The sequence below is a fragment of the Pelecanus crispus genome, chromosome 8 (assembly GCF_030463565.1).
Source record: "Pelecanus crispus isolate bPelCri1 chromosome 8, bPelCri1.pri, whole genome shotgun sequence".
In the NCBI taxonomy this organism is placed as follows: Eukaryota; Metazoa; Chordata; class Aves; order Pelecaniformes; family Pelecanidae; genus Pelecanus; species Pelecanus crispus.
Window position 1 is genome coordinate 10,554,865 of NC_134650.1, and position 125,386 is coordinate 10,680,250.

Genomic DNA, 125,386 nt, shown 5'->3' on the forward strand with positions numbered 1-125,386 from the left:
AACGGGGTCAGCCGGCCCTTCGAGAACCTCTTCAAGGTGGTGACAACACCTGAGCAGGACAGCTACGTCGGGAGCATCCAGTGAGGCCATGGGTCTGGGCCAGGGTGGGCGTAATGTGGCTTGGCTCCAGCCTGCTGCAAGGCAGAGATGCAGGCAGGGCCAGCGCAGGCTGGCAAAGGGACAAAGCCATCCTGGGGTCCTGCCCTGGGCACGGTGGTGGGATGGAGCTTGGGGGATGGTGATGCCCTCCCAGGGATGTCCCATGGGATTGCTGATGTCCCTGTCCTCACAGGGTGGCCAGCAACCTCGATGGCTCGCTGAAGGGGCAGTACCAGGTGACGGTGGAGGCTCGGGACGGCGAGGCACCGGTGCACACAGCACAGACCATGCTGAACGTGAGTGTCACCCCCGTCCCCCTTCCCGGGGACACCCCGCACCCTGCCCAGCCCTGCTCACCCCTGCTCTCCCCGCACAGATCTTTGCGGTGGATCAGAGCTACCGTGTTCGCCTCCAGTTTGTGACAACGGTGGATGAAGTCCAGAGTAATGCTGAAAATATCAAAGTGTAAGGGGTGCCGGGCTGGGGGGCAGGAGGTGCATGGCTGTGCAGGGGACATGGGCATGCAGGCCAGGACCCACTGACCGTGTCTCCCAGTTTCACGGACTGTGAAGGGGACCGGGTCAGGCAGGTCCCCACCGGAGCGGGGGGCTGCAGGGCATCCAGCCACTTCCCATGCCCACAAGCGGAGTGGCAGGATGCCCGGACCAGCCTCCCTCCATCCCTCCTGTTCCTAGGGCCCTGACCACCGCGACCAAGGCAGGGGTCTACGTGGTAGCCATCCAGAGCATGGAGGACACCCGTGCCTCCCAGTGAGTGGGGCCATGCAGGTGGTGGGGAAGGATATGTGGCGGTGGCGTCGGAGGGGGTCACCCTGGGGCAGGGCACCGTGCCCTGCACCCTGCTCACCCCATCTCTTTGATCCCACAGGGCAGAAGTCAAGTCGGTGATGGAGGCGTACTTTGTCTACAGCAACGGCACTGCCCTGGACGTCAACCAGCTGAGTGTGTGCGTGCCGGGGCAGGGGCCACGCATGGGCACTGCCATGCACCCGGACCGGCCCAGCCACTCATGCTACTGCTTTCCTTGGCAGGCTCATACAGTCCGACCCGCTGGTCCTGGCTGAGCTGGTGAACCTGGGCCTGGCCATCATTGTGAGTGGGGCCAGGCAAGGGGCACAGGGAGAAGGCACCAGCCCCATGTGGGGCTGGGGGGGTTCTGCTGGCCAGGGCTGTGCCCTCACCTCTGCTCTGTGACAGGGCCCCGGGGAGGTGGCGAAGCCCACCAGAGAGACGGAGCTGATTGGCATCATCGCAGGGCTGGTGGCATTCCTGCTTGTCTTCATCGTCATCATGATCCTGGTCTTGGCTCTCACCACGAGGAGGTACCACACCGCCCACACCCCCTCCTGCCTCTCCCCACTGCCCCCATCCTCACCGGCACCCCCAGACCCATCCCTACCCTCTGTCCCACTCCCACCCACCCCATCCCATGGCCCAGCTCCTCCCTGCCCCTCTCACCCACCCCTGGGCTTTGCAGCTACAAGAGGAAGCTGAGCGCGATGAAGGCTCTGAAGGAGGCCACAACATTCAGCCCTGCCACAGTGCAGCCGGGAGCTGGCATCCCCGGGACCAACCAGTACAATGCTGAGGGGTGAGTGGGGGGCTCCCTGCAGCTCCCTGCAGGAAGGGGGAGCCCAGGCATGTCCCCACACCCAGGGGCTGCAGGGCTCGCTGTGACACCCCTCCTGCCTGGAGGACACGGCTGCCCCAGGCTGACCTCACAGCCCCACGGGACAGTCACTCACCTGCCACCCACCCCTGGCCAGGGCCAACCCCATGCTGAATATCTCGCTCGATCCCTCCCATGACCTGGGCTTCCATGACGACTCCACCTCTGTGGCCAGGTGAGTTCTGCAGGCAGGTCCCAAAGGCCACGGGGCCATCACCTGTCCCCATTCCACCAGTGCCTGGGCCCACTTCTACCCCTCCACCTTCCACTCTCTACAGCATGAATTCCCTGGATGAAAACACAGTAAATGCACCCAGGGACGACAACTTCAACGCCAAGGTGAGTGTGCAAAGACCTGCTGGTGCCCAGCAGGAAGCCCTGCCACCACACCCCGTGTCCCCTCCTCTGCTGTGGTCCCTGGGCTGCTGGACCCCTCATGTCCTTTCCTCTCCATCCCCCTGACAGCCCCCAGGTCCTGGGAAGGATGGGAGTGTCCCTGTCCCCATCCCCTCTGACCACACTCTCCTCCTGCAGCAGGGCAAAGAGCAGCCAACAGACCCCACCGACGAGGAGGTGCTGGTGGCTGCCCTGAACCTGAAGGAGCCCTCCAAAACGGCGTACAGCAACCAGACCTTCAACACCACAGACCTGTGAGCATATGCATGGGGAGCAGCAGGGTCGGAGTGGGACTCAGGAAACTGCTTTGGTGATATTGTGTTCAGCAGCTGGCAATAAACCTGTCCCACGTGGGTCACAGCATCCTGCGGCCATCAGCCCGGAGGGCTCAGCCAGCTTGGGGTCATCTCTCCTGGCACAAGGTGCTGGTTTCAGGCCAGGCCAGTGCCAGAGGGGAGGTGAGTGCCACTGCAGGGCTCAGCCTGGCTTCTTGTCCCCGGGACCCTTCCCTGGGCTGCCCCACTGTCCCCTGGTCCCACTCAACCCTGGGGGACGGAGGCACAGGCAGCCCCGCGCAGAGGTTTGTGCAAGGTTTTATTACCCAACATCCACGTTGACAGGTTGGTCCTCCCGCCCCCTTCCTCCCCCCCCCACCCCCAAAAAAAGAAATGAAGATGAAAAAAAGAAGAAAGTAGGTGATGAAGCTGCAGCGCTGGTGTGCCACAGCTTGGCAGCGTGGGGCTGGAAGTGGGGGACGGCCCAGGGCAGGGTGGCAGGGTGATGCCCCAGGGCTCCTGGTCTTCCCTGTGTGGCCGTGGCTCTGGTCCCGCAGCCCAAGGCACAGGGACGAGCCAACTCCCAGTTGAGTGCTGTGGCACAGAGTGGGCACTGGTCCGCAGCCCTGGCTGCAGGCTGGCCCTTCAGCAAGCCCTTTGCAGCACCCCCCAGGGCAAGAGACAGCCCCACAGGACCAAAACAAGCCCAGGATGTACAACAGGGATTTGGGGGGGGCAAAACTTGCCCCTTAAGGAGGGGAATTGGCTGCACTGGTGCCCCCACCTCCTCAAGCCCTCCTGCACCTCTGCCCAGAGGGGATGATGCAGCTCCCCAAGCACCCCCCGTTTGCAGCCTCCTGCCCATCAGGCGCTGGGCACAGGCCTGGGCCCCCATCGCTGCAGCACTGCGGGGCTGGTCCTCTGCATGGGGCCAGGCTGGAGGCGCCAGGTCCTGCGTCTTGGCAGCATGCCGCGGTGCTGCTGGCCATGGGGATGCTCACCCACCCCTGCACGCTGACCCTTCGCTCCCGACACTCTCCAGCCTGGCAGGGCACAGGTAACGTAGGAAAAGTGTTTGAAAAGAGGGTCACAGCCCCACAGACCACCGGGGAGGAGGTGGCTCCAGGCAGGACGCGCACAGCTGAAAGTGTCTCTTAAAAAGCTCCAAAAATGCAAACACGGTTCAATAAAAGCCCCCCTGCCCCCCCACCCTGTAAAACCCCAGCTGTAAAAAGTGGCAGCGCTTTGCAGCCGGTGCATCCCCGGCTGCCGAGGGGGAGAACAGCCAGTGGGGCTGGAAGGACCCGAGCAGGGACACACAGCCATGTCCCCAGCACACAGGGCCTCTCTGGCACTGCGGAGGCTGGATGGGCCCGGCGGCAGGGCTGGCTTCATCCCCACCGCCAGCCGTGGCGAGGATGTGCCCTGGGCTCCGATGGCCCCCCCAAGCAGCTCCCCGGGCAGGGGGGGCTGGGGGCCGTGGGGACAGACTTCCCAAGCGCCTCCAGCCATGGTGCCAGGGACGAGCGGCTCTCCACTGCAGGCGTGGTCGGCCCCAGTCTCTCCTATTGGAGATCTGTCCCGGTGCCCCGCATGGCCACATCCTCCCAGCGCCGGGGCACCCACGGCACAGCAGCGGGGCAGAGAGGACAGGGCTGGGGTGGGCTGGGCTCAATGCACCCACCCTGGGCAGCCATGGGGACCCACGCGTGCATGGCTGTGGGCTGGTCGGAGCGTGGCCAAGCCCTGGGCAGGCGAAGAGGCAGCGCTGTGATGCACCAGCATCTCTCCAGCATGGGGAGCGACACTGCTGCTTGGGGCACAAGCCAGGCCAGAGCTCGGGGGAGCCAGCAGCGACCTGCCCATGCCCACCCTGAGCCATCACCAGACCTGTGCCACAGGCAGGAGATGCCCCAGGAGCAGCTGCCTCCGGCTGGAAGGAGCCACATGCTTCCTCTTGCTAAAAAAGCCACCAAGCACAGAGACGTGGCACCAGCCTCATGTCCCAGGACACCTCCATGGGGCCAGGCTGACAGGGGGACCCCAGGCTGGCGGGGGGACCCCCGGCGAAGGAGACACCTTGCCCCAGCATGCAGTGCTCCATCACCGCCCGCCCCAGCCCCAGGAGCCCTGCACGCTGGCGGCGGGTGTCTTGGGATGCCGGGGCAGGGACCCCTCCCCGCCGTGGCACCCCTGCCTTGCAGGTGCAGGCAGCAGCTCACTCCATGGCAGGGCCGGCGCGGGAGCAGCACCGGGGCCGCCGGACATTTTGCAGCAGAGCCCGAAAGACGCTGGGCTGCCTCTTGGCCTCGCCTTTGCCGGGAGCTCCCTTAATGGAGCCGGTGCGGGTGCTCTGCGGGGTCATCACCACCTGCCGCCCGTGCTCCTCGATCTGCTTCTCCAGGTGCTTCTGGATGGCCATGCCCAGCACCTCCACCTCCATAGAGGCCCCGTACACCTCCCACGTCATCCCCTTCTCGTCCCAGCTCACCTCCCGGATGGGCTCCGGAGCCTCCTCCGCCACCGTCCCCTTCACGTGCACCTCGGGGTACGAGGCCTGCGGGGACTTAGCCACTGGCGTCATGGGCCCAGTGGCCACCGAGCGGGTCTCCACGGGCATGGACACCTGCATCTCCGCGTCCTTCTTGGAGGGCTCCAGGCGTGGGGGGCCGGCAGAGCCTGTCTCTCTCTTGGGGAAGGTGAAGGCAGCAGCCCCACCCGGGGGGCTCATGGGGCTCAAGGCCACCGACACCAGGGACGCTCGGCTGTCCACTTGTGTGCCCGTGTCCTGCGTCCCAGCATCCTGTGGTGGGGTCACCTCGAAGGAGTAGGACTCGCAGAGCAGCTTGGCTGTCCGGGGCTGCTGGCTGCTCCCGGCGTCCACACCATGGGCTGGGCTCCCCTCAGCTCTGCCCTGGCCCAGGGCATCAGGGCTCGGCCCTGCCTCGCTTCGGTCCGCACTCCCCGCAGTGCTGACGCCGGGGAGGGCTGCCGTGCCCCCCTGGGGGTGCTTGGAAGCCTCGCTGCCCCCCAGCTGGGGTGCAGCACCCGGGGACATCCCCATGCCACCCTGGGGCTGCTCCTGTCTTGGCAGCTCTGCGGCTCCGGCGCCTGCAGCGGGCTCCACAAATGCCACGTGTTTGGCAGGAGCCTGCACGCTCCCCACGTCCTTGCTGGACACTTTGAGGCAGGGTTCGGGCAGGGGAGGCACGGGGGCTGCGTTCTTCTGGGTGCCAGGGACCCCCATCCCCGTGGGACCGCAGGCAGGGGCAGCGCCGCTTGGTCCCGCGCAGCTCCCCGTCACTGCTGCCACGCTTGGCTCCGCACCGGCGTCCGGGAGAAGCGTGACGGGAGCCGTTCCTGTTGGTGATGGCACTTTCTTCTCCACTGCTGGGCCAGCCACGGTGCTCTGGGCCTCCAGCTCAACCGTGCAACAGGTCCTCATGGCACGGCCCTCCACGGCACAGCCGGAGCCGGGCAGGCACTCACCCACCGGCGGGCAGCCCGGGGAGCTGGCACCGGACTCGCAGGCGTCCTCAGCCCCGGCCTGGCGGCTCAGCAGCTGCAGCCCCTCGGGCTCCTTAGCGCTGCCCATGCCTGGGGAAGGCTTCTCCCATGCTAGTCCTGCTGTGGGTCTGCAAGAGAGGATGGGGCGGTGAGGGGGGAGCAGCACGTGGACCCCCAGCCCGCCTCGGCTGCCAACTGTTTTTCTCCATGCCACCTGTGACAACAGGTTGGGCAGCCACCCGGAGAACCCACTGGCCCTGGCACAGCCTGTGTGGTGGCACACAGTGCCCGGCCCCATGGGAAGGGAGGAACGGTGTCAGCCGCCTACCGTAAAAGCCAGCCTTCCCCCAGCACGGCCGGACCGGGAGCAGGATCCAGGCGCTGCTGCAGCTGCTGGAGCAGAGGGACGCGGCACAGGCACCCCTGTGGAGAGAGCAGCAGCTGGAGCGCGGCCCCAGGCACCAGGCTGAGAGCTTAGGGGGGCTTGGCACCCCCCACCTGCCAGTGGGGAGCTGGGCGCAGCGTGGGGTGAGGGCGAGCAGAGCCCGGGAGCCAAGGGCGGCTGCAGGGCACAGGGCAGCCCTTCCCTCCACTCACTGGGACCAGCATCCCCGGAGCTAGGAGCAACATGTGTCCCCCAGCCACGGGAACCCCCAGCTCAGCACCTATGCCCCATGCTGAGGGTGCGCTGAGCCCCAGCCGTGCCACGCAGAGCTGGCTGCAGGCAGGCACCCCGGCACAGCGAGGGGACACAGACTGGTGTCACCCAACCAGCCCCAAACCTTCCCCAGCCCCATAGGGCAGCCCTGTAGCAGGAGCCCCGAGCTCTCCAGGAGCCCCCCAGCTCTGCCAGTGGCAGCAAGCCCCTCCAGAGCTGGGAGCACACGTGTCCCGCAGCCGTGGGGCACTCCAGGCCTCCAGCCACGGCCACTCGTGGGTCCCGGAGAGGGAAGAGCAGAGCAGACACGGCTGGAGCCCAGTGAGTCCCCCAGGGAAGCAGCGGGAGCAGGGACCAGGCTGGCACCAATCCCCCCCGCGGCCGCCCAGCAGCGCCGGGGCCCCGGGGGCAACGACCGCCCACCCCGGTCCCTGTCTTCCCCCGCAGCACCCCGTTCCCGGGGGGGCCGTGCCGTGCCGTGCCGTGCCGCGCCGCGCCGCACCCTGACCTGCCCTGGCAGCACCCTACGTCCCGCGGGGGCTGTGGGCGCCCTGCCCGGGCCGGGGCTGGGCGTGCTGCCCCGCTGCTGCTGCCCCACGGAGGAGCTGCGAGCCCCGGCACACGCGTGTGCAGCCGCGCGGGCAGGCACGCGTGTGCACACGCACAGGCACGTGCACACGCACGCACGCACACGCCAGCACATGGCTAGGGGCACACCCGCACGGACGGACGGACGGACGGACACGCGTGTGCACTCCCCGGCGCCCCGGCCGAGCCCCGGACAAAGCCGCCCCCGCGGCAGCCCCGGCCGGGGGGAGCAGCCGCCCCCGCCGCCCGTCCCGGGGCCCCCCCCCGCCGCCCCCCGCCCCGGGGCTGCCGGACCGGGGCGGGCGGGGGCAGCAGCGCCCGGGGCCGCCGTTACCTGCGGCGGGGGATCCTCCGGCCCGGCACGGCCCGGCCCGCTCCGCTCGGCTCCGGCGCGGCGGCGGCAGCGGCGGCGAGCATGCGTGGGGCGGCGGCGGCGGCGGGGGCGGTACCGCGCCCCGGGCCGCTCCCCCCCGGCTGCCGCCCGCCCGGGCGCCCCCGAGCAGCGGTGGGGAGGCGAGGGACGGCCGGCTGCCGCGGGGAGCGGGGGGGTCCCGGCATCCCCCCCCCCCCCCCCCGGTGTCCCCGCTGTCGCCCCGCCGGCCCGCCCTGGGAGCGCCCCATCACCCCGCAGCCCCCCGCACCCCCCAGCGCCACCCCCCCGACCCCCCAGGGACGGTCACCCCGGCACCCCCCGGGGCACAGCAGGGCACATGGCCGGCCCCGGCCCGCCCCGTGGGTCCCCGACCCTTAGCGTGGGTCCCGTGGGTGGGTGTGACAGCGACACAGAGCCCGGTCTCCCCCCTACCTGGTGATGGAGACGGCCGCTTCCCTCCCGGTCATCACCGGGGGGTGGGGGGGGCTGCACCCCAACCAGCCCGAGGGACGGGGACAACGTGCCACCGCGGCGGGGATGGAGGTGGGCTCCCGCGCACCCCTCGCCCAAGGGTGGGGGAGGACGGGGAGGGGAGAACGTCCCTGTCTCCCTCCCGGCAGCGCTTGCCTCTGCTCCCGGGCTCAGGCTTTGTCTAACTCCTTCCCACGCACTCCTGCTCACGCTGCGGGGGGGAAGGCAGCCTGCCCTCCTCGCCTGCATCCCCCCCCAAACCCTCCAGCATCCCCCCAAACCCCCACTAGCTACCCCCCATCGCCCTATAGGGTCAGGATCCCCTCCCTGCCCTGGGGATGTCGGCACTGGGGCAGGAGCTGTAGATCTATAGGGCCCGGGGGGGGGGTGGGGTGGGTGGGTGCTAACGTTAACCCCAAGATGGGGTTGGGTAACCCCAACCATCTTGGGGTTAACGTTAGCACCACCACCACCCCCGGCCCTATAGATCTATAGGGTGAGGCCAGCGTGATGGGAGCTGCACACCTGGTTGCTTGGAGACAAGGGAGGTTGGAAATGCTCCTTCCAGTAAACAGCCAGGCTGGAACAAAACCCTGAAGGCTAAAAATAGGGAGGCAGGATATGGAAATAAAATAAAAAACATTGCTTTACTCCCCCCCCCCCCGAGCAGAGCTGGGCACCCCCATGTCACTGCCGGGCACCCCAATGGGTGGATGGGGTGGATGGGGTGGGGGTGCATCGCTGTGCCCATCAGTGTGTCCCCCCCTCAAGGTGTTTGTCCCCACCCATGGTCCTTTGTGCTGGTCCCAGTCCCGCAGCATTGACTGGGCCCTGTTGCCTGCTTGCAGTTGTGGGGAGCATGGTGTGGGGCACAGATACGGGTTTACATCCCACGCTGCCCCGTGTGGGATCAGACCCTAGCCTGGGCACAGACCCTGGGGGGGCCAAGGGACACCGCAGGCGGGATCAAGTCCTGACAGAAGAGGGAACCGAAATGTCCCCCATTCCCTAGCTGGGACTTCGCCGTGGGGCGGGTAGCTGTGGGGCCACATCCTGCTGGCATTTGCTTCCACCTGCCGCTCTCAGCTCCGCCGGCAGCCGCTCTCCTCGTCCCCATCAGCATCTTGGCACCCAGCGCATCCCCATCCCCACCGGGGCCAGCCGGGGGGGTCGCAGGGAGCATCCTCCCCTCCCCGCAGGCAGCCTTCATCCCAGGCCGGCTGCCTCCTCCTCCTCCTCTCCCCACCCGGGCACCTAGGGGCTGGCAGGAGAACAATAGCGAGGAGGATGAGTAAGATGGTCCCCATCGCCTTGGCAACGCACTCCCGCGCTGCCGCCGCTCGAGGAGTCAGGCAGCTGCCTGAAAAGCGCATTCTCCCTCGGCGGAGGGGGCTGCCGGCACAGGTAGCATGGCAGCCCCCTCCCTCGGCGCCACGGCCCACCTCCCACGCCCGCACGGGCAGCGCCACGTGAACACGCCGGGCTCCCCCACAGCCGCCAGCACGCCGCCAGCGCCCGCGCACGCCGGTGCAGGCAGGCACATGCGGCCGGCACACGGCTCGGCCCAGGCTTGACTCTGCCTCTCCGGTTCGTTGGTGCCCGATTGTGCTGGGGAGCGGTGGGACGCAGCCAAAAGGGTCTGGCCGGGGAACATGCCCCCTCCAGGGCTGCCCGGCCGGGAAGGCAACGGGTTTCCCGTGGCTGGTCACCGCCGTGCCGCCTTCACGCGCTGCTGCCCACGTTATCTGCGGGCAGGGAGGCTGGGCTCCGGAGCTGATGGGGTGCTGGCAAATGGGAGCGGCACAGGATGCCCGGGGGCACCAGGCTCCCATCACCGACCGCAGCCGTGCATCCCACGCTGCTTCCTGGGCTCCCCTCCCCAGGCCAGGCCATGCTGCTGGTGGGAGGACCCGCAGGGTGCCTAAAGCTGCGGGTGCCTTGGGGTGACGCGGACATTACTGGGAGATCCGAAAGCAACAAGCACCCTAAAAATAGCACTACCTTCCTAGCTGCTTCGGCATGGAGGTGCTGGTGGGGACCTGATCCCTGCCAGCACCCCCTGCCCTGGGTGCCTGGGGCTGGCCTGCCCCGGCTCTGCGGGGTGGGAGGGCACCGCGGCTGGGATGCCTCATCCCGATGGATGAGCACAACGCCCTGGATGCTGCTGGGTGTAGGCAAGGCCCCAGGTGCAGGCAGGGCCCTGGTTGCCAGCAGGCAGAGCTGCTGGCTGTGGCGGAGGCCTTCTCTGGGCGAGCGGCTGCCGTGGTGGAGGTGGTGGGGTGGGGGCCCGGCGGGGCGGGCTGTCCTGGGTGATGGGCTCCAGGAGACCATCCAGCCCTGCAGCCACGTCCTGGAGGTGGCCTTCCCCCTGCGCAGGGACAGCGGCACCTGGGAGGCGGCGTGTGGCTGGCGGGCCCAGCACAGCCAGCACCGCCTGCCCTGCCATGGGGGTGAGGCAGGGACCTGTGGCCCCACTACGCTCTTCCCCATCCCCACCCGGCCCTGCGCGTGGGGCTCTGCTGGGCTCACTCCCGCCCGGCTCACCGGGAGCCTGAGTGGGAGGCATCTACATCAACACGGTGGTGGTTGGGATGCCTACAGCGGTGCCCAGGAGGATGCCCTCCTTAGATGCATCCCGCAGAAGGACAAGGGATGCCTGGGGGAGGCGGCTTTGCCAACCTCAGCTGCAGCCCAGCTGCTCGCACTGGAGCACAAGAACAGCGTGGCCGGCGGCCACCCCAGCGTGCGCTTGACTCCTCATCCTAAACACCATATACTCACTGCTAAACACTCCTCAAAGCGCCGACAGTTGTTCTGAGCCTGAGGGGTCCCAGCCTGCTGTCCCCTCGCCCTCAGCCTGAGGCTTTCGTCGTGCTGCGGCTGGGCTGTCTGAGGTGCCACCGCTGCAAAGGCCTGTGTCTGTGGGATGGCCGGCTGGTAGGAACCTGCTTGCCATTCTGTGGTGATTCTAGCAGAACGATTGCTGATCACCCATTGCGACTAGACGCTGCTGTTTCAGAAGAGTCAAAGCCTTTCCCGCAATGCCTCTGTGCCATTTGTGGTAAAAAGGCAGGGACTCTTCATTTCTTCTCTCCTTTCCCAGGGGTTCGTTTCAGCAGCTCAATCGGTGTCGATGAAGTAAAAGCCCTGGCTGCATTAATGACATACAAATGCGCTGTAGTGGGTAAGTACAAGGGGAATGTAAAGCCCGTGGTGACTTGGGCATGGGATGGGGCTGTTATACCGTGAGTCAGAAAAGCTCGTTAGATGCTTTGAAAATCAGAAGTGCTCTAGAAGTGCAGGATGTTCCTCTGGGCAGGGATGTGCGAGGGCAAGGCTTGCTGCTGCTGCAGAATACACCACTGGCAGTCCAGGATGTTCGTGTTAATCAGGGAGCGTCAAGCATCGTGCTTCTCAGATGCAGTTTCTGTGCCTGGGTTGTCATGGATTCAGCTCCGGCTGATGGTGTTGGTGGCAGGCTCAGGGTCCGTATCCCATCCTGCCTTCGGCTCCGCTCCACAGAGGCCGCGTGGCATTAAGGGGGAGCCGTGTGTGGTGTGGGGAAGCGGTGGGCCCTTGCCTGGATTCACCAACAAGGTCATGATGGCCGTGGCAGCCTCCCCCCCCAGGCAGCAGGCAGAGAACATCTGTCTGCTTTACCTGGTCTTTTCCAGATGTTCCTTTTGGTGGTGCCATGGTGGGTGTGAGGATCGATCCAAGGAAATACCCAATGAGTTCACTCCTCTCCTTCCCCCGCCAACAGCCCATAACTCACGCTCCATTTGCACAACCCTTCCTCTCCATACGTACCACAGCAATGCACTCACAAGAAGTGGGAAAGGTTTGTAGTGAGTAACACTCACCCAGCGGCTGCGAAAAGCAGCTCGGGGCAGAGAGAAGGGCGGTGAACTCTGGTTTATGGGTGAGTGCATCTGGCCAGGCACACACTGAAGGAGTCTGGAGTAGGGACGCTCCTGTCGCTGCCTGCTGCGCTGGGAGAAGGTGGAAATCAGCAAGGGGTTGGAAGGGCAGTGAGCAATGGGACCAGGAGTTCACACATCTCCTTTTTTCGATCCAGGGTCCCCCAGCTGCTGTGAATTAACTCCCTGGAGACATCAGAGTGTGCCATGTACAGGCACGGCAGGGCAGCTGCTGGATGCCATACCGCGCGGCTCTCCGATTTTTCTTGGGGCCTGTAGTAACAACTGTGTCTTCTTGTTCTTGCACAGGAACATGAGCTGGAGGAACATGAGCTGGAGAAAATAACGAGGCATTTTACTGCAGGAATGGCCAAGAGGGGATTTATAGGTGAGAGTGCTTTTGTCCCCATTCGGTAAGCAGTGTGTGGCTTGCAGGCAGGGGAGCAGGCAGCAGCTGCCTGGCTGGGCAGGCACAGAGGCTGCCGCTCCCTCGCTGCCCGTCCGCAGCACTCGCTGCCCTGGTGCTCTGCTGTCTGTTCCCTGCTTTGCTCTGCCTGCGCTGTGAATTTGGAGCAGGGGGGGGCCTTATGCGGCGCTGAGCACGGCGGGGCTGGCCCAGGCTGCCCCCCAGGTACTGCTGGGCAGGGGTCTCTCACCTGCACGTTACCTCCTTTCCCACTGGCCTGCACAGTCGCAGGGAGGAGTGAAGGTTTCTGCTGCCTCAGCGCGTGATAGAGAGCTCAGTGGGTGCTGGTCATAAGGCAAAGACCTTTACGTTCCCTCTTTGCTTGAAAGTGTTGGGAAGAGACACAACAAAGGCCCTGTGAAAGCCAAAGACGTTCATGCCTGAGGGAAGCTGGGGAGGCCCTGGGGCATGGGCAGCACCACGCTTTGGTCAGGAGACTCTTGGTGAGCCCAAGGACATGACCAGCCTGCAGAAATCACCTGGCTGTACACGTGCCATTGGTTGGAGCAAAGCAATCACAAAGACAGGATCTGAGACATTTTTCTACCTTTGTAAGGGCCTGGGATTGACGTGCTGGCCCCTAATGTCAGTACTGGGGAGCCGGAGATGTCCTGGATAGCTGACACCTACACCCACATGCTGGGGTACCGGGTAAGCTCTGACAGTGCTGGTCTGGAGCCCGGGATGCCATGGGCACTACGAGGGTTCGTGCCCAGAGGCCCTTGCCAGTGAGTTGCTTTAGGTTTAGCTGAGTTTTAGGGGAGCATGAGGGAAGCTGAGGCTTGGGGAAAGTCCTCTCTAGAGAACCTGCACCTTAACCTTTGCTCTCCCCATCCCAGCCTTGCAGGACATCAATGCCCAGGCATGTGTGACAAGAAAGCCCATCAGCCAGGGAGGCACCCATGGGCAACGCTCCGCCACCGGGCAGGGGTCCTGCATGGCACTGGGAACTACATCACCAACACAAACTACACGGACTGCATTGGCCTGAGCAAGACCAGAGAGTGCTCAGCCCAGCTACAGCTCTGAAGAGGACATTTCCTCGGGATCTTTCTGCCCGTCCTTTCCAGGAGAGCTTTCAGTCCCAGTGCTGCCTGCACATGATTTCCCGAATCCCTCCTCACCCTGTGGCAGCTTGCACTCCTTTGAGCAGTTTTTCAGACCTGCTGCATGTAGAGGTCCGGGGATGCCCCACTGTTCACAGCGCACAGGCATTCCCAAGGTTACTCTGTAGCCGTCCTGTCTGAAATGCCTCATAAAATGGAATGAGACCCTCGTCCGTGCAGCATGCAGAGCAGAGGGGTGGCAGGACACAGGGGGCTCTGCCAGACTGGGTGGAGAGAGCCGACATCAGTGACAACGTCACGTTTCTGTCACCTCCAAACCGGCTGCGGCGAGCCATGATGTTACCCACGGCGAAGGTCCTGCTTGTGGGTGCAGACCCCATCTCTTCTGTGTGCTCTGTGGGTCTGGCCCACACTGGCCTGCCTTGGCCAGCCACCCGGGAGCTCGGCAGGTCCCTGCGGATGCCAGCCCTGCCTTTTTCCCTCTGCTCCCAGGAAGGACCTTCCCTTCCCTGCAGCCCTGCTCACAACTGTGGTGAGCTGCTTCCCCCTGCTGTAGCTCCAGAAGCTTCTGCTTTCAGCCAAACACGGCTGCCCCAATCCGCTGCCCGCTCGGCCCACAGCTGCCCGTTTCCTGCCGAGGCCACTGCTCTCTGCAAGGGGAGAGAGAAACTGGAAACCGAGCAGCTGAAGTCTTGCCTGCGGACGGCACTTTGTGCTTTCCTCCCGGTGCTCGCTCCTCGATGCAGCTCCCTGCCGCCGGGAAGAGGCTTTGAACCGAGGCTGCACCCAGAGCTGCTGCCCGCCGTGCCCTCAGGAACAGCCCTGCCTTTGCTCATCCCTTCCCTTTCCGCCCATTTCTCACTGGATCTGTTTTCTGTTGAGATTGGCTCTTAGAAGCTGAACAGCGTGCTGCGCTTGGAACATCATGTCCAGGAGCTCTGGAGGTGATAAAAACAGCCTGAGCTAGAAGCCTTTATCCTACGGGCTCTGTTTTTCACAACCCTCTAACTAGCCAAGGAGATGTCTGTCCTGCCAGGTCCAAGTCTCCATACAGCCAAAACGTTCACCAGGAACTGCTAGATATGGGGTTCCTATTTGTGCTTCTCAGCTCAGGCTCCTGAGAGCAGCGGGCCAGTTTTCCATGTTCGTCCCCATGACTTCCCTCTCCCCAGACCGTCTCTACTCTGTGTTGCTGTAGGGCTTTGGCAAAATGGGGCTGCACACCATGAAGTACCTGCATGGGTATGGAGCCCACTGCATCTGTGTTGGGGAGACAGACGGATAGCCATTTACAATCCCAGAGAGAATCAGCCCCAAGGAGCTAGAAGACTATGAGCAGGTGAGTTGAGCCCCATCAACCCAGCCCCTGTTCTTAGGGGGTGGTGTCAGTGCCTGTCTCTGAAATGCCACGGAGAAGGGGGCTGCCCCTCACCTTCTGCAGAGTCCAGCTCTGAGGGCAGTGCTCGATGCTGCCAGGATGGGCCCAACAGGGCTTTCCTGCTCCTTCTCGGCCCACGGCACCATAGTTGGTGTCCCAAAAGCAGAGCCCTATGATGGCAGCATCCTGGAGGGGCCCTGCAACATCCTCATCCCTGCCTCTATTGAGAAGCAGCTCACGAGGGAGAATGCACCCCGGGTGCAAGCAAAGGTACAGACCACTCGCACCGCATAGTCCCGACAGGCGCTGCCTCAGTGCGAGTGACAGCAACCCAGCCGAACCTTCGCTTTTGGCACTCAGCACCCCAGGGAGGTGTCACACCACTGCACTGACAACTCGCTCGCTGTGCCAGAGGGACAGAGATGGCAGGCCACATAATGCAGGGGAAGAGGAAAGCCTGAGCCCTTCCCTTGGCTGACAGGGAGCAAGGATTGTTGGTGAGACCTTGGCTGGCTCCTCTGGCATCCTCAGTCTTCATTGCTCTATCAGATCCTCCCCCCAGGGCAGGGGAGATGATACCCAGATGATGCTGGGTGTCACAGTGCTGACACTGAAAACTGTAGGCACCAGGTAAGAGTGAACAAAGTAGGGGACTGCTGTGAATGCCAGCTTCCTCCCTTCACTTTAGGCTCTAGGGCTCTAGGGACCAAAGGGACAGGGCGTGCTGGGAACCTGGGACTCCGTCACAGCCAAGGTCTTTTGCAGCCTGAGCCTTAATCTTAATCATTCTGTATGAAACATGAGGTCAGAGCTTTTGCTCATCGTGAACAGCTTCAGTGGGGAGATGAGCGCCCAGACCCCTGCCACCAGGAAGTGGCCTGGGGCGGGGGGGATCCAGCAGCAGGAAAAGCAGCCTGTCACTGGTTTCTTCCTTCATTTCTTCTGCCTATCTCACCTCTGCTCTGCTTGTGCTCTCAAGTCATTGCAGAAGCTGCCAACAGCCCCACTGCACCAGCAGCACATGAGATATTCCTGCAAAGAAACATCCTGGTCATCCTGGTACGTCCCATCCCACGCACAGGGAGATGGTGGGCTCATGGCTATTAGGGCCACACAGTGTCGTCAGCTGCACCGATGTGGATCCACCTGGGCTCTGCCAGGCTCTGGGATCACGCAGCGTTGATGGTGCTGTCTCAGTCAGCCTGATCCCTGCCTTGCCCCCAGCTCCTGAGCACATCTCAGATGCTGGTTTCCTTTCTGAACCCTCCTGGTTCTTGGCTGCAGCAGCAATAGACCTCAGGGCTCCTGGCCAGCACCAGATGTCCTTTGGCTGCTGATGGGCCAACAGCAAACCATGCCACATCACACGGCGTGTCAGAACAGCTGATGTCTCTGCTCAGAGGCAGTGCAGGCCACTGTGGCTCTAGGATCCAGCCATCCTAGTAACCTGTCTCTGAGGGCAGAGCCCAAGGGTATGGGGAGGGATCCAAGGCAGAGGAGAGATCCCCAGATGGGTCATGGGTCTTGGGGTCACCCTAAGCAGCAAATCTGAAGTGTGTACTGCCTTTGGCAGGACGTGTGTGTGAATGCAGGCAGTGTGACCATATCCTTCTTAGTGGCTGAAGAACCTGAACCACATTAGTTACGGCCACCTCAGCTTCAAGTATGAGCAGGAATCCAGCTACCACCTCCTGCAGTCAGTGCAGCGCAGCCTGGAGCAGTGGTTCAGCAAGGCCAGCGGGGAGATCCCTGTGGCCAAGTCCCCAGAGCTCCAGGCCTGTGTGACTGTGTCTGCAACTGTGGACTGCTGCCCTGGCTCACTTGTTTCATATTCCCAGACGCTCCTGTCTGCCGTCCCAATGCTGAAAGCTGAGCTGTGGCATACACAGAGCCCCCCGTGTTATCATCCCACTAGTGGAGAGGATGGAGTGGAGATGCCATGTGTGGTGGTACAGCCCTACCATCTAAGGGTGCTGCAGGGAGTCCCTTGGGAGCCAAGCCATGTGCTGGAGCCAGCTGCAGAGGTGGCAAGCCAAGCTTAGTCCACCTGTGGTGGTCCTGCACCGAGCAGAGGGGCTATGTTTGATAAATGGGTTTGGGGGGGCAACCTCTAGCCTCTCCCACAAAGGATTCTCTTGTTCTCCCCCTCAGGGTGCCTCAGAGAAGGACATCATGTATTTGGGACTGCCCTACACCATGGAGCAGTCAGCCAAGGCTTCTCCACAGGCTCTTGGCCTCATCCATCCCTGCTGTCAGGCCCCTTGCCTTGCTGCAGAGGCTCTGTGCTGTATTTGAGGGGTGCCCACCCACAGCACCCCATCACCACTCCTGGTGGGTCAGCACAAGGCCTGGGCTCATCTTCCCAGTAGCGGCTGTGTCCACACTTTGGGCAAAGCCTTGTGCTCAGCAGTGTCCCTTGTTGCTGTTGGGTCCCCGTCCCTCTCTCTGTCCCCCTGAGCCTGTGTTCCCCATTTCCAGGGCTGCTTAGATGAGCAAGTGGGTGCAGGGTGGTGCCAGCACTGCTGAGTGGGGGGTCTCATGCCACCCCTCAGGAAAGCGGCTGCATGCCATGCTCAGCAGCCTGAGTGGTGTGCGTGGAGCCCACCCCCGGTCGCAGGGTCTGTCTGCAGGGGACTGCTGTGGGGCAGCAGTAGGACAGCATCTTTAGACCTGCTCGTAGATGGCTCCAGGAAACCATAGTAGACTGTTACAGAACAGCCCGCTTGGTTGTTTGGTGTGGAGGTGACCTCTTCCCCTTCAGGTGCTGCTGGGCCCTGGCCCGGTACTTGCACATGTGGCACTGCCTGCACCCTCCTCTCTGGGTCCTCTGCCCACCCCTCGGCACCCAGAACCTCCCAGCACGCACCGGCCTCACAGCTCTTCTCTCTCTCTAGCAAATTATGACCATGGCTGCAAGGTACAACCTGGGTCCGGACCAGCGAACCACTGCCTACCTGTGCGCTCTGCAGAAGTTGTTCACGGTGTACAATGGGGCCGGTTTCACCTACAGTCACAGCACCTGGCAGGGATGCCCCAGGCGTCACTGGCAGCCGCACAGCGAGGGTCAGTCCGGCGCCGGGGTACCCGGGATACCATGTGCTGCACAGAGGGTGCACCCTGGTCTCTATAAATGGTTGGTTTGAGCACGTTCTCTCCCTGCTGCCTGGCTTTCGGCTCTCCTGGGCAGGGGGCTGTCTTCCCCCACACCACCTCTGCCCCAGCCCCTTTACAGCCTCCTGAATGCTGGAGGAAGCCATGCTGATGCTGGTTTGGGGCTGCTTGCCCATGGCTGGCAGAATTGGACAAGGGAAGGAAAAAAGGCAATTGGCTGTAGGGGAGTGGACAGCCCACGGTACAGCCGTCTCGGTCCATTTAATAACACAACTGGTGCAGACACGGGGAGCAGAGCCAGGGCGGGGATTTGCAGGCATCAGCAAACCTGTTGTGTGTCCATGCTGACTGCTGCAGCTTCACTCTTTGCCAGCAAAGCTGGCGAGCCAGCACGGGTGGGGGATTTAATCTGATATGCATGGCAGGGAGACTCAGCCCAGCCTCTCACCCCAGCCTGTGCTGCAGTGGAGGGACCAGAGGCTGCCTGGGGACTCAGGCTGGGTTGGTGGCCCTGCCTGGGGGGAGCTGAAGGCCCAAGGACTGTGCTCAGTCAGGGTGGGCACAGGACCCCCTGCTGTGGTGGCCATCGCTCAGTGGTGTGTGGCATCACCTGCCCTTGAGGTGGTCACACAGCAGCTGAGCGAGCCGCAGGTGCCAGCCATGTCCCCGGCCCCCTGAGGGGAGCAGGGTCACGTAGGAAGGTGGGGACAGCACAGAGGCTCCCCTTTGCTCTGCACCTCTAGCACAAGGAGCTAGATCAGGGAGCATCCCTAGGAGGTACCTTACAAGCAGCACCACAACCTGCTGCAGGGAGGACTGGAGGAAGCCTGTGCCCAGCACCTGAACCCCCTCTGCTAGCACAGCCAGCATCTCCTGGGAGGGGACCACTGCTCGAGCCCAGGACTATGTCTAACCTCATCCTGGCTCGGGGTCCTCAGCCCCAAAGGGCCCCCTGCATTCTCCTGCAGACGCACAGCGCTGCAGCCAGCACACAGGCAGGTGGCACGGGGACACTGCCTGCACCCCAGGCCTCAGCCGGTGTGCGGCTGGAGGCCCAGGGCACAGTGACCTGCTGCTGATGCAGCAGCGAGCAGACCGGAAGGCATCTTGTCCTCACAAGGACCCAGTCCTGCCCACTCCCCCAGCCGGAACGGGTCAGCTAGCCTGCCCCAGCCCCTCATTCCTCTTCCCAAAACTACCCCCGCTGTGAAAGCACAGGGCCACCCCTCTCCCCAGGGAACCCAAAACCAGGACCAGCGGGGGCTACAGACGAGAGTTGGCTTTATTCACGGACACGGGGGCAGCTGTGTCACTGGCAGCTGCCCTCGTATTGCACATCCAGCGACGGGGGCGGGGGATATCCATGCCACGTCACAACACAGCATCGGCACTACGGGACCTCGGGGGGGGGGGGGCGCGGGCACCGTCACCACCCAGCAGGCTGGGGAGCGGGCTTGGGCGCCAAGGGTTCACGAAGGCAAAAAGACCCGTCCACCCATAGATAGAGATATGTATATAAAAAAAAAAAATAGTTCCACGATGACCAGAGCAGAACCACAGGGACACGCGTGCAAGCAAAATGTACAGCAGCCCGCGAGCAGGTAAACATGCTTTGTACAGACACAGACACACCGGGACGCAGCCAGGGTTTATGGCGCTGGGAGGGATACAGAGCGATAAACCCGGGCTTCACGGACACACGGACACACGCACGCACACACGCACACCAGCCCCTGCGGGCAGCGCCCACGGCTCGGGCACGTGCCGGGGCTCAGGGGCTTGGACATGGCGGGTTTTTCTCACTGCTAGACATGGTACGGAGACATGGACGCAGTCCCTTGGAACGGAACTGGAGGAAGAACTCGTGAGCGAACAGTGCAGGGGCACCCCTGCTCCTCCCTGGCACAGGGGGACTGGCCGGGGCCGGCTGGGGAGGAGCAGGGGGCTACCGGCGGTTCGTTGTGCTGCTGGTGGAAGAGGCGAGGACGGGGGTCCATTATGCCTCTGGCTCGTATTCCTGGTATTCCTCCTGTGGGGTGGGGAAAGAAAGAGCCGGTGAGAGAGCTCAGGTGGGATGCAGAGTCCCTGTCCCGCCCAGCCCTAGGCCAGCCTGCCCGCGAGGCTGCAGGGCTGCGTGCACGGAGCACCTGGGAGCAGGCAGGCTCCGAGCTTTGCTCCGGACAGTGACAGCCACCAGCCACGCCGAGTGCTGGCACCCCATGCCCTCCGCAGTGCCCTGTGCCCCCCTGCCACCCCATCCCCTCACCTGCGGGGGCTCCTCGTAGTTCTCCCCCTCTGGCTCCAGCAGCGGCTCGACCAGCGGCTCCTCAACAGCCTCCTGGGCCACCTCCTCCGGCTGGGGGTGAACCGGGGGGGTCAGTCCCATGCACACAGCCCCCCACGCGGCACCCACCGTCCCTGCCCCTGCCAGACCAGGGGGACCGGGCAGAGGCCAGCAATGCACCCGGAATGCTGGGGGCTCCACGTTGGGGGCCCAGCAGGGGGTGGCTGGCAAGGGCATCCCAAGCACACACCAGCCCACCTAGCTGGGAGGTGACAGGCAGGAGTCCACGGGAGCAGGGCCTGGGGGTGCGTGTCCCTGCACTGCTCCCGGCCCTGGCCCCAGGCAGGTGATGGGTGCTGGCACCGTGTGGGCCCTGGTGGGCTCCAGGCACTGGCAGAGCCACGGGAGCATCCTGCATCCCTAGCAGGGGAGGGTGGTGCTGGGTAACCCCTCCCTGGGGCTGGCAGAGCAGCTGACAGGAGGGGAAGGGGGGCGGCCGATCCCCCCGTGCAGCAGCGGTGGTGGCGGTGGCCTCATTTCTTCAGCTGATGCTATTTTGGGCTAAGCTGGAAGCCAACGGCTCACGGGGGCGGCGAGATGCGAACGTCCTGCCCCTCCCTGCCCCTCTGCTCCCGCAGCTGTCAGGTCACCTCGAAGCCGCTGGAGCGATGCGTCGCAGGCCCCGCACCACCAGCCGCCATGCAGGAGCCTGCGCACGCACACGTCCGCAGCGGCCGCGCACGCAGCCGGCACGCTCAGGGCAGCGATGCCTGCCTGCCCTGGGCACAGGCAGAGCAGCTGGGGACCCGCAGGGTCCCTCCCGCAGGGCTGGGGAGCAGCTGAGGGGCTCCCCGCCAAGCCTGGGGACGTGCCAGCCTCCCCGTGGCCATGGCAGTGGCCAGGTGGTCTCACCTTCAGGTCTGCAGGGAACTCCTCCTTCTTCACCAGCCCTGTGGCTGCCGCGATGTTGCCAGCGCCTGAGAATGCCGCTTCGCCCAGCTGGGACGCCTGCTCCTTCGCTTTCTCAGCCACTGCAAGAGCCGGGGGTGCCCATCAGTGCCCCCCCGGGCCAGGGAGGGGTGCCCAGCCACGGCTCCATGCCCCGCACCCGGGAGGGCTGGTGGGGAGTCGCTGGGCAGGATCAGGCCCTCTCCGCCTCCCTGCCCGGGCGCTGGGGAGGGGAGGGGGCCAGGACGCGGCTCTGCAGCTGGGCAGGGAGTGTGAGCAGCCGCCGCAAACCCTTCGTTGCGGGCCCTGTTATATAAGAGGCTTTAGCCGGGTGACATCAGCCCCTCAATTAGCCTCTGATCTCGTTAGCATGGCTGCACTCTTGGGGCCAGAGGGGTACCGTGGCAGAGAGCCGGGGGAGACTGTACCTGAGGTGACGCCTTGCACCACGCCTTGGGTTTTACTCCCTGGGGGTAGAAAGAGACAGAGATGCGGTTAGAGGGGCCGGTGGCCAGGCTCTGCCACGTGCTGTGCCCGGGACCCTGGCAGGGCTCTGCGAGCCAGGGCCGCATCCTGCCCGCACCCCAGCCCGGCCATGCCGGGGCAGCAGGGGGACTGAGCACCCGCCTGGCTCCCCGTGAGGCTCCTCCGGTCCCTGCAGGAGCCCGGGCTGGGGCAGCACAGGGCCAGGCAGGGCAGGGACCCCTGGGCCCAGGGCCACGCCAGGACACAGCTGGGCAGGGTGAATGTCGGTCGTGCTGCTGAGCAAAGCCTCCCGCGGGAGCTGGGATCCATACCCAGAGCCGGTGCCAACATGGCAGGGGAAGCCCCAGAGCCGGAGCGGCCTGGGGCTGGGTGCTGCCGCTGGCCATGCCGACCCTGCCAGGCTCCCTTCAGGCAGAGCAACACTGCCCGCAGATGCCAGGGCACCCCACGGGATGGGAGCGATGGGGCAACGGCAGGGGCTGGGGAGCTCCTGCAGGATGGGGCCTCGGGGTGCTCCTTGAGCTGCTGGACCCCCATCCAGGGCACGCACCCCTGGGCAGGCTGGGGGTCCAGGGCAAGCACCCACCACCACCCATAGGAACAACTGCGGGGCCTCAGCCCTCCCAACCCTCCGGAGCGGGACTGAGCCCCAGCCCTCCTGCTGCAGGCAGGCACGGCCTCAGCTCCCTCCCCGAGCAGCCCAACACCACAGCCAGGCACGCAGCCTGCCCGGGAGCTGCCTCCTCCCTGCCAGCGATGTCTTCTAGGATTTGGCCCCGAATGGACCCCGGCCCCGAGGGGCAGCGCGGAGGGGACGCCCCCCACCCTCCGGCTGGGTGCAGAGGCGATGCCGGCAGAGCCGTGGTGTGGGATGCGCTGCAGGACACGGCCTCTCCGAGGGGGACAAACGCGTCCCCAGCCTCCCTGCTCCCAGCACCTCCATGGCGGTCCCCCTGCGCTCCTGCCCCAGAGCATCCTCGGCAAGGAGCCGCGGGGCCCTCGGGCTCAGACCACCGGGAGCCGCAGGGGGTGCGGTCCCCGGGGGTCCCATCCCCTCAGCCCGGGGACCATCCCCGCCCCTGCCCATCCTCCTGCCTGCACACGCCCTGTGGGCAGGGGGCGGGCAGGGCGCTGCGGGCACCGGCCCTGTGCCCCGGGACACCCCGGCGGCAGGGTGGTCGTGGCGGGGAAGGGGCAGGGGTGGGCGGGGGGAGCGGGGCCGGGACAGGCGGGGGACGGGCAGGGGGACGGGCAGGAGACCGCAAGGGCAAAGACAGGAGCGGGCAAGGGCAGGCAGAGGGGGCCGGCAGGGGCATGCAGGGGACGGGCAGGGCTTAGCCGGGGGGCAGGCGGGGGGCAGGCGGGGGGCAGGCAGGCCGAGCCGGCCCTTACCGACATAGAGGACCCCCTCCTTGGTCTTCTCGGCGGCCTCGGCCACCCCCTGCTTGGTCTTCTCGGCGGCGGCGACCACCCCCTCCTTGGCCTTGGACAAGCCCTTCATGAACACCTCCATGGCGGCTCTGCGGGGAGAGGCCGCACGGCTTCACCCCGCCCCGGCCCCCCCCGGCCCCGCTCCCCGCCCGCCCCGCGCATCCCCGCCCCTCCCCGCGCCCCCGGCCCCGCCGCCCGCCCGACCTGGCTCGCTGGCGGCGGGGACGGGCGGGCCGGGCCGGGCCGGGCCGGGCTGCGGCGGGGCGGGCTCAGTGCGGCTGTGCCGGGGCCGCGCTGCGCCGCGCTGCGCGGGGGGGACCGCGCCGCGCCGGGCTGAGCCGGGCTGAGCCCTGCCCGGCCCTGCCGAGCCCTGCTGAGCCCTGCCCGGCCCTGCCCGGCCCTGCCGAGCCCTGCCCGGCCCTGCCCCGCCGCCCCCGCCCCGCCCCGGCGCCCCCGGCCCTTTGCCGCCCCTGCCCGCGGGCCCCTTCCCCGCGCGGCTCGGCACCCCCGGGACGGTCCCGTCGCGTCGCACCTTCTGCCCATCCCCACCCGTCCCGATCCCATCCCACGCTGTCCCCACGCTATCGTGTCCTGGTCCCCATCACGCCCCATCCCCATCCCACCCTCTCCCTGTCCCGTCTCCTCCCGATCCTCATCCCATCTCATCCCGATCCCCATCCCATCTCATCCCGATCCTCATCCCATCTCATCCCGATCCCCATCCCATCTCATCCCGATCCCATCCCCTTCCCTCTACATGCTGTCCCCGTCCCACCCCCTCCATGTTCTACCCTCTCCCTATTCCGTTCCCGTCCCCGTCCCACCTGATCCCATCCCCTCATCCCATCTCATCCCGATCCCCATCCCATCGCATCCCGATCCCATCCCCTTCCCTCTACATGCTGTCCCCGTCCCACCCCCTCCACGTTCTACCCTCTCCCTATTCCGTTCCCGTCCCCGTCCCACCTGATCCCATCCCCTCATCCCATCTCATCCCGATCCCCATCCCATCTCATCCCGATCCCATCCCCTTCCCTCTACATGCTGTCCCCGTCCCACCCCCTCCACGTTCTACCCTCTCCCTATTCCGTTCCCGTCCCCGTCCCACCTGATTCCATCCCCTCATCCCATCTCATCCTGATCCCCATCCCATCTCATCCCGATCCCATCCCCTTCCCTCTACATGCTGTCCCCGTCCCACCCCCTCCACATTCTACCCTCTCCCTATTCCATTCCCATCCCCCATCCCACCTGATCCCATCCCCTCCCTGTCACATCCCACATTCTCCCCATCCCATTCCATTCCTATCCCATGTTGTTCCCATCCCATCCTCCCCTGATCCCATCCTCCCCATCACATCCCATCCCATCCCACCCCCTACCCTGATACTATCCCACCCTATCTGTGTACCATCCTGCCCTGCCCCACACCATCTGGATCCCACCCCACACTGTCCCCACCTTACCCCATCCTACCCCCCCATCCTGATCTCATCCCACCCTGACTCCCTGCCCTCATCCCCCAGTTCCCTGCCCTAGGGGGGGATCCCCCCCATCTCCCTGCTCCCCAGGAGGGGCAGGCCCGGCACCCCTCCCCAGCACACCACCCTCCCGCCCCACCAGCCGCAGCTGGGCTGACTGCCTCATCCCGCCCGCCTGTGGGCACTTAAGGGCCAGGGGCGGCCGGGGGGCTTGTGCTGGGCAGGATGGCTACGGGGGAGCAGGTGAGTGCTGTCCCTGTGGCTGGGCCTGGCAGTAGAGCCTAGGTGACCCTGCCATCCCCTCAGGGGGTTTGGCTGTGGGACCCATGTCATGGTGTGGGGGTGGCTGAGGGGCTGCAGGCTCCCTGCTGGGGTGGCTGTGGGGCTCCTTGGGGCTGTCCCTCCTTCCCCAGAGGAGGCAGGAGGAGCGGCGGCGGCGGAGGGCTCAGCAGCAAGAGCTGCTCCTGGCAGAGACCCTGGGCAAGCACCCCCTGCAGAACAGGTATGGGGGGCCTGGCCACGGGCAGCCTCTCCCAGCGCTGGGAGGGGGGTGCCGGGGCTGGAGGGGGGCTCCAGCGTGGCTGACCTCCCCTCCCTCCCCAGGTGGGCACTGTGGTTCTTCAAGAATGACAAAAGCAAGATGTGGCAAGCAAACCTGCGCCTCGTCACCAAGTTCAGCACTGTGGAGGACTTCTGGGCGTGAGTGTCCCATGGGTGGACAATGCGCCCCCTCCAGAGAGGCCCCGGTGGGGGGATCTGGGCCAGAGGAGGGTGCTGGGGGTCCCTGAGGCACCTCTTCTCACCTGCTTCTGTGTCTTGTCTCTGCCCGGCACAGGCTGTACAGCCACATCCAGCTCGCCAGCAAGCTCACATCTGGCTGTGACTACTCCCTCTTCAAGGTGCGACACCCCCTCCACCGCAGTCTCTCCTCACAGCTCCCTACAGCACCTAGCATTATGGGGCCACGTTGGGTGCTGCTGGGGCTGTCAGGGTGCCCTGGCTGTAGGGTGGGAGGGGAAGCCTGGCTGGGTGCTCACAGCTCCCTGAGCCATCTCTGGCCAGGTGCTTGGTGTCCCTGACCATCCCCTTGCCCATCCCTAGGATGGCATCGAGCCGATGTGGGAGGACAGCCAGAACAAGCGTGGTGGGCGCTGGCTCATCACCCTGGCCAAGCAGCAACGGCACACCGAGCTGGACCGTTTCTGGCTGGAGACGGTGAGTGTGGCCCTGCTCGGGCTGGCTTGCAGGGTCCCCCTGCTGCAGTGCCGAGCCCCAGCGGGGACTGTCCCAAACTCCCCTTCTCCCGGCAGCTGCTGTGCCTTATCGGGGAGATGTTTGATGAGTACAGCGATGAGGTGTGCGGGGCGGTCATCAACATCCGTGCCAAGGGGGACAAGATTGCCATCTGGACCCGGGAAGCAGAGAACCGGGAAGGGGTCACCCACATCGGGTAATACAACGTCGTGGGTGGGCTGTGTGGGGCCACACTTGGAGGGAATGGGGTCCCTGGGCAGGAGCCGGTGGGAGGAGCGATGCTGCCTTGTTCACACAGCCCCTTCCCTCCTCCAGGCGCGTATACAAGGAGCACCTGGGCCTGTCGCAGAAGGTGGCCATAGGGTACCAGGCCCACGCGGACACGGCCACCAAGAGCGGCTCCCTCACCAAGACCAAGTTTGTCGTGTGACTGTGGGGGGAGTGGGGTGCTGCCTGCGGGGTCCCCCTGTCCCGTCCCACAATGAATGGCTGCAGCTGAGCATGGTCTGTGTGTCCAGGGCTGGGCCAGGGTTCTGGCACCCTGGGGTGGCTCTTGCTTGGGGGGGGGCGGGGGGAGCATCTCCTGGGAGGGGGGCGATGCATTGCCATGTCCTGTGCCCACCCGCTGGGTGAGCGGGGCCAGGAGTACAGAGCTGGCATCGCCCAGGCATCACTGTGGGCTTGGGGCACTGTGTGTGTCCCCCTGCTTTCCCCAGTGCCCTGGACCAGTGCCCCTTTCCCTGGGGCTGTGGGGGTCCCCCTCTGCTCTGGGGGACCCTGGATAGTCCCCAGAAGGATGCTGGGCTCTGTCCTCCCCTGGCCAAGGCATGGGCACAGCTTGCTGCCCTGCAAGCCTGGATGTGGGAGGGGGTACCAGAGCCCAGCTCCTGGGTCAGCTCAGCCTGGGGAGCTGGTCCCCATGTCTCCCAAGCCCCTGCACATTGGTGGAACACTGGTCTGCCTTCTCAGGAAGACCAGCTCCCCAGCCGAGGGCTGCCCAGCGTCCCTGCAAGGTGGGCTGCAGCACAGCGTGGTCCCCACGCTGCCCACCTCGGGCTGTGTTTGCTCACATCCCCTCCCATGGGCACCTGCAGCACAGGGCGTATGAAGCTTATTGGCTTCCCAAGGGTTTACTGGTGCCAGACCTGCAGGGTCACAGCCCCAGCCCGCTGAGCCCTGGGAGTTTGCTGGTTCCTCCTTTCCACGCCCGTGTCCTCTGCTGTCCCTCCTGGCTGCAGAGGGGCCCACTTACTCCTCCCACCCTGTTCCAGCACAGCCCAGCCCACACTCTGTCCTTTCATTCTTTTATTTATGTTTTTGATTGTTGGGTTTGTCCTTTCCCCTTGCCTATTCAGGTTCTCGAGGTGGAGCTGCCTGCTCACCTCCTGACAGTGCTGCCTGCACTTACTGGCCTCACTGCAGCTCTCCTCCACAGGAGCTTCCTCTGTCCCCTCCAGGAGCACCCAAGCAGCTCCAGCTCTGTCCAGGGCAGCACATTCAGCCCATCTGCACCTCCCCGTGAGCCCAGAGCTGGGGCCACTTGCCCTGCACCATGTGGTGCCTGTGATGGCTTCCTGCTGCCCTGCCTGCAGCTGGGGCTGCTGCCTGCACCTGGGGTCTGCAGAGAGCTGGTCCCGCAGGACAGAGTCTTGACCACGTCTCTGCTATTGCAGTTGCTTGAGGCATGTCCAGCCACAGTGCTGCAGGCAGGCATTGTGCCCGTGGCACCCTGGGCCCTTGGCTGCCTGCGGGGCTCGCTGGAGTGTGCTGGGCCCTGCCTTGCTCTGGGATGCTGCTGTGGCTGCACAGAGCTGTGTCCCTGGGACTCAGCTGCCCTTCTCCAGGGCCACCAGCCCTGCAGCTCCCCTGGGGCAGCTGTGCCAGGGCTCTGTCTGCAGCCTGCCTGCCAGCCCTTTACCACCCCCTATGGCCCCCTGTGCCAGGTGCAGTGGGGGCAAGAGATGCTGCTGGAGACAGGAGGGGGGAGCTTGTCCCTGGCATGCAGCGTGCCAGGCCCTGTCCCTGTGTCCTTGTGTCATGTGCCGGCCGTGGGCTGCTTCTCTGCACAGGTACGGGGGGGGCAGGACCCTGCTGCCCTCCCCTGTAGGGCAACCGGGGCAGGGGTGCTGTGGGCCACGCTGGCCCCAGGGCCAGGGAGGGAGGAACAGCAGTATGGGGGTGGCTGGTACCCCCCAGCCTGGGGTGTCTGCAGGCAGGGGAGCCAGGGGGCTCTGAAGGGGGGACCCGGGCATAGGGTCTGGGGGCTGCAGCCTGCCCTGCCCGGGGTCGGTCCGCACGGGCAGCGCGTGTACAGCCCTGCCTGTACTGCCGGCCCCTCGCCACGCGATGGTGCCGCTCGCCCGGCCTTGGCCAGCTCCGGCGCGGCAGGGCTGGCAACCTGCCCTGCCTGCAGCGGGTACCCGCTGCCTGCAGTGGGGGGGCGGGGCCGCCCCAGCCCCCCGGGTGAGAGGCAGGCAGGAGCAACGCGTGGGGCACGGGCTGTGGGGCTGGCAGGCCTGAAGCTGGGGGTGGGGGTGCAAGCACGAGGGGTGCGTGGGGTGCTGACACCCCTATCCAACACCCCGTTAATGGCCCCTGTTTGTTCCCCCACCAGCAGTGGCAGCATGAAGTGGGTGAGGGCCAGGGGTTGCCCGTCCCTCTGCCCCTTCCACCCACTTCTCTGCCCTCCCTGTAGCCCCCCCACCTGGCTCTGGCCGAGCCCCCCCATGCCACCCCAGCACACTGTCCCCATCCCCTCACCCCCACAATGGGCACACACAGCAAGGGGGGTGCTCATGGGGTGCCCTGTGCCCTGCCCTGTGGGGAGGCCAAGGTTACCTGCGGGAGGGGGTGTGTGTGTGTGTGTGTGTGTTGGTGGCAGAGGCTGCCGTGTGCTGCTGGGGTTCATTGCCATTCCCATGTAGCCGTGGTGGGATTTCATTTGATTGAAAAAGTAATAGGGGCCATTCATCTCCGTGGCTTTATGGGCTCCTGGCAGCCCAGCCGGGCCAGGGGTGGGGGGGCTGGTGGTGCCCAGCTGGATCCCACTTTTTGGGGACACCATGGCCTCCATCCTCAGCTCCTGCACCCCGAGGTCCCTACCTGGGGGGAAGAGGGTGATGAGAGATGGGGGGCACTCAGGGCCCTCCCCGGCTGGGCATAGGGGTGGCAGGGAGCCGCCCAGTGAGTGCAGCAGTGCCAGGGCTGCCCCCAGCCTGTCTCACACTGGGCAGCTGTCCCAGCTGGCAGCCGGGCTGGCAGCCCTGTCAATAATCATAATTAAAAATTAATACTAATCAAAAAGGAGAGGCAGATGGCAGCAGACATGCGGCAGGGCTGCAGGTGGGGGCGGGGGGCACTGGAGCCAGGGCGACCAGCAAGGAGAGGGATGGGGGGGGCCAGGGGAGCCATGGGGTGCAGTGGGGCAGGAGGGTCGGGGTGCTGTGGGGCTGGGGCGGTGCAGGGTAAGGGACCCATAGGGTACAGCAAGGATGGGGATGTGGGGGCCAGGATGCTGTGGGGCACAGCGGGGATGGGGACAGCAGCATGGCACTGGGCTGGCACAGGGATGAGTACCTGTGTCCCCCTCTCTGGGCAGACGACACAGGTTGGTGGGGCTGGGCACCTGCCCAGGGTCACCTTGCTGGTAGCTGGTGTGCAGCCAGAGCCGGGCGCTGCCGGTCCGCACCTTGGCTTGGCAGGCTGCCAGCCCGGCCTCTCCATGCGCCACCGGCTCTGATGGCTCCAGGAGCAAGGACAGATCCTGCCTCCTGCCCCCAGCATGCACCTGGTGCCAGGCTGGGTGCAGGCACCCATCCCGCTGTGACCGGTGGGTACTTCAGGGTTAAAATCCCCCAAAGCAAGCAGGGAAGGAGCTGCTGGCTCCATGGAACGTGGGCCGGGGAAGAACAGGCAGCGCTGGCTCACCGTGGGAGTGGGCAGGCAGCATGGCTGCCAGTGCTGGGGCTGTGTCACACCATTCCCGTGGTGCCTGCACCCACCTCCCTGCCCCATCGTCTGTCTGGGGGCCACAGGAATGCTCTGGGCCCTGGCAGGGGTAACATGGGCATGCAGGGGACCTCCAGCTCTGGGTACTGCCAGCATCCCCTGATCATGCCCGGGGGGACGGTCCCCCACGAGGTGCCTTGTGCCCTCCCTGCCCACCCTGCTGGGTCCTGCCGAGGGCGCAGGCTGAGCTCACCGTCTGTCCATGAGCACCATGGCATGCAAGGAGGGGTACCCAGGGTTAGGGGTACCTACAGTGCACCGTTCCCATGACAACCTCCCCGGAGACAGCAGCCAGTGCAGGAGAAGTGGGAGGCAAGGGGCCCACAGACCCCTCCACGTTCAGGCTCTTGCATGGCAGGATACAGCGGGGTGCAACAGAGGGGCTGCACCCATGGGTCTTGCTCCCAGCCTTGGGGTCTGTCTGCCCCATCCTAGTCCCTGCCTGCTGTCCCTGCAGCGTGGGGCGGGCAGGCATGGCAGTGCTCGTGCTGCCTGCCAGCGCTGGGTTTGCACGGCAGGGGTTGCAGAGCAGGGTTTGCATGGTGGGATTTGCACATCTGGGTTTGCACAGTGGGGTTGGCATGGTGGGGTTTGCACAGTGGGGTTGGCATGGAGGGGTCTGCGCGGAGGGGAAAGGGTTAAGCGCCTGCAGGGCTGTCCCCAGTGTCAGCAGCAGAGGACGGGGGGAGAGGGGGACAGTATCTCCTGCCCTGCGCCGCAGGGAGCCTGTACCTGAGCAGGGTCCCTTGCTGTCACTTCTCATCTGCATGACAGTGGCAACCAGGCTCCTGCAACACGGCTGAGCACTCTCCTTCCCCCGCAGGGACGGGCGGGCACTTCCCGCTTGGCAGAGGCAGGCGGGGGGAGCGGGCGGGTGGGATGGGGACAGGGACAGGGATGGGGACAGCAGGAGCCGCATGGCCACAGACCTGCAGGCATCAGACCTTCGGGCACGGCTGCGGCACGGTGCTGTGGCCGGCTGCAGGCAGTGCCCTGCCGCAGGCAGAGCTGTCCCTGTCACTATGCCCTGTACCCCCCCCCCCCCCCCGGCCACCATCACTTTGGGGTTTGCTCTGCTGGCCCCGTGCCATGGTCCGGCTGCCCCCCGGCTGGCTGGCATTAGCCCGCGGGGCCTGGTCCCCCCACCAAGGCGCTGTGCCCAAGCTGTCCCTGAGCCTCCACCATGAGCATGGAGCAGCCCCTGCCCGCAGCCCGGTCCCTCCGCTCCCCCAGCCAACGCCACCGGCTCAGAGGGACCAGCCTGCACCTCCCTCCACACAGATGCATCCCAACAGCTGGGAAAGGGGGGGCTCCATCAGCACCCCCCATGTCCTCCCAGCATGGCACAGGGACCGGCCACTCTCCCAGCTCAGGAGCGGCTGCCAGCCCCACAGCTGCCGGGGCACAGGGCACACAGCGGGCAGTGCCACCGGTGCCTGTCCTTTCCTGGTTCCTGGCTCTGTGCACCCCAGTGTTCCCGTGCAAGGGGCTGGTGATGCTGCAGACCACAGCCAACCCCCTGCCAACACCCAGCCGCGGGACTGAGGGGCTGCCAGGCTCCCTGCCCGGCTCCCTGCCCAGCTCCTGCCCACCCACCCCAGCGCCATGTCTCTGGCTGGGAGGGCTGGTGTTTCCCAGGCGGTCAATGCGCCCATCGATCCCGCGCAGCTCTGCCGGCTGCTCTCCCACCGCCCTGCTAATTAATTGGCTGCTGCTGCTGCTGCTGCTCCTGGGGTGCCTGGGCTGCCTGCACCCTGCTCTGCCTGCCCTGCCTGCAAGCTCACTGCCCCTGCCCCACACGTGGTCTGGAGGCACCGTGGGAGTGGGCACCTGCCTTGGACCCACGCCTGGCCCACCTGCACCACAGAGGAGGGGTCTGTGTCAGGCTGGGGAGCGGGCTGGCAGGCCCTGGGCTGGGGCGAGGGGCACTCGGGGCTGAGGGGGGTTTGGGGGCAGCGCATGGTCTATCGGGTGTCCAGAACACCCTTCTGCTGTGCACAGCCGTGCCTGCCCCAGCCTGTGCCAGCCCCAAGCCAGGCGCAGGGACAGGGACAGGGACGCTGCCTTTGTGCTGGGCTGTAATGAGATTTCTGCTTGGCTGCCTGGATAGAAAATCCCAGCTGGAGAATGTGAAAAGCCTCTCGGAGCCCCAGCAGCCTCCTGCCCCTGCCCACCCCAGGACATCTGGGGGTGCCTCCACCACAGCACCCACAGCACTGCCAGGGGGGCATTGGCACGAGCTCTGGCTTGGAGCGCCTGCTGTGCGGGCAGGCACGAGGCACCCACGGGATGCACAAGCCAGCGGCTTCGCTACCTCTTCACCCCACCGTACTGCTGCCATCCCAGCCCCGTGCTGCCACCAGTGCAGCCACCGCACGCCCAGGCTGGGGGTGCCAGGCACAGCCTTGGGGACCCCGGGCTGCACAGCACCGCCATGCCCACCCTCCCACCTGCCTGGGTACAGGCGCCAGCACCCCAGTGCCTCTGGCTATTGCTGCTCTCCAGTGAGGTCCCGGTGCTGTGGCACTATGTCCACAGGACCTGTGTGTGCAGGGTGGCACCGCTCTGCACCCCGGCCCCTCCAGCCACCCCCTTTTCCCCCACAGCAGCAGAAAATCCGCCTCCTTAAAAAGCGGGGAGCGGCTCTGCGGGCGCTGGGGGCTGCAAGGAGCAGGCTGTGCTGGGATGGGCTTTGCCGCGTGTCTTAATGGAGCCCTTCCCGCCCCCGGCGCCGTGCGCTGTTAATCTATTCTTGCAAATGGCTAATTTTGAAAATCCTCTTATCAGAATTAGGTCCTCAACATCCATATTTATTTACTTTTCATTTTCATAATCTTTCTGTTCCTCATGCAGCTGGGGTTGTTCTCAGGCTCCTGGCTCTATGGCCGAACATCCCTGTGCAGGATAAGGCCCAGGACGTCCCACGTGTGCTGTGCCATCCTGTGCTGTGCTGTGCCATGCCATGCCATGTCATGCCACACTCTGGCACATGTCCCTTGCATGGCACAGGTTCCTCGCACCCTCTGCTCTGCCGCTGACACCAGCAGTGCCGGTGCCGGCTCCCCACCGGAGCACCCTCCTGGCCCCAGCACCCCGCACAGCCCTGTCCCTGTCTGGCGCCGGGGTCCCGGCCGCATCCTGCTCGCGGGGCCATGCATTATGCATTGTTTATTCGTCAGCACCTTCCCCGTTTGTAACTCAATTAGGCAGACGGCGGTTTTGCTAATACAATGGTGTTTAATATTCAACTTCCTTAAATACCACAAATGGATGGGGCAGTGCACAGGCGATCCATTATACATGAGCTCAAATACCTATTTAAATATTTGATGGGAGTTTAGAAAATCTCGGGGCTGGCCTTGCCCACGGCTGCCAGGGCCGGGCAGGAGGTTGGGCACGGCACGGGCAGGGGCTCTGCCAGACCCCGTGACATGTGGGAGCTGCTTCGCCTCGGCTGGCCCGGCCGGACGTGGCACCCGGGGCACGTGGTGAGGGGGGAGCGGTGCCAGGGCGGTGCCAGCCACAGCCCGCGGAGCCTGGGTACCGCCACCCGCCGGTGATGCCTCCCTTCCACCTCCACCCCAATCCAATTTCTTTCAGGAGAAAGCCCTGGCACAACGGCTGCAGCACGTGGCTGAGCCACGACCACGGCGCACTGGAGAAGAGAATTAATTTTTAATTCCATCTTAATTACTCTGAGTAATAATCCATTTACAGCACCCAGTGGGGCCAGCGGTTCCGGCATCCCCCCGGGGTTGCGGTGGTGGTGGGATGCCCAGGGGCTGAGCACACTGTGCTGGGGGCACTAGGCCGGGCACCATGCTCCCCTCCCCGAGTCCTGTGGCTTCCCACACACTGTGGCCCCTCATGTCACCCCAGTGGGTGGTCAGGGGTCCCCATGGGCACGGGCCGGGCTGGCACAGCACCAGCGGCAGTGGGGGTTGGGGCTCCAGTAGCTGTGGAGCAGGATCCCTCTCATCCACCCCCTCAGCTCCTCCTCGACAAGAGGGAAAGGGAGCAGAATTGAAAGTGATCGCCCCAATCTGTATTAATTAGAGTCTATTAACTCATCAGCGCGCCCTGCTGCTTCCAAACCGACGGCCCGGCCATGCCGTCCTGCAGCGCAGGAGGGACATGCAGGGCGATGCTGCGCAGCCTCGTCACGGCACCTGCGTGGCATCATGCGTCACGAACACATGGCGAGGGAGCTGGGCGAAGCCAGGGGAGGACCGGGCATCCCTGGCACCCCCCGGCAGGCGGTGGGGCAGGCAGGGTGTGGTGGGCGCCCGGGCGGTGAGAGCGTTGCTGCTGGTACCACCAGCGCAGCGCCAGGAGCGGGAGCTGGAAGCCGTCCCAGGAGAGCGGCGCAAGGAGCAGATGGGGCTGGCACCGCGCCAGGGGCCCTGAGCCCCCTCCCCACGGCACTGCCCCGGGGTGGGCACAGCACTGGGCGCCCCGGCAGCATGGGTGCCATCCGCACCAGGTATCCCCTCCTTGCCCTGCCCTAGCACCTGGCCAGGGGGTCTGGCTGCCATGGGAGCCCGGGCTGGGGGTCCCAGCGCTGCGGGGGAGCTCACCCTGGTTCCCATGGCAGCCCCCTGGGAGCTCACGTGCGGCGCAGTGACTTCAGCAGGAGCAGATGGAGCCGTGAGGAGTAAAAACATCCTGTTTCCATGCAAATGCCATCAGTAATAACAAGCCAGCCTGAAGGAGGGTGGTTATCGCCATGCTGGGGCTCTGCCCGCGGCGGGCCGGGGGTCTCCTCTGCCAGCTGGCCCCCACCAGTGCTCGTGCGGGATGTGCCGGGGCTTGCGGCACTGCCTGGGGCAGCACGGCGGGACGGGAGCAGGCACAGGGGGTCCCCAGCAAGGGGGTGATGGTGGGAGATGGCTCTGGCCTCGCCGTGGGGCTGCGCTGGCAGTGGCCTCGGCTCTGCCCGGCACCGCCAGTGCTGCATCGGGGCGGCTGCAGGCCGCGGCACAGCTGGTGCCACCCGGGAGAGCCGTGCTGGCTTCACACCCGCTTCAGCTCTTGAAGGCGTCAGAGCAGTTGTTAATTGTTGGAGCCGCTAATGGAATTATCGCTGCGCGGCGCTGGGAGCTGCTGCCCGGCCCTGCCCCTGCCCCTGCCCAGCCCCTGCTGCTAAGAACAGGGGGCTGCTCAGCACCGCTGGTGCAGGCGCTGGCTCCCATGGGGTTCGGGAAGCACCTCGGGCACCCCAACACAGCCTCACCACCTTCGCCCCTCGCCCCTCGCCCACGCTGCAATCTGCCTGCCGGTGATGGCAGCGCTGCGTGCTGGGCACCTTGGCTGGGTGGCACGGGTGCCTGTGCCGCCCGCTGTGCGCAGGGACGGTGCGGGAAGGGAAGGGGCTGCATCCTGCAGCCAGGGCAGAGCCAAATCCCCTGGGAGCGGCCAGCCTGGCTGAGCGTGGGGGACCAGCTCCCCGTGCGCAGTGATGGTGGGGCCCCACGGGCGGCACACGTTCCCGCCAAGACGGTGGCCCCGCTTCTGTGACATTTAGCAGCATGAGACACCGCGCTCGCCCGTCGGCGCCGCGGCAGCTGGAGGGTGCAGGCAGGGTGCGGGCAGGACCCTCTTCTCCTGGGGTTGTCCCCCCTGGCCACCCGTGGGGTGCCAGGATGGGCTGGGGGACCCCTGGGCATCGCCTGGTCCGGGGAGGCAGCAGGGGAGGGAGCGGGGAGCGGGGTGCGGGGTGCGGGGTGGGTGCCGCGCCGAGGCGGGGGGAGAGGGGGTGCGGGGGGGGGGGGGGCGTGCTGGAGGGGTGCAAACCAGGGGTGCCGCGCCGGGGGCTGCTGCGCTCGGAGGAGGGTGCGGACCCCCCGCGCCGGGCCGGGGAGCGGCGGGGGGGATGCGGAGGGCGATGCAGGCGGGGGGGCGCGGTGCCGGGGGTGCGGAGCGGGGCGCGGGGCGGGGGGCGGCGGCGGGGGCGCGCCCAGCTGTTGCGCCGTCCCTTCCGCGGGCGGGTCCGCGCTCGCCGCCCCGCATTGGCGGCGCCCGGGCGGAGCGGAGCGGCGCGGCGGCGGGCGGCAGCAGCGGCGGGGCCGGTGGCGGTGGCGGTGGCGGGGCCGCCGGCGCCATGGCCCGCTGAGGGCGCCGCGGAGCGCGGCCCGCCCTGCTCCCTCGCCCCCCGCCGCGCCGCGCAGCGCTCCGCGGGGCGCGCCATGGGTGCGCGGCCGCGCCGCCGCCGGGCCCCCGCCGCCGCCGCCGCCGCCGCCACCGCCGCCGCCGCCGCCGCGCCGGGGCCGCTCGGTGCCCTGCTCGCCGCTGCCCTCCTCGCCGCCGCCGGTGAGTCACCGCGCGCCCCCGCGGGCACCGGGCGATGGGGGGCGGGGGGGGGGGGAGCGGCGGGGACCCGGCACCGGGCGCTGGGCAAGGTCACCCGGGGAGCGGCGGCGGGCGGGCGTCCTGCGGGGAGCCGGGTGCCCTCCCGGGGACGGGGCGCGGCGGGGGGAGACCGGGGGCCGTTCCCGGTGCGGGGTGCCCCCCCACCCCCCCGCTCGGCTGTGCGGTACCGGGGGGGGGGGGGGGGGGTGTTCCGCGGGGCGCCGGGTGCGCTCCCGGGCAGGAGGCGTGCGCCCTGCCCCACGACGGGCACTGCCGCCCGCCGCCCACGCGTGGCCGCACACGCGTGCCCAGCCGGCAGAGCCCCGGACGCTGCCCGCGCTGGGCGGGGGCTGGCGCTCGCCGCCTCGCCGGCACGGCTCGGCTCCCCCGGGGCCCTGCCAGCCCCGGGCACGAGTGTCCGCAGCGGACCCGCTCCGCGCGTGGGGTCCCTGCCCCACGCACAGCACCTCTGCCCCACGCACAGCATCCCCGCCCGCTGCAGGGGGTCCCTGCCGTCCCCATCACCTGGCCGAGACACGGGGGACCGTGGAGAGGGGTATAGCCTGGAGGGGTGCCGTCACCCCACGGGGGTGCGCGGGGGCGGCCGCGGCGTGGGGGGTATGCGGTGTTGCTGCAGGCGCGGACGGTCCGGAGCCCGGCTGCCCCCGGCTCTGCCCCCCCCCCCCCCCGCGCAGGACGCGGCGGGTGGGTAAGCGGGCTGGGCCGGACCCCCGGGGCTGAGCGGCACCGGCCGCCGGGCCGGGGGGCCGGGGGGAGCGGCGGGCGGGCGGGCGGCGGGTGCCCGGGGCTGGCGGCGGCTGGCCGGTGTCACGGCAGCCTGGAAGTGGCGGCTGCAGACAAAGGACCGGGCTGGGGGCGGGGAGCTGCGCCGGGCTGGACGTGCACTCTGCGGGGGGTCCGGCGGGGGGGGGGGGCTCTGCGCCCTGGGGGCTCGGCCCGCCGACCCTCCACCGGCCACCGGAGACGTCCCCGAGCCTGGCCTCGGTGCGCTAGGCGGGCACCCAGGGGGGTGCAGCCCCCGTGCTCCCCGCACCCGTCTTTCCCGGCCGTGCACCCCGGGGACCCCGCGCCCAGCGCTCCCAGCGTGGCCCCGTCTGCAGGGGGACACTGCAGAGCCGGCGCAGTGGGTGACACGGTGGGCGGGCACCCCTTGGGTGCAGGGGACCCCGTACGCAGGGTGCTGTGGGTACTGACCCCCAGCTGGTCATGGAGCACTGCTGTCCCCACAGCACCCATGGGGCCTTGGTGACCCACAGATGGAGGTGAGAGACAACGGGACAGGGGGTGCGCCAGGCCACCCCACGCCGGCTCTGCAGCGGGAGGTGTGGGGGTTCTGGCAGTGCCAGTGCAGGCTCGGGGCAGTGTGGTGCAGGAGCTCGTCCCCGCGCTCGCTTGGCAGGCAGCTCACAGCCGGCCGCGGCGCGACTGAGCCCAGCCACCTGCGCGGCCGCCGCTCGGCACAAACGTGGCAGGGCTGGGCCTCTGCGCACCGGGTGCTGCTCCAGCCTGGCATGGCATGGCATGGCATGGCACAGTATGGCATGGCAGGGCACCCCTTCCCCAGGGGTGCCGAGGCACGGGTTGGGGACAGGGAAACCCAGATATCCAGGCAATGGGTCCCTGCCTGCAGCCATGGCGGAGCATCCCGGGTGCAGGCTGCCTGCTCTGCTGCCGGTGCCCGCAGGGGAAGGGCGAGAGCAGCAGCGAGGGCTGGGGCTCACCCGCGAGCAGCAGCGCAGGGTGCGCACCCGAGGCACGGGGGCTGCCCAGCTCGACTGTCGCGCTGGCAGCAAGGTAAGGGCACAGGGGCAGGGTCCTTCCCCAGAGCTGCCCCTGGCCCAGCGCTGCCATGGGCCATTCCCCTTCCCCCTGGCACCTGCGGCAACTGGTGCCAGGCCCCAGAGCACGTCCTGCCGCCAGGCTGGCACTCGCTCCTATGAGTGTGACCCACACAGGCACCTGCCCCAGCTCTCTGGCCACAGCCACGGGCTCTGCTCTCACCGTGCATGAGCCACATGGTGCCGCCGGCTTCACCGGGCTGCCGGGGACCCTCAGGCTCCAGCAGGCAGCCCCCAACCACTGCACCCCACAACTTGGTGCCCCACAGCCTGACACCCCAGGTCGCTGCATCCCATCAGCACCCCACAACCTGCGCCTGGCTGGGCACCGGTGCCTCCGTGGGGCAGGCAGGAGGGCAGGCCGGTGGGCAGGGCTGGCGCGCGCCGGGCAGCCGGGAAGCTGCCGTGCCGGCTGTCAGCGCGAGCGCGCGGCAGACGCAGCCCGCCCAGGGCTGTTTGTTCTGGCTCGGTGCCATGCGGGGCTGGCACTACATCAAACTGTGCGGAGCCTGGCAGGTGCTTGCGGGAGGGGACCAGGGTGCTGACAGTGCTGCTAGGGGCTGGGCACCCCCAACACCACCACGGGCACCTCACAGCCGTGGGTGCGGCTGAGCGCTTGCCCTACCTGGGTGGTCAGCAGCGCCCAGGACCACTGGTGCTGGTGCCCGAGGGATGATGGCACAGGGACCGTGCACCATGCATGTCCCACCATGCCCTGCCCTGCACCCAGGGGTGCACCCTCAGTGCCAGCAACGTTCCGGCTGTCGGCACCATTGCTGCTCCGTGCATCATGCGTCCGCCCGCGGGCAGGCTGGGGTGGGCTGCTCCACGGAGTGCAAATTGGGACCCTGTCCTCATCCCAGTCAGGCCCAGTTGCCCAGTACCCCTTCTCCCTGCCGCCTGCCTGTTTTTTGGGTGCTGCTCCCAGGTGGGTGTCAGGCAGATCACAGCTCACCCTGGCCCCCCCAGACCCTGCCCAGCCTGGGGCTCCTGCCCGCAGGATAGGGGTCTGGGGTCCCAGCCCCCTCCAGCCAGCCCTTGCTGCTGCAGGTTTATGGGGTGCCAGGGCTGCCGTCACAGCCACGTACTACCCATGAGTGGGAGAGGGAGAAGATGTGGGGCCAGACCCTGGCACCTGGGACTGTTGCATGGCTGGAGGGGCCTTCCCCAGCCCTCCACCCAGCTCCCCCCGCCACTCTGGCGGGGACACGGGGCTGAGGGTGACCTTGATGCTCCTCCTGGCGGGGCCAGGGCTCAGCGGGAGCATTTGCTCTTTGCTGTCAGTTAAAGGAGAGCCAGGAAAGTCGCTTGGCTCCCCGGGCTCAGGACCCCAGCGACAGCCCTGGCACTTCGGGCTGGGCCAGTCCTGTCCCCCTGCCCCCCCATCCAGTGCCAGGCTGGGCTGGGGGAGCCTCCCCCCCCCCCAAGCCGGGGCCAGGATGGGACCCTCTCCCTGTGCAGTGCTGATGACAGGGGCTGTCACAGTTTGGCATGGGTCCTGTGGGCACGCTTTGTCTGGGGGGGCTGTGGGGCTCAGCGGGAGCCCAGGTCTGGCAGGGAACAGGACTCTGTGTGTGCCATGGGGCTGAGAGGGGACTGGCTCTGTGGGTGCCTGGGGAAGGGTGCCCAGCACTGGGTGCCAGGGCTGGTAGCCCCCAGGCAGGCAGAGGTGGTCCCTAGGGAGGGGCTGCCACCCCCGGCTGCCTTTGCCAGCTCTGTTGTCCCCAGACCCCAGTCACGGGGCAGCGTGGGCCAGGTTTGGGCATGATGGGGCCGTGCAGTCCCCTTGGTGGGCGCTGGGGTGGGGCAAGGGCACAGCCCGCCGGGAACCCTGCCCACCCTGGCACATGCTAATTGCATGTAATGGGGAGAGCTTTATCAGCTCAAATCCGTAATTAGGCAGCTCCATTGTCATGCAAACCCGCCTGACTAATTCATTCATAACGAGCACTCGCTTAATCAGCGCCCAGACGCTGCCACGCGCTCGCCAGGAGACAGGCACCCTCCGGCCCCCGCCGCCCCCACCCAGCCTCTCCCGTGGCCGTGGGGCTGGCACACGTGGGGCACACTCCTGGGGGGCCAGGACAGCGGTCAGCTCGTGGAGACGTGCCGGGAAACTGGGGACACGGTCCTGGGGCAGGCGGGGGCACCCCCCGGGGGCACTGTGCCCACTGGAGCACAGGGGACGCGTCGGCGCTTTGTGCCCTTTGTCACATCGTCCCCGGTGCTCGCCACGTGCCAGGCTGGCCGGGAGCCGGGCCGCGCTGCCCGACGTTGGCATCCGACCCTGCTGGCTCCCTGCCTGGCCGGGGCTGGCACAGCACCCGGCTGGCATCACCATGGGGGCTGCACGGGGTGGGAAGGTGGGCGCAGGGGGAGCGTTTGCCGATGCCCAGATGCTCCAGGTGAGCATTGGAGCCACCATCGGCAGCTGGGCAATGCCGGGTGATGCCGTGGCCCCTGGCTGGAGGTCTCCCAGGGGCAGCACCGGCTCACTGTGGCTCGGAGCCAGTCTCTCCCGGCAGGATGGTGCTCAGCTCAAAGCCTCAGACAAGCTTTTTGATGGCAGCGAATTGTGCCAGCTCCGCGTCCTGCAGAGAGCAAAGTGCCAGTGGCGGGAACCCCTGTGTACGGCGTGGCAGGCAGGGCTGGCACCCCCAGGCTCCCCCGGGCACTGCTGGACATCTTCTGCCCTCCCTGACGCCCACCCTTCACTCATTTAGGCCAGCGCAATTGGCAGCGATTATTACTTTAATTACCTGCTGCCGGGGCGCAGGCCGGGCGCTGGTGAAGTGTGAGGAAATCTTTCATGTTAATGGCGTGCCAGGCCTGGCGCGGGTGCGATGGATGGGGCGCCAGCTGGGATTGAATCCGCTGGCTGCAAAGCCTGCGGGGATGTGGGGAGGTCCCCGGAGGGGGGCACAGCCGGTGGGGGCAAGTGCTGGCTTCGAGGTGGCCACCTCGCTGCAGGGCAGCCAGTGCCAGGCAGGGGCGCAGGCAGGGGACGGGGACAGAGGGAGGCTGGGGCAGGGCTGCCGGGTCTGGCTGGGTGCCCTGCCGGGGATGGCCGATGCACTGGGCCCGGCTGGGCAGCAGCGTTTAGGGCAGACCCGTGCCATTGGAGCGCTCTCCCACTGCAGGCAGCTGCCTGCACCCTCCCGGGGGCAGCTGTGCCGAGTGGGCGCACACCGGTGTGCCGGTGCTGGGGGCTGGCACTGCCGCAGCTGCCAGCGGGCAGCCTCTCCTCGCCAAGAACACGCTGACCTTCCCAGCGTCTGCTGGCAGCAGGCACTGAGGTGCCCAGCGTGCTGCTCTCGGCACCGCCGGAGAGCGTGGCACGGACACCGGGTGCAGGATCAGGCCCTTGAGGAGCAGAGGGACCAGGCTTGGGGGGGGTGGCACCCGCTGGCATGCGGTGGGTCCTGGCAGGGCACCCCCGCGCTGGGCAAAGAAGCTCTCTGCGGTCTCTCCCTGCCCAGTAACACTAGTATACCTGGTGTTTCTGATGCTGGGGGGCCCAGGCGCCGTGGTGAGGGGCCGCAGGTGTCAGCGGCTGGGGGACACAGGGAGCAGGGGGGCTCTGTGCATGGGGAGGGGGCCGGGAGCGGCTGGGCGCCCCGCAGTGCTGGGGTGAAGGCGGGTGCTCAGCGATGGGTGCACCCGTCCCCTCTGCAAGCCGCGGTGGGGGCCGCAGCCCTGCTCCCCGGCCCAGCCCCCAGCACCCTGCCCCTTCGCCAGGCCTGCCGGCACGCTCGTTAGCCCGTGTAGGCGGGGGATAATTGATAATAAAGCCCTGCTTAATGCGCTGGCTTTACCGGCCGGCCGTGATTTATCGGCGCTGGTAGCAAACCGCGCTCCCAATCACCCCTCTGGCTGCCGACACAGCGGCCGGCCAGGGCCGTGCCCCTGCCACGGTGGGGGGGGTTCTGGGGGGGCGAGCGGGACGCTGCACCCCACCATCCCCCCGGTCCCTGTCCCCCATCCCCGCCAAAGTTCCCCGGTTCCCTTTGCCAAGGTGACATAAGCATCTCGCCTGTTTCCATGGCGACGCAGCGGCAGGTGAGCGGAGAGGCCGACGCGGTGCGGGAGCCGACACGGCGCCACGTGGGGGGCTGCTGCCCACGGGGCTCCCACGCTGCACCCGCGCCCACGGGCTGGGGGTGCCCACGGTGCACGGGGGCGTCTGCAGGGGGAGGGTGCCCGTGGGGCGTGGGGTGCCCGCAGGGTATGGGGCACCCGTGGGGCATGGGGTGCCTGCAGGGTGTGTGGCACCCACAGTACGTGAGATGCCTGTGGTGTTTGGGATAGCCGTGCTGCGTGGGGTGCCTGCGGTGCGTTGGACAGCCACGGGGTGCACGGGCTGCCCGCAGTGCATTAGGTGCCCATTGTTCACGGGGTGCCCGCGGTGCATTGGGTGCCCCTTGTGCATGCAGTGCCCACAGTGCATGGGGTGCCCGTGGTGCATGGGGCGCCCACATCGCAGCCCCTCCACTCCCTCGCCGGGGCTCCAAGCCAGCTCCAGCCTCCTGGCCGTGCCGCATGGCTTTGTCCATGACTGCACCACGGCACGGAGCCCCGCCGGTGCCCAGCGTGGTGCCAAGCAGTCCCCCACCCGGGGGCTCTGTGGGGTGCCTGGCAGCCCCCCGGCTCTGCCGCTCACTGCACGTCCCCAGCTTCGTTTGTGGCCCGTGGTCCCACCCTGCCCGCAAGGCACCGGACACCTCGTTTGGGTGGGCAGCTGGGGGGGCTCCGTGCCCATCCTGCCCCCCTCACCCATGGCTGCTGGCCCCAGGGCTTCCCGCACCCCTCCGCTCAGCCGTGATGAGTAGACGCACAGCTCGGTGACCGCCGTACTCATTTCACGTGTGATTAAAAGGCCGGCCCTGCAGCACCGCTCCCGTGTTCACCCCGGCATGCCAGGAGGTAGCGGTGGTGCTGTGCAGCGGCAAACCTGGTATTTAATAAATAAATTGGCGGTGCGAGCCACGGGCGGTGCGGCGAGCTGTGCCGCAGCCGGCACTGGGGACGGCACCGCGCCGGGGACCGCAGTGTCTGTCCGCGCCATGACCCCCCGGGCTGGCCCCGGGCTGCGGCTGGGGGGGTTGTTAAACCAGTGAAATATGAAATGCCTGTATATCCCCGACAGGGGTTTTAATTAAATTAATTGCCAGCGACATTGTAAAAGTGCTGATGGGGTAATAACCGGCGCGTTATGGTGGCCGTTTATCTTCCCCGCGTAAATTAGCTGCTGCACCTTGCCCGTCCCGGCGGGCATCGCGGTGGGCTCGCTCGGCACCCGCTCCCCGGCTCGGAGGGGCCTGATCCAGCCGGGGGGAGCAGCGGGGCCCGGAGCCCCCCCGGGGGACTCAGCCAGGGCCTGAGGGACACCCACGTCCCCCGCATCCCCGTCCCCGTGGCGCAGGCAGCCGTGCCAGGCAGGAGCTGGCCGGGGTGGGCATGGGCAACAGGGGTCCTGTGGGTGCGTGGGGGGCGGCGGGCGGTTGCCAAACGAAGGCACTTAATTACTGCGCATTCCATCCCATTTAATTGCTTATTAAATCCTAACCAGCCAATTAGCAGCAGCAATTACAGCTTCATTCAGTGACACAATCGCTATTTTATCGTTTGTTAATCACATGCTTATTTAGGGCCCTGGTTTATTAACTCTTTCCGCAGTGGGTGCCGGTGGGGTGGGGGGAGTGGGGGCACCTGGCCTTGGCCAGGCTGGGGGACGCAGGCACCACGGGACCGGACTGTGCCACGTCCCCAGCACTGCTGTCCCCGTGGGGACCCTGCCCTGGTGCGCAGCACCCAAGTAAAGCTGGGGGATGCCCGACCCCCCCAAGGGACGCGCGTGCAACCCTGAGCCGCCCTCGCCACGCTGGGGACAGCCGGCCCCCGTGTGCTGTGCCTGCGCCCGCCGAGGCAGGCGCCAGCAGCACGGGACAGGGCGCATCGCTGTGCCACCCTGCCGCGTCACCGGGGCGTGGGGTGCGCACCCCACCGCTCGCCCTGCATCCCTGTGCCACCCCAGGGTGCGGCCGAGCAGGATGCGGCCCCCGGCCGGCGCCTCGCGGCGTGCTGGGGAGGGGGGGCGGCGGGTGCCCCGGGAGGCGTGAGCGATGGCCCTTGTTGGTCACACTACATTTCCTTTTCATTAGCGCTAAGTGCGGACATGAGGGATCGGCGCGGGTTCAGCGGGCGCAGCCACCGCATGGCTGCTCTCCCTGATGGATGGCAGGGCCGGGAGGGGGCTGCCGCATCGCCGGCGGGGGGGTGGCGGCGGGGCACGGGGCCACCGGCACAGGGCCACGCTAGGACAGGCGATCGCCCAGCCCAGGCACGCTGGAGGTGGCCGAGCCCCCCGTCTCCCCACAGGTGCTCAGCAAAGCGCGACCGTGGCCAACCCGGTGTCCGGCGCGTCCCCGGACCTGCTGCCGCACTTCCAGCTGGAGCCGGAGGACGTCTACATCGTGAAGAACAAGGCGGTGAGCCTGGCCTGCCGCGCCACCCCTGCCACCCAGATCTACTTCAAGTGCAATGGCGAGTGGGTGCACCAGGGCGACCATGTCACGCAGCACAGCACCGACCGTGGCACCGGTGAGCGCCGGTGGGAGGGACGGCGCCGGCCCTAGTCACGGGGAGCCGTGTGCGCTGCTCTTGGCGGGGGGGTGCATGGGGCTGGGGCTGCGGGGACCGCTCCCGGCATGCCGGTGCTGACGTGCCGCCCGCCGGTGGCAGGGCTGCCGGTGATGGAGGTGCGCATCGAGGTCACCCGCCAGCAAGTGGAGAAGATCTTTGGGCTGGAGGAGTACTGGTGCCAGTGCGTGGCCTGGAGCTCCTCCGGCACCACCAAGAGCCAGAAAGCCTTCGTGCGCATCGCCTGTGAGTGTCTGCGGGTGCCCGGATGGGGCGCGGGGTGCTGCCCCCCACCCCCCCGTCACCCCTGCGCCTCCCCAGATCTGCGCAAGAACTTCGAGCAGGAGCCGACAGCCAGGGAGGTCTCCATCGAGCAGGGCATCGTGCTGCCATGCCGCCCTCCCGAGGGCATCCCCCCTGCCGAGGTGAGCCCCCGTGGGCCGGGCCGGCAGGTCAGGATGCGGCTGGGGGTGCCCCTTGCCCGCGGGGACACCGTGGGTGCTCCCCAGGGGGGGTGGCCCAGCCGGGCACCTGGTGACGTCCCCGTGCCCCGCAGGTGGAGTGGCTGCGCAATGAGGAGCTGGTGGACCCGGCGCTGGACGCCAACGTCTACGTGACGCCAGAGCACAGCCTGGTGCTGCGGCAGGCCCGCCTGGCCGACACCGCCAACTACACCTGCGTGGCCAAAAACATCGTGGCCCGTCGCCGCAGCGCCTCCGCCGCCATCACCGTCTATGGTACGGCCCCACCGCGCCTGTCCCCGCCGCGCTGCCCCGGTGTCGCCCTCCCCGTCCTGTCCCTCCCCACGTCCCCCATCCCAGCGAGGCGCTGACGGGTCCGTCTCCACCCAGTGAACGGCGGCTGGTCGACATGGACGCAGTGGTCAGGCTGCAGCACCAGCTGTGGACGGGGCTGGCAGAAGCGGAGCCGGACCTGCACCAACCCCACGCCCCTCAACGGGGGTGCTTTCTGTGAGGGCCAAAACGTGCAGAAAACCGCCTGCACCACCCTCTGCCCAGGTACCCGCCCTGCCCGGGGCACCGCAGCCGCCCCCCGCCGTGCCGATGCTGCACTCCCCGCGCCTGCACCCATCGCAGTCCCTGTCCCCCCAGGTGTCTCGTCCTCTTGCCCCCGTGTGTCCGTCTCTGCCGGCCCCGGGGCAGGGGAGGGGGATGGCAGCGGGGCGCTGACCCCCGGCTGTGCCCGCAGTGGACGGCGCCTGGTCGGAGTGGAGCAAGTGGTCGGTGTGTGGGGCCGAGTGCACGCACTGGCGGAGCCGGGAGTGCTCGGAGCCGGCACCGCGCAACGGGGGCCGGGATTGCCGTGGCCCCGAGCTGGACACCCGCAACTGCACATCCGAGCTCTGCAGCCACGGTGAGCGCGGTGGGGACGGTGGGGGTGACCCCCGGGACGGGTGCACGGGGGATGCCCATGGGTGCTGACGCCCTGCCCCGTGCAGCCACCCCCGGCGCAGAGGACGTGGCACTGTACGTGGGGCTGGTGGCCGTGGCCGTGTGCCTGGTGCTGCTGCTGCTGGTGGGGGTGCTGGTGTACTGCCGCAAGAAGGGGGGCCTGGATGCCGATGTGGCCGACTCCTCCATCCTCACTGCCGGCTTCCAGCCCGTCAGCATCAAGCCCAGCAAGGCCGGTGAGCGAGGGCTGCGGGGATGGGGCTGTGCAGCTGTGCGGGGACACGGTGTCCCTTGGGATCTGGGGGTGGACGTGCCCCTTGGGGTACCCTGGGCAGGGGCTGTGTCCCGTGGGGTCCCTGGTCCCTATAAGGTTGGTGCTGTGTGCTCCGGGGGTCCCAGGGGTGACTGTGTGTCAAGGGTCTGTGCCGTGGGGCAGAGGCTCGATGCCCTTTGGACCCCCAGGGGTGGCTGTGCCCCATAGGGTCCTTACTGTGGGGCAAGCGCCATGTGCCCCACGTCCCCTGGGGCTGGTTGTGCTGCCGCGTTGCCAGCGGGGACCCCCTATCCTGGCTGTGCCCCGGTGCCACGGCCCCCTGCTCTGTGCCGCAGACAACCCCAGCCTGCTCACCATCCAGCCCGACCTCAGCACCACCACCATGACCTACCAGGGCTCGCTCTGCCCGCGCCAGGACGGCCCCGCCAAGCTCCAGCTGCCCAACGGGCACCTGCTGAGCCCGCTGGGTGCCGGGCGGCACACGCTGCACCACAGCTCGCCCGCCGCTGAGGGCGCCGACTTCGTGGCCCGGCTCTCCACCCAGAGCTACTTTCGCTCCCTGCCCCCGCGGCACCACCAACATGGCCTACGGCACCTTCAACTTCTTGGGGGGGCGGCTCATGATCCCCAACACAGGTACGTCGGGGTGGGCGCGGGGTGCCGGAGCATCGCCTGGTGCGGGTGCATCCCCATGGGGCTCCCCCCGCACCCCCCCCCCCCCCCCCCCCCCCCCCCGCCTGCACCCCCCCCACCCAGGGATCAGCCTGCTCATCCCACCTGATGCCATTCCACGGGGGAAGATCTACGAGGTCTACCTGACCCTGCACAAGCAGGAGGAGGTGAGGTAGGTGCCGTGGCCGGGGCTGCCGGGGCACGGGGCTGCCGGGGGGGGGGCTGGCTCCGCTCAGCTGCCCCCATTGCTGCCTCAGGCTGCCCCTGGCCGGCTGCCAGACGCTGCTGAGCCCCATCGTCAGCTGCGGCCCCCGGGGGTCCTCCTCACCCGCCCCGCCATCCTGGCCATGGGGCACTGCGTGGAGGCCAGCGCTGAGAACTGGAGCATCCGGCTGAAGAAGCAGTCGTGCGAGGGCACGTGGGAGGTGAGCGCCTGCCGTGGGGCTTGAGGGGGTCGACAACCCCTCGGGTCACCGAGGAGGGGGGGATGCCTGTGTGCAGGGTGCATCTCTGCCTGGGTGTCGCAGGACGTGCTGCAGCTGGGTGCCGAGCCGTGCACAGAGCTCTACTACTGCCAGCTGGAAGCGCAGGCTTGCTACATCTTCACGGAGCAGCTGGGGCGCTTCGCCCTGGTCGGGGAGTCCCTCAGCATGGCAGCTTCCAAGCGCCTCAAGCTGGTCCTGTTCGCACCGGCTGCCTGCCCCTCGCTCGAGTACAACATCCGCGTCTACTGCCTCAGTGACACCCAGGATGTCCTCAAGGTACCGGGGGTCCCCATGCAGCACCCCCCCCATCCCAGCTCAGGGTGAGGGCCTTGCAGGCAGGGCTGGGCTCCCAGGGTGCAGCAGCTCCTGCCTGATCGCTGCCTGTGCTGGCAGGAGGTGATCCAGCTGGAGAAGCAGCTGGGGGGGCAGCTGATTGGAACCCCCCGGGTGCTGCACTTCAAGGACAGCTACCACAACTTGCGCCTCTCCATCCACGACATGCCCAGCTCCCTCTGGAAGAGCAAGCTCCTTGCCAGTTACCAGGTGAGGAGCCCGGCCAGTGAGTGGGGATGGGGATGGGGGTTGACCCTGCCACCCTGACCCCCCACCACCATCACCCTGCCGCAGGAGATCCCCTTCTACCACATCTGGAGTGGGCTGCAGCCGTTCCTGCACTGCACCTTCACCCTGGAGCGCCTGAGCCCCAGCACCTGCGAGCTGGCCTGCAAGATCTGGGTCTGGCAGGTGGAGGGCGACGGGCAGAGCTTCACCGTCAACTTCAACATTGCCAAGGTGAGGGCAGGGCTGGGGGGGTCCCAGGGGTGACCCTGGGATGGGTTTATATCTTCTCTATCTCCCCCCGGTGCTCTCCCCTAGGACACGAGGTTTTCGGACTGGCTGGTCCCTGACAGCGAGGTGGGCGCCCCAGCCCTGGTGGGCCCCAGTGCCTTCAAGATCCCCTTCCTCATCCGCCAGAAGATCATCAGCAGCCTGGACCCGCCGGGCACCCGGGGAGCTGACTGGAGGACGCTGGCCCAGAAGCTCAACCTTGACAGGTGGCCTGGGATGGGGACAGCATTGGGGATGGGGTGGCATGGTGGATGGGGATGGGGGGCTTCTGGCCTCATCCTGCACCTATGGATGGATGCTGGAATGCTGTGGGACCCTGGGAGCAGGATGGTGCCCAAGGTGAGGCGGGCACGGGGCTGGTCCTGGGGTGCGGAGCCACCCCTGTGCCCTGACGTGGTCCCTCTGTCCCCCCCCAGCCATCTCAGCTTCTTCGCCTCGAAGCCCAGCCCCACGGCCATGATCCTCAACCTGTGGGAAGCGCGGCACTTCCCCAACGGCAACCTCTCGCAGCTGGCCGCCGCCGTGGCCGAGGTGGGCAAGCAGGACGGTGCCCTCTTTGCCGTCTCCGAGGCCGAGTGCTGAGCACGGCGGGGGGCCCAACCCCGCTCCCGGGGGACCACCGCCATGGGGTGGGGGGGGCCCTGGCCGGCCCCTGGGCCCCCGCTGTCCCGCAGCCCATGGGGAGGGCTGCCCAGCCCCCTTGCGAGAGAGGGATGCCCGTGCCCCATGGCAGATGGGGTCCCCCCAGCGCTGCGGCGGCGGGGCTCAGCCCGGCCCCGGGGGTCCCACAGCCCCATGGCGGGGGGCCAGGGGGGCACTGGGTGTGCGTCGTGCGTGCGGTGCCGTCGTGCTGTCTGCGTGTGGGGCCGGGCGGCCCCGGGCCCCGTGCCGTGTTGTGTAAAGACCGTTTTTTTAATTCTGTATTAAGTGCATTCAAGTATTTACACTTGGCCTTATGTACATAGCGGTGCCGCGGGCAGGGGGTCTGCCAGACGTGAATGTAAATAAATTCGATATATATTGCTATGTGGGGCTGTGCCCGGCCATGCGCTGCCCCTCCCCCCTCAATGTGTCCCCCCCAGAAGCCAGAGGTGCAGAGCAAAGCACTTTATTGGGGTGATGGTGGTGGCAGTGGTGGCTGGCCCTAGGGCTCGGCACCACGGCAGGCCACAGCCGCCACGAGCGCAGCCCCTTTCCCTGAGCCGTCTTCCGACCGCAGGAAGGTGACGGTGCAGTTGGGTGCCAGGTCCTGCAGCATCTGCTGGAGGTGCTGGGAGAAGCTGGAGGGAAGAGGAGGGGGAGGGTGAGGGCTGGTGCTCCCCACCCTGGGGCACCCCATGGCTCCCCTGGATCCCTGCCGTAGGGCATAGGTCCCCAATGGGTGCCTGTCACCCCAGCCCCACTCACCGCGGGTGCATCTTGTACAAGGTGCCGTCTACACCCACAGTGACGGCCAGCTGGGCCAGGCCCCGGTTCTCCCGCATCTTCTCCACCACGGCGGCCAGGCCAGCGGCGCAGAGCTGGGCCGCCCGCAGGGACACGGTCTGGCACACCTCCCGCACAAGCATGCTGTCCTCAAAGTTGGCCTGGAGCTCCAGGTCCTGCAAGATGGCCTGTACCTGCCGCAGGGCCAGCCCATCGCTGCCCCGGATCAGAGGCACCGTTAGCACCGCCGTCCCCATCACCGTCCCCATCCCACGGGCTGGAGGTGGCATCACTGTGCATGCACCCTGTCAGTGTAGCGTGGCCCCTCCTGGGGCTCTGGCTTCACAGCCCCCGCCCCGCGCTAAGGGAGCCCACCGGAGTGCAACACTCACATCTCGATGGTAGAGAGGAACTTGGTCTGGAAGATGTCCCTGGTCTGGAGCTTGGGGCAGGGCTTGCCACGGAACAGCAGCCGTTTCTCCACCAGTGCCAGTAGGATGTGGCGCACGATCTCACCCAGGTACATGCCGCTGATGAGCTTCTCGAACCTGCCCCAGGCACAGCCCTGGCACCCTTAGCCGGACACAGCCGCCCCCACCCGGCCCCCTCCCTGCCCAGGGGCCCTCGCCCACCTCTGCTTGCCTGCGTTGATTGTTTTCTCATCCACCAGCCGGTCAAAGACGGTGAAGATGTCATCCAGGCAGCCGTTGTCCCCAAAGGCCCCCCACTCCATGTTGATGCACATGCGGCCCTGCTCCCCCTCCGCGGTGCCCACGTTCTGCATCTCCTCCATGTAGCAGGCGTTGGTCCCTGTCCCTGTGGGCCCCACGCTGGTGTCACCACCACCACAGCCCTGGCAGAGCTGCCTGGCGCCCCGTTGGCCAGGCCAGGTGGGCTGGTGGTGAGGGGATGGGTGCAGAAGTGCTCCTCACCCACGATGAGGCCAATTTCACATTTGGGGTCATCGTAGCCACAGGACATCATGGTTCCCACCGTGTCGTTGACCACAGCCACCACCTTCAGCCCTAAGTGCTGCCAAACCAGACACACGCACACACGAAGCTTAGTGGCACCCAGCTGGCTCCTGGGGCTGGCACCACCTGGGTGCGGGGTGGCACCCTGGGGACAGGACGGGCCCCAGCCCTTCCCTACCTGTTTGCGCTGGGCAGCCTCCCGCAGCAGCTGGACCACGTCCTGCCCCACGCAGCCTGAGGCGCTGAAGCCTTTCGTCCAGCTCAGCAGCACTGCCTGCAAGAGAGGCAGGAGCAGGGGCCGGGCAGCTGCCTCATACCTGTACCCAGGGGCCCTCCCCACCTCCCTAGGGCTGGCGCTGCCCCCTCACCTTATCCAGGCCCAGCTGCTGGCAGGGAAAGGAGAAGGTGAAGCCGAGAGGCAGGACCTGCTCCATCAGGTCCTGCTTCAGCTGGAAGTCCATGATGCATTCAATGATGTGGTCGAACAGCTGTGGAGAGTGGCCATGGTCTCAGGGGCCAATGGGGTGATGCTGTGGGGGTCTCCCAGCCCCAACCTGGGCCCGTGGGCAGCAAGGGGGGAAGCAATTCCCACCCTTCACCCCGTCCCTCAGCCATGGGTCTTCAGCCTCACCGCGTCGCCAGTGCCCTGCATGACAGCAGTTGGGATGACGTAGATCTCGCTGGCCACGCGGATGCCATCCTGCGCCACGCGTACCACCAGCACCCGGAAATTGGTCCCCCCCAGGTCCAATGCCAGGAATTCGCCTCGCTCTGCGGGGAGCCAGCATGGGGCATCAGCAGGGTCACAGCCTCCCCAGCACCCCCTTCCCCAGGCCCCCGGCCCTCACCGGTGCCGTCGGGCGTGCCGCGGACATAGGTGGGCAGCATGCGGACGGAGGCATTGGCGTTGGTCTCCCGGCCCAGCCCCAGCTCCATCTCCTGCCTCATCAGTGCCTGGACGCGCTCCAGGTCGGTGCGGCTGAGCCGCAGCGGGGCCAGCAGCTTGTCCACCTCACGGCGCCGGGCCGCCAGGCGCAAAGCCACTGCTGTCACCATGGCTGCCCCCCGCCCAGTCCCGTCCACAGAGGGCAGGAGGGTGGCTGTGCACTCAGGGGCCAGCAGCCCTGTCACACTCTGCAGGATCTCCCCAAACCTGCCGGAGGAAGAAGAAGATGGTGAGGGCAGGGCATGAGGCATCCCGCTGGGGTGGGACCCCACCAGAGCCCCAGGTCCCTCCTCACCTGGTGTGGCCCCGGTACAATTCGCCGTCCACCCCCACGTTGACCACCAAATGCTCCAACTCCCGGCTCTGGCATATATGGCTGAGGATGGCAGCCAGTCCGGCAGCGCAGAGTGCAGCGGCGCGGCTCACCACTGCCCGGCAGATCTGCTGCACCCGGCAGCAATCCCGCTCACTCGGCTGCAGCCCCAGAGCCTCCAGAGCCATCCTCGCCTTGGTCATACCTTCCTCATTGCTGCAAGGGAGAGCGCAGCGCTGGCTTACAGGCCACGGGCTCACCCATCACCGCCTTCCCCCTGACCCGTGGCAGATCCTGGCCCCCAGACACTCACTCAATGATCTCCAGGACCTGCTGGGTCTTGAGCACATCCTTGGTCCTCAGGACAGCGGCACTGCTCCTGGTGAAGAGCGCTTTCTCTGCAGCCAGGGCAGTCAGTGCATGCCGGACGATCTCCCCCAGGTACAGGCCACCCACCAGCTTCTCAAACCTGTGTGCAGCCCAAGCAGGGGTCAGTCATCCCCCCCGGCACCCCTCGGCCCTTTGAGAGCACCCAGGAGCATCGCAGGGGACCATGTGCTCCTGTTGGTGGGGCCTGGTGTGCTCAGGGATGGATGGGGAGCCCCAGGGACCCTGCCCTCGCTGGTAGGTGGGAGCACCTCTTCTCCCCAGGGTTGGAGGATTCCTCGTCCACACACTGGTCATAGGGGGTCAGGATGTCGCTCAGGGTGCCATCGTCCCCAAAGCAGCCCCACTCAGTGTTGACACACATCCGCCCACTGGTCTCCTCTGCCATCTCCACGTGCTGTGCTTCAGCCATGAAGCAGCTGTTGGTGCCCGTGTCTGCGGGGAGTGATGGGGGTGAGCACTGGCACAGCCCCCCCCAGCACCCACCACCCTGGCACACCGGGTGCCCGCTGCTCACCCACGATCAAGGCGACCTCACAGGGTTTCCCCCCCATGCTGCAGGTCATCATGGTGCCCACAGTGTCATTCATCAGGGCAACGACGTCCACGTGGCAGAGCTGGCCGGGCACAAAGCGAGAGCATCGTCAGCCCCTCCACAGGGGCAGCTCCCAGCCAGGGCCCCCCACCCCACAGCCCCCCACCTCCTGCTTGTTGATGGCTGACTGCAGCAACTGCACAACATCCTTCCCCTCCACGTCACTGCAGCTGAAGCCCTTGGACCAGGAGATGAGTTCGGCCTGTGGAGAGCACGTGGCCAAGCCGTTGCCTTCCACCACTGGGCTGGCTCCGCTCCCCACCGATGATGTGCTGGGGAGGAGGCAGCCATGGCCGTGGGGCAAGGTTGTCCCCGCTCACCTTGTCCAGCTGCGTCTGCCTGCAGCTGAAGGGGAAGACGAAGCCCAAGGGGAGGTGATGCTGGGGGCTGCTGATGCCAGCCAGGAACTTGTGCACGCATTGTGCAATGAAGTCAAAGAGCTACAAAGGCACAGCCGGGGTGACTGGCTGCTCCCCGTTCCCCAGCACCCAGGCTGCGAGAGGCAGCCCGGAGCCCCAGCACCAGCCTGGAGCCCTGCCGAGCCCCCGTGGTGCTGGGCAGCCCCGCACCAACCACCCTCTGCCCTGGCCTCCTCGTACCGCTTCCCCCTTGCCCTGCATGATGTCCCTTGGCATGTCGAAGGTCTTGTACGTCACTTGAGGGCTCTGGTTCCCGTCACCCAGGAGGGTCACCAACAGGGTCCGGACATGGCTCTGGCACAGCTCCACCACCAGCAAGTCGCCCTTCTCTACAGGGGAGCAAAGGCAGTGTCAGGCAGAGACCTGCTCTGTGGCAGATCCCCCAAAATCTGCTTCTCACCCTGTCCCAGGGACAGTCACTCACCCATGGGGGAGGCTCCTGAGAGCCTGAGACCACCAAGGTCCTACCAAGGGAGCTCCTGGTCTCTGTCCCTGAACTGGGGACTGGCAGAGGCAGTGCAAGGGCAGCTTATGGACCCCATAACTGGCCAGAGACTGGTGCACCCCTCCCTGGCACCCCTAGGGCCACATCCAGCGAGGCGTGCGGGGCTGCAGGTAGCAGAGCAGCCCGTCCCCAGGCTGGGCTGTCCTACCGGTGCCATCAGGCGTGGAGCAGATGTAGGTGGGCAACATCCGCACGTTGGCCTGTGCATGCGTCTGGCGGCTCAGCCCCTTGCGCATGGCCTGCAGCATGCGGCCCTTCACCGCCTGCAGCGTCTCCAGTGGGATGGTGAGCGCCAGCAGAGCTCGTTGTATCTGGGGAGGGCTTGTTAGGGTAGGCCTAAAGGGCGGGGGATGCCTCTCACTGGGTGTGGGGCAGGGACGAGCCTTACCGGTGTGCAGGTGGGACCATCATTCCGGTGGCCCAGCTGATGGCTCCCTGGGGACCTGCATGGAGGGAGGTGGCATGTCACCCGCCACATCCCAGCCCACAGGACAGGACACAGGCCTGCCCGAGCCCAAGCACACGAGCGGGGCTGGGGGTTCCCATCCCCGGCTCTGCCTCCCACCTCCCCTCTGCGTCCCTGCTCCACGGGGCCGCGGTCTCAACAGCATCGTTGCTTTGCAGTGTCCTTCCACTGCAATAGTGACCCAGCAGCCGGGGGTAGAGGGGGCAGCTCTGCCCCACGACGGCGATGGTGCCGGGGCCGTCCTCAGGGGCTGTGGGAGAAGGGGGCTGCCCCTGCCTCGCCCTGCCCGCGTCTCCCCTCCACCTGCAAGAGGCCGGAGGCTGGTCTCTCCCCTGCCCAGGGATGTGCAACAGCGGGGGGGCAGGGGGAGCCTGCTCAGCCCCATCCCCGGCCCCTTCCGCGGCCTCCCCACGCTTGACTTCGCTGGGCCGCCGCCGGGTCGGAACCCCTCACCGGTTCAGGGCCGGGCGACCCCGCTCCTCGGGGCCCAGGCCCCGCCGGAGTCGGGGGTCCGGGCTGGGGCCGGCGGGGCTCTGCTCCGGGGGCGGCCTCGCCGCCCTGTCGTAGCGGCCGGGCTGGGGCAGGGCGCGGTGGCGCTCAGGGCTGCCCATGGCTGCGGGGCCGCTGGCGGAGGGGCGCCCGTTGCCACCGCCGGGGTGACCGTTGGCGGCGCCGGGGTGACCGTTGCCACCGCCGCTGCCGTTGCCCCGGCAACAGAGGCAGCGCCCGCGGGCGTCCCGCCCCGCCATTGGCCGGCCCGCCGCGCCGCCGGCCCCGCCGCGGCCAATGGGCGCCCCCGCGGGAGGGGCCGCTCCCCGCCGCCCCGGGCCGGGCAGCGCAGCGTCGCCCTCGGCTCCCATTAGCGCTTTTAAGTCCGAGTTTTAATTAGCTCCGCGCCAGCTCGTCCCATTAATTAAGCAGGACAGGGATGCCCCCCCCCCCACCCCCGCTCCGTTCCCGGTGAGGGGCTCCGCGGCAGGGCGAGGATGCTCCCGGGGAGCGGGGGGCCCAGCCCCGGGCTCCGTCCTCCCCGCCACGGGGCCCAGGCTCCCGGCCCAGCTGCCTGGCGCACAGGGCGGGCACCAAGGACACGGGGACACCGCGGCGGTGGCTTCACCGCCCCCTGCAGCCCCGGGCTGCGGCTGTCAGCTGGCACCACGGTGCCCTCCGCAGCTCCCCGCTGGGAAAGTCACGGATGTGCCAGGCCACAGAGCGTGGGGCACCGCAGCCCCCTGCCCGGGGGGGGTCCCCGAGCTCACACCACCCCCCCGAAGCCCGAGGACAGGCCTCGGGAAATGTGATTTTGGACACACCGACTGCTGTTCCTCCTCTCCTCCCTCCAGCACCTCCCATTCCCCAGAGGAAGACAGCACCGCTCCTCCGTGTTGCTGCAGTTTCATAAAAACATACATAAATATATTTCCATTTCTTTAACAGAGAGCAAAGCTGCACAGGCACCTATAAAACACACAGTCACTTCTCCACCCGGCGCTCCCTGCACAGGTCGTATAAAACATATAAAAGGGGGTTGGGAGAACAAGGCTGCGGGTGAAGCAGGGGTACGGTGCCGCGCAGACCCTCGCTGGGGCGCGGGGAGCTGCCGGGGGGGCCCACTGCACCGCCGGCCTCAGAACTTGCGCTTTCTCCGGCGGCAGCCTTTGGTCTGCTGCTGGCTGCCCAAGCGAAGAGCCGCATGCGGCTCCAAGTCTACCATGCAGTCCGTGGCTTCCGAGAAGGAGACGCCGAAAGAAAGGTGCTGAAGGGAGCTGGGGCTGTCTGCCACCGTCCCCCCGGCTCTGGCTGAGAGTGGGGGAGGGGACTGTTGGTCTCCTAGTCCAGGGAGGGGGGTCCCCGCATCAGCACCTGCAACAAGAGCACACGTTAGCCCTGCCTGGCTGCCCTCCGGCGTGAGCCATGGGCAAGGGGAGGAGGGTGCTGCTCAGAGCATTTCTCCCCACTCATCTCCTCCTGCCCTTGGACCCGTGGGGGGAAGCACTGGTGCGCAGGCAGGGAGGGCAGCACCCTGCCACCCCCCGAGGAAGCTGGATATCTCTTGATGCAATGGCTCCGAGCACACTCCTACCCCTGCAAGGGCTCTGGGCACTGGCACAGGTCCAGCGGGCACAGGCCGGGATGCGTGCAGCCAGCTGCGGAATGACAACCGCCAGCTAAGCCCACAGCCTCCTGCTCTGCTCCAAAAGAACAGACCCCTTCAAGGGGAAGTTGCTGTCCCAGCACAGCCCAGGAGCGCAAGGGGAGAGCTGGGAAAGGGCAGCCCTGACTCAGCCAGGCAGGCACGGAAAGCAGCTTCCCACCTGCAGACTTGCTCTCCGAGAGCTCCAGCATCCTGAGGAGTCCCCTCTCCTGCCTTCCAACGTCCTGCCAAGGAGAGGAGAACTGTCGTCACAGCGCTGCCGTGAGGGAACCCCATAACCGGGGTGGCCCCGTGGCCGCGCATTCCCCCAACCCACGGGGTCAGGCTGGGCACAAGTGACAGTGCTGCATTTCCAGGCCTCCAGCTGAGCACAGCCAGCTGCCAACGGGAAGGGGACTGCCCCGTGCCCAGCCTGGCTGGTGCCCGAGCAGAGGCAGCTGAGAGCCATTAATAAAGCAGAGCCCAGTACGAAGGGAGGCCAGGGTGCAGGAAACCATCCCCAAGCCCAGCCAGTGAGCACAGGGCTGCAACAGAGAAATCTGGGCACCAGGGGCTCTGCCATGGCTTGGGCACATCCCCCAGCACCGTGCCTCTGAGGGCAGGCCCGTCCTGCTCTGTCCGAGGGCACAGGGGCTTGGTGCTGGAGGGAAGGGCCTTCCTCCAGGGCACGGCCAGACAAGGAATGCACACCTCGAGCCCCCTCTCAGCCCCTGGGAAGATGCAGCTGCACTCGTCATGCAGGCTAAGGGAAGACCACTTGGCCTGGCTGCTTTGAGCCTTGCTGGCCCAGCAAAGTCCCCTCTCTTGGCTGCTCCCTGCCCCCAGAACTGCTCTAGGAGGCACTGGCATCCCGCTGTGGGGTTGGAGCTGCAAAGCACCCCAAAATGAGCCATGGCAGGAACCCACAAGCCCAACAGTGCCACTAGGAAGCTTTCCAATGTCTCAGCCCATGCCCAGACATGACCTGCTCCCCTCGGTGAGCTGCCACCTCAGCACAAGGCACGGCCAGAGGAAACACAGAGCCTTGCCGAGCCGTCCCAAAGGGCCGCCTGGCATCCAGCACCTTTCCCCCATGCCCTGTGCCCGTGTGCAGGACCCCGCACACCAGCCGGCCGTGGGGCGCAGGGACAGAGTCAAACAGCCCCCACACAGCCGGTCACATGCAGGAACAGACGTGCCCTGCAGTACTCTGAACCACACAGCGCTTTGGCTGTATCCCAGCCAAAATCATCAACCAGAAATCTCATCATTTGCATCTGAATCCCCAAAGGGCTGAGGCCTGTGATGGATTTAAGGGATTATACGAAACTAAGACATCATGTTGCAACTTCATGCTGAGAATCACATTTCTGAGTGCAGGCAAAGCTGCAGCGCTAGGGCTTTGCCCGCAGGAACCAGCGGGAAGACCCGGAAGAACCCTCTCTGTGCTCCCCCGGGACCACCACGAGCAGGAAAAAGCACGGTGGGGGCCAACACCTGGTGAGTGACTGCAAGCCAGCTGCTACCCATGCTCCTGCCTCCCACCTCCCCTAGCAAGGCACATTCCTCACACCCGGCACACCTCCACCACACTTGCTCCCCAACATCTCTCCCGGGATGCTGTGGTTTGCTCCCGGCACCGAGTGGTTCTCCCTGCTCTGGCTCTGAAGCTTTCCCCATGGGAAAGGGCTTGTGGATAGAGTCAGATACGCTTGTCACCCTGAGACTGCCCTCCACTCCATCTACATTCAGCCGAGGAAGCCTGCAGGACTGAGTGAGGCACACTGGCAGCGGGACAGCCCTAGCTGCCTGCCTGCTGGAGGTTACTGGCAGCTCCGCTGGATTAGCTCACCCCTGGGACCGGTCCATGCTCTCGCAGAGCGTCGTGGGAAGGAGGGCAACAAGTTCTCTGGCCACGGCAGCCCACAGGGACAGGCAATGCTACACCAGGTCAGCTCATCCCGTCAACCAGGGAAAACTGCTCCTGCTGCCAACCCAGCCCCAAACCCAGCGCAAAGCAAAGGAGACGGTCTGCAGGGTCGCCCCTCACCTTGGCGCTTCGCAGCCTCCTGGTTCCCTGAGCTTGCCTAGCAGCCTGAAGGCAGCTGTCCACGTGCCTCTGATACTGCAGCAGTGGCACCAGTGACTTACAGAGGTAGCACTTCTCACACCTGCCAGGCAGCAAAGGACAGAGCACTGCATTAGGATTCGCCCTGCACCGGGCTCCCAGCCACCAGCAGTGACTTTCCTCCTCCAGGCCACGCCACGGAGAAGACATGTCACCAGATCAGGTCTCGCTCAGTGGGGTCAGGCCGGCACCAATCGCAAAGGCTGAGTGATTATCAGTTTTCCCTGCCTGTTCCTCTGTATCCTGCTGCTGCAGCAGCGGGACGGTAATCAAATCTGCTCATCTAACTATCTCAAACACCACTGATTTCTCCCCAGACATAAAGCACCCTGTCAAAATCCACAGAAATGAAGTGCGAGGGCTTTGCAAAGGGGAGTTAAATTCTGCCTGAAAGGCAAACCAAGTGTGTTAAATCAGAGAGACATTTTACCAGGGCTGGATGAACTTGTCTGACTAGTAAATCAAGTCTTTCTCTGCACTGTCTCCATTTTACATCATGCCACGTTGGGAGAGGAATGCAGAGCACATGCTCCTGCTGGGGGGCTGCCACAGCGTGTTCCTCAAACCCCCTCATTTGTGTAGAAGATGCCCGGGCTCACGCAGGACGACTTGAGTGTGCTTGGGAAGAAAATTATCCTGGGTGAAAGGAGATGAAGGTCAGGCGTGGATTTACACAGCTACACTCGCTTCCACACCAGCTCTCAGTGGGGACCGAACCATGCAGAAGAGGGCACTGGTTCTTCAGGAGGGGAGCATCCACCCGGAGAGCTATTCAGGAACGGACCATCTCCAAGGAGAGATGAGCCCCCAGGGACCAGACCCAGCAGCATTGTGTTCAGTTTGATAAGCAGTACTCTCCTAGTAAAACTCACCCCAGGCTCTAAAATGCGTATGGAGAGCCCCCATCGAGCAAAACTCTGCAGTACTTTTCCCGTATTTTCTTTCCAGTCAGTGCTGATTACCCAGATAATGTGTCTAAACAGAAGCTGTCCTCTCTATAATTAGCCTAATTCCATTAGTGATGTTGCCATCCACTGTTTGTAACAGCAAAATTGCTTCCATAGCAGGGATTTTACTGTCAGATCCTCTCTTATGATGCTTTGTGTGGGTGGCAGGAGGAGGGGCTGCATGGGAAGAGATTAAACAAAGCCACTGCTATTCTGAAAGTCTAATTTAATTAAGAATATCACTACAGGTGCCATGTTGACAGCCTCCCTGTCCTAGGCTCTTCTTTTCCTGGGGTTACCAAGCTCAAATCTCCCATTAGAAACTGGCTGAGTTAGCACCATTTTAGCTACAGCTCCCCCCACAGTGGCCAGAGACCACACATCCCTGACCCGCCATGGATTGGGCTGAAAGGAAATTAGTGCAAAAATAAACAATCTGAGAACAGCAAATTCCTCTTGCTTCAGTATAAATATAGCCAGCACTGCAACAAGAGGCACTGAGAGAAGTCAATTTCTTAGGGAAATATTGCTATGAGGCCTATGGCCAGCATTTATACAGGAATAAAGACATCCACAGGCAACCTAGAACTGAAGCACAGAAACTATCTTAGAGGAGCAAGCATACCTACTTACTTGTCAATGTCTAAGGATGCTGAGCCGCTTTCACCACTGGCAGCTTTACTTCTTGCCTCTCTCTGACGCCGGGTGAGCACTGGAGGAAAAACAAAGGGTTACCCGCCATCCACGCCAAAAGCATCCCTACACCATGTCCGAACGCAACATGTTTCAACCTCTTCCACTCAAGGCTGCAGCAGAAGTGATGGCAGAGGCAAAGAAATACTGGACTGGGACTGGCAGGGTCTTCTTTCCTGCAGAAGAGGTAGCTGGCCAACTCTCCTTTTTTTGGGGTGGAGGGGGATACTGAAGGAGTTACCTTTCCTGGACTCAGAAGCCAGCTAGCCATTTCACACTGTAACTTGTCTTCTGCCAGAAACAGCTGGATCAACAGTATGCAGTTTACAGTAATTTTAAAGCTGACGCGCAGCAGCACAACAGCCTGGGAGAAGAGTTACACAGCTGCTCCAGCAGCACAGCACCGCTCCCTGCCAAACTGAACACCTGTGTCTACTGCAGGGGAGGGAGCGTGGTAACTGCGAGCTCAGGGGGAAGGAGAGCTGAGGCAGGGGCTGTGCAGAGGCACCAGCCCTTCCACAGATGTGGTAGGAAGAGTGAGCCTTGCTGGGGAGGGATACAGTTCATGCTGGAAAGGGAAGGTTACAACAATTAGCCTACACTCGCTGCTTTTTCCACTGCCCATGTGAACCGGGGGTGACCTGTACTACTGTCCACATGCAGCTCTGTGGGGCCTCTGGATGAAGATATCTACCAGCTCTATCAGTTGTGCTGCTCTCCAGCGGCAGCAGGGAAGGGCCAGCTCCGACACACTGGGAAGCCAGGGAGATCCCGGCTGACCAGCATGCTGATGACGGGTCCAACAGTTTCTGTTCCTTCAGCAAGCCCAAGCAGCCTTTCCAAACCTGCTCTCCAGGCATCTGCAGGGAGCACATCAGAGCGTTGTCTCTTTCAGTCGAATTCCTCTCAGCGTAATCCTGTTGACATGCCACCAGCAAAGATCCTCGGGGAACATATCAGATAGCTTAGCTTGCTTCACCAGGGACGTTCAAGACTCCAGCTCCAAAACAGATGTCACAGTAAGCACACTCAGGCAAGCTGGCTAAGGGGACAATGCAGGGAGCTGTTTTACAGCCCGGTAACATTGCTTCCCATACTCTCTTTAGGAGAAAGGCCTGAATCCAAGGTACAGGCACAACAAACCTGTTGTTGTTGGCACATCATCTGTGATAAAGAAAGGGACGCACAAAATTTTGTGCAGAACAGAGGGAATCCTTCAGAGTTTTAGCAAAACACCATTTCCAGAGTGTTAGGCAACCCCAATATCTATCCACGATGCTGATACAACACAGCCTTTCCCTTTAGTAGCAATCGCCAATCTGCAGCCATGACAAGCAAATGCACTGCGAGATGCTCAGGAGCTGTTGGGGCTGACAGGAGACATCCATGCTGAAGAAACAAGCCAGAGCGTTTCCTAGGATGTGGCTATTGTCTCGTAGGCAATGACTGATACCAACAGCTCATTTCTCACAGGCACCGAAGTGGATGTCTCTCTTTAACTTAGCCTGGCTCAGATTCGAAGTGGCAGCCTGACGAGGAGGACTGATAACCACGGCCACCCTCCAGGCCACCCAGCCTCCCAAAAACCCAACAAACACATGCGTTTGACAGCGCGGTGAAAGCTGCTCTCCAAATCAGCGTGCACTCGTTAATATTCCTTTAACACCGTCTCGGGAGCCTCGTGCACCAGCTCAGGTGTTAATCAGTTCTATTTTCTTCCAAAAGCAGTGAACACATCTGGCATAATGGGCCCATTAGAGATGTCTGGGACCAGCTCTGCAGCTGCCCAGGGGAAGACCCCCAGCTGTGCTGCTGGAAGCAGAGGCACAGGAGAGAGAATGGGGCCAGCTGGCGAGGCACAACCCCTGCCAAAACACACCGGCCGCCCCAGGAAGGGACTTCAGAATACGGGAAAACACTTGCCATGGGGAAAATCCCCACCACAGAGCAGTGCTGACCCACTGCGTGACAGGAGCCTTGTAACTCTCCCAGACGCGATGCTCTTCGCTGGGTCAGACACACTCTGCAGCCCGAGAACAACCTTTTCCCTGGCTCGGCATTTCTTCTGCTTGACAAGTCATCCTTGGCCTGCTTGGCTCCAGCTCGCACCCTGGGGAAGAGGAGCAAACCCTCCCCAGCACGGCCCCGCTGTTAGCACGCCCACCCCAGGTACCTCCTGGGGCTGCCAAGTCAGGTCGGCACACGGAGCTGCAAGGCCGCAGTCACCAAGCTCCTCACCTCGCTGCACGACCCACCCACAGTTCGACCCACCAGCTTCCTCCCCATTCTCACTACCAGCCGTACCACTTTTTGTGCAGGATCCTACCACTGGCAGGCTCGCCAGCATCTTGTCCTTTCTCAAGAAGTGATGAAGCTTTCCTCTGCACCCATCCTGTTACTCTTTCTGCTGTATCAGTGCCAATTCTGTTGATGCGAGGAGCTTTTTAACAGCACCAGTGCTGCTGCTGAAGACTGACAGCTGCATCAGGTTGCATCTGAGGCTTTGGGAGGAAGGGATGTACCAAAGCCTCATTTTCCTGGGCTCACTGGGAACTGAGAGGTTGGGAGCATGTAGATGGACGGAAAGAGGAATAGAGTATGTCCCAAAGCTCGACTACTTGCTGTACTCAGTAGCGGCCAAGACTCGCTTCCAGACTGAGACCAGCAGATTCCTGAGTTGGCAGCAGCAGCGGGTGATGGATGCAGCAACTCCAGCAGAGAGCCCCTCTCACACAAGCAAGCCCTTCAGCCGAGCGCATGAAGGAAGAGGGAGCTGGCACAGCATTTCCACGGCTCCACTTGTTCACTTGGAATTAACAACAGCCACTGAGCTGGAAACCCAGGACCTGAACCTTCCCCAGCCTGGTACAGTAGCTAACGCAACAGCAGGCTCTTCTTTTTTATTTACTCAGACCACAGGAAAATGGAAATTCATGATCAGATTTTCATACTGCCCAGGTATGTGGTGGCCTGGGCATCCAGCCAGGGCAACCATGTACATATGTAGGGAAAGCAACTGTAACTGATCTTGCCCAGCTAACTCATTTGAAAACCTGCCCTTAAATATCAACTGGACTGAGCTGGCCTCCTGATACGTAACACTGAAAGACTTCAGTGCATGATTAGAAGAGGGAAGAAGAGAAGTAAAACCAGCAAGAACCCATCCTTTTGTAATTTTAAAACAAAAAACACTGACAGCTATAGTCTGCAGAACGGCATAATCTGCAATTCTAGAGACATCAGGAGTAAATCCAATTAATAAGTCTCAAGACCGACCAGGAACCCCTGACCCAGTGCACCAAAGGAAAACTGAAGCCGTCTTTTCTTAACAGATCAGGACATGACTTAGAAGGCAGAACTTTGATTTTCTCTCACACAAGGCTGTTGCTGTGCTCTCGAGGAAGCCAGCAGCCAGCCAAGAGCACAGAGTGCTGCAGCGGTAGAGAACAGCTTCTGGACCCACGCAGGAGCTGGCATTTGCTTCAGAAGACAATTCTCCCACCTCTTTTTTCTCCCCATGTATTAGCTTTACCTATGGATTTTGTGCTAGTGATGGATGCCAAGGTAACAGCCCTGGAAACAGAGTCCTTTTGTACCTGCACAGCTGTGCCAGGCTACTGTCCGGCCTCTGCTCAGAGCTAAACATCATCCCTGCCTATGCAACCCAAACCCCACTGACCAGCCCATCAGCTGAGACCTCTCTGGGTGACTGCTGCCTTTGTACAGCGGCTGGGAAGCGGACCGAGGTGCCCCACAAGCCAGAGCCCCAGCAGGCAGGCAGGATTCTGCCCCACGTATGTGCTGCTCCAAGTCCAGGATGCCTGCAGTCCTGCAAAGAGTCTTGGTGCAAGCAACACGGGCGTCACAGACTGTTACGGCTAATGAAGCCTGGTGTCTACAGTGAAAATACTAGAATAACTGGCAATAGAAAACCCAAATTACTGTGATTTTGTCCCAAAACCATTGCTCTGCTTAGAGCCATTATTGTAGACCAAAATCCCTTTTATTCCAGGCTAGTTTTCTTACAGGGGGATTGTTCCAAACAAGCCAGAACAGCAGAGTAGCAATTCCAAAATAACTACCCTTACAAACATCCCCAAGGAGACCAGTCTGGAAGCAGAGTGGAAAGGCCAGCCTTGAACTCTGTCCTGCTGAAAGCCAACACCAAAGGAAAGAACAAATTTCCTCGCACTGCCAAAGAATTCAAAGCCTTTTCCTCATCACAGTCAGGATTCCCCAGGATCAATGGATATACCCACAGTCCAGCCGCACCAGGGACTTGATTACCACAGGGCCAAAGACATTCCTGCTAAAAGGCATACTAAAAATTCTGCTCCGTTTGTAGCGCAGAGAAGACCTTTATCAGTGTTGAGGATGGGAGAGGAACTGTGACCATCTGTGATTTGCCCAAGCTGAACACTTTGCTGGTTTGTGCCTGCAGAGAGAACTCCCCAACAAAATTCAGTACCAAGCAGCCCCTACTCTGGCTCCTGTTATCTTGACAGGACCCATGTCATATCCTCGAAGATTTAGTATAACAGGGACCTTGTATTTTAAAGCTACATCAACTGTGCATTAAGATTACATGATGAAACTTCCTCCTGCTAGAGGAATGCAGAAGTTACAGTTCTTGTACTAGCTCTGATTTGCTCAAATTGCTTAAACACCATAGATTTAGGTTGCATTTAATAACCCAGTGTGTAACTGAAAATTATATCTTCACAACCTGAAAAGTTAATCTTATTACAAGCTAGTACTTTGATATTACCTGACATTGTGCTAACATAGACTTTACATTTCAAGCAGCAGCTAAAACATAACTTATTGAATATGTTGATAACCAGCCAGTGTATTTGTTCACTTAAGCTCTACAAAGGTTGGCTACAGAAAACTGATAGGGAGAAGACTGCAAAGAGGATTAATATGGGCATTCTGACCGTGCTTCTATGCCTCACTCTTCACATGAAGAAGAAAAATCCAAGCTCCCAGATCAATAGCTATCATTTTGCAATTTTAGAGGAACAAGAGGGAAACTTTTCTGCAATCTCTTGCAGCTGAACAAGCCATTTTTGCACATACAAATGTCAGACTCATTGCAGAATGCAGGCCACGCTTGGAGTGGTACAGAACATTCTCCCTTCTCGAGAGCCGTGAAGGATGCTCACCTGCGTGGCTCAGGAGCCTGCCATTTTCTACCACTAGCAGATGCTCTGCAGGTCCTCACAAAACACACAATAGACATGTCTTATGAGTACTGCTTGAAGCATGATCCTGGGGTAATATTTGGCTTATACACTTTCCAAGGGACTAATAGTGTGCTGAATTACGAAGTCAATCAGACAGAAGATGTCTCTGTGCAGGCGGTGCTGGAAACACAGGAGCCTCCAACTCTCCTGGCCAGCTTGGAGAGGGAACAAGGCAGGGTGAACAAATCTCCCTACATGCCACACCATGCACCAAATATCCTGACAGGGACAAGACTGCAGCACCTGGCCACAAGTAACAGGGAAGGGGGACGAGAAACAAAGAGCAAACACACAGAAGCAGTGCTTGGCAGACCTGGACTGTCCTCGCCAGCCTCCTCTCCCACAATGCCGTTGCAGTACATGGCATGCAGCTCGATCTCTGTAGCTAGAAAGCCTTGGTCACACAGCGGGCACGACACATGGTCAGCAGCTGTAGGACTGCACTCAGACACAGTCCTGCCAGCATCTTCATCTCCACCAGCCTAAGGAAGAAGAAGAAAAAATTAGCCAGACAGTTAATTGTGCTGTTTCTCTTTTTTTTGCCAGGTGCAAAGCTCCGTGCTGTCTGGTAGCTACTCACCCTCCCATAGACTCAGTTTTTCTTGGAAAGTTTTATTCTCCCTTCATCAAATACCGGTCAGAAATAACACCACTGGCTGAGTAAACTGTGCAGCACTAATAACTAATTCTTCCTCCAAAGGCAACATGTCCTGCTGAATCATGGTGAAACCTCCCTGCACAGCCGTGCACACCATTTAAGGCAAACATCACCTGCACTACCACGGAAAAATGGCAAAGCTTCCATTAATCAGGAAAGCTCAGAAGCGAAACTGATGGAAAATTCATGGGGCAAAGCAAGAGTTCAACACCTGACTTGTGCTCATCAGTTTCTGGACATGATCCATGCTACACAGGCAGCACTGTCTGGGAACACAGCTTCCCCCAGGATGAAAGGAGGCTGCTGTGCTCTTAGAGAGTCCGGAGAGATCACTGGGAAGCTCCTCCTCTCCAGAGGAGGTGGCTGGAGCAGTCATCAGAGGGGACACAGATCAAGGAGAGAGGCTATACTGTTAAAAATCCGTGTCACACAAAATTACTAGCAGTGGCTTTTCACCAGGGCAAAATGTCACAGCCCGTGTTTGTTCTCCAGATGCCATTACCACTTACTGACACTCCCTTTTTGCATTGGTTACACAGCTGCAAAGGTGCTCCACTACCCACCCGCAGAGATACAGCCTTCTCCCTATGCTACTGATGTTCCCAAGACGCAGCAGACTGCTGTCATCTCACTTGTAACTAGATCCCTGCCCAGTCAGGCTTGCTACAATATTTCTCCACATTTAAGAAAGAACCTTCCCCTCAATGATTAAAAAGTTATTTAAATATTAGCCATGCAGAAGAAACCTATAGGAAAATAATATAGGAGAGTTTTCTGTTCTTAGGGCTAAGCAATGACATGTAGACAGTATGCAGCAAAACTGCTGTCTGCTTCCCTCCGACAGTATAATTTCAGGGAAGCAGTAATTGGGGTCAGCCAAGATGCTCGGTGCCGCTGGAGCGCTCTGTCGCATTACACAGTTTATTACTTGCTTTTCCAAATGAGGGTCTGATCCTGACTTTTATGTCCTAAAGGAAAGGAGGGTGCTTTGTTGACTCAGAGGAGCTATGCTAAAAATTGCAGGACTGGGCCTTAAACTGAGAATCCACCTCACAAAACACAATTCTCCCAGCCGCTGGCTGAAAGGCTACGGCACCGAGCCCCAGGAACACCTCTCATTTCCAGGGAGGCTCTCTGCCCTGGATTTCTGCGGAGGAGTTGCCAGAAGAGTTCCTCCAGCCGAACACAGGCTGTTGAAGTACATCACTTACAGCATTAGCACTCGTACCCTGCTCTCACATCTCAGTGTCACTACATCTTGTGAAGTCCTCACCATGGGGCGTCACACAGAAGAGTCATAAAAAACAACATGTGTCAAATATGAATGATCAGATCAAACCTGCATTATCCTAGTCAGACAACACATGTAAAAAATATGATGGGAAAAGCAGCAGGCACTGCTCCTTCTAGCTGCCATTTTTAAAGCAATCTTAGGAGATCACCGATTCTGCACACCCTGCCCACCTACATTCAGTGGTAAATTACTAATTTTAAGTGGAAACGCAACATTCTGTAACAAAAGACACCACGGTCCCAAAACTGCTTGTACAAAACCTTGCTGTAACAGCCTGGAAAACCTCAACTGCAGAACCAATCACCCCTGTCAGAGGCAGAGACTGTTGCCTCTCCTCTTTAGCAGAGGAAATTGCCTACAAGACATAGTACTTGCAGCCAACAGCCAGCCAAGAGCAATGCTAGAGGCTGAGCTCAACAACAAGACTCCTGTGTCCTGGCTCAGCACCTGCTAGGAAGAAGTCAGTCCCAGCGGTCTGCGCTCGCTTCATGCTAACCGCTGATGCACGTTAGCTGTTTCTGCTGTCTTCCTGGAGGGCTGCAGGCTCCGGACTGGTACCTGCTGCCAGCAATAATGTTGTCAAGTAATCCCTAGGAAGCCCCACCGCACTGCTCCTGAACACCGCGCTGATCGCCTTGTGCCGTCCAGGCGGAGGTGTGAGACCCGGGGCACCCTCTCCAAAGCACGAAGGACAGGGCAGCATCCTGGCCACAGACAAATGGGTCATGAACGTGCTTCGGTGGCTGTGGCTACCCAGCTCAGCACAGGACTGCTGCCTCTCCCTGCTGCAGTCTCTAATTGACTGAGCAGTGCTTTGAGATACCTGCAGAATGAAAGGCACACGAGAGCAGAAGCTGGTTTATTAAGAGGCCTGTGACAATGAGACATCGGAGCTGCAGACACACTGTACAAGCTGCAGACTCCCAGAATGAGCTTTCCACAAATGAATCCTCTTGTCAAGAGCTGTACGATTCTGTATTCATGTACCCTGCCAGAGGAGTACTTGGCAACCCCTTTGATATCGCTCTCTAAATTAATAGACAAAGGGAGTTTTATCAGAAGCAGGAACTGAAGTCAGATGTCGGTACAGCGACAGCTGCAAAGCAACTGCTGCGCAGGTGTGACAGCGCAGGGAAAGGAGCTGCACAACAGCGCACATCTGCATTGGGAGGTAAGAGGATGGCCCTGTCACTGACTTACTATTGCTATTAACTATTACTGCACAAAAATCAAGATTCCCGGGCTCAGGTCACTCTCCTTGGACTGCAAACCACCACCAGCCCTCAACACTTCAATGTCATTTTTATCCCAGGCCAGTCTCTCTGGGTGAACCTCCCCTCTCAGCCTCTTGGAGATGGTCTGTGGAGAGCAAACACCAAAGTTCAGAGGACTGTAACAAAGTAAAGCGTGTCACAACAAGAGTGACTGAGATTTACTAGGACTCCCCTCACAGCTCCTGGGGTCCCTCTGCATCGCTGACCATCACAGCACTCTGAGCCTGGAGAAGCAACAGCGCTGCCGTCCCCACTGATGGCATCCTCCAGCGCAGCAGTGTGCATGGTATAAAAGAAAGAGCTGGTACTGATAACAACTCTCCAGCTACAGGACTGAAAGGATCCAGAGGCAGCTGCACACAGCTCCCAGCCAAAAGAGACTGGAGTGATGAAGCAGTGGAGAAAAGTGAAGAGGGAAGCATTTGTGAGGATCCCAACAGCAGAAGCCCAAGCTCCCAGCTACCCAAGCGGAAATGCTAGCACAGCCCAGCTGAACCAAGGTCTAGAAGGCAGGACTGAAAACAGGACCCTTCCCCAACTTCAGGCTCTTTTACCTGCATAGGTGCATCTCTGCTGCCCGAACAGAGCTCTTCTCTCTCTGCCTCAATAGATTCCAGTGGATTCGTCTGGGTCTCTGCAGAAAAACACCTCTGTGTCAGCACAGGTTTGCAGCCCCCACACTATCTCCTCACTTATTGATGTAACTTAGCCCATTTCTTCTTAACAGCATTTTCACAGTTCCAAAACATTTTTCAGACTTGCCACAAATGTTATCAGACAATGTGCAACAACACAGCCGGATGAGGGGTTAAAAGTCACAGCACAGTGGTGTGAGGACAAAGCCACCGCAGCTTTGCAGCTTCATGGGGAGTGAGACTAGACACAGGGAAAGTGCGTGGGACACTTGCTGGGATAGAGACAAAGCAAGAATAGAGCTCTCCCTCACATTGAGACAAACAGAGCTCTGGTTCTACGGTCTGCCTCGCAGTCACACCTTCTTTAGACCTCCACGTCTTCCTTAGCAACAAAATATGCCTCCAAGCACCATCATGACCTCTCTCTCTCTACAGCTGCTCGTGAACAGGAGCAGTCTCTTCATTAATTTTTTTCACTTAAAACCCTGAACTGGAAGATCTCCAACATGGTAGGAGAGACCGAGGAAGAAAAACTCACTGGTCCCAAACAGGTTTAATTAACACAAGACAAAAATTATTACAGCTCTCATGCTTTACACACATGTTGACACTGAAAAATCTGAAAATTTCTTGATTGCCTTGAAGAGACCACTCCTGATGCCTTGTTTTGAATGATCCCTCCACACCCATATACATCCTGGTGCCTCTTCAGCATCAAGTCCCCAGCAATCACTGGTCACAGAACTGTCTTAGAGGAAAGAGGTCCAAAACCAGGGAACAAAACAAAATTACCTGGATAATTTCAGCCCTGACAAACAGAGCTGGGGAAAAAAAAAAAATCTCGTTTTGTTCAAATAATCTGAAAATTCTCTTCTTTCCTCTGAATTTTATAAGTGTGTAACTTTCAGTGCAAAATTCAGAACATTCTAAAGTGCCTCTTACCTGGGCAAACAGAGATCTCTTCTTCAGCAGAGTTTTCTGTAGCAGTATCTGGGCTCCTTTTACTGCCAAGTGGGGTCAACATGGAGATGCTGTTCAAAATATAAATATAATATAAATCTCCAATCCAGTAGGCGTGACAGCACGCACCTGCTTGTCTCACGCAGTTCAGAACAGCAGACGATGCCATAGTGGTCAATAACTGATAGCCAGAAATGACCAGGATTAAGAGCAAAATATGGGTATAAAACGGTGTCCTAAGCAAAAAACCCCAAAGGGAACATTTTTTCTTCTAAAAGCCCTTGACAAAAAGGCATGAAGTGTCACTGTTTCATGTCGGGGGAGCAAAAATACCTGCTCACAACTGTGGGACTCTTGATTCTTTCTACTCTTAGAAGACTTGGGAGTTGTGCAGGTACCAGCACTGTGCTTCCTTCTGTCTGGGGAAGGAAATCCTCAGAGAGGAGAGACACAGACTTGCTTTATCCTGCATTACCCTCTCCCTCCTCACACTGCTAATTTTCTTCCTTATTGCTGTGCATGGCAGTCAGAAGCAGCACGGATGCAAGACAAGGCAAGGCTTCCCCTAACAACATTAGTGTAGCGGTTCCTCCAAGCAGCACTGGGTACTGCTCCTCTTGTTTGGACCTTCGGATTCCTCCTTTATTTTTCCTCCCCCTACACTGCACAGTGTATTTCCGAAACAGGCAGGCATTGCTGAGTAAGTCTGGCACCCATGCTGACACACTCCGTGCTTTGCGTGGCTTTCTGATTAGCCTGATCAAGTATGCAAGAACATACTTTAAAAACATGAATCCCCATACCGACAAACAGAAGATTTATTAAGCTCAACCACAGGCCTTAGAGAGGAGAGAACAGCCACTGCTGATTTATGATAAATAACAAAATTCTGATAGGAAATCACAAGTGGCTTTTCTCTCTAAATAAAGCATCTCAAAGCATTTGTTATGAATCCAGGCTGAGCGTGTTTTACTCTGTGTCTAACATCAGGGCTCACTTCAAAAGAACTCACACAAAACAACTTGCTGTGACATTTATAAAATGGGCTAATCAATTTGAAGTCAAAACACATTTCTTGCTACACCAACTATCTGCTGGTAACAAAGCCTATAATCATTTATTAAAACCCCAATCTACCATGCTCTGTACAAAGCGTAAAACAATCGGGGAGAGTGGCCCGCAGAAAGCAAAGCAGCCTCTTTTCACTGCTGCCACTTCTAAAACTGCTTCACTACCTCCAGACAGTTCAGAGCCATGTTTTCCTATTAAGCGCTGCTGAGGCCCACCGGCCGGGGTGCCTGAGCCTTACCCAAGAGAGGACTGCGCTTGGCAAATTACCAGGAGCCAGATGGCAACGCTTAATGTGCACAAAACTGCGAAGACTGCAGCCATTTCTTGCCTTGCTGCAGATGTGCCAGCTGCTCAAGGAGGGGCCGCAGCACCCAGGTGCGCCCCGGCCCCAAGGGGGACAGCCAGGAGCTCCTGGCCAGCTTGTGGAATGTCCCAAACTAACCCCATCAGCTACACCAAAGGAAAGAGGTCCCGCTCCTTTCATATTCAGCCCTGGCCTCTTCTGCGTTAAGCAGGCAGGAGGCCAGCGCTGCAGAGCACACACCTCAGTGCCTTCTACGCAAGCACACAAGCTCAGACTTCAGCTGTCACAGACTCATCAGCCTCGGCAGCAACTGCAGCCGCAGGTTCCTCCTGCTCCCCAAGGCGAGCTTTAAGCTTGTTAGACAGGTGCAAGCAAGAGGGATTTTCATACTCTGCATATTGATATTAACTGCTCAGGCCAAATGCTGCTAGATCAGAGGAAAGTTGGCAGTTTTGTTCCAAAGCAGGTTTAAATTATAAAACCCAGCAAATTAAAAACATGACATTATCTGCCCTCTCTTGTAACTTGCTGCTTGAATCCTCTCCCATTTGCCCTTCTTCTCCCAGAGACTTTGCTGCAGAATTGCATCCCACAGGAAGAAGAAAAAAAAAGGAAAAGAGGAGTAGGCTTAAATCTGAAGAAAATCATGTTGACTTGTCCCACACCTGTCATCTGCTGAAGTGGCTTTTCTGGAGCACTGCACTCTATCTTTGGCTGATAGGCAGTGCCGTCTGGCTTCCTCCTCCCTTCTTTCCTCTTCAGCAGTAAGGCAAGAACATAAAAATACACACAGAAATCCAGTAAACCCTCCACCATGCTGCCTATGTGCCTTCCCAGACAGACCACGTGATGACATTGCTATAACTCACTTTCAGCTCACCTACCCATCTCCACAGCTTTACTGCACCATGTCACATTAGCTTCAGAGGGCAAGGATCAAGTCCTTCTACTTGTACTAGGATGCACCTTGCACATTTTATAAAGTAACAAGAGTAACTGATCTCTTCTCCCCAGTTGTATCCCACCTCTCTCCCACGCTGCACCAAAGCCATGTATTTCTAGGGAATGTTAACAGCAGCGACTGCAGACAGCCTTTCCAGCAAGCCCTGCTGCCAGGCCCTGCAGCGAGCCCCAGTGAGACTGTGCCCCAAAAGGCTCCAAGGAGACTGGAAGAGCCCAAGTCACCAAAGCGAGCCCATGGGCCCCATGCTCTGATATCACCCTCCTCACCTCTGTGCAATTTGCATGGGTTCCCCATCTTCATGCACATCCTCTGCAGACAGCATCTGGGAGGCCTGGAAAGGAAAATTCTGATATTATATAAAACAACGTACACAGCTAACTGGGATCTGCTGGGTCATCATGGCATTGCACCCAATCTGTTATGTACTTTTTTCTGGAAATGGCTAAGTATCCATCCTGAACTAGTCAGCTTTTTACCTCCATTACTCCTTTTGATAAGGTGTTTCAGCAGCTCCTTGCAATAATGCCTGGCAGTACTTTTTGCTACCTAGATATGTTCCTGGACAGTCCGCGGCCATTCACTCATGCCAACCTTGTCCATCACCTTCCATACCCTCTGCCTGTTCCTATATCTACCCTGATGTACTTGTAGGCAGCAACCACAGCTCTTCTCCATCTCCATTTGCGCTGAGCTAAACAATCCAAGGTTTTCAGTGTCCCCTTGCACTCCCTCAAGCACCCCAGCAGCCCTGACCTACTCCAGTTTAAAATCTGTTTTCCTGAGCTGGGATGACCTAACCAATTGGTACAGCTGATGTTTGACCACGAGAAGTACTTTTCTGAAATTTCGTACAGATAAGATCTGTTGCATTTTTCATAACTGGGAAAATCAGCTGTCCCAATCAAAGAGAGGGAACAGATTAACCTGCACAATCTACAGCTGGTAAATCCGTGTGCATTTTATCCCATTTTTCATTTAGCTCTACAACTCCACTTGTTCTTTCCTTTAAAATTTGTTCAAAAGCCTTATGTGCTGCCGAGGTCAGGCTAACATGCCAGTCATTACCCAGATCCCTTTCTTCTTCTTCAGTGTACACGTTACACTTGCCATTCTCTAATCAGGTGGAATTACAACGGTTTATTAGCAGTCCTTGCTGTCAGGCCCATGATTTCTCATGCTAGTTCTCAAAGAAATCCAAGGGGTTTTCCTCCCCCTTCCTCGAGTCTATTAAACTCTCAGAGTTTGATTTCCACCATAGGTTTCAACTCCAATCAGCTCCACTCCTGGATGGCTGATATACTTCCCCAGCAAGCCCCAAAACAAAGCCTCCGGCCAGATTTCCCTAAAGTGACTCCAACCCCCAAATATTCTGTTTTATCTATGCTGTTCTTTATTTCTTCACAGCCTAATTCATCATTAACATAAAATACCACACCTCCTCCTTTATTTTTATTTCTCTTTTTCCTGAGCTGTGCATATCTTAACAATGCCTGTGCCCTGGTCATGAATACTGGGCCATGTTTCTAGTACACGTTATAAGGTATAACATCAATTCAGGTCACCAGACTTTAACTCTCCAGAATTGGGTCTTTTCCCTCTGAATCTTTTAAAGACCAAGAGTCCCCTAACCTTATTTGAAAGGCTATGAAGGAAATTGATTCTATTAGCACTGAAGTTCGTTAGTGCACGTTCACAGGCTATAAGATCTCCTGACAACCAGGATTTGCTCTGTGCAAACATCCCTTGGCTGCAGGTGGCACTCGCAGCAGTTGGCCACTGCCAGGGTGGAAGGTCTCTGCCCGCTCCAGGTGAGGGTTTCAAAGCAGGGGTACAGGCAGGCTCCCTTGAGCACAGCATTTGCAGCTTCATTCCACTGGTACGGCACACAACACGAGGCTTGTTCAAGGACAGCTTTGAGTCTCCAAGGATGGTTTCTAGCCTCAGCACAGCCTAAAATCTCCCACCGTCCCCACCAGCAAAGCAGCCTTGGTGGTACTGGGGGAGGCCCAGCGCAGTACAGGCAGCAGGCGTCTCCAAGCGATGCAGCATACTGGGGACACAACTGCTCTGGGCCCCTCCTTTGTCACTGCCGGTGGAATTGTATTTGATAGAAGGAAAAAAATGGAGACAAGGCACAAGCAAACATCAAACATATCGATCTTGCAAGTAAATCACCTGCACTGGCCTCAGTGTGCGACTGCACAGAGAGGCTAGAGAAGGGAGCAACCTCTCAAGCTGGGAGTGATAAGGCAAATGAAAGGGCATTTAGAAATTATTTTCTCTCCAGTAAATAAAAGACTGGCAAATTTTGGGCTAGGGTTGAAATTTTAAAGTCTGCTCCCCCTCCCCCTTCCTTATTTTTTCACCTTAAAAATACCAGAAAGACTACATCTACATACACATTATGGCGCTTTGAGAGAGTTCTTGTGGTCAGGATGAGTACATTACAAGTTCCCACTCAGCACCACTAAAACCTCTTTTCTCCCCAAGAATTAATTAGGTATTAGCATTAAACAGATAATGTAAAAAAAAAAAAAAAAACCCCACAATTTTCAGTACTGATTAAAAGTTCATGCCCTTCCCAGCTGCTGTAGCTTTCCAAGGGCTTTAGCGTACGCCTCCATAGACCTGCGGGCACCCCAATCTTCCAGATTAATGACACCTCCATTTTCAAAGGAAAAGACACAGGGAAAAAAAAAGCAGTATGCCTTAAGAACCTTTCAGGTCTTTTGTATCTATCCTAAGGAAATTAAAAAGGGCACACGTCCGTTTCTTTCCTCTGCAGGTCACCTCTAAGGCTTGTTTAAATCTGTATCTGCTAAACCCAAGCCAAAGCACTGTCATGAAAAGTCACATTTCGGCACAGGCTGCTCTGCACTTTTTCTGCAACCAGAAAATGCAGACATGACATTTTTCCTAAGTGTTCAATATTACAAGACAGAATATAAATATCACAAAACAAGTTAAGTATCTTTCTAACACCAGGGTAAATGATCAAATACACTTGAAAACAGGAACAACAGAGCTGAGGCTTCAGTCATAGAGAAGATAAAGTTATACAATGATCCGGGAGTGAAGTCATTATGAAAAATGAGGGTTGGAAAAGGCTGACACAAACCTAAAATACAGCAGTAATAAATACTTCATCTGACTAGCAATCTGTTTAAACTTAGCAGTGACAGAAAGCTGCCTTCCGCTCCAAAAAGAGAGCCCTGACAGAGACAGAGGCTGACACCTAGCGTCTAGCAGACCCAACAAGCAAGCGGGAGAGAAGGTGCCCAGCCACCAGAATAAGGACGATGAGCAATGCCGTGATGACAGATCACCCCGGGCAGGCAGAAGACGCCTAGGAGCACGCAGAGCCTCTCCTGGCCACAACTGCAGGACCACGAGGGAAAAGAGCACTTGCAAGGGTGAAGCACGTACGGATGCAGACAAGCATATAGGTGCAAAAAGGAAAGGCTGCGCTGCAAGGACAAAAGCCACATTTCTGTCTGTGAAGGAAAATGCAGAGGTCCCCACATGGCCACAGGTTTATAAGCTGGTTTGCCAGAGCTGGCGGTGGTCAGCATCATCTCTGTGCTCGCTACCCTGACACACTGCCAGGCTACAACCTTTTGAGAAGGACAAGACTGCCAGGCTACACCTTTTTGAGAAGGACAAGTCAGCTGGAAGTCTTTATCTCAGTGGTGCATTAATGGACAACTGCCAGGCTGCATGATGGCCCCTACCATTTGTGAGCTGGGTATCAGCCTGTACGCTTTTCCTTTCCCTTTCACAGTAAGCTGTGAGGCTAGGGTAAGTCCCTAAATTTAACAGGAGTATTAAACAGCAGTGCCTGCATTGCAGAAGGGACTGAACCCTAAAATGGACAGAAGAGCAGGACTGTTCAACCACTGCTTAGTGGCAAAGATCTTACCTGGCGGTAGCTGGTGGTCGGTTCATCATCAGAAGTAGAGTTCTTCTCTTCTTCCATGCTGTGCCCTGGACTCTCTGCCTCCCTCCTCTTTGAAGGGAGGAGCCAGGTGATGCTCTCAGACTCCTTCTGCCCGTCTGGGTCTCCATCTTCTGTATCATCAGCAACCCCGTTCTCCCTGCTTAGGTGATCTCCTTTCCCAAGCTCATTTTGGCTCAAGGAAGAACTGGGCACAACTGGGTTACCAAACTCTTTCTTATGCAATAGCTGCCTCTGAGCCTGCTTCAGGCTCTTCTGGTAAACCTCCAGCTGACACAAGATGACTTTGGTGTACTGGTTGGGGTCCACCCCCTTGGGGCAGAAGGGAATGCCCCAGTAATAGTGCACTGTGTCTCTCGCCTCCTCCTGCTTGTGCTTTTCCTCTGCCACATTCAGCACGCAAAGCTCAGCGGTACTGTCGGGCACCTCGTTCTGCTCTGCTTGCTCTGTGGAAACACAGACTTTGGCGGCATGCCCGGGCTGCGAGGTGTGTGCGGTACCTGCTCCTCCACCACTCCTCCTGAGGCTGCTACACTGTTCCACGGTCCAGCTCTTCCAGAGCGTGGCTGAGCTCCCGGCACCAGCTTCTCCCACAGAATGGCCAGTGCAGGGCAGGGGCTGCTCTTTTGGTTTGTGGCCTGTTGCTTCTGAAGAGCTGGAGGGGCTTGTGAACAGTCTCCGAGGTGTCAGTCGCCAGGAGCCTGAAGTTACCCTGCCAAAGGTGGGACTCAAAGAGATGAGGTCGTCTCCAAGAGTGCTGGGTAACATGTTACTAGAATCGCTTTTTGCTAGTGAGGAAGGCTTTTCACTTGACCTTGTCTCAGGCTGGCCCTTCCCCGGAGACACGATTATGCTGGATACTAGTGAGCTTTCAACAATTTCCTGGCTTAACCTCCTCAACACTACCAGGGGGCTCCGGGCGACATCCATCTGTCCACTCCCATCAGCTCTGGCGCTCTGTGAGTGGGAGCTGCACTTGGAGCGATGGGCGTCAGGGCAAAGCGCCAGACCTCCCAGGATCTCAGAGCCTTCTTTCTCAGCGGGCTGGCTTTGGCCTCGCACACCCAGTGCTTCTGCAGACAACTGAGGGGTTACATCAGAGGAGTCCGAGGGCTGACAGCTCTGGAAAACAAAAGGTTGATTCTCCAAGAGGCTCATTCTCTATCAGCAGAGCAAGGGCTCCCCCAGCAAACAGGCAGCCATCACCCAGACTGCAGAACACTGCCCCCCGCCTCGATCAGAACTGTGTACCCCAAAACAGGGGACAGCTGAGGTTAGACTTCCTATGCCTCTCACTAGGAATGGTACAAAACAACTACTCTGTGACTGCTGTAGTTCCAGCTTGTCCTGGAAAGAGCTAGGCCCCCCCTTGCGCAGTGTGGCAAAGCAAGCGCAGAAAGCAATGTTGCTGAAGAACCCTAGTAAGCCTCTTCACAGAAGCACACTTACGTTAAGGCTCTCAGCAATGGCCTTCCTCAAGAGCTCCTCCTCTTCCTCTTCCTGACAGTTCACTTGTCTGGCTTCTTGCTCACTCATTTTCAGGGCCAGTGCAAACTGTTCCTCTTCAGTCATCTCTACAGTAGAAGAAAAAGGATATTGTCAAGTCACAGCTGCAGGTGTATGGAAACACCCAACATATATCCCACATGTTGGGAGATCCCACCTCCCCAGGAGGAATGCAGAGCATAACATCTAAACCCCAGCTTTCCTGAAAAGGCGCCACCAAAACCAGAGCAGGCAACACTAAATGAAAAAAGTAACCCAAGTCAGGAACTTCAGTTAGGTTTCTACAGCAATCTAAACTCCAACTCCCTAGGTATGTTAACTGCAATGGGACATTTTATTTGCCCTCATCAAACACCACACTCTACAGCTGCAGAATGCATCTTCAAGGAGAGAGGAAAAGGACAGATTTCTAAAGCATGCTCATTTTATATCGGATAGGCTCAGCAGCAAGGCAGGATAAAGAAAAGAACACCTCTTCTTTAATACACTTTTTTACTAGCCAAAGAGCACGTGTCTCTGCCTTCTGACATGCAGATACCTGCAATACCACAGGAGACCTACCCAAGAGCAAAATTGCTACATGTTCACCCCAAGCCGCAGGTGGAAAGCTCTGTGGAGGATAATGTTACTTGCTTGGTGGTATTATGGAGGATCTTTCACATGCATACATCCCCCTCCTGCTCACATCACCACTCCACTGCATCACCAAGTCAGTCATGCATGGGAAACAGGCTTCCTACAGTTGTAACTGGTATTTCAGCAGAAAATTTCCTCCTGAAATACTCCTCACTCAGAGCAAACCAGAAGCCGATACTAGCTATTTAGAAACAAAGCCATTCGTTACTTTGGAAAACATTTATTTGCTTAGACTCAATCCAACACTTTCACTATGCTTAAAATATACAATGCCTGCAGAATGGAGTGCAGCTTGGAAAACAACTGAACAGCACTCTCAGGAGCTGAAAAATACATCTTCTCACTTGAAACAAATTGACAGATTTCCTTCAAACCCCACTCCCTCCTTCAGGCAGAATCCTGCACGCGCCATCTCATGCATGAACCAAAAGGCTTGCTCTCTGATGGGCTAGAAGAGCTTTAAGAGACGCGATTTGAACAGGAAGGCCGCCAAGCACAAAACATGCCTTCACTGCAGCCAGTTTCAGAGACAGACATTTCCCCAGATAAAGATGCATTCAGAAGTTGCAGGCTCCCATTTTCTAACCCATCCTCTTCCTACCAGCTGCGACCAAAATACAGCAGCACAGCCTCCCTTGAAGCAGCCTGGGACTGCACTGGTCTTGCACAGCCTGCGCATCACGGCACGACTGCACTGAGGTGCATCCACAGAGCAGCAGGCTTTGCTTTGCCCTTCCCCCAGCTCGTTGCTAATGGCAGGCTGGTTCTCCCCCACCCAAGCAGGATTTGAAGCATTTTTGGACTGTTCTGATTACCAGCCGTAGATTCCTTTACATGTCCTACTAAATCAGCACTTAGCTTTAGGTTGGTTTTTTTTAATTTCTTTAAAAATTAAGAAAGAGGTTGAAGTGAAGGCAGACTGCAGTGCACTCAGGGCTCGTGGGGATCTTTTGTCCTTGGACAAAGTCACGCTATGATGTTACAGCCAGGAGGGACCGGGGAAAAAAAAAAAAGCATCCTTTAATGGAAAGCACAAGACAGCCCAGTGTATGAAGGCAGCTCCTGTCCCAAAGAACGGCAGTAATACACAGCATTTCCACAATACCAAACACCTCCCAAGCATTCAGAAAGCAAGTGCTGATTTGTTTCCCTGCCCAAACCATCACAGCAATCAGGCCAGATCCTGCAAACTCTGACATGTGCAAAAAAAACCCCAGTGCACATGATCAGTGCCCCACAAAACAAGACTTTCCACGTGCATAAATTAAAACGGGGGCCTGAGTGTTCACCAGTTCAGGCTATCAACATCCATGAAGCTTAATAAAAAGAAAAAATTTTTGGCGAGTTACTACTGTACATTTTGTTTTCTTCTCCCTCCCTGGCACAGCAATTTCCCCTCTGGGGACAGGGAATGTGCCAGACAAATGCTGCCTCTGGCAAAGAAACCAGTGACAAACAAAATGCACTTAGTGCACATTCCAGTTGAGTAGGTGCTCCAGAGACGAGGAAATCTCGAGTTGAAATCCACCTGGCATTACGGTGGGGAGAGCAAAGAGCAGCTCTGCTCACGCCTTCCAGAAGACCTGACCTGCTTTAAGCTGAGCAGTCCGGAGCTGACAATATTTTGTGCTCCACATCTGATCATTTCTCAGCACCGTGCATCTTATTAAACTTGATGTTGATTGCACTGGTCATAATTTACCATGACTAGAAATCCAGAGTGCTGTGTTAGCCCCCAACCGGTGCGCGCAAACAGGCTTTGGGAGCGAGCACTGAGCGTGCAGCAGAGGCAAGCCATGCTCCCGGAGCATGCCGGCAGGGCAGGGGCTCCCGCAACCCTTGGGGGACCCCTCTCCGTCTGGACAGACACACTGCGTTACGCTCAGCTCACACACATAGCACGCCTCGCAGAAGCCCGTCCCCGCTGCCGGCTAGGGAAGTGCCGGCACCTCCAGCTGGGAATTCTGCGTCTCACACTCCAATATCCACTCGCCACACGTCCATCCCAAACACAGCATGAAATCCCAGTGCCTCTCCGGGGACCAGGACATCCAAGAAACCCACAGATGGAAAGGAGGGGTCAGAGAGAAACTGTTTTTAAGACACTGCAGCCCTAAACAAATTAAACCATTTCAGAGCCTTTTTAAATGCTAATACGGCAATTTGCTAAGCGATTTATGTTCCATTTTGACATTTGCAAAGTGAATTAGATGCAAAACCCCACTAGTTGTAGTTCTAACACTTACTAATAAGAGATTTACTCAAAAATAATGGAAATGTGGGATCTCAGTATTTCCACATATCCAAAGTGCAATTACAGTAAAAACATTCAAATGTGCTTTAAAAGCACTGACTTCCTCCGGAAAAAGAGAGAGACTTCTGTAGGTTTTGTGTTTCCATTTATCTTGTCAGGATGAAACGTCACAGATATATTTTAGTTATGGCTTTAGGTTAAAATGAATAAAACCACAACAAAGCAAAAATGGGAGGATATGCTTTACAACGAGAGCCTGCAAATATCTGAAATTTTCCAGTTTTGAGGAGAAAGAACTTGCTCTACCCAGAAGCACCGAATCTTTACAAAAGACCAATTTGCCTCGCAATTCAAAGAATTTATTTAAAGAAACTGAGAAAAATAATTACTACTTCAAATCTTAATTTGCCTAAAAGCAAACACCGAAAGTCTAATTATAGCTTCCCATAAATGAGAGAACAGACCCACCATCACACATACTTAAACAAGCAACCGCTCTCTGACCGAGCGGCACCAGGCACCCCCAACCTCCTACACTTCGAGAAGGCAGACGTGCACACTCAAACAAAAAAAAGGCAGCTTTTGCCCCAGGAAGAGAAAAACTATTATCAAGAACTTCAGTATCTAGAAAAGCAGCAAAACTCCTCCATTATACAATGACTAGAGAGCTGGCCCTGTCTCCCATGGATTTTCTGGAGCACACTGAACACCTTTCTCACAGCACCAGCTCCCAAAACCCAGCGCACTCAACGATGCAATGAGAACACCCAACTTGAGCAACTCCCTGTTCTTCGCACCATATGTTTGGTCACATTTTAATGGCATCTCCAAGGGGGGTTCAGCTTTTATTTTGTGTTCCGTTTCCTTTGGGAGAAAAAGAAGAAAAAAGAAAAAAAAAAACCTCTTCCATCTCTGACTTCACTATCTTACTTGTTCGACACAGGACACGCACAGTGGGTTTCAACTCCCACAAAGAGCCAGGCTGTTTCATGCTATGGCCTTAGGCCTCTATTAAAAACAATTTAATTCACACAAGCCCTCTGAGGACTGACAAGCCCAACTGCTGCTGCTTGTGGAACACCGGTGTGCTCCATTTTGTTCAGTGATTGCTTTGGGTTTTGCAGGAGACAACATCTCTCCCATTTTAAAACGTTCTGAATTTAACATGCTAGATGGACCACCACCTTGCAGAGCACAGGAACAGGAGAGCTGATCTACTGGGGCAGAGCAATGGTCCACCCGCCCGGCCGCTGTAACAAGTGGTGCTGTATGGGGAGTACAGGCAAGCCTGGCCATGCTCAGTGGTCCCTTCTGCTTGTACATCCCCAGCATTCAGAAATGCTGTTTGCAGAATATGAGCAGGAACATCCCAGCCTGTTCCCTTTAGCATCTGTTTATAGACCTATCATCCATGAACGCATTTAATCCCTTACTAAAGCTGTTGGTACTGACCCCTCCACAACCTCCTGTGACAAGAACTTCCAGGAGTTCACTACATGCTGTGGGAAGCATTACTTTCCTTCACCCATTTTAAACCCATCTATCGCCTGCTATTTCCACCGACTCCACCCTGACTGTAGGAGCTGGTAAACAACAGCTCTGGGTTCAGCTGAGGCACTGCCTTCCTGATGTGAACTTTGATCCCACCTTCCTCTCCTAATGCAGCAGCCCCAGGCTTTCCAGGTGCTCCTCATAATGCAGCTGCTCCCTCCCCTTCCTGGCTTGGGTTGCCCTTCTCCAGATGTCCCCTAACTCCACCGTGTTCCTTGAGATGCAGAGACCAGAACTGCACACAGCACCGTTGATGTGGGTGCACCAACACTTTATATAACAGCAAAATGACGTAAAACAAATCTCTTGTTCTTAACACCCTTCCTTATGATACCCAACGTTGCTGGCTTCTCCGGCTGCCCCCGCGGTACGAGACGATGGTTTCAGAGAACTGTCAGTTACAACTCAGATCTTTCCTGAGCTGCAACTGCCGGGTCAGAGCATCATGACGTTTCAAGGAAAGACAGCAGCAGAGGGGCCTGAACAGGAAAGCAGTTTGTGACTGACAGTGCTTTCAGGTCGGCTCCAACCAATTTTGAAACCCGGTGAGGTACTGACACCCTCACACACTTATTTTGGACGTGCACCAGTCTGCACACATGCTGCCTGGGGAGCAAACAAGTGACAGTCTGCCTATTCAGAAAGGCAAATTTTACCCCTGAGAAGGGTCTTCTCTGAGAGCTGTGCATCCCCAGCCACATCGCAGCCTTTCTGCCTGGGAAATAATCTCTAACACTAACAGCAGAAGCTGCTCAGCACCAGTCTACTTCCCCAGCCCCACACTTGAGACCTACGTGCAATTTTTCTTTTAGCAGCAAACTTCGTTCTATCCAGCTGCTGCTTTGTTCTCTTCTTTTGCAATCCAGTCTCTTCCTTTGACTCCTGCTGTAATGGAAAAAAATAGAGTGAGTGCATACAATATGTATGAAATACTACCAGCCCCCTCCACCCCACTACTCAGACACAAACATTGGTTCAAGAACAAGCCTCTATTTGTGTGAATTTGAATTTCAAGCATAATTCAAGCACATTCTGTAACTATTAAAAGCTGTGTGATAAGCATAACGAGCAAAAAGAGTTACAGACTGACATAAACAGAGAAGTAGTAGAGACAATAGACTTCATGCCAGTCACCACCATGCACTGCACCTGCTGCCCATGATTTTAGAGAGAATTTGTTTGGCCTTGCTAAAACACTGGTATTTGTAAGCACTCAAAACAGGAAAAACAAAACCTTTTTATAACTGAACATCGCAGACCTGTAAGCCAGGACTGTTTCCTGCCACGCAGCTTCTAGTACTCTGCCCAGACAATTTTAGGTGACCAAAACTAGAATCCTCACCATTTTTGGGGACCCGCGCTAATGCACCTCGAGGGCAGGAGAGCCAGCTCTACTCCTGGTGCTATTCTCTCATTGTATTGCCGCAAGTGTTTCATTTTCAAAGCTTGAATACTTCAGAAATTTGTTGTCTCGAAGCCTCCCAGAATAAAACCCACACGAACAACCTAAGAGCTTGCTGCTTTAAGCACACCGACTGCAACAAGAACGGTCACAGGCTTAATTGGCACACATTTATGCAAGTTGCTGTCCTAATGGCTTAAGCGAGGGCGTACACATTACCGAAGGCTGGCACTGGACCCCTTCCAATTTGTCTCTCTAAATCAGGTAGGATTAGAATCAAACCCCACGTTTCAGGCAGAGACCCACGCCTGGCCAGGAAGGGGGTTCACACGGCTCCGTCCGCAGCTGCAGTTGGTTTTGCCATCCATGAGACTGACAGCAAACTGGCCACATGCTTGTGCCTCATACCACCTCCTGTGCCAGGAGGGCGGGGGGGGCTTCAAGATGGTGCTTGTGGCTTGGGCTACTTTCATGCAAATGGATACACTGCTGATTTTCAAGCATAATCTATTCCTGCTATCCATTGCCCCTGTTTCTGAACCTGTGAAGTCCTTTGGACTGCACCTCTACGCTGAGTTTTGTTCAAGACATCTCCAGCTTTAGCGTTATCTGTAGATTTTATTAATGTAAATACACCACTTGCTCCCTCTTACAGATCATTAATGAGGATGTTAAAACACACACAGACCTAATATTGATCCTCTTGGCCTCAGCTTTACATCTCCCCCAAATGAGCCTTTCTTCTGTTCATCACCAGCTTTTGCTGACAGTCTTTTAGCAGGATTTCAATCCAGGAATGTTGCTATCTAGACCAAATTGAATTATTTATCCAACTAAGATTTTGCACGACATACTATTAAGTGGTTTCCTGAAACCCTAATACATTACAGCTTTTACATGCCCTAATACCTACACCATTCCTCACTTCCACTGATATAAGAATCAGCTCACAACAAGGCAGCAATCATGCTCAGCAAGTCCCCACACACACTCATGCTTGCACCTAAGGGTTTTTTCCTTTGACTGATTCCTTCCCCTCCCCACCCAGCCTGGTTTTGGTACCCTGTTTCCAAGGTCTGCCCGTGCATCTCCAAAAGGCTGCTTCACAGCCAGATTCCCTCTTGCTACAAGATGGATGCTGTCTACTTCTGAGCCTGTCTAGCTCATGCTTAGCAGTTGAAACCCTCTTTCTTCTAGGGCCCTGGCATGTCGCCCTTCTCCAGTTTTCCATAAGCCACAGGTTATCCTACTCCAAATTGCCCTGCCTTGGTCTGCAGCAGCAGCCCCCATGCTGACCTTGCTGGCAGTTCACACCTAAGGGAGCGAGGAACGGTTTGTAGGATCGTATCAGGATCACACTAGGATTATATGCTGGATGAGGTTAAGCAACAGCTCTCCCCCAAAGCCCTGTCCAACAGTGCTAAACCTACTCCAGCTTAAGACAGGGGCAATTTAATCCTAGCAGGCTCTGTAAATCCCCAGCCCTTCTCTCTAGGCATCAATCTTCCCCTCATCACTCTTGCACTTGCCGGAAGGTCAGCCCTGACACTCTCATCTACAGCTCTCTTCCAGGGCACAGATGTGATTTATGAGCACACCAAACTTTACACGGCTGCCAGCGTCTGCTCTGTGCACAGACACACGGTTACAATATGCACCACAGGACAAGACCGGGCTCAAACACCTCTGGGGCTTGGAGGGGAACGGCATGCGCAGTGCTGGGCGGGCTGCCCGGTTTCACTGCACAGCTGAGTACATGCCTCGGTTCCCTGTGCTGGGTCCTGAAGAATCTCGACGTTTACAACAGTGGCAGGAGCAAAATTATTGCAGGACACGTGTTGTACGAACTTCATACATTTGAGAAAGATGTTTAAATTGCTTAGCAGCATTCTACTGAACAGCCACGGTACAGTGAACCGCTGAAGCAAATCCAATTAATCCTGATGGGCCAAAATATACACACACATCTCAATTCTGAGAATTCTTAAATCTTCTTTATTTTTAAACCCAGAAAATAAAACATACCTTTTAATTAGGATTTATGGCTGTTTGTACCTCTGCTGGGAGAGAGCCCCGCAGGCCCTGGAGTGCTCTGCATAAATGCAGGCATGGATGGTAGAAACAGAAGGGGCCAAGAAAATTCAGAGAAGACAACAGGGCTTGCTCTTTCTGACCCAACCTTTTAATGCTCATCTGTCTACAAGGATAATAGGAACTCAGGGGGCCACTCAACCAACTGCCTTTCTAATAAGATCACTAGTCCAAAAATAATCTTAATCAATTAAAATATTCCCAAACTGCAGCCAATACTCTTAGTTACAAGGTCATCTCCAACACACAACTTCCAGGGGAAACTAATTATTATAGCAGAGGCAAGGTGGGAACTGCGCACCTCTGCTCAGTGCCAGCCTGGATAGCGTCTCTCCTCCTTTGCTGTCAATTTAAAGATAATGGCCAGAAGGAATCCAAATTCTCTTCCTGTGTGTCAGGCTCTGCAGTTTAATTTATGATGCTCTCTTATGAGCAATTTCACTGTCAGCATTGTACACAGATCAAGAAAAAGACGGGTTTCCAAAGTTCCCTACACATTTAGTGGAAGGCAGCCACTATTCTTCCTTGGTTTTTTAACCTGCTTGGTTTCACCAGACAGCAGGAAATCAAATTCCCATTTTAAAAATGCTTTTGCACATACTTAAGAGAACCTGACTCTGCCAGCAGAAACAGATACAGCTCCACTCGCTTCTAAGAGCCCGTAAATGGAAGCCAGTAGCCAGCCTCCCACATCCTGCTCCTTCGAATCCACATCATAAACCACAGCTTCTACTGACTCAGGGAAGGAGAGGCTACAGAAGAATGTCTCCATAGCTAACAGTGCAGACTGCAAAGTCAAAAGGTCTGGGTAATTTTACTGCTCAATGGCAGTTGGGACCATCTAACAATAGGGCATAGCCAAACACTACACATCCTGCATGGGAAATATGCAGATGCAAACCAGACTAATTTATTTTTAAAAGCCAATTAGATGTTGGAAGTGCCACATTTGGCCCTAGCCAAGGCTGCTGCTGAAATTAGTATCAGACCCTACTTTATTAGTCTCTGACTTCAGTTCAGAATCTGCTTCAGCTCTGCTCTGTCTTTCAGCTCATTAGAACAAACCTGCTGGAAGTGGAGACTTGAACAACAAGACACAATGGGGCTTGTGCCAGACATGTAGTTCCTGACACATGGGAGGGAGGCCTCTGTAGAAAAAAAGGGCTTTTACCAGGCTGCGAGGAGCCTGGATTCAGACCAATCTGATTTCCAAGGACCGAGCGCAGCAGAGCTGCTGAGCCTCCTTGGGAGCGCACTCGCACTGCCTTTTCCTCTGGGAGCTGGAGGCACTGGGTCCCTCGGTACCACAGCAGAGCCCGTGGGGACAGCGGGGTGCTGCAGCGATACTCCCACGTGGCTCTGCTTCGCTCAGATGGTCAGCAGTGTGAGGTGGGCACTACCATCCTAGCTGTGACGTTTCCAGCACCATCTTCGCCATAGCAAGATGTCTCTCAGGCCATGCCACAAGCGCCCATTGCCACAGTCGATGGAGAACAGGACAGGGCGGTGTCCGATCCCCAAACACACTTCCCTCTTCCCACCAAGACCATATGATCTGGAACATCAACACATGCTGCCATTTACCCAGACCGTATGTCCAAGCACAGGAATACTCAGGCAAAGGGATGTTCCACACCAAAGGGAAGACAGGCCCTGGATGCCATGCAGAAATAGATGGCACTGTCACCCTGGAGTCCTGTGATGTTCCCCAAGGGCTGGCAGAGCTGATGAATCTGGCAGAAAGAGCCTGTGAGACTTCGTGCAAACTCTATGAGTGGAGGCAAGAACTCTCAAAGCTCCCAAAGGATCTACCCAGGAAAACCAGACCCTTTGAAAGGTCCCACAGCAGATCAGTAGCATTTTGGATCAACTGCACTGAAGGCTGCACGTCAGTCAAACAGGTTAGCACAACTACTGGGCCTCTGGCTGTGCTCAATGCTCACGCTTGGCCAGGCTTCCTGCTGGGTGACAATCACCTTTCAGACATGGCTTCAGAAAACCTTGGGGGGGGTCAAAGAGTCTTTAGCAACGGCCCAATTCAAGAAGGAGGCTCATGAGACAGACCAGGGGTTGCTATGCTTGGAGAGAGCTTTCCTGTTTGAAATATTGTGTAGTTATAAATGACCACCCATCTTCTGGCATGGGCAACCAATTCCCTGCAGGATTTAAACAGTCAGGGAAGACATGAACCACTTTGCTCATTTGTCATGTCTGTGTTTCAGAGACACAGTCTGCAGAAAGAAGGTCATCTCCTCTTGTTTCCACAAAGCCAGAGAGACTGTTCTTATTTTGTCTGACCATTCCCAAAAAAAGAGTAGTGTTTCCTGAATCCAGGATTATACACAGCAGAGATCAGAAAGCCCCATGTCCAGAAAACTTCCTTCTGATGCAGCTCTGCAGATGCCACAGCACAGACACGAGCAAAGAAAGAAAACTTGGCAAAATAACATGGATGAGCTTGATAATCCAGCATGACTGAAAAATTCCTGGGAGAGGCAGTCTGCCAAAGATCATCAAAAGTGAGAAGCTGGAGGCTTTCCAGGTGCAGCTGCTACAAGATCTGCTGGTCTGGAAGCAGAACTAGGGACTTGTTCTATAGATACCTGCCAAGAGACTGCCAAGGAAGAAAGCCATCGAATCAATGATGCCCAAATTGTCCTTGTAGCTTTTGATTCATAAGGAACCATGTCCTAACAGATGCAAGATTAATTGAGAATGTATTGTTCTCTAAAATTGCTATTGATCTGAGCTTCCCACACCTCTTCTTGAACACATAACAAGGTCTTACTAGAGCAAGAACAACAGTTACAAGGTTCGAAATTGAAATTCAACTTGATGTACACTGAAGAGCTGAGACAGTTACAGAAGCCAGACGGTTATTTTTTTGAGATTCCAAGTAAATCACATTTTTGGGTTTGATTTTGCAGAAAACAACACGACAAGAGACTGTGGCACTGGATCTGGAAGCTGATGACTCACAGAAAGAAAGAGACTGAACTGAATAAATCCACTCACTCAACTGACTGAACTGTTGTCACTTAAACAGAACCTAATTGGCTCTTTAACGGCCTCTCTGAGCATATCCTTTTCTGTAATATGACCGATTATGCCATCAGAATTTATTGTTTATAGACAAACTTACAGAACAGTCAGGGAGCCTAACCTTTTTATAGATGTGTTTTAAGAGACGTTTGTTTCCTCTTTTTCAGATACGTGCACATTGAGATGAATAATTGCAGACAATAACAGGTCCTGATCTTTTATGTACTGCAGCAGCTCTTATAGCTGCCGATTTCTTTTTTCCTTATAGGTTTCACAATAAAGGCCAGTGATGCAGCAGACATCTGAAGTTAACTTAGCATATTGCAGAGCTAAGGGTTTAACCCCACTGAACTATTACTGCCATATGTTCCATTTCTTTCAGGGAATTTCCCAATGGGAAAGAACTCAGACAATGTGAAGAAAAAACATCCAATATCATTTGCCCTACAGCTTCTTACTGTTTATTTCTAGTGCTTTTCCCCTCCTCACATGATAATCGCCTTATTGAGGAGAAGCATGCTGCAGATGTGGGAGCGAAAGGGACTTGATTTAAGATCTACAGCTTGAGAGTAAACTGAAATGCTTTTGAAAATGGTGGAATTACAAAAAGCAGCTTAGGATCCCCAGTCACCAGCAAGACAGAGCAAAGCCTTAACAGTCATACATAAAAAATTGATTCTAATAATTTCCTCTCGTGTACCTCACTAAGTTGAGGACAGATTCTCAGGGCTGTGGGTTTTCCCCAGGCAGGAGTTCCTGCACTCATCCCAATGCCAGCGTAACAGACGCAGACATTTCAATCTTTTAGGGTAAGGCTGATGTTTGTACAATGACGCTAAGGATCACTGATGTGAGCCTTTATGTCTTATCCAGGCACACCCACACTGCAGTTCGCCTTTACACCCTATGGAAGTGGGCTAAAAACTCAGGCTTCTGTAATTCAGGATCAGTTTACCAGACACCAGCTGTGTCTGAGCTACTCACAAGCCTGTGTTCTGAATCATTTTCTTATCTATTTCCACATAATACAGAATCATGTTTCTATGGTTTAGCTGGAAATCAATCAAATAAAAATTATGAAAAAAAGATTTGTAAAGAGATTGAGGAAAGGTTACTTTCAAATTACGTTTCAAATTCAGTTCTGAGAGGATTTGGTTATCAAATCCCAGACTCATAACTCACCCTCATGAAGCACACCATTCATTTCCTAGTCAAATAGGATTTGATTCATCTCATATGTAAGAAAAGGAACAGCACAATACTCTCTGTGCAAAGTCTGACCCCGGCACATACAGCATGGGATGCTCGGGCACTCTCCTGCAACAGCAGGGCCCAGCACAGGCTCTGGACACCACAAGCTGATCACTGACCTCTCCATCGCTGTCAGATATAACAATAAACGCATCCACAAAACTGCGCTTCTTCTTGGCATTGGCTTGGTTCCTCTTCTCTTCCTCCTCTTCCTCCCCATCCTGACCTCGAGAGTCCAGGCCCTCTGTGGGCTTCTTCTTCCTCGGCATCCTTCACTCTGAAACAGAGGGAAAGATTAAAAGCCATTTGTTTCCTTCTGATTTAGATTACCCCTAACAGCCATCCTTTTCTTGCTATTTTTAGGCAAAATACCCCAGGCATTAGAACGTTATTACAAAGCATGGTGGATTTCGCATTACTGGGAGCCACATGTACTAGTCACCACTCATCTAGTTAAGAATATTTTATTATAGCTGATTGCTAAAAAGGGGTTTCAGGGGAACAGCAACACAGACCAAAGCCACTCTGAATGCCCTTGCTACAAAGCAATGAGGCTTTCCTCTTAGCTTCTCCTGTTAAAGCTCCTCACCAAACTGCTCCAAAGCATCACTTCACAGCAGGTCTCCCACCCTCCAACGCAACCCCAAACTTCCCCTCCTCAGCCCCACACCTTCACCGTCCTGGTGCAGAACAAACCAGGCTGTGGCAGCAGATCAAGCTGAAACTTGCATGCCAGAACAAGAAGCCACCGCAGCACAGCCATTTGTCAGCTTTTATATTCAACAAAACAAGGGGAAAAGGCATGTTCCTCAAAGGATGCTGTTTTGCTCTCAGCACAGCAGCTCCGTGGAAGGCTGCACCAGCACTACAAAAAGGGAAAACGCAGGCAATGGCGGTAGGCAGGTTGGAAACAAGACAACAGGTTTATCTCGCAGCCTGGATTTCTCAATGAGCATCAGCCTCCGGAAGTCCTCTGCGCAGACATGCCTGAACCATTCATATTAAAGAAGGCACTTGACAAGCAGGGTGGAACCTGCTGAGCGTTATTAGTGCAAACCCGAGTGCTCTATGAACAGCACAATTGAGGGCAGGTGCCCACACAATGCAAGCTAGTACTTCAGCATCTCCTTTCCTTGCCAGCCCATAGACTGTTGGAGAGATGCACAGCAAGCGTTAGCTGCTTTCATCAAAAAGGACTCAGACGAGAGGATCAGGAAGAGATCTTGGCGAACGAGAGCAGTGGGACAGCACACAGAGTTAAACCACCCTTTCCTGTCTACGTTTGTCCTTCGGCAAGTAACTCGACGACAACATTCAGTGCTTCCTGAACTGCGATCTAAAAGAGCCTTACAAAGCAGGCTGAGCACGATCAGCTCTGTTTAAGTTAGAATTAAACATGTGCAGAGCGGTTAAGCAACAAGCCCCTCGTTACACACCAGAGAACGGCAAAGCTGGAAATGCAACTCAAGTTGGCCAGTTCCCAGACCAGTGTCCTTCCAGAGGATCATTCTGCCTTCCTTCAAGATCACTGAAATAGCTCAGATGTGCTGCTCAGATCTAAAATAAGAGAAGATGCAACAAAGACCCTACATTACCCAATACAGAGCCAAACCCTCCTCTCTAACACCACAAAATTGCAAACAGACGCTATGTGCAGAAATACTAATGAGCAAGGAGTTCAAAATCCCCATCAGCGCCAAGAACAGCAGTGCACTGCTCCATCTACAGTCCGAGGCAGCAAGGTGAGGCTGAGAGAGGAATACATGCATTCCCTTCCTACTGTCTGCAGCCTTCAAAAGCTCCCTTAGCCTCTCTGCCTCCCTTCCTCTGCAAATACATGCACACACATGCCTACAGACAAAAGATGATTATCCTGGTGAGTCATGATTTGCACTGAAGGTTTGCTGAGCCCTCTGAAGACAGAATATTGTACTAATGACATGCACAGCTCCAGAAGCAACTGCAACCACCACTGCAGTCCACAAATGTTTGTCTGTTTAGGAAGGGGAAATAAAAACAAGCACTGCTTTTGGAAAAGCACTGGCTCTTGCAAAACAAAGCTGTTCTGCTCCAGCTGAGCTGAACTCGGCTCTTGCTGGAATATCCTCATTATACTTTCTCCATTTTTTATCTTTTGCTCCAAACGGTGTCTTTGCCCTCTGCCCAGAGAGATGAGCCAAGCCTCACACCCAGCTGCTGAGAATTGCCCCCACAAAGGGTGCCCATCGCAGCAGGCCACACTCCCTTATCGTAAAAAAGCACTTACACAGACAGGCGTTTTGGCATGACGACGGGGAGGAGCAGTGGAGAGGCCCGCACCTCCAGTACATAGGCCTACGCAGAGGTCACTCTGGTTGTGGAGAGACAGCCTGTAAACCTTTTTACCACTGAAACAACAGCAACAAGCAACTGTGTCTTTTTTTTTTTTTTTTTTTTTTTTTAAATCCACGCTGGTATCACCAGCTCTCCTCTGACTCTGCGATACATCTGCTTGATGCACTGTGCTAAATAAGAGATCACTGAGAAATATCGGCTGGAGTTATGATGAGTCACCTACCTTCAACATTCAAAGGAAAGGAAAAAAAAAGATGTAAGAGATGTAACCACACAACTCCCACAATGCTTCTGAAAATGAAGGGACTTGTGGCAAAGAAAGTCTCTATAAATGTAACTAAGGGAACAAGACAAGTAAGAGATCACTCGTAGCTGTGCTAGTCTGAAGCTATGAGTAGCAGAGCGATAATAGCTTTTATTAGACAAGCTGGTATAGCTGAGGGAACAAACATGCATCAGAGCGCACCCCCCCTCTTCAGGTAGGGAAGTTAAGCACAGAAGCTGTATTTTGCTTTTAGCACTCTTGGAAAGGACAGTTGCTAGTACCTGAGGTGATGATACCTGCTTTCAGGCTCAGCAAAAAAGGCCAAAGACTGAATTATCTAAAACTACCTTTGCAGTTTGGCTCATGGACTTGTTTTCCAGTTATCCAGGTTTTCTTCCAACTCTGAATTTAAGAGAATTTCTTTGTAAATGCTCTGACAGCAAAGGTGACCTCCTGACAAGGGACTCGCACATGCCACACTTCTCCAGTCACATTTTTAGGGATATCCTTGAAGATCCCCAACTTGTGATTATTTGTCATTTTCCCTCTCATCTATCATTTTGATGAATCAGAAAGCAATTACCGACAGAATAATTCTAAATCTTGACACTGCAGCTACAGACCTGCCAAGCTGTGACAGCTTGAAAAATGCTTGAAAATGAAGCCAAAAATGAATGACTCTCATCCCCGGATGAATTTCTGAGCCGTTTGAGACACAGGCTGTCGCTTTGTAAACAACTCCCCCCACCTCAGGAAGAAGAGGCACAACGCTCCCTGGCAGTACTGCGAAGCAGCTCCGCGTTCAGGCAGGTCAGCACTGCCCACCTCCTTGGAAATATCATCCCCAGACCCTCGGCTCGACCCGGCACACAGTGCCCAGCTGATGCTCTGCAACCAGCAGGACACAAGGGCTCCCAGCGCCGCAGGGGGAGAGGAATTGTTTACAGGAGTTATCCATTTATAGAGCTGGCTCTTCACAAGAAGGGACACAGGGACCGCAGAGGCCACGCACGCTGAAGTGCTGTGCATCTGCAAATGCCGCTGAGCTCTGCAGGAGATGCTGACTGCTCAGCTTCCCTCTAGCCCAGCCCAAGCAAGTCCCGCACACACCACCACCTCTCCCTCCTCCAGGAACAGGCCCTGCGTGGAGGGAGAGCAACCCTCTCCCCAGCACCCATCCCAGGTCATCCTGTCCCCTTCCCAACCCTCTGCCCCTGGGCATGGAGGGCTCTGCAGGGAGACTGACAAGGACAGAGTCAGGGCTACTCAACAAGCATCACCCTGGGGAGGAAGCATGGGGGGCCCAGGCGGGATGGGGGGTGAACTCAGGAGGAAGGGGATCAGCCACAGGGGGGTAAATCAAGGGGAGTGTGCTGGGGCTGGCCTAGGAGAAGGGGGGGGAGCCAGCCCTGGCAGGGGGAAACAGGAGGGGCAGGAGCTGGCCCCAGGGCCTAGCCTGGGGGGGGTGCCTCAGCGGATGGGGCCAGGGCAGAGCTCTGGGGGTTGGTTTTGGGGTGCCCTCCCCAGGGGACTGCTCTGGGAGAGGAGTTCCAGGGTGCCCCCAGGGGAAGAGGCACAGTACCAGGGTCCCCTCCATGGCAAGGGACTGGGGAACAGCCCTTGAAGTGAATGATACTGGCTGCCCCTTCCCCCCAGGAAGCCGCCCCCCCCCCCCCCCGCGCCCCGGGGCCGGTCCCCGGATCACCGGGGGCAGGGGCCGATGGGCATGCCCGGGGCGTCAGCCCTGGAGCTGCCCCGGGGGAAGGGGCCGGAGAACTGCCCCGGGGGTCAGTCCCGGGATCCCCCCGGGAGAAGAGACGGCCCTAGGCCGGAGGGATTCGGCGCCCGGCCCCGGGAGCCCCGCGGCGGATAGGCCCCGGGCGAGCCCCGGGGCAGCGGGCCCGGCGCGGAGCGGTGCGGCAGGCCCCGCGGGGCACAGGTACTCACCGGGCCCGGGCCTCCCGCGGGCCGGCGCCCCGCCCCCGCCGGGCCGCCCCGTTGCGCGGCGACAGGCGGCGGCGCCGCTGCCTCCCCGCCGGGCCGCCCCGCCGCGCCGGCCCCGGTCGGCGGGTCTCTCACCCGCACTCAAGTTGGCGGCGGAGGCCTCATTGCCCTCACCCAAGATGGCGGCGGCAGCGGCTTCGCGACGCGTCACGTGGCCGGCGGGGCGGCGAAGCGGGCGGCGCCATGTCGCGGGCGGGCGGGCGGCGGGCCCGGCGCCGAGGGGCCTGTGGGCCCCGACGCCTCGTCCTGAGGCGCGGCGGGAGGTGCCGGCGCTGGCGCCATTTTCTCAGGCCGGTGCCGGGTGCTGCGGGCAGGGCAGCGGGCGCCGGTCCGCCGGGAGGAGGCGAGCGCGGACGGGGGAGCCCCCAGCCCCCTGCCTGCAGAGCCTCGGTGACTCAAGAGCCACCCCTACCCTTAACGCTGTCACCGCAGCAACCGCTGTGTCGTTTGAACGCCCACAAAGATCAGGCCCCGCGGGGCCGGCGGCGAGCGCGGGCAAGCGGGCCCGAGGAGCCGCCGGCCCCCGCCGCCGTGCCCACAACCGACATGGCCGCCGCCGCCTCTCTTCGCGGGCACGTGAGGGCGCGCGGCGCTCTCGCGGGAGGCCGCCCCGCCGTTGCTAGGCGCAGGGGGGCGTGCGGGCGGCCCTCGCGAGAGCGGCGGGAGGCGGAGGGGGGCGGGGCTGGCGGCGGCGGCGATGGCGGACGGGGCGGGTAGCAACGGGGACGCCGCGGGGCTGCCGGTGGGCAAGGAGGCCGGTGAGGAGCCGGGGGGCAAGGGAGGGGGCGCGGCCGGGCCCCGTCGGGCGCGGCGCGGCCTGCTGCGGCCTGGTCGGGCCGCTGACGGCCCGGTTGTGCCCCCCCGCAGTGGACCGCCTGATCCGGGAGAACGGGCACATCTTCACCGAGGCCCAGTGCAAGGTGTGCAGCGCCCTGCTCATCTCCGAGTCCCAGAGGCTGGCCCACTACCAGGTAGGGAGCGGGGAGCCGCCGCCGTCCGCCGCCAGGCGCCGCGGGGTGCTGAGCAGCGGGGCGGGCGGGTTTCTCTCTGCTTTCTCCAGAGCAAGAAGCACGCCAACAAGGTGAGGCGGTACCTGTCCATCCACGGCGGAGAGGAGCTCGCCCACGGGAAGAAGATGAAGCTGGATGCAAAGCAGGTGAGAGGGGAGCCTGGAGCCCTTCAGGCCTAAATACTGCCGAGCGGGACCTGCGGGGCTGAAGGCTGTTGTATGGCCTAGGCGCCTCTGAATAAGTGAAGAAAACACTCTCGGAAAGGGCGTTGTGAGAACTGACGAGCTTGATGGCAGGTGTGTGGCCAGGCCTTGTCTCAGCGAGCACAGTTCCTGCTGCCCTTCCCATTTAAACAGCCTCTGTGAGTATGTCTTGCCCATTTAAACAAACGCACATTGCCTTTTATTGATAGGCTTGCTTGAAAGGACAGGGAAAAGTGAATAGGAAAGACAACTTGAGAGGACTATCATTGTGTAGCCTTTACTGTCACAGAGATCATGTTGGGTTGACCATCTACTGGAATTCTCTCTCCAGAGTGATCCTTTTTTCACTTATTTAGGTTTTCTCAGCAGGTAGCTGGAGCCTGTTGGTCAGTAAAGGCACCACGTTCAACTTGGCCATCTGTCTGCCCCGTGACTCATTTGGGAAACAGATTCTACTTTCATGACTGCTTCAGCTTTAATCCCTAACTCTCCAACATTTGTGGTGGCGGATAAAGGCGGATGCCTTCCCACATAGTGTTAGGCTTAGAAATTACTACTGCTGCCTGCTCCACTGGCACTGTGTTGCAGATGATCTATCTGATAACGATGTTTGTGTTGCTCAGTTCACACCTTGCAGAGTAAAAGACTGCCTGTTCCAATTCTGGCAGCCGCACACTTAACCTTGTCCTTAACCCGTACAGGCCAGGGCTGCCCCTCTGCCTAGAGCAGTTCGCTAACAGATTAAAAAAAGTAGTCTGGTGCAAGAACACTTTCCGATGAAGGAGAGGATGACCCTGCATTGTGGAAGTCCTACTCAATCACACTTCTTCAACTGAACATCCAAATGTCTCTCATTACCTTGTTTTCTTAGACCCCCAAGCCTTAGTGTTTTTTCTCGTAACAAGAAGGTTGGACAAGGTGACCTGCAGAGGTCCCTCCCAACCTCAGCCACTCTGCGATTCCGTGTGTACAGGACAGCAAGCAGGAAGGCAGCAGTGGGGAAGACAGGAACAAGTGTTGTCCCATCTGCAACATGACCTTTTCCTCTCCGGCTGTGGCAACATCTCACTACTTGGGCAAGACTCATGCCAAGAACATGAAGCAGCAGTCCCCCAAAGTGGAAGGTATGACTGTCTGCAGCACCTTCGTGCTGTACCAAGGGGCTGTTCAAGCAATAAAAAAGTTGAGAGGTTCATTGGACCCCAAGTGTAAGCTTTTGTGAGGATGCGCATACTCTTTACTGCGAAACAGAGTAAGCCAGCAGTGCACCTCCAGAGACATGGGCTCTCTCAGCAGCCTGCTTGGTGGGCTGGCATTGGCTAAAAGTTGCACTTTTTTTTGTTTTGCTTTGTTTGGGAGAAATGCAGCTTGCAGCAGCGTTGTATCCATCCCTGTGTGCAGGGACCAGGAGAAAGATGCTCTTCAGCAAGCGTGACGTTAAGCTGTAGAAATGCCTGTCACAGGATACGATGCTCGCTAAAAACTTACAGGGACTGAAGTGACTGATGAAACTCAGATACGGCAAATTCGTCAGGGCTGCTTAGCTGTGAAGATGTAGCCTCTGAGGTGTAAGGACTTGTGAGCTGCAGATAGCTGGGGACTAGGAGAGTGTAGCTGGGGAGCATCAGTATGTGCTTGTCCTGATCTTGTGCTTTTCCCATGGCACCTGCCGTTGACTGCTCTCCTGATGGGATGCAGTCCAGGTAGACCCCGGGTCTGACGTGGTGCAGCTGCCAGTGTGTCCCATCCCTTTGCTAGCAGACAGAAAGGGCAGCCGAGAGCCTGGGGTGCCATAGCCGGTCAGGATGGAGGGAAAACGCAGCCTTTGAGTGCACCTGAGGATGGCAGCTTGTGCTAGCTCCGAGCTGGGATCTTCCAGGCAGAAACTGTCCATCCCGGGGTGTCTTCATGGCTTTATTAGGTTGTGTGTGCGCAGCAAAGCCGCCTCTGGGGTCCAGGGGGCCTGTGGGATGTTTTCGTTCTTTGAAGCCCTTGCTTTTGGGTATGAGAGGAGCCTTCAGGAAGGGGTGGATGCACCCACTAGTGGTCTGGTGCGTACCTGCTGTTTCAGCATGAGAGGAGCTCTCTGGTCCTTAGAAGGTTCCTCGCTCTGGTCTTTGGTACCCCATAATGAGAGGGTGCAGGTTTCCCCATCAGATGGGAGAGCCACTTCTCTGTGTGGATTCACTCCATTGGACCTAGTCCAGTTCATGCTATTTCTCAGGCAAGACTACTCATGACTTCGGTTCAGGATCAAGTCCTGCAGCTGCACGGTTTCCAGAAACCCGCTTGCCTTTGCTGTGAGGGGGCTTGTACCTGTGTTGTAGCTGGATGATGATAACAGTAGGTGGAAGCTCATTCATGTCCAGTGTTTCTTGAATACGGCCATGCTTATGTTAATTCCACTAAGGAGAAATATGCAAATCTGTTGGTTTTTTTTTAACCCTGAAAGTTCTTCTGGCTTACTCTGGCTTGTCTTACCACATGCCTTTCAATTCTGCAGTGTTAAGGGAGGAAGTAGGAGCAACGTGAATTTATCTAGATGTCTTACATTCTCTGTCTAGGTTTGGGTTTTAGGTGTAGTGGGTTATTTTTTTTAATGCAGGTTTTGGGGAAATAAAGTGACTGGTTTTTACCTCTGAGCTCTGTGACTGACCAAGAGTTTGGATTCACCCTACAGAAGCGGTGCCCCCACAGAAACATCCTGCTACCCTCCCCACATCTACCGTGTCTTCTAACGAAGAGAACAAGGACATTACTGACCCAGACAAGTTCTGTAGCCTCTGCCATGCCACTTTCAACAACCCCCTTATGGCAAAACAGCATTATGTAGGGAAGAAGCACAGAAAGCAGGAGACCAAACACAAGCTGATGGCACACTATGGCCGAACACCTGATGCATCGGCATCGTCCTTCATGGGTGAGTTCTCAGCAGGCAGGATAATAAATAGCTGAAGAGCAGGGTGGGAGAGCAACGGTATGTGTCTGGCAGGTCTTTGGACAAGAGCGCCGTGCGGAGGGAGCAGGGGAGAATTGCTCGTGATGGGGATCTTGATTATACACCGTAAGACTGATTTGGTTGATGCTGTAACCCCCTGGCAGCAAGAGAGGTTTTAGACTGTAGCTACTTGTGACAAGCTTTGGGTTGTGTTTTGCAATGTTGTCTAATCGGGGACGTGTCCTTTTTATTCTCTGTGCGGATAATCCAGGGATTTTGGCCAGTACTGTTTCTAGCTAGGTGGATTGCATCCAAAATGGAAAGATAAAAGTGGCATTTGATGCTTAAAAAACGTCTTTGGAGGGGACTAGCCAAAGATGGAAGAAATAGGTTTAACTGCACCTGCTGCTTCAAAGCACATGAAAGCCAGAGAAATTTCTCCCCAAATGCCTTTCTGCCTCTGTGTGGGCACTTCCATCTGATGAACTAATGCAACTCTCTCTGGAGCAAGCAGGAGTGTGGAAAAAAAAAAACAGAGCTATTAAGGGGGAACTTTAGGCAGACAGTTAAAACTCATTTGGTTTATGATCTGCTGCTTATGAGCACTTCTATGTGATGAAAGCCCTTAGAGTCAGTGAAAGCATTAGGAGCTCACAGTAAACTCCCTTGTTCCTCCCAGCAGCCTTCTGTTGGACCAGGAAGTCTAGTACCTGCTGGATGCTTGAGGTAAATAATAAGCAGACAAATCATCTTAAAATCTTCTTCAAGGGCTTCTTTCTCTGTCGTAAAAACCCACACAAGCAGAAGATTAATTATTCTAATTCTTTGCAGGCCACCTTTAGATACTGGTAGCACTTATGAGAAATGAGGCTCAATTATCCAAGCAATATTCTCTCCCACATTGCGTAGTCGTGTGGGAGATGGAAAAGGTGCTTGGTATCTAGCGTTACCCATCTGCTCTTTACCTAATTAGCGGGGCCTGATGAATGGTTCCACTTTAGTGTGACTCAGGCGCTGACAGTGGCAGGAGCCCCAGCCCAGGCAGGCTGGGTAGGTGGGCAGTGCCCTTGCTTGTGTGAGTGATGTCTCCTGTGAAGTGCTGGCAGAACCAGAGTACCTACATCCACATCTCCATGGCACTTAAACTGTTCAGGCAAGGTTTCGGAGCCTGGGCTGTAATCGGAGGCTGCTCGGGTGTGATGGGCTGCAGTCAGGGATGTTTTCTCCTGCTCTCTTTGCCCGTCTCTGTGTGCTAACATCCATGCCTGTCCCTAAACTTCTCCCTGCTGGGATCTGGCTGGCAACAGGTAAAGATGTGTTCTTCGCAGTGCAACACTGAGGTGTTTGTCTGCTTAAAGTTCCTCTAGGATTCACTGGTTTGGGGTGCAGGGGCACAGTTTAGACAACTTTGTGCCCACACCTGTTTGCCAGATTTGCAACAGAGAGATCTCGACCTCGATCGTGCAGGGAGGCAGGCGTGAGGGCTGTTAACGGCTCCTCTGGCCTTTCCCGCACAGGTCCAGCTCTGTTTTGAGAGTTGAACGGCCCACTAGAGTCTGAAATCTCTCTGAGGTGCAGCAGCCAGATGGGGAAATGTCTGCTGTATCATGTGTTGTGCTTCTCACTCTGTGATTACGCTGCTCTGCACCCCTGGGGTGAGTCTCCTCTTTCACCTTAAGGAAGTGTTTTCCTTGTGAGACTCCCAGGCAGAGACCTTCCCCAGCGAGCCAAAATTCAGGAGCGCTTAATGTCTTGAGGACAACTGCCAGGATTTTCCCGTTAGAGACTTCTGTGCTGAGCTGTGCTGCCATGCTTGCCTGTTTGGTATCTGTGACCTCCTGAACTTTCATTCCAGCTGGAGTTGTTATGTTACACAAAACTATTGATCTGTCTAGTACAACTATTGTTGGAAACTTTTTTTTTTTGCAGTTAACTGATACGCTGAGTAACCAAACTGCTTGAGGATAGAGCTTAGTATTCTCGGTACCTCAGCAAGGCTTAGCAGAATGCTGCACTGTGGAACTGGACACTGTGTGTAATCTCCTCTGGCTGCTTTTCTTTATAGAAACACTTTAAGCTTACAAATGAAGTATCTGCCTCATTTTCTGAGATGTACAGATCAGGAGCAGTGGGAATTTGGGAGAGAAATGCAGTTGCAAAGGCAGTATAGTGTCAGGTTTGGTGTCCTAAAGCTGAGACTTTCACCATGTCTGATACTGTGAACTGTTTATAGGAGATGCGTCTTTCTTTTTATAGACAAACAAACCCATGTTCTGACCAGGAAAGCTCTTCTGGCTTAGTGATTCCCTGGCAGTGACTGGCCAGTACATGGTGGGGTAGTGGGATTCCGTGACCTCCCTGCCTGGTCAGGCTATTGACTTGCTATTTGTATTTGTTTAGCGGTTGTTTAACACATCAAGTGATTGATTATCTCACTTGTTTCTACCTCAGGCACCAAGTTGTTGGCTAGCTGTGTGTGCTAACATTGATGTCTGTTTCAGCTGGGAAGGGGTACCCCTGCAGCACATGTAACATAGTACTGAACTCCATAGAGCAGTATCAAGCTCACATCAGTGGCTTCAAACACAAGAATCAGTAAGTAACGTTTGTGTCTAAGTGTGTTTCCAGCCTCGCTGTCTGAATCAATGGCTTAAATATAACTTAAAATGTAGTTTTGAATGCATACTTCCAGCTGATTTGCAAGCAGAGCAGCAGGGTTTGTGCAAGCTTGCTCTGTTTGTCCTGAAGCTGACTCACTTCGGCAGCTCCCTCTGCAGACAGCTCTGGGACGCTTCTGAAGCAGAAGTGCCCTGCAGTTGTTTTTGGTTCCTGATGGTTTGGCTCATTGTGGACCTTTGCAGTGAGCGGGTCCAGCCTGACACCCATTAAACATCGTTTCTCTGACAACTGAGATTTTAATTTTATTAAAGACTGGCTCACTGGAGATCTGCTTGGCATTCTAATCTCTCTTGGGGTTGCTTGTCTTAAAATTTGGCATGTAATCAGCATGATCCAGAAACCTAGAGTATATTCCTGAACTCACTCTCGCAGCTGGTGAGTTAAATAATGGCATCCCCACATATATTATTAGTCTGAAAAATTTAGGCTGCCAGATGATTAATACCAAAAATACTTGTTCTGGACACTCAAAGTTCAGATCGGTAATTTCAAAGCCTTTGCTAAAAGAGGATCAGTAATGAGCCTGGGCTGGTTAGAGAGCTTCTTACAAGAAAGAGGTATTAGGAAACCCTACCTGAAGTGAGGACAGACTCCTAGCCAAATTTCCCAGAGAGGACAGGAGGAAAATTGGGATCTCTTGTTGCCTATCTGTGGAAGAACAGTCCCATGGTCCCTTGACTCTCTGGAGTACTTGATTGGAAGACACATGCTCCATCTGTCATCCCAGGGAAGTTTCGTCTCTTGAACGGCATAACAAGATCAGTGAGTAGCAAGTATCCCGCTCTAGACAGATAACATTGAGGATGATTGCAACACACACACACGTAAATGTTCCCTTTAAGGACATGGATGTTGTCCAAGCTTTTGCAACCACACAACTGTCTTTCAGAAAGCTGCTTCTGGATTCAGCCATTCAGTCCTGTTCCAGGCCAGCTTCTGCAGTCTGAAGAGAGCCAGGATACTTGCTTTGTAATGGAAGCTCTTTAACAGTCCTTGAGCTGTGCAATAGCTAATTCTGCCATGCTAAAGGTGTCTGTTTACACACACGCACGGAGGGCAAGGATGCACTTGGAAGCTTTTTCTGGCAAGTTGTTGACTTGGCTACAGTAGGCTGTTGCTCCACTGACAGCCATGCCTGCTGAGCAGTGATTACAGCTGGCAGATTTCAGGGCACTTCTGACTTTTTTTCCTTCTCTTCCTCTCGCTCCCTTCGATGTCCAGGATGCCAGGAGCAGTGCCAGTTGTTGGACCGTTCCCGCCACAGCAGTATGTCCGGGAAGAGTCAACTGCCCCAGGAGGCTACAGTTATTTCAGCCAAGACTTCTAGAGCAAGTTGCAGCACTGTTCTTGGAGTTGTTGGTGGCCCAAGAACGCACATCCTTTGCCAGCCCACAATGGTTTCATTATCCCTCTGGATAAGCAAAGCCCTACCCTCCTGTATGCACCCGTTGAGCAGAACGGGGACTGAATCTGTCAGAAAAAGGATCCAGCTGGAAGAGACTTGCTAGACAGCAAATACTTCACTCCCTTAGAGTAGTTTTCATTGTGTAATTGCTTCCTGTGAAGGTGGGTGCGATGTGAGAGAAAGTGTGTATCTGGTATAAGGAGGGTTTGGCAACAGGCTGGTAGCAGCCACCTCCTCCCTCACTGGAGCAAATAATGGATTCCTGCAGCTGGAGGGCCAGCGTCCATGCTCAGAGGTGGCTTTTGCTGGAGGAGAACTCCTAGATGGTAGCGAGCAGTGCTTGTGCAGCATGGATGGGACACTATGCCGGCTGCCTGGCTTTGGTCAGGCCTGAAATAGGGAATAACCAGCGTGGCATCTCTTTCCGTGCCTCCTCTGGTCAGGTTTGTGTGCAGCATTTCATGAGGCACTGATTGCCATCAGAGCCTTTCACAGTACCACAGCCGTTGGTTCTGGAGCTGGGTTGTTTGGGTCTGTCTAACAAGTAGTTACAACTTCTGGTCTGCAAACTGCTGCTGGTGGGAGTGGAGGGCTGTGAGAGGGGTTAGAGCTCCCGGCTTTCCTCAGACCTCTGCTCTGAGGATTTCCATGTGGAAGGAAGTAACTGTTTAGCCTGGTTTCCTATGGAAACAGGTGTACATGATCATTCACCGTGTGTGTCTTTACCCCCTGTGACTTCAACCAATCTCAGCCAAACTTGGCAGCGGTGGAGATCTCCAAGATCTGAATGCAATCAGCAGAGGAAGGTAGAGCAGGGTGAGTTCATCTCTAATTCTGTCAGGGTCTGCATGGAAGTGCAGCTTTTTCCCTACTGCCACAAAAATACTCTGGGGAAGGAGGATTTTAAGGGAAAAGAGAGGGAGTAAATCTAGATGCAGCAGAAAACTGTAGTATAACTTGGTCAAATCGTTAGCTGACTAAAAAGCTACAAATCCTTTGGAAACCTGCCCTCGTTAGTCCTTCATTAGACACTACTTGCCCAACCCCTCTCTTCAAAGTTCTTGCACATTTGTACCATCCTGGAAAAGGGATGTTCTATATTTCAAACCTGGAAATTAACACTGATGGTCTCTTCATGGTGCTAATGTACTAGATCGGTTAGAAAAGGCCCCGGAAGGAAGGGCAGGCATCTGAGACTGCTGTGCATTTTGGATAAGTTCTTTAGATGTTTTGCCTTAAGCTAAGGCATTGCCTGTTCTCTGCTAGCCCACCGCAAGAGCCGTGTGCGTTGGGCTGGCCTCATGTTCGGTGCCAGTGCTCCAGGTCGGGCACCCCGCAGCTTTGTCCCAGCATCAGTGCCTCCGTGGAGCTGAGACTTTGCTAGTCCATGACAAACGTCCTGCTATTTTTCTTCCACGGGGCAGAAGGATGCGGATGTGGCCCCTCCGAGGACTTCCCTGGCTGGTGGGGCTCCATGGGGCTGGCAGGAGCATGGGTGACGGCCACGGGCACACCGTGCTGCCAGGGTGGGCTGAGCCAAGCTGCTGCCTCCTGTTGCGTGGCCCCGGCAGCTGCTGGAGGGCAGTCTGGGGCCCTTGACTCCCAGCATTGTGTGCCAGGGGAGCAGCTGATGCCTTCACTGGGCTGAGAGCTGGGCTCTAGAGGCACTTCCAAAATCTGGTGTGCATGCTGGTCAGGTTAAGCAAGGGGAGAGAGAGCTGGTTGCAAATCTCAGTGCTTGGAGCGAGTGCCTTCCCTTCCCCACGCCAGGCTGTGCATGAGCTTTGTTTTTCTTCACCCTGCACAGAATCTGCCATCTTCCCTTAGGACAGGCTCCTGCTGGTCTGGGTTTGCCTTCCTAATGTTTTCCAGTCTCGCTCCACTGCTGAGGTCTGACCTTAGTCTCCTGCTACAGAGGGAGTCCTTTTAAACCTTGCGAGCTGATCAATGAGCAGAAAATTGCGATGAACTGAAGGAAGTATTGTGTGCCTGGTAGCCCTGGATGGCCTCCAACTCCGATCTCTGCTGCTTAGCTCTCGTCCCGCTGTACCAGGGCAGGTGCCCGCTAGATGTGCTGTGCATCGACACCAAGAGGGATCCATTTCCAGCACTGCCCAGTCTGGTGTGTCACTCCTGTCTGCGTACTGAACAGTTTTGCCTTCCCCTGTACACAGTGTTTATGTATCTGCTGTTTCCCTAAGGTGAAGCTCTCCAAATAGAGTGTTTATTACTACTTTTGGGTGCTGTCTCTCTGCTAAAGCCCTTCCTGGGATTTTGCCATACTTTACAGCAAAGAACAAGATGCAGACACCTTTGAAATATTTAGGAGGGGCAGGAGGCTTGTGTTCCCATCTGCCTCCTCGAGGCCCAGCTGTCATCCCACGGCACCCTGAGGTCCAGACAAAGTCGGTAAGTGCCTTCCTCTGCACTGCTCTGGCAAGTCAGTGAGGCCTTGGGCACACCACAGTCGCCAAAGGGAAGACGGGACAGTCTGGGCTGGGAGACTGCTGGCACTTCTGCAAGCTGTTGTACAGCTTGTGCCGAAAACGTCTTTGACTGCTGCAGGATGCTGGGCTGTTCCCTGGCACTGCCACAGCGGCACGGGAGCAGCGTGATGGCAAGCATGCTCTGCTGCTGTCTGCTCAAGGGCAGCTCGCTCGCCGGGGCAGGCTTGCATGCCCGGGACCGGCTGTCCCGCTCCTCTGCGGGCACAGCTGCGGCAGAGTGCAGGGGACCGGTGTCCCCAGAAGCAGTACAGAGCCTTGTGCTGGCACCGAGGGTGACACTGCCATCGGCCGTGTGGGTAGTGCTGGGAGGGATGGGCTGCATCCACCTCCCGTGGTCCGCAGCCCTGCCGCTGCCGGTCTGTCCCTCACTGACCCTTTCCCCTCCTTGCAGCAGGGCTGTGGTGCATCTGGCAGCTCCCGGCCCTTCCGTGGGTGCAGGCGCTCCCCGGGGCAGGTGCAGGGGAGGAGGCAGTGGCTGCGGGACTGCCTGTGCCCCTGGCACATCCCCTTCCCCAGCTGCAGGATAGCTGGCAGCAGCCGTGCCAGGACAGCCACAACCGGGCAGCTCTGCCAGCCGTGCTGGGCACCGCAGTGCCCGTGGTGGGTCCAAGCCGGCCCCATCCCCGTGCTCAAAGCACGGACAAGGTGGGTGCTGAAATCACTGGTGTCCCTGCTCTGCTGGCTGCCCGTCCTGCTGCTGGACTACTCTTGGCGGCCCCCAGCACCCGTGGGCACCCCCGGGGTGACAGGAGGGGAGCTGGAGCCTGGCCATGGGGCCAGAGCCACCCACATGCCAGGGGAGGCCAAGGACGGAGCGTGGCCCTTGGCCCCAGGCTGCACCCCGGTGCTGGCGTGCTGCCGGCCCAGTGCCCCTGCCTGGGGCTGCCCAATCCTGCTCCTCCCTGCCGGGGCCTCTGCGGGCAAGCACCTTGCCGGGCCGGGGCTCTGGCTGCCTGCACCGGGCCGAGCCCCAGCGTCTTCCGGGCTGGCAGGCGCAGCACAGGGCATGGAGCCACCCGCCAGCCACGTCCCCCGCGGAAGCGCCGCCGTCCCCTGCCCGTGCTGCAGCCAGCTCCGTGGAGCCTGCTGGTCTGAGGAGCCGGCTGCTCCTCCAGCAACGCGTGGGGCTGGGCCCGGGTCCCCCCCTCAGCCGGGGGGAGCACAGCCCCGGCCGCAGCCCCAACCGCTGCCATCCCTCGTGGCCCCTCTGGCTCCAGCGAGTAAATCAGGTGCAGATGTGGAGGCAAGGCCCGGGCGCCTGCTTGCGATTAGGGGCTGGGAGCATCGGGGTGGCCCTGTTTCTGCCTTGCAGTCCCCTGCTGCGGCCGCACCACTCCCAGGAGGAGCCCCCGCTGCCCCCGCGGGGGACAGGGCTGGCAGGCAAAGCTCCCGCTTGCTCAGCCCCCGTACGGGTACCGTTGTGTCCAGCCCAGCACAATGCATGTGCCATGTCCCCAAGGGGAGTGGCACCCATCCTGGCCCTGTGCACCCCGCTCCCTGTGCCAGCTGCAGCCCCAGAGCTACCCAGCACAGCTGGGACGGGCAGGGGCGGCCAGGGCTGCAGCAGGGACGAGGCACGGTGCTGCCCACTCTGTGCTGCTGGGCCAGCCCTGGCCTCACGTGCTCCCAGCTCGGCCCTCAGTGCCCAATCTGTGGGTGCTCCTGTGCCGCGCTGGGGGCTTGGCCCTAAGCCTGGGGCTCCCATGTCCCTGTCCCGCAGCCCCCAGGCCGGGCCCCACGTTCTCAGTTCCCCAGAGGGAGCAGCAGGTTCATGTTTGCCAAGTTCTGCCTGGTTAAACCTTAACCGGGCTGGGTTGCTCCTTTGGTTCCTCCCTGCCGGAGATAAGGATGGGCAGGCAAGACAGGGGCCTGCTGGGGAGCACTGCCCCGAGCCCAGCTGCTCGCCTCCGGCGCAGGACTGCAGAGTGTCCTGCCCGGCTGGGGTGGGCTGCCTGCCCCTCCGGCTTGGCCCCTGCCCGCCTTGGCAGGTCCCCGCTGATAGAAGGGCAGCGGATCATGGCCGGGGCTGGAAGCCACCATGTGTCAAAGCCGGCGGGGCTGGATGGAGCCGGGAGCCCTTGCACTGGGGCAGCCCAGGACCCCTGTGCTCCGGGGCTGGCCCGCTCCCTCGGTGCCGGGGGGTTCGCATCACCCCAGCACATGGCAAGAGCTTGCTCAGCCTCAGCCCCCAGACCCCATGCGCATACGGGGTACAGGGAGCCAGGGAGCCTGCACCCCAAACAACAGCCTTTCAGGGGCAGCCAAGAGAAACTTCCAGGAGGAAAGAGCCCCCCGGGCTCCGGCCCCCCCAGGAGCCACCGTGCCGCGCGCACTCACGCTGGCCGCAGGTGCCACCGCAGCGGGAGCGGCGGCGAGCGCTGGGGCCAGGCACAAGGGGCGGCTGTGTTCCCACAGCCCCGGCTGCCTTCCAAGAGCAATATTGTTGGCACCAGGCAGGCTCCCTGCGCCGGCAGCGCATACACGGGCCTTTCATGAGGGGAGCGGGGATGATTTACTGCCTGGGGGAAGGGGCAGGGGCGGGATGGAGCCGCAGCGTGCCGGCCCCGGCGCACCCAGCCCCTCGTGCGTGCTCACTGCCGCCGGGCCCCGCACACGTAAGCGAGGCCGAGGGTCTGGCCGGGGGGTCACCTCTCCGCAGTTGGGCATGGGGCAGAGCGGGTCCCCCTGCCCCATCTGCATTGTGCCAGCCCACTCACTGCCCTATCTGTGGGGCCCTGGGGACGTGCTCCCTCCCTGGGCACCCCGCTGCGACTGCGCTTCCACCCTCTGTGGCTCGGCAGTCGGGGGGCCGCGTGTCCCTTGCGGTGCCACAGCTGATGGGAGCAGCCCGCGGGGCGGGGGGGGGACAGGGGCAGCAAAGGAGGGTGCAGGGGCAGGGGTGTACCCGCAGCGCGGGGTGCCGGCGTTGGCACAATCTCCCCTTGTTCAGCTGCTGGCGTGGCGGAGGCCGCGGCAGTGCTGCCGGCAGCGGGTGGCAGGCAGTGGGGCTGCACTGCCGTGAAGGGCTTTTTGTTTGCCGTCAGTTGCTGTTATAAATCAAGCCGGGCAGCCCGACCCCCAGCCCAGCACTGCCCCACAGCAGGGAGGGGACAGGCTCCCAGCTGCCCGCAGCACAGCCCCGCCATGCCCCAGCCTGCGCCCATCGCCCTGGCCTGGCAGGGATGCTTGGTGTGGCACAGGGTGAGGTGCCAGCACTGGTCCCCTTGCCCTGCTCCCACCCAGCACCGTCCCCAGCACCGGGGGACCTGGCTGGGGTATGAGCGGGGGGCTCTCCATGCCCACCCCAGGCTGTGGGTCCCACAGGCTCCCCAGAGTCCCAGCTCTCCCTTGGCGTTCCTGGCGCTGGGAACGACCTCTTCTCTCTGGTTTTAATTTGGTTTCGGTTCGAATCAAGCTGAACCCAACATTTTTCTGCGCTTCCGGCACGCTGCAAGCTCTGCAGAGGCGGCTGCTGCTCCGTGAAATTGATGTTCTCGTCCGCTTCACGCGCCAGCAGGAATGAACAGCTGCCGCGGGCCGCCAGCCCCAGGGACTGCCCCGTGTGCCCCTGCACCCCAGCAGGGACCTGCACCCCAGGGTGGGGACCAGCACCTCAAGGTGGGGAGCAGCGTGGGGTGGATGGTGCTATGGGAGATCGTAGCACCAACCAGCCCTCGCAGTGAAACCGTGTCGTGCTGGAAGTTGCTGGTTTCGCACGCCAGAGCGGCGTGGACAAAGCTGTGCCCTGGCCCTGGCAGTGTGGCCTTACGGGGTGGGGGTGACAGTGACAGCCACACCCCGCTCACATGGCCTCAGGATCCGTGCCGAGCATGGGCAAGGCTGCGTGCGGGGCTCACTGCAGCCCCGGCAGATCTTGCTGGAAAGCAGAAAGATGGCAAATCAGCGACACAGCGAGGGAGAGCAGCTCTGGGGCCGGATCCTGACCGTGTGCTGGGGGCACCCTGTCCCCTCTCCCTGGCAGCAGGGTGCTCGGGGGAAGGCGCGCCCGGGGACCATGCCTGCTCCAAGGGGCTGAGGCCGGGCTTCCTCCCGTGCCCAGGGGTCCCGTGTGGGCAGCGGGGCCTGGGCAAGTGGGGTCTGCCCGCCCTGGTGCAGGCGGCAGCTCGGGGAAGGCGAAGGCGAAGTGTTTATGGGTCAGATTAGGGCCACGCCAACCCTGGCTCGCGGCCTCGCCGTGTTTTACGATGCGGCGTTATGGGCTCCTAACGAGGGTCACAGCCGCTTTATGGCACCGGCAGCGATAACGCTGCATCTAATTGCGGCGCAATTAGCGAGCGGGCTGCCGGGCACCCAGCAACGCGCGGCGCCCAGCCCGGGCCAGGGCCACCCACCCGGGTGGGTACGGCCGCCGTGGAGCCCTCGGCATCTCCGGGGCCGGGGGGCGTCGCTGCTGCCGGCGGTCGGGGCGCCACGGCGGGAAGAGGGGGCAGAGACGGCCCCGCCACCCCCATGTGCCGCTCCGGCCGGGGGGGCCGAACCCGTGGGCGGGGGGCGGGGGGGGTGGAGGGGAGCAGCCCCGCGTGCTCCGCAGCCCCACGCGTTCCCCACCCGCGGGGCGATGCCGCGGCGGCGGGGCCGTGCCGGGGGAGTGCCCCCCCCCCCCCATGCCGGCGGCGGGTCGGTTTGCAGAGCAGCCGGTGGCCGGCGGAGCGGGGCCGGCCGCAGCAGCCGCGGCTCGGGCCGGGCCCCCCCGCCGCCCCCCCAGCGCTCCGGGCGGGGCCGCTGTAACCCGAGCGCGCCCTACAAAGTGCCCGCGCCCCCGCGCCGGCGGCAGAGCGGGGCCGCAGCGAGCCGGGAGCCGCAGCCCGAGCCCGTCCCAGCCCCAGCGCGGAGCCGTCCCCAGCCCTGCCCGCCATGGGGCCGCGGTGCGGGGCGCGGCGGCGCTGAGCCCGCCGGCCCCCGGACTTTGCCCGGGCCCTCCCCGCGCTGCGCGGGCGGCTCCGCCGAGGGAGCCCGTCGCCGCCGGTAACGCCGCCGCCCGCGACCCCCGCCCTCGGGACGAGCCCTCTTCCCTCGGGACACCCCCGCCCCGGGACCCCCCCTCCCTGGGATCCCCCTCCTCCCGGGACCCCCCAGCCCCTGCAGCCCCCCCCCCCCCGTGCGCGCTTCACCTCTCCCAGCGCCCTGGCCAGGCTGCGAGGGGTCGGGTCCCTGCAACCCACCCGTGCCCCCCCCCCCCACCCCGAGCCGTCGAGGGAGCGGGGGGGGCTGGAAGGGGTTTCACCCTTCTCGCGGCCCCCCCTCCATGCGCACCCACCCTCGGGGTGCCCTGGGGACCCCGCACCGCTGCCCCACGGTGCCCCGGGACCAGCCACCCCCTGCCCGCCGGCGGGTCCCTGCCTGGCCAGGGCAGCGTGGGGGGGCAGCTGCCTGCCCGGCCCCGCTCACCGTGGCCCTGCCTGTCTCGCAGGGTGGGAGCCGCCGCGCCGGAGGGGCCTGGAAGATGCGGCCCCTCTTGCAGGTCCTGGTGGGGCTGCTGCTGGCGGCTGCTGCCCAGGGCAGGGCAATGGAGCCAGGTACGGCTGCGGGGGGGCGAAAGGGGATTGGGGGCGGTGGGATGGGGGTCCCGCTTTCTGAACGCCGACCCCCAGCTGGGCAGCGAGCCCCTGGGGGTGCCGGGTGCTCTCCCCGGGCACGCAGCCCCCCAGCCCTGACTGGGGCTGGGCTAGCGGGAGCTGGGAGCGCCCATCCGGCTGGGGCACGGCGCGGGGGGCCAGCGTCTCCATCAGCAGGCGAGGAGGTGTGGAGGCTGGAAGGAGCAGGGTGGCTCCGGACGGGCTGTCCCTGCGCTACTGGGGCTCAGCTTGCTCGGTAGACCTGCGCGGCAGAACTGGATGGCGTGAACGCTGTGGGCTGTTGCAGTTGTGTGTGGCTCGGAGGCAAGTGTGAACACCTTAGAGGTGCGGGCAGTCCGTGCATCCCGGTGGTGGGTACAGGAGAAGCACATGTCCCAGGGGAGCAGAGGCCCAGCTACGCCCCATCCCCCCCCTGTGATGGCCACACAGAGGGCCAGGGGCACACATGTGTGTCCCAGGCCCCCTCACACGGGCAGTCAGGCTGTGGTGGGTATTGCTGAGCTGGTGGTTGGGTTGTTTCTGCCCTCCATGTGCACATGGCTGCTGCCGGCCATCGGCGGGCAGGGCACCGCTGCCAGCCCAGGCATCGCTGGGGCCAGCCAGGGCTGGGAGTCCCTGCTGCGGTTGGGGTACGTGGAGGTCTGGCAGCGGGTGGCTGGTAGGGTTTGGTGCCCTCATTCGGTGCTGCGTTTGGTGAGGCAAGGCAGGCTTGGCCACCCTGCACCGCTGGGAGTGGCCTCTGCGGAAGAACGGTGGCATGTGTGGCCTTGGATGGGGACATGCTGCTGGGGAAGCCGCGTCCTCACGTCCCAGGGCAGAGTCCGGCCCTCGCCTGCCTCTGGGGCGGCAGAGCCGGGCACCGGGCTATGTGGCACCACGTGCTCTCCACACCAGGGTCAGCGTGTGGTGGGGTCCTGCTGTCAGGGAGGGGTGAGCACAGGGCCAGGCACTCACAGCATCTCTCCAGAGCTGTTCGAGAGCCCGCTGCTGGAGTCAGAAGAGGAACATCTCCTGCTGGACCCAGGCAACCCGTTGAAGCTGTACTGTGATGCCAACCAGAGCGGTGCCAGCGTGGTCTGGTACAAGGAGTCCCGGCCGCTTGTCCCAGGGGGTCGTATCCGTCTCTGGCAGAGCCTGCTGGAGATCTCGGAGGTGGCCTACGAGGACTCAGGGCTCTACGTGTGCCAGGCGCAGGGGACTGGGGAGATCCTGCGCAACTTCACCATCTCCGTTGTGGGTAAGAGCCCCAGCAGCGCCCGGCTCCCCCCCCCCAGGGCAGCAAGGCAGCCGCTGCCTGCCCAGCCCTGCAGGCAGGGACGTCCCTCTCAACCCCAGCCCTGCAGGCAGGGACGTCCCTCTCAACCTGTTTTCACTTGCAGACTCACTGGCATCAGGTGATGACGATGAAGACAGTGATGGGGACAGTCCCCACAGAGACCGAAATGAGGAGCCCGTCTACGTGCACAGAGGTCAGTGCTGCCCTGGGCAGGAGAAGGCAGCTGGGGCTGGCCCAGGAGTGCGGACCCCTGCCTGCCCCCAGAGGAGGCCATTCGGGGCAGGGCCTCACATGGGGCACTGCTGCCTCCTGCTCACAGCACGAGCAGCTGGGAGCAGCTCCAGCAGCTTCCATGCTGCCCCTTGGCCCCCTCCCACTGTACGTCCTGTCTCTCCCCCAGCTCCTTACTGGACTCACCCGCACCGGATGGACAAGAAGCTGTATGCAGTCCCTGCGGGGAACACGGTGAAGTTTCGCTGCCCGGCCTCGGGCAGCCCCAGCCCCAGCATCCGCTGGTTCAAGAACGGGCGCGAGTTCCGGGGGGAGCACCGCATTGGGGGCATCCGGGTAAGGGCCAGGGCCCCCCGCCAAAGCCTCCTCTGCCGGGGTCTGGCCCCCCATCACACCTCGCCGCCTTACCTCCCCTCTCTGCAGCTCCGGCACCAGCATTGGAGCCTGGTGATGGAGAGCGTGGTGCCCTCCGACCGCGGCAACTACACCTGCCTGGTGGAGAACAGGTTTGGCAGCATCCGCTACAGCTACCTCCTGGATGTGCTGGGTGAGGGCTCCTCAGCGTGGCGCTGGTCCTGGCTCCCCGCTTCCTCCGCACCTGGCAGAGGGGTTGGGGTCACGGGGAAGGGGGCAGAGGCGCCTCTGCTCATGTCCTCTCTGCTCCACAGCCTGCGTGTCCCTCGCACCCAAGGGATGTGGGGATGGAGACCAGGCTTGGGTTGCACTTTTCTGCTGTAGGGCTGGGGAAGGGCTCTCCATGGGTTCACAGCAGGCAAAGGGAGGCAGAAAGGAGCCCCTGCTCGGGGCTGTCATGGCGGTAACACCACTCTGCTCTCCTCTGCGCAGAGAGGTCCCCGCACAGGCCCATCTTGCAGGCTGGGCTGCCTGCCAACACCACAGCCCTGGTGGGCAGCGATGTGGAGTTCTTCTGCAAGGTCTACAGCGATGCCCAGCCCCACATCCAGTGGCTGAAGCATATCGAGGTGAACGGCAGCAGCTATGGTCCCGACGGGGTCCCCTACGTGCAAGTGCTCAAGGTAACAAGGGCTGGAAGCACCCGGCTCCCAGAAGCACGCCCCAAAGTGGTGATAGGGGGTGCACAGAGTCCCCTGAGGGGGAGGAGGGATGCTGACCATCCCTCTCCCTGGCAGACTGCAGACATCAACAGCTCCGAGGTGGAGGTGCTGTACCTGCGCAATGTCTCCATGGAGGACGCTGGCGAGTACACCTGCCTGGCAGGGAACTCCATCGGCCTCTCCTACCAGTCTGCCTGGCTCACCGTGCTGCCAGGTAGGGCTGGGGGTCCTGGGGTGGGAGCTGGGACCCCCGGCATGTAGGGACTGTGGCTCACGCCAACTCATTCACTCCCTCCAGAAGAGGAGCTGGTGCGGGAAGCCGAAGCCCCTGAGGCCAAGTACATGGACATCATCATCTACACCTCGGGCTCGCTGGCCGTGGCCATGGCTGCCATCATCGTGGTGCTGTGCCGGATGCAGACTCAGTCGAGCAAGCAACCACTGGAGCCCATGGCGGTCCACAAGCTCTCCAAATTCCCGCTCATCCGACAGGTGGGTGCCAAGCTGGAGTCCTGGGGGCACAGGGGGACCCTGGCGACTGACTGGTTCCACAAGTGCCACCTGTGCCCATCACACCTTACCCTGCTGCCAGCCTTGGGCTGCCCTCCCCACTGCCTCCTGCAGCTCCCTCACCCTGTTGCTCTGAGTGAAGGTCTCTCTGCAGCACAGTTGAGTCTCTGCTTGGCCCTGGAGCACGGGGCGGGATGGCTGAGGTCCCTTGGGCTCTCTCTGCAGTTCTCCCTGGACTCCAGCTCCTCCGGGAAGTCCAGCACATCCCTGATGCGCGTCACTCGTCTCTCCTCCAGCTGTGCCCCGATGCTGGCTGGGGTCATGGAGCTGGACCTGCCCCTCGATGCCAAGTGGGAATTCCCCCGAGAGAAGTACGGTGCTAGGCGGCGTGGGTCAGGGCTGGGTCTGGGGGCTGCTCTACCCAGCCACCCCGGGGACAGCAGCACACTGGCAATGGATGGGGAGGTCTCCAGCCATTACCAGACACCTCAGCACAGCCGCACCCTGGGGTGCTGGGACTCGGCTCGGACCTGAGAGGGGCAGCCACGATGCCTCTGCCTCTCAGGGTCCAGCCGTGTGGTGGCAGGGAGTGGGGCCATTGCTGCGGTCCCTCATGGTTATGCCCGTCCCTGCCAGGCTGGTGCTGGGCAAGCCCCTGGGGGAAGGCTGCTTTGGCCAGGTGGTGCGGGCAGAAGCTTACGGCATCGACAGAGACCGGCCGGACAGAGCCGTCACTGTGGCTGTGAAAATGCTGAAAGGTAACGGTTCCCTGCCAGTGTCCCAGGCTCAGAGGTGGCATCAGTGCCAGGCTGTGGTGCCACCCCAGCTGGCACGGTGACATGGCCCTCCTTCCCCAGACAACGCCACGGACAAGGACCTGGCTGACCTCATATCCGAGATGGAGATGATGAAGCTCATGGACAAGCACAAGAACATCATCAACCTCCTGGGAGTCTGCACGCAGGACGGTGAGGGGGCTGTGCAGGCAGGGCGTGGAGCAGGGGCAGGGGACGGAGCTGCTGGGGACAGTGGCAGGTGGGACAGTGGGGTGGGACAGGGCAGGGGCTGAACAGAGCGGATGCCCTTCCCAGGGCCGCTGTACGTGATCGTGGAGTTTGCTGCGAAGGGCAACCTGCGCGAGTACCTCCGCGCCCGCCGCCCCCCGACACCCGACTATGCTTTTGACGTCACGGTGATGCCCGAGGAGCAGCTCTCTTTCAAGGACCTGGTCTCCTGCGTCTACCAAGTGGCCCGTGGCATGGAGTACCTGGAGTCCAAACGGGTAGGGCTGGCACAGCCCGTGCAGGCTGCCTGTGCTCCGCACAGCCTGGGGAGGGGGGAGCAATGTGGTGATGGAGGAGCTGTGTCCCCCCACTGTCCCCGCTCTGAGTGGGGAGAGGGAGCTCGGCCCCTTCCCCCAGGCTGTCCAGAACCTCCCGGCCGCATCCAGCAAAGCTCAGGGCACTGTCTCCCCAAGAATGTGGGGCTTAAAGCCTGACCCACCTCCTGGGTGTCACCCCCGGCACTGCGCCTGTCACTGCAGCCAGCCCAGTGGCGGGGTGGCCCTGCCACTGCAGAGGTGGCCAGCAGTGCCGGGGGGTGCATGGGAGGAGAGTGGTGGCTCTGGGTGCGGGGAGGGGACGCACGGAACTGGAGCTGCCATCTCACCCCTGCTGCGGGCGACATTCTCCCCTGGCAGTGCATCCACCGTGACCTGGCTGCCCGCAACGTGCTGGTCACAGCAGAGAGCGTGATGAAGATTGCTGACTTTGGCTTGGCCAGGGATGTCCACGACATCGACTACTACAAGAAAACCAGCAATGTGAGTGGAGGGGCCTGGGAGAGGGGTCAGCGGGGGGACAGGGACCCCTGGCCGGGGCTGAGCAGGGGGTTTGCCCCCATAGGGCCGCCTGCCAGTGAAGTGGATGGCACCTGAGGCCCTGTTTGACCGCGTCTACACCCACCAGAGTGATGTGTGAGTCCTGGGGCCGCTGGGGCAGAGGATGCCATCGGGTGTGGGACAAGGCCGTGCCATGGGGTTATGCACAAACTGGAGTCTCCATGAGTAGGATGGGGGTATGCCACAGGGACAGCAACAGCAGGGCACATCTTCCCCAGGGGTGATGCCACCTTCTCCCATGGCACTGCAGGGTGCGGTGGGGTGAGCCGGGGCCCTGCCTGCTCAGGGAGGGTCCTAGGATGTGGCTGACCCCCCTTTGCCACACATGATCCCAGGTGGTCGTTCGGGATCCTGATGTGGGAGATCTTCACGCTGGGGGGCTCTCCCTACCCCGGCATCCCCGTTGAGGAGCTCTTCAAGCTGCTGAAGGAGGGGCACCGCATGGACCGGCCATCCAACTGCACCCATGAGCTGTGAGTACCGGCCAGGCGGCGGGGGCGGGGGGCACGGCGAGACCCCACTAATGCCCCCCCACCCCGCCAGGTACATGCTGATGCGGGAGTGCTGGCACGCCGTGCCCTCGCAGCGCCCCACCTTCAAGCAGCTTGTGGAGGGGCTGGACAAGATCCTGGCAGCGGTTTCGGAGGAGGTGAGTGGTGGGGTGTCCAGTGGGTGGCGGGGTGGGGGGCATGGGTGCTGACAGCACCGGCGCTGATGGCAGCGTCTCTCCCTGCAGTACCTGGACCTCTCCATGCCCTTCGAGCAGTACTCGCCCTCCTGCGAGGACACCGCCAGCTCCTGCTCCTCCGATGACTCTGTCTTCACCCATGACCCGCTGCCGCTGGCTCCCCGCCTCTTCTCCTACCCCAGCGTGAGGACTTAAGGGTGGACAGGGAAGGGCAATGCCAAGGGCACCTCCTCCCTCTTGGGGAGTGGGTCCGGGTTCCTGCAGGTTCCCTGCTTTGCCTGGTGTGAGCGGTGGGCGGGCAGCTCCCCAAGCCACAGTGCCGGGGTAGGGTGTCCCTCGCTCCGGGTTCCGTTTTGGCACTGAGCCTTCAGTCATGGCTGAGACCTGCCTGGCATTGCAGGGCAGTGGGAGCCAGAGTCTCTCCAGGGTGGGCACTGCCCAGGATGCCCATGGCATCGCCCAGGGAGCCGGGCTTTGGCCAGTGCTTCGGCGGAAGTGTCTCTGGGCAGGAGGCCCGCTGCCTGCCGGGCTCCTGCTGCCTCTGTACATAGCCATAGAGATGAATATTTATGTACATGAAATATCAACCTGATAAATTATTTTTTTGGAATAGACCCTGGCGCAGTTTCTGGGCCACTCCTGGGGGGCAAAGGGCCCAGCCGAGCTGGGAAGGCAGGCCAGGGGCTGCTTCCTCGCTGCCTCCTCGCCCCAGCCAGTGCAGGGGCCTGCGAGCACTCCCGGGGGATGTGGAGGCAGTGCCACAGGTGCAGGAAGCGATGTCCCCACTCCCGCGCCTCCAGGCCCGCTCCGGCACAAAGCACCCTCGCATCTGTTCCCCATTAGCCGCTGCTGCGCTAAGCCACCGTGAACTCCGCTACCAGCATCGCCCTGAAACCGATCCCCCAACTGCTGCGGGCTCCCAGGCTGGGAAAGCGCTCTGGGGCCGGGCCCCGCACGCTGGGGACCCCTGACAACCCCCCCTGCCTGGGCTGGCCCTGTGACACCAGATGAAAGCGAGTTACGGGCTCTGTGCTGCCTCCCTGCAGCCCCAGCACCCCTGGGAGCACGGGCTGGGGGGCTCCAGCCCCAGGCCTTGCTCTCCAGTGCCTGCATTGCCCCCCTTGCCCTGCAGTGCCCGGCTCTGCCGGGAGCGTGGGCAGGGGGGGCTGCAGCTGTCTCACCCCCTCCTGCCAGCCTGCTCCCGGGGTCTAGGGTTTCATCCAGGACCGGGCTGTGCCGGCCACTAGCCCTGGGATCCTGTTTCCTCCCCCAGCTCCCAGCTGCACTCGCAGCCCCCCAGCCTGGAAGCTGGCTCTGGCACAGCCTGCCCCAAACCAGCATGAGGGGAGGGGGGCTGGCAGGCGATACGGGGCACGACCTGGGCCCGGGGCAACTGGAAAGGGGGTCCCACTGTCCTGCCCGCTGCTGCGATGACGCTGGGGTCCGGGCTCTTGAGGGATGAGGCTTAAGGCTGCCCTTGTGTGGGTCTCAGCTCAGCCATGGGTGCAGTGCCTGCTGTGCATTGCATGTGCTGGGGACCCCAGAGGTTTGCAGGGCCATCCTGGGGCCCCCTCCTTGTCACAGCCCCTCGCAGGGCTGCTGGGGGCAGCCCAGCCCTGCTGGCATGCCTGCAGCCTCCGTCCCCAGCTCTGCTCCCCTCTCCACTGGACGAGCCCCCTGCTCCGGCACGGCGGGTGGAGGCAGACGGCCCGTGGGCAGGTGTGAAACCTGCCCATCCCGGCAGCCTGCCTGCCCAGGAAGGATCCCAGCTGTCCGCTAATGTGCCAGAACCAATGCATTTCACACAGCCCTGAATGGGACATTCACACGCCGGAGGGCAAACTGCCCAGGCTGCCCACGGGGGCTGCCCAGCTCCCGGCCGGGACCAGGGGTAAACACGAAGGGGTGCGTGGGGAGGGGGCTGAGCCCCTGGGGGCTGTGCCGAGCTTGCCCCCACCTCACTCCAGGCTGGGGTCTCCAGGCTGGGTCTCCGTGCTGGGCAGGCAGTGCCCCATGCCTGGCATGGTTTGCATGGCTCTTGCCTGGGTGCTGCCCTTTCTCTGGAAAACAGGGCCACAGCTGATTTCAAAGGGTGAGGTAGAGGTGGGTTTGTTAATCCTTAACACCAGGTGGGGGGACACAAGGGGACATGGTGAACGGGGACCTGCCACCCCCTGACATGGCCTCGCTTCATCCCTGCTCACTTCGTGAGCGCACCATGGGTGCAGGCAACATATGGGTGCAGGCAGTGTCTTGTCCCCACAGCCCTACCCACACCAGCCCAGCCCAGCAATGCTTTCGGGGTCCTAGCAGCGCCCAGCACTGTACCCACCCGCCTGCCCTGGCACAGGGGGCTGGTCCTCACCCCATCCCCGGGCACCCGTGCATCCCCCAGAGCCGCAGCAGCGGGTGCCGGCAGGCTGTGCCACAGTCAGCTCTGCCGGGCGTGGGGCAGCCGGGGCCGTGGCCAGGCAGGGAGGCAGCCCGGGGCGTCCCGCAGCCCCAGGACAACTGGAGGCGGTTTTTATTGTTTAACATTCCTGGTATTTTCTGTCAGGGCTGAACCAATTGTCCTTAATCCGCCAGGCTCTGCTGGCCAAACAAGTGTGGCTGAGCCACCAGCATCCTGTCCCCACGAACAGGCCCCTTTTGTGAGGGGGATTTAGCGTGTAGCCCAGTAAATCCCGCTGGTTTCCTGAGGCAGCGTTCCCACACACCACACACACCCCGTCAGCCCCCAGGCCCTGGCATCGCTCTCCCGCCCAGCCGTGCCTGCGGGCACCCTGCCTGCCCTGGCCCTGGGGCACGGTAACCACTGCCCAGCCAGAACCTGCCCACTCGGGGGCTGCGTGTTCCCCCTGCACATTGCTGGGATGTGTCTGTGGGTCCCCACAGGACACTGGGTGTCAGAAGGGCTGAGGAGCTTCCCAGCCACCTCCCTGCACTGGATGCTGGGTGGGATGCTGTGCTCCTGGGAGGTGCTGAGTCCTGAGGGGATGCTGTGGTCCTTGGGGAGATGCTGTGGTCCTTGGGGGGGATGTTGTGGTCCTGGGGGATTCTGCAGTCCTAGGGGAATGCTGTGATCCTATGGGAATGCTGACTCTTGGGGAGGATGCTGAGCCCTAGGAGGGATGGCTCTGGTCTGATGGGGGGGATGCTGAGTCCTGGGGGAGATGCTATAGTCTTTGGGGGGATGCTGGGCCCTGATGGATATGACTCTAGTCCTGGGAGGGATGCTGAGTCCTGGGGAACACACTGCGCCCCGGGGCAGGACACTGGATGGTTCCTCATTCCAGCTCCCGGGATGTGGCTCCCAGCCCCTTGCCTGGAGCCACCTTCGCTTAACGACCCTGTTGTGGGGCCAGGAGCTGCTGTTGTCTTTTCTCCCCAAAACAAAGGCAACTGGATTTTATCTCCGGGAAGAATCTGGCTTTTGTGAGATGCAGAAAGCCTCTGCCCCCGGGCAGGGAGGGATGAGGCTGGGGGGGCTGAAAGGCACCAGGCTGCTGCCTCCCCCACCTGGCACTGCCCCTCTGCCTGCTCCTGCCTGCCAGACCCCATGTCCTGCACCCTGAGCATCGTGTCCTTGTCCCATGCCTGTGCCCCATGTGCATCACCAGTGCCCAGGCAGTGAAGGGGATGGAAAGGCCCCCATCGGCCAGCGGGCAGGGAAAGGGGGCCCATGGGCACCCACACATGAGGGCACCTTGAGCTGCTTCCCAGGCACAGGCTGAAGCAGGGGCCTGTCCTCTCCTGCGGGGGGATCTGAACACCGCGGTTCCTGCATCCCTGGACACTGCACACACACAGGTGTATGAACACACACAGATGCAGGCGCACACCCAACCCCCCTCCACCTCCATGTCTGCACACCCCCCATCCGTGCACAAGCCCTGCACACACACCTTCCCGCACACATGCACACACATGTCCACATATGCACATTTGCACCACACTGCGTGCACACACACACGCACAGACACCCCTCTGCACACCCCCCCCCATGCACAGAAACTCACTCCCCACCCCATGCATGCATCCACCCCCCAGCCACGCACACACACTACTTCCCACGCACAACCCCCATGCACACACGCACACCCCTTCCATGCGCACACATGCACATGTACACCACCCCCCTGCCACCTACATCCCCATTCATGCACGCACACCCCTGCAGGCACACCCCCATGTACACCCCTTCCACGCACACACATGCACATGTACACCACCCCCCTGCCCCCTACATCCCCATTCACGCACGCACACCCCTGCACACTCCTGCAGGCACACCCCCATGTACACCCCTTCCACGCACACACATGCACATGTACACCACCCCCCTGCCCCCTACATCCCCATTCACGCACGCACACCCCTGCAGGCACACCCCCACGCACACCCCTTCCACGCACACACATGCGCATGTACACCACCCCCCTGCCCCCTACATCCCCATTCACGCACGCACACCCCTGCAGGCACACCCCCACGCACACCCCTTCCACGCACACACATGCACATGTACACCACCCCCCTGCCCCCTACATCCCCATTCACGCACGCACACCCCTGCAGGCACACCCCCACGCACACCCCTTCCACGCACACACATGCACATGTACACCACCCCCCTGCCCCCTACATCCCCATTCACGCACCCACACCCCTGCAGGCACACCCCCACGCACACCCCCTTCCACGCACACACATGCGCATGTACACCACCCCCCTGCCCCCTACATCCCCATTCACGCACCCACACCCCTGCAGGCACACCCCCACGCACACCCCCTTCCACGCACACACATGCACATGTACACCACCCCCCTGCCCCCTACATCCCCATTCACGCACGCACACCCCTGCAGGCACACCCCCACGCACACCCCTTCCACGCACACACATGCGCATGTACACCACCCCCCTGCCCCCTACATCCCCATTCACGCACGCACACCCCTGCAGGCACACCCCCACGCACACCCCTTCCACGCACACACATGCACATGTACACCACCCCCCTGCCCCCTACATCCCCATTCACGCACGCACACCCCTGCAGGCACACCCCCACGCACACCCCTTCCACGCACACACATGCACATGTACACCACCCCCCTGCCCCCTACATCCCCATTCACGCACCCACACCCCTGCAGGCACACCCCCACGCACACCCCCTTCCACGCACACACATGCGCATGTACACCACCCCCCTGCCCCCTACATCCCCATTCACGCACCCACACCCCTGCAGGCACACCCCCACGCACACCCCCTTCCACGCACACACATGCACATGTACACCACCCCCCTGCCCCCTACATCCCCATTCACGCACGCACACCCCTGCAGGCACACCCCCACGCACACCCCTTCCACGCACACACATGCGCATGTACACCACCCCCCCTGCCCCCTACATCCCCATTCACGCACCCACACCCCTGCACACCCCTGCAGGCACACCCCCACGCACAGCCGGGCTCTCTCTGCCCCCGCACCGGGCAGAGCTGAGCCGCCAGCCCCAGCCCTGGCTGTGGGCCCCGTGCTCCAGCCAGGGAGGTCAAGCTGGGGGTCCCAGCGAGGGCGGGCGGGGGGCTGCCCCGCTCCGGTCCCTCTCCGGCGCCCTGCGCTCCGCGCTCGCCCGGCCGCGGCGGGCGGCGAGGGAAGCCGGGCTGCGAGCCCCATCTCCTGGCCGGCGGGAGCAGCGCTGCACAGGGCCTGCAGAAACGGGACGGGACGGGCCCCCAGCCCGCTCGCCCCCCCCCCCCCCCCAGCTGCACGCCCACGCCTTTTCGGCCCGTGACAGTGGCGTTCGTGGCAGGCGGGTCCTGGGGCTGTGTTGGACGGGTGACAAACTCGGCTGGGAAAAATGGTGTGCGGCACTGAGACATATCCTGGCTCCGCTCTCCATCCCATCACCCTCGCAGATGGATGGGGCTGGGAGCGGGGCAGGGCAGGAGATCTGGGCTGCACCGTGTCCCGATGTGGATCCCGCTCGTACCCACTCAGGGTGATGGGGCCCAGCACGGGGAGGGCACCCTGTGGGCACGGGAGCCTGGCGAACCTGCCTCTGCCTTGGGTGGGTGCAGCAAAGCCCAGCGAGGGCTCAGCCTCTCTGCCGAGGCCTGGGGCCCTGTACACCCCCTCAGCTAGGGATGGGGGGCAGCAGGTCTGCCTGTGGGCCGGGGGAGCAGGGAGGTCTCTGAGAGCAGCTGCAGCAGCCAGTCGGGCACCCTGGGCCCTGGTGTCTCGGGGACTGTCCCTGGGGCTGCTGCGGTGACAAGTCTCCAGTCAGCCCTGGCCCAGCGACAGCTCTCAGAGCAGAGGAGCTCAGCAGTGGCGGCTCCTGTCCCCAGCAGCTTGTGGTGGGGGTCCTGCCCCCCCCCCCCCGCCCTTGCGTGTCCTGGGGCTGCTCCTGCCCTGCCTGTCCTTGGGGCTGCCCCCCCGCAAGGTTCAGGGGGGCCGTGGGAGCAGCAAAGCAGGGGGCTGCAGAGTGGGGGGCCTGGGAGGCCGGGGTCACTCCAGCACAGGGAGCAGGCCCCCGTGCCAGCGACGAAAACCCCAGGGCTGCCTCTGCAGGCAGATGTGGGCAGCCCAGCCCCGCCTGCCTGCAAGCACCGAGCTGCGGGCACGGTGCTGCCGGTGCTGCTGGCACGGAGCCGGGCTGAGCCCCGCCGGCTGCCCCGGCTCTCGGCCGCTGCATCCCCAGCGGTTTCAAGCCCCGCAAGCCGCTTCCTGGGGGAAAGGGGCCCCCGGCAAACCCTCCGGGCAGGATGCTCTCCTCTCCTCGCCTCTCCTCCTCTGCTTCCTTCCTCTCCCCCGGCCGGGCCAGCCCTCCCCCTGCCCGCCGCAGCTCCTTAACCCTTTCGCCCACGCTCCCGGCCATACCCCAGCCCCACGGCCGCGGCTCCCAGCCGCCCTCCCCGGCCCTTTGTGCAGGGGGCCGCAGTCCCCATGGGCCCTCCCCGACCCCCCCCCCCCGCCGTCCTCCCGCGTCCCCGCAGTACCCAAGTGTCTGCCGGGGGCTGAACAGCGAGCCCAGCCTGCCCACGGCTTCCGTGGGACCCGCGTGGGCCACAGCTCCCTCTGCGTTGGGGCCTGGGGCTGCCCGCCGGCCGGTCGCGCTCCCCCCCATCTCCCCCGAGGACAGCAAGCGGGAGCCCCCGGCGCGGGGCCGCGCTCCCTTCTGCATCACTGCGGCAGCGGGGAGCGGCCATGGTGGGAGCCGGGGCTGTGCATCGGGGGCCGCGCATCGGGCGGCAGGGAGCGGGGGGACAGGGCTGCTTCCATGGGGGAACACGCCGGGCTGTGCACAGGGAGCGGGGCCTCCAGAGGGAGCCTGCAGTGCAATCCGGCTCCGCGGCCACCGGCCTGACCCGCTCCAGAGGCCCCGGCATGCTCTGGGAAAGCCGGGCTGGGCCAAGGGGCGAGCCCGGCCATGGGGTTGGGGGGCTCGCAGTCGAAGCCCGGCAGCAGGGAGGCCTCGCCGTGAGGCTGCCGGCCGCCTGCGCTCCCCACTGGAGCCCGCAGACAAAGCCCTGCACGGCGGCGGGAGAGCCGGCCCGCGCTGCCTGCTGTGCCGCACATCCGGGCAGGAGCGCGGCGGTGGCCGGGGTGCCATTTGCCGGCTTCTCTGCCGGAAGAGAGGGGCCGCGGAAGGGCCCTTCCTGCGGGCGCTGGCCACGGCACAGGGAGAGGTGACACAGCAGACAGGGAGTGCATCTGAGGGCATCCCCCCCCCGCCCCGCTCCTCCCTACCCCAGTAACCACACGGCTGTGGGGAGCACCGCAGGGCTCATCGGGGAGGGCTCCCCCGGTGCCCTGGCACCGGCTGGCAGGGGTGTGCTGAGGGGGCAGGGGGACATGCCTGGGGGTGCCCCGAGCCACCTGGGCACCGCTGCCCGGCGGTGCGGCCCCTGCCCACCGGTGTCCCCTGGGGCTGTGCCGTGCCAGTTGCCCACGAGCAGAGGGCTCAGCCCCCGGCGGGTGGCACCCAGGGGGAACCGGGCCAGGCACGGGGCCAGCGCCCAGGCTGGGTCGTGCTGCGATGGCAGCCCTGCCTCTCCCTCCCCTGCCAGTGTCAGGGGGCAAATCACCAGAGCGGGGGCAGCTGGAGACAGTCGGGGGCCGGGTTGGGGCCAGTCCTAACCCCCTCCCGAGGTCAGCCCTTGATCGCTGGGTCTTGGCGCCAGGCTGTGGGGAGACACGGGGCACTCCCGCCCTGCGTGGGGCCCTGCCCGCCCCCTGGGGCTTATAAATAAACCATTAGCTTTATTTTGGGAACGTGGCGGAAACGTGCA

General features: G+C 60.4%; 8 protein-coding genes across 18 annotated transcripts in view; 5 read left to right on the forward strand and 3 right to left on the reverse strand.

Annotated features, from left to right (window-relative positions):
* CDHR2 (cadherin related family member 2) overlaps positions 1-2,442 on the forward strand; it is a 9,807-nt gene extending 7,365 nt beyond the window's left edge. The window contains exons 21-31 of the mRNA XM_075714825.1: positions 1-80; positions 293-395; positions 476-564; positions 795-869; positions 988-1,065; positions 1,151-1,211; positions 1,317-1,441; positions 1,597-1,710; positions 1,886-1,963; positions 2,067-2,127; positions 2,323-2,442. The exon at positions 1-80 is cut by the window's left edge and continues 72 nt beyond it. Of these exons, the coding sequence (XP_075570940.1) occupies positions 1-80; positions 293-395; positions 476-564; positions 795-869; positions 988-1,065; positions 1,151-1,211; positions 1,317-1,441; positions 1,597-1,710; positions 1,886-1,963; positions 2,067-2,127; positions 2,323-2,442 (984 nt within the window). The remainder of the gene's footprint in view (positions 81-292; positions 396-475; positions 565-794; positions 870-987; positions 1,066-1,150; positions 1,212-1,316; positions 1,442-1,596; positions 1,711-1,885; positions 1,964-2,066; positions 2,128-2,322) is intronic.
* A 17,552-nt stretch (positions 2,443-19,994) lies between these two features.
* Positions 19,995-23,229, reverse strand: SNCB (synuclein beta). 3 transcript variants are annotated; one of them, XM_075715500.1, is made up of 5 exons: positions 23,109-23,229; positions 21,659-21,697; positions 21,195-21,313; positions 20,265-20,354; positions 19,995-20,027 (listed from the first exon to the last, which is right to left on the reverse strand). In XM_075715500.1, exons 1-5 carry the CDS (start codon positions 23,227-23,229, stop codon positions 19,995-19,997), a joined length of 402 nt encoding a protein of 133 aa, XP_075571615.1. The 3 variants fall into 3 exon arrangements, with proteins under 3 accessions (XP_075571615.1, XP_075571616.1, XP_075571617.1); XM_075715501.1 differs by lacking the exon at positions 21,659-21,697; XM_075715502.1 differs by lacking the exon at positions 20,265-20,354.
* Positions 23,230-24,853: 1,624 nt separating this feature from the next.
* EIF4E1B (eukaryotic translation initiation factor 4E family member 1B) lies at positions 24,854-26,312 on the forward strand. Its single transcript, XM_075715293.1, has 7 exons — positions 24,854-24,871; positions 25,042-25,130; positions 25,232-25,327; positions 25,464-25,527; positions 25,730-25,843; positions 25,939-26,078; positions 26,198-26,312. The coding sequence occupies exons 1-7, from the start codon at positions 24,854-24,856 to the stop codon at positions 26,310-26,312; spliced, it is 636 nt and encodes a 211-aa protein (XP_075571408.1).
* A 9,763-nt stretch (positions 26,313-36,075) lies between these two features.
* On the forward strand, positions 36,076-49,010 carry UNC5A (unc-5 netrin receptor A). The gene is given in 18 exon segments (XM_075715091.1): positions 36,076-36,199; positions 44,476-44,697; positions 44,839-44,982; positions 45,058-45,161; positions 45,293-45,473; positions 45,588-45,755; positions 45,946-46,110; positions 46,196-46,384; positions 46,758-46,984; positions 46,986-47,058; positions 47,179-47,266; positions 47,352-47,398; positions 47,401-47,519; positions 47,622-47,855; positions 47,973-48,122; positions 48,207-48,371; positions 48,456-48,634; positions 48,845-49,010. Coding segments are annotated over 18 exon segments (2,745 nt in total).
* Positions 49,011-49,572: 562 nt separating this feature from the next.
* On the reverse strand, positions 49,573-58,870 carry HK3 (hexokinase 3). The gene is made up of 21 exons (XM_075715821.1): positions 58,860-58,870; positions 54,558-54,785; positions 54,517-54,524; positions 54,381-54,427; positions 54,141-54,303; positions 53,668-53,816; positions 53,389-53,508; positions 53,175-53,270; positions 52,991-53,090; positions 52,725-52,908; positions 52,400-52,555; positions 52,069-52,302; positions 51,676-51,980; positions 51,459-51,598; positions 51,196-51,315; positions 51,006-51,101; positions 50,786-50,885; positions 50,486-50,669; positions 50,246-50,401; positions 49,836-50,069; positions 49,573-49,708 (listed from the first exon to the last, which is right to left on the reverse strand). The coding sequence occupies exons 1-21, from the start codon at positions 58,868-58,870 to the stop codon at positions 49,573-49,575; spliced, it is 2,967 nt and encodes a 988-aa protein (XP_075571936.1).
* Positions 56,053-95,039, reverse strand: UIMC1 (ubiquitin interaction motif containing 1). 8 transcript variants are annotated; one of them, XM_075715824.1, is made up of 14 exons: positions 92,721-92,837; positions 91,891-92,011; positions 90,574-90,731; positions 83,463-83,550; positions 78,171-78,295; positions 76,686-77,843; positions 73,033-73,112; positions 70,410-70,498; positions 69,387-69,466; positions 65,920-66,088; positions 60,301-60,379; positions 58,643-58,763; positions 56,774-56,837; positions 56,053-56,321 (listed from the first exon to the last, which is right to left on the reverse strand). In XM_075715824.1, the coding sequence occupies exons 3-14, from the start codon at positions 90,721-90,723 to the stop codon at positions 56,086-56,088; spliced, it is 2,439 nt and encodes an 812-aa protein (XP_075571939.1). In that variant the 5' UTR covers positions 90,724-90,731; positions 91,891-92,011; positions 92,721-92,837; the 3' UTR covers positions 56,053-56,085. The 8 variants fall into 8 exon arrangements, with proteins under 8 accessions (XP_075571939.1, XP_075571940.1, XP_075571937.1 ...); XM_075715825.1 differs by having other exon boundaries at positions 73,033-73,097; positions 83,463-83,553; XM_075715822.1 differs by having other exon boundaries at positions 83,463-83,553.
* Positions 95,040-95,754: 715 nt separating this feature from the next.
* ZNF346 (zinc finger protein 346) lies at positions 95,755-105,493 on the forward strand. The gene is made up of 7 exons (XM_075715833.1): positions 95,755-95,815; positions 95,925-96,028; positions 96,118-96,213; positions 97,244-97,394; positions 98,951-99,190; positions 101,710-101,803; positions 103,109-105,493. The coding sequence occupies exons 1-7, from the start codon at positions 95,755-95,757 to the stop codon at positions 103,212-103,214; spliced, it is 852 nt and encodes a 283-aa protein (XP_075571948.1). The 3' UTR covers positions 103,215-105,493.
* A 5,770-nt stretch (positions 105,494-111,263) lies between these two features.
* On the forward strand, positions 111,264-117,272 carry FGFR4 (fibroblast growth factor receptor 4). Of its 2 annotated transcripts, XM_075715831.1 has the most exons (17): positions 111,264-111,336; positions 112,364-112,633; positions 112,776-112,865; positions 113,073-113,239; positions 113,327-113,450; positions 113,750-113,940; positions 114,055-114,193; positions 114,278-114,471; positions 114,715-114,860; positions 115,126-115,247; positions 115,347-115,457; positions 115,581-115,771; positions 116,189-116,311; positions 116,394-116,464; positions 116,725-116,862; positions 116,933-117,038; positions 117,126-117,272. In XM_075715831.1, exons 1-17 carry the CDS (start codon positions 111,264-111,266, stop codon positions 117,270-117,272), a joined length of 2,403 nt encoding a protein of 800 aa, XP_075571946.1. The 2 variants fall into 2 exon arrangements, with proteins under 2 accessions (XP_075571946.1, XP_075571947.1); XM_075715832.1 differs by lacking the exon at positions 112,364-112,633.
* Positions 117,273-125,386: the final 8,114 nt, after the last annotated feature.

Bases quoted from the DNA above. Each gene is read 5' to 3' on its own strand.
- SNCB (XM_075715500.1), bottom strand. From the start codon at position 23,229: ATGGAGGTGTTCATGAAGGGCTTGTCCAAGGCCAAGGAGGGGGTGGTC. The intron at 20,355-21,194 runs GTGAGACCACCT...GTTCACCCCCAG, and splicing joins AGTTCCCTGCAGACCTGAAG to CCGGAGGAGGTGGCCCAGGA. The intron at 20,028-20,264 runs GTGAGGGGATGG...CCCACCCCACAG, and splicing joins ACTACGAGGAGCCCCCGCAG to GAGGAATACCAGGAATACGA.
- HK3 (XM_075715821.1), bottom strand. The intron at 52,303-52,399 runs GTGAGTGTCTGG...TCTCCCTTGCAG, and splicing joins CAGGTCCTGGAGATCATTGA to CAATGAGGAAGGTATGACCA. The intron at 50,070-50,245 runs GTGAGTGTTGCA...GATCCGGGGCAG, and splicing joins TTCCTCTCTACCATCGAGAT to CGATGGGCTGGCCCTGCGGC.
- UIMC1 (XM_075715823.1), bottom strand. From the start codon at position 90,723: ATGCCGAGGAAGAAGAAGCCCACAGAGGGCCTGGACTCTCGAGGTCAG. The intron at 73,113-76,685 runs GTAAGATCTTTG...ATATAATATCAG, and splicing joins CGACCACCAGCTACCGCCAG to AATTTTCCTTTCCAGGCCTC. The intron at 66,089-69,386 runs GTAAAAGAGCCT...CTTCTTCCTTAG, and splicing joins GCAGAGATGCACCTATGCAG to GCTGGTGGAGATGAAGATGC.
- EIF4E1B (XM_075715293.1), top strand. The intron at 25,528-25,729 runs GTGCGACACCCC...GCCCATCCCTAG, and splicing joins GTGACTACTCCCTCTTCAAG to GATGGCATCGAGCCGATGTG. The intron at 26,079-26,197 runs GTAATACAACGT...TCCCTCCTCCAG, and splicing joins GAAGGGGTCACCCACATCGG to GCGCGTATACAAGGAGCACC.
- FGFR4 (XM_075715831.1), top strand. From the start codon at position 111,264: ATGCGGCCCCTCTTGCAGGTCCTGGTGGGGCTGCTGCTGGCGGCTGCT. The intron at 115,248-115,346 runs GTAACGGTTCCC...CTCCTTCCCCAG, and splicing joins GGCTGTGAAAATGCTGAAAG to ACAACGCCACGGACAAGGAC. The intron at 115,458-115,580 runs GTGAGGGGGCTG...TGCCCTTCCCAG, and splicing joins GGGAGTCTGCACGCAGGACG to GGCCGCTGTACGTGATCGTG.
- ZNF346 (XM_075715833.1), top strand. From the start codon at position 95,755: ATGGCGGACGGGGCGGGTAGCAACGGGGACGCCGCGGGGCTGCCGGTG. The intron at 95,816-95,924 runs GTGAGGAGCCGG...GCCCCCCCGCAG, and splicing joins GCCGGTGGGCAAGGAGGCCG to TGGACCGCCTGATCCGGGAG. The intron at 99,191-101,709 runs GTGAGTTCTCAG...TGTCTGTTTCAG, and splicing joins ATCGGCATCGTCCTTCATGG to CTGGGAAGGGGTACCCCTGC.